This window comes from Hippocampus zosterae, chromosome 11 (genome assembly GCF_025434085.1).
Source record: "Hippocampus zosterae strain Florida chromosome 11, ASM2543408v3, whole genome shotgun sequence".
In the NCBI taxonomy this organism is placed as follows: domain Eukaryota; kingdom Metazoa; phylum Chordata; class Actinopteri; order Syngnathiformes; family Syngnathidae; genus Hippocampus; species Hippocampus zosterae.
Genome location: NC_067461.1, coordinates 19,361,846 through 19,506,024, shown reverse-complemented (window position 1 = coordinate 19,506,024; position 144,179 = coordinate 19,361,846). Strand labels below are relative to the sequence as shown.

General features: G+C 42.3%; 2 protein-coding genes and 2 long non-coding RNA genes across 18 annotated transcripts in view; 1 reads left to right on the top strand and 3 right to left on the bottom strand.

Annotated features, from left to right (window-relative positions):
- Nucleotides 1–64,115: 64,115 nt before the first annotated feature.
- bcl11aa (BCL11 transcription factor A a) lies at nt 64,116–108,701 on the bottom strand. 2 transcript variants are annotated; one of them, XM_052081031.1, is made up of 3 exons: nt 108,290–108,701; nt 104,568–105,023; nt 64,116–68,928 (listed from the first exon to the last, which is right to left on the bottom strand). In XM_052081031.1, the coding sequence occupies exons 1-3, from the start codon at nt 108,342–108,344 to the stop codon at nt 66,701–66,703; spliced, it is 2,739 nt and encodes a 912-aa protein (XP_051936991.1). In that variant the 5' UTR covers nt 108,345–108,701; the 3' UTR covers nt 64,116–66,700. The 2 variants fall into 2 exon arrangements, with proteins under 2 accessions (XP_051936991.1, XP_051936992.1); XM_052081032.1 differs by having other exon boundaries at nt 104,568–105,020; nt 108,290–108,700.
- A 10,859-nt stretch (nt 108,702–119,560) lies between these two features.
- Nucleotides 119,561–123,693, bottom strand: LOC127610748 (uncharacterized). The gene is made up of 3 exons (XR_007965019.1): nt 122,565–123,693; nt 119,952–120,146; nt 119,561–119,606 (listed from the first exon to the last, which is right to left on the bottom strand). It is a non-coding gene; the product is annotated as an uncharacterized LOC127610748 (long non-coding RNA).
- Nucleotides 120,145–121,611, top strand: LOC127610734 (uncharacterized). Its single transcript, XR_007965004.1, has 3 exons — nt 120,145–120,700; nt 120,862–120,975; nt 121,070–121,611. It is a non-coding gene; the product is annotated as an uncharacterized LOC127610734 (long non-coding RNA).
- A 626-nt stretch (nt 123,694–124,319) lies between the features above and the next one.
- Nucleotides 124,320–144,179, bottom strand: part of LOC127610633 (regulating synaptic membrane exocytosis protein 1-like) — an 85,217-nt gene continuing 65,357 nt past the window's right edge. For 13 of the 14 annotated variants that reach the window (XM_052081000.1, XM_052081006.1, XM_052081001.1 and 10 more), the window contains 10 exons: nt 139,383–139,492; nt 139,042–139,160; nt 135,263–135,423; nt 134,960–135,174; nt 132,696–132,728; nt 130,215–130,380; nt 128,545–128,657; nt 128,351–128,452; nt 128,065–128,204; nt 124,320–126,718 (listed from right to left, as the gene is read on the bottom strand). In XM_052081000.1, the coding sequence (XP_051936960.1) occupies nt 126,500–126,718; nt 128,065–128,204; nt 128,351–128,452; nt 128,545–128,657; nt 130,215–130,380; nt 132,696–132,728; nt 134,960–135,174; nt 135,263–135,423; nt 139,042–139,160; nt 139,383–139,492 (1,378 nt within the window). In that variant the 3' untranslated portion in view covers nt 124,320–126,499. The remainder of the gene's footprint in view (nt 126,719–128,064; nt 128,205–128,350; nt 128,453–128,544; nt 128,658–130,214; nt 130,381–132,695; nt 132,729–134,959; nt 135,175–135,262; nt 135,424–139,041; nt 139,161–139,382; nt 139,493–144,179) is intronic. The other variant, XM_052081004.1, reaches the window with a different exon arrangement.

Genomic DNA, 144,179 nt, shown 5'->3' with positions numbered 1-144,179 from the left:
GCCTTATCTAGATGTCCTTATTATTTACTGGGAAAAATAGCAGATAAGGAAGGATGAGTACCCTGTCGTGTCCATCCGTCGCAGCGCCCGCACGGAATCAACCTAAGGTACCTGTAACCCCAGCAACAAGCCTTTCTCTGTGTGAGACTGTGTGATGAAGAGGAGTTTAAAGTTTTGATGAAATCTTGCTCCCATATATTCTACTAGCTGGTTCGCCGCCCTCCGGGTGGCTCATCAGCTAGTTCCTGCGGAAGACTGGTAAGGTGGTGGTTCGCCGCCCTCCGGGCGGCTCATCAGCTAGTTCCTGCGGAAGGCTGGTAAGGTGGGCCTTTGGCCCACAAAAGTGTTGTTGCTTGGTTCAACTTTTTGTTCATCTTCATTGCTTATCGCGAAAATAAAGAGATGTTTAGCTCTACTAAATAACTAACAATTTCATTGCAATGCTTGTGGGTGGACAACATTTTTTCGCTAAGATGCCCGCGCGATCGTAGTGAGCCACTGCCTGAGCGGCGCAGTGGCGCGGTGAAGTAGGTACGTTTTGAAAAGGGACAGACGGAAGGACAGACCGCGTGCGGGACGACGCGCAATATATATATAGAAGATTCTGGGAATTATTTTGGGGAATTGTTTAGCATTTAATGAGTGTCCATCAAGGGTTAATTGTTGTGTGGTTTGTATTGCAAGTCTAACCCCAGGGTGTATTAAGGGATTCCCGTCTTTTTTCATTTTGTGCCAAGCAAGACTAGTGGTTTAACACATATGCCTGATTGATTTGTTGTTCAAAATTAGATTATTGGGCATGGCCATCCTGTTTGGAGTTTGTAAGTTTAGCCCTAAGTTTTCTTCGGGTACTTTTCTACATACCAGAAACACACATGTTGGTCTAATTGAACACCAATTGTCTCTCGCGTGAATGTATGTTTATGGTTGTCTACGTGCTATACCTCACTTCTCACCCAAAGTCAGCAGGGATTGGCACACCTATGACATTAAAGAAGACAAACAGTGTCAAAAATGGACAGATGCACAGACAGGTGGATAGATGGATGAACGGACGGATGAATGGATGGATGATTTGATGGTTTTGTACATGTAGAGCCAGTCCCCACAGTTGCAAGCAGGATTTTTGGCATTGGACACTCCAGTTCTAAACTAAATCTTACAGAAAAGGAACTACCATCCATTTCACTTTTTTTGTTTGTTTGTTTGTTTCTTGTTTTTTGCTTGCTTTAGATGATGACACAATTGTGCATTTCAAATCTATTTTGGGGCTGGTAAGTGTACAGTATGTTTATTTTTTTTTTTTTGACTGTAACCGGTTACCAGTGTCTTTTCTCCTCTTGGTAAATGCAATGGTTCTCAATATATTTTTTATTACACGCCCCCAGGGAGAAGAAAATATTTTGTACCCCCCACCTCTCCGCTTTGATTATAAATATTATCATTTGTCAGTAAAACTGCTGTTTAAGTACAAGCTCTGGTGAGGACTGCAGACTCCATGCGCACTCTGACTATGAGAGCCACACTGTCACCTACTGTCATGGATGTGCAATTACACTTTATTATCGTACGGGAAAAACAAAAACAAAAAAATAGGTTCTCTTGGGTCACCCCCACTCCCCATTTGAGAAGGACTGAATGAATGCACAATGGCTCAATGTTGCTGGGTCTGAAGTGTCAATTATAAATTCTATTCAACCGTGCCCTGTGTTCCTGCATGTAGCAGCACCGTCGACTCTCTGATGCCCTGAATGTATTATACTGTATGTATACAGATTGTAAAAGAATGATGATTCATACCTGTTGTTTTTTTGTCCCCTGTCTTTGTTAAGCCCCAAACCCATACTTAAAATCAAACAGATGCATATTGAACACACGTCACGCTTCATCTGAGTCAAGTTTGAACGCGTGAACATTGTTCTTCTCTACAGTTGTCATTTGTCATGTTTTGCCTTGAGTGTTGTTTTTGAGCTATAATCAATATGTTTGTATCAGCACTGGGCAAAATAACTAGCAATAAAAGTGGAGCTAGTAGAAATACCTGGCATCCAGATTCAGATTTCTCTTAGGGAACCTTTACCTGAGATAGAGAATGATGTAGCAAAAAAAAAAATGTTTTGTTGGTGGGCATTTTTGCAAAAATCCAAGTACACGTAACAACTTTACAAAAGCGATTCCCATTTACACAGAGCACCAAAAATGCCTGTTGGACTGTCGCATGTCAAACATGTCCCCACTTGGTCTAATCTAAATGTGCATTTTGAAAACTCCACTGCAGTGTAAATGTTCACTTAGTGGAGGAATGTGTCTCCACTGACCTCTGTAAGTTTACACTTCGTTGAATAGTCATCAAGCTCATTATTTGAGCAAAATAGCAATCATGCACAAGTGCACTCACACATGGACAAGTAAACAATTAAACATGTCCCTCATTACAGAGGAGGTTTCGGAGACCCGGATATTTGTTAGTCTTTTTATTTCTCTTTTCAATTGCAATCAAAATCAAGTAATAAAAAAAGTGTGATTCTATTATTCTAACTCATTTTTGTATCGTAATTTTAATCTATTTTCATATTTCCATTTTAGGCTAAAAACCTCAAAAATAAAAAATGGGAAAACTGGTCCAGCTCTGAATTTGAGTGTATTTAATTGATTGGGTTTGACTTGGAAGTTTCAGCATTAGTAAAGACGGTTAGATTGTTTACCACCACAGCATGTCCAGACCACAACCACGATCCCTCAAATGATCCATCAGCTACATTATAACGAGTACATGTTTGAAGTGTTAATGTATTCATGCATTACATGTGACATTGAAAATTCCTTAAATATGGACAAGCAGACTTGAAGCAAATTACTTCAACAACACTGATATATCTTTGCATATGACTTGGTTGAGGGCGTGTCCCAACAATATGATGTAAATGTAGTAAACCAAGAAGAAGGTAAACGCTCTGGCTCCAGCAAAAGCATAATTTTCTATGTGAGATGTGATGCATGAAGCCGATAACAATGATACTTCAACCATGTTTGTCATTGATTTGACATGGTTGATTGATTATTTGATAGATCGCGGTCATGGTCTGGATTGATTGTGGCAGCTAATGAGTTAGCATAAGGTGTGTGTGTGTGTGTGTGTGTGTGTGTGTGTGTGTGTGTGTGTGTGCATCAGAAACACACACAATACTTGGTTTGGTTGTTTTTTTTTTTTTTGTTTTTTTTTTGATGTACCGGTAATCACATCAAATAGATACTAGTATAATGGCCATATTTAGTTGTAAAGTTCATTCAGGTACTTGGTGCGAGTTTGGGCTTTAAAGCTAAATTTATACTGGGGTGGCACGGCGGGAGACTGGTGAGCACATCTCCCTCATCATACAGAGGGTCATGGGTTTGATTCCAGGCCCCAGCCTTCCTATGTTCTGCCCCGTGTCTGTGTGGGTTTTCTCCAGGTACTCCACTTTCTTCCCATATTCCAAAAACATGTGTGGTCAATTAATTGAAGATGCTAAATTGTCCCTCGGTGTGGTTGTGAGCGTAAAGGGTTGTTTGTCTCAGTGATCCTTGTGATAGTCTGGCAACCAATTCAGGGTGTATCATGCCTACTGCCTGAAGACGGCTGGGATCGGCTCCAGCACACCCGGGTCCTCGTGACGAGAAGGGGCTCGGGTAATGGATGGATGGACATACACCAATCTTCCACACACATTCACAATACAAGCAGGAAAAAAAGAATTGTGAATTATTCATTGACTTTTGTGACATTCTACTTTTTAGATATGATTTGAATGAACAACCCACTGATCGTAGTCTGTAAAATGGCATCAGCCGTCTGTGACTATTGATCACTCTGATTAGCTGTTAGCTTGCAAAGTAGTGCGTGAGATTGAAGTAGATTTTGAGACAAAAATACACAAAAGCAAAACCACTGTGAAAAAAAATTGTATTATCAAGTAAATTAAGAATTGCAAATTATTACTTTGGACTGCGATTTGTTGTTGCTTCATAATGAATGTGATGTTGCATTGTTCTTTATATGTGTGAGTTTATTTCCTGTGATAAAAAAATGACCGACGCACACAAGAACAACCCTCACTGAGATGTTTGGTCATTCTGACCACCTCACTGAAAAAATTATGGCTACGCCCCTGACACCGCTCCACCACAAGGTGATGACTCACTGAAAAACTTGAAACTGGGACCACACAAACATGTTATTCAGAGAAATAAATTGACAGTGGCAGTATATGAGTTGAAATCATATTTACCCGTTTACACAAGATTTGTCATAGTTGAAATGTGATTTGCTTGGAGTCTGTCTTTTCATAATGGCAGAAAAAATGTCATAAACTGAGTCATGCAGTCATCCTACCGTATAGAGACATATTTTTCCCCCCCTCCGCCATCCTTTTTCACGGTTGCTTGGGCTCCTAACAGGAACCTGTTTGTGTTTTGTAGTATCACGCTTGACTTCACCCACCTCCTCCAACACACTAACCACTGTCTTGTTTGCTTCTGCCCAAGTGGCTCCCTTTTGAATGCGTAACTTGCTTGAACAATTAATTATTCTAATGATAGGCCAGTACTCAGTGGTGCTTTTAACAAGGGCACAGAGAATATGAGGATGAAACTGGTACCGATAGTAGAATTAATCCACTGGAGTGGGGGAGAAAAAAATACTGCACATGCATGTGCTCATGAGTCAAACTTCTCATTGGTTTTGGTTGCTATATACAGTACGTCCCTATGTGCATTTCAACAACTCCTAATCAAACATCTTTTATGCATCGTAAGTCTGCATTTCACTCGGCAAGTTCTATAACCCTCAATACACCATTGAAGAGCATTATTTGATGGCAACAAGTACCAATGACCGCGTGAGACAATTGAATACCTATTTTTGTCTGTACTGTACCCAGTCTTGTGTTTTCAACATTGCATAAAAAGAAATACATTCTCCTATCTTTATTATTCACTTCATCTTCATTGTAATAATGAGTAATTAAGCTTTGTATTCTGTATTTTCTTTCATCCAATTCTTATTGTGTCTTCTTTTCTGACTGTTTTCCAGCAGCAGCCAATGGTAGCAAAAAAAAGGAGGGGAGATACAAACATAATTGTAAGCACAAAGTCCACTGAAAGAAAGGGAGAGTAAAGCATGTTGTCATTGTCAAGGTACCGCCAGAGCAGCAGTCAAACAAGTTAAACGATCAGTTTTCCATTAGCAAATAGTGTTTAGGGCATGGTCAAACTGTCCCGCTTCCTCTTTTTTTTTTTTTAAGTTTTTTTTTTTTATCAGAGGTGACTGTCAACAAAATAAATTAAGTTGTGCTGCAAAGTGAAATTCGTATCACATCAGTGGTAGTTGGGTGGGTGTGAAGCAGAGGGGTTGATGATGCCTTGTCTCCACCCTTCGTGATACAAGCTTCCCCACCACATAGCCTCCACTTCCATTCATCACAGGCCATATTGAGGGAGTGAAATTCTGCGGCGGTGCCGGTAATCAATGGAAGGGCTCCATATGGTGGGGATCAAAGGTGTCACATAGTGTGTGGTTCTGCTTTATTGCCAGCCAGCACTGTTAATTGGACAACAAGATCAGAGGCAATATTAAAATCCAATTAAATTGATATGAACAGATTGCCAAGTGATGTACGCTAATGTATAATTGAGTATCAAGCAAATGCGAGTGGCCCGTCTCGAGTGCCGAGCTGCTGAATAAATGATGGCCTCGCCGTAGAGGACGGAAACAACTTTGCACATTAGCCCGCCCACCCCTCCCGTCCTCCTTTCCTACCCTTCTCTCAATCCCCTCCTTCACTCTCTGTGCCCTCAGATATGGAAGGACACAGAATATCTCTCCCTATTTTGCTTCTTGGGAGTCAACTGGAGGGTCGTATTTGTCCATGCTTGTCAGTGTGAGGGCAAAGGAGGAGAGATGGTGCCCACATGTGCGTGCAGTCGTGTCATCGTGCATGTCCAAAGGGAGACGTGGAGATGGTGCATAACATTTTAACAGTGCTATTCCTTCACACGCGTGCAGCTTTAATTTGAGTTTAATGAAATCTAAATTATGTATTGCTTTTTTTTTCTGGAGCAGAAAACAAGTGCATGTTTTGGTGGTTTGACTAATCAGGCGTAAACAACAGTGCCATTTCCCCAGAGTCACTCTGTGATATGGAGTGCTCTTTAAGAAAAAGGAATAAATAAGCAGATGAAGATGCATGCTCTGACACTATTTAACAGACCACCGAGGTTCAGTCCAAGGTGACATTCCCTGATAAGGTACACTTGGACCACAGCCCAAATTAATCAAAAGTTCATCACAACTCATTCATTTATTAATTGAATATTTTGCGCCTGGATTTAATGCGTTCCGCTGCTGGCTAATTTGTGTCACTGGTAGGCTGATAAGGAGATTTACATATCAAATTTTAATGATATTTTGGCTCCAATGATCCCCCTCCTTTTGGGGGGGAGGGTAATTATTTATTTCTGTTGTTTTGGTTGAGGTCCAGCATATGTGTTTTAGCCCCCTGCCTCCCCTTCTTTCTTGCATTAAGCTGGCTTCCTTAATTACGCGGGCACAGGGCTCATTAGCTTCCATGGATATGGGGTGGCATGATGTGCCCATCTCTTCTCCCGCAGGCAATGCCCAGACAAAGTGCCTGGGGAGCAGGTGCTGACAAGGTCGCGGTGGCAGTGTGCCATCTGGACATGAGCTTGGGTCCTGTCGAGGCCCGGCTCTTTTGTAGCTCTAGCTGCGGCTAATGCCATCCACCAACAACCCTGACTCAAAGACATCAAAACAGCGCTTCGGCTCGAAGGAGATCTGTGGACTTAACAACACTAAAACAAAGGCGCAATAATTGGTTTTGGCGCAATCTGTCCTTCGTTTTCCACTCAAGGAGCTTTTGTGGTTATTAAGTGAGTTTCGAACAGAAGGCACATTGAAGGTTTTCTTCAATTAAGCATGATGCACCCCCATTTGCATAACATAGATGTGCACATAAATACGCATGGATTGCAACAATAAAGAGGTCCTGCCCCCCCACTCCCCACGTAATAAACCTCACCCTGGGTAAATTATAAAGGGGAGAGAAGGTATAATTTTATTTTCGTTACGAAGCCAGCTTTAGATTTTCTCTGTGGATGGGATGCACTGCCTTGAAAAAGTTGATCATTACTGCATGAGAAAATGACTTCATGTCAACACATACAACGTGGAGAAAATTCATTTGGAATCAATATTTTACCACCTCTTGAAATGTTCAATCCTGTTCACACAATAAGAATATGTATGTTTTATATTTTGAAAAATACACCATTAACGAAACATGAACAAAAAGACATTGTTACGAAATTGCCATCACAACCAAACTCAGTTAAGACTAGCACTGAACTTCCTTTCATAAAGTAAAACAGCGCTGCAGAGTCACAAAGAGGTGATGATGAAAATCATAGAACCACTGTGAATCAACAGATACTCTGCGACCAACTACTTTTCTAAAGCAATGAAGTGGGAAAAGGAAGAAATGAATACGTCTCCAAATTTATCACGGCAAAAATAACTCTTAAATCTTATCGTCCCCCCATTAAGCAGCCTTTTAATGCCGGTTTTAACAGCTTCCCCTTACACTCAACAAACTGCCTTTGTGAGGATTTGGCAGGTCACCCTTGAGGAAAGATCAACACGATCAAGATGTAATATTTTACCGGTGACATGGTTTAAAAACTAAAACGCATTGGCCAGTTTTGCGGTGGTTAATCTGTCCTGACTACCAGAGAGAGATTACATGCAGTTGCGCAAGGCCACGTAAACACTTGCAGAAACCTGAATATGCTCATATTCAAAATGTTGGTGTTATTTTCGACTTTCAGTTCACTTTTATTCTTCACATCAGAAATTTTACAAAAATAGGTTTGGGGCATTTGAACATCATATCCAGAGTCTCTGCTTCTTTCTCTGTTCGGCCAACAAAGATATGTTAACGCATGCTTTTATCGATTACTCTACCAATCTGCCCTCTGGTCTTCCTAAAAAGAGTATTTAAAATTCACATTAATTGAAGAATTTGGCAGCGCTTGTCCAGAAGAAGATCAAGGACTTTGAAATCACTGAATTGGCTGACTCACCATGTGTTCCAGGATTGATCTTAAGAGTATTTTAGATTTTGTGTTAACAGTCTTGGTTGTTCTTATATTTCAGAGCTGAGGTCCTTCGGCTGTGCTTAAAACAGGACACACACTGACAGCGGGGAGGCGGTGCTTCAATTGTCCAACCCCTACTTGTGGAAACACCTGCTGGATATCTTGAAGCAGGAGAGACTGTTCTTGTTTTTAAGAACAGGCTCAAAAGCAAATTTTCTAATATTTCCTTATTTTCCCAAATTTCTGCTTTATTTTATTCAGTGATTTATTATTTCTTGTATCTTATGCTGTTGTAGCTTTTATGTTCCCTCGTCTTCTTGTTTTTTATCATTAATTGTAACTAATATGTTTTAGTATTATCTTAATATTTCAGTGTTTTTTACTTATTTATTTTTCAACTAGGAAATTCATTGAGAACCGTTTCTCATTTAAAATGCCACAAACGCTTACGTTACTCAATCATTTTTCGACAAACCGAACCCCAAGCCGCCCTCTATTTCCTCAGAGGGCGCAATCTGCACTGGGAGCCATGGCAGGCCGGCCCTGTGGTCCTGCATCATGGGAGCCCCTACCACCATGCATTCAGGCCTTTCCTGCCCTGGGTACTCCATGCTGGTGGGCTGGTCCTGGTTCAGACCACTCATTGAGATGGTATCTCCTCACCTGGAGGCACTGTACTCAGTCTCAGGTTAGCTGCCTATCTGTGCAATTACAACGCGATTTAAAAGAGTGTTAAACGCATTATGCCTCAATGCAGCTCTAAATTTGGACTGATTTTTGCATCATCAAATGCAATCACTGCATGCTTGTTACGTATTTCACCTTGCTTTGATTCTCGGCTGTATAAGCAAAATGTTTCCATATCTCACAGTCTGCCTCTTTTTTTTTTCTTAACGGGCTGCTGATAAGCCTGGAAGCTTGTGGCCTTTTTTTTTTCTCATGCCATTACTCTGGAGAGTGATACTTTTCGGCAAGCCCCGCCCATTACAAAAAGCGGTATGGCTGCAGATGTTTCTGTTTCAGCATGCTTAAAATACCAGCACTAAAAACAAGGGATATTGTGCAATTTTGGCTCGGCTCACAGGTGTGCTAGTTTTTAGAACAGGCCCACGGGCATATGTGGGGTGAAAATTGAGCTCTTCCTTCTCAGGATATTGTAGAAGGAAGTTCACTTCAGATGCTGATATGTTTTTTAACTCCAGATTTCCAGACTCGTCTCAAACAGCTGAACAAATTGTTTGCCCAACAGAGAGTTGACCAACAAGGCATCAGTCACAGAATCCTCAATTTCTTTTAAAAGGGATAGTTTTGAGCTGCTGCCATGGAGTCACTGTTCACATTAAGTCTGGAACAGTGAACCAGGTGATGCATCTGGAAATGCCGCTGGCCACATCTCTCCAAACTAAGTCCTTTTACCTTCAAGCCGATCCCTGACAGCAAGGCCTACATTCTTTTCCCATTTCACCTTGGCTGGTGGACACAACAGAAAATGTTTCCATTATTTTGTTTGTTGTATTGACATATTTGTGGTCTTCAATTATTATTATTTTTTTTAATCCACATAACCAGCGTAGGCAAATAAAATCTTGCTATGTTTAAAACCTGGTAAAAACAAGCCTACAACACATGTACAGATTTTCTGAAGCAGAGGTTACTGGGAGAGAACATTAGGCATACGAGTTTACCTAGCACACCCAGCAATGTTCCCTGTACAACAACAATAAGACCATGGCGTGGTCTACCAGAGGAGGCAGTGTTCAATGCAGTAAAACAGTTTTTCTTGATGACTTGGACATTGTTTTTTGATTGATGAACATTAATTCAGAGTATATGCTAGAAATAATTCATAGTTTTCATTTCTTTTATTTGGTTGTGAAAATGTGATGACGGATGTGCATCTTTTCATCCCTAACAATACAGTACTGCATTTTTGTAGACGTGGATATTTGATAGCATAACCTAAAATACAGAAAGTTTAAAAAAATTGATTTCAAACAGATATTGTGTTATATAACTTCACTGTAATATTTATTCACTGTTGATAGCTACAATCATATGATTTCACACACTTTCATGTGGTATAGAAACGCAACATGCTTTATTTTCTTTACTCAGCAAACATTGTAGTGAGAGCAGCGCTCTGTCCCGCATCTCTGCAGGATTTCCACACTAAACTCGCATATCTCAATTTTATATTTTGTTGTAAGGACCACCGGATGAAGCTGTTTCATATATGTCAAAAAGGACTGTTTTGACTCACGCTAATCATACAAATAATGCAACCCAGGAATTTGGATGGTCATTCAAAAATATCTGCTGAAATGAAATGAATCTCAAAGGGAAAAAAATGTTCACCACAGAGGCTATGGCGAGCCTACAATTTGTCATTTATTTTGACCTGATATACAATTTGTTATTTGTTGCTGTGGGTGGTTTTGAAATAGAGGAGAGGCTCTTTCCTCCCCGGCACCGGTGTGGTATCACCTCCCTTTCCACCAAGTGGCAGATTGTCACAGAGTTCTCAGGATTTAACTTATGAAGCTGCTGGTCGCACTCTATTTGAGGCGACCGTTCCACTGTGAGGCTTATGATCACAAGGCCTGAACACACATAAATACCAGCGGCAAACCCATACTTACGCACTGGTCATTCGCATTCCCTTCCCACATTATTTTACAACCTCTGTGGCCTCCTTGCCAGAGGCCTTGGCTGTCATTATGCGGTCCAGTGTTTGGGTTAGCAAGCACTCAGCTTCTGATTTGAGCAAAGGATGCTTTCTCTGAGGAAAGAAAAAGAAAGGGGAAAAAAACGTATAAAATGTGGTTTAATCCTACCTCAAGGTAGGATTCTCTAACTTTTAAGGGTCTGAGACCTGCACAGAAGACCAAGTGCTAGCATCCACATATGGCCGTTCAGACGTGGTCAAAGAGAATGTTTATTTTTGTGATTTCTGGGAGGCTGGCATGTGGTGCAACGCCTTACATGAAAGGAAATGTTGAGTTTGAATGAAAGGTTAGTAAAAGGCATGTTGCACAAAAAACAGCAGGGGCGAGTTTAGACATTTAAAAGCGAAAAGCATTCATGATACTGTGACAGATGACACATGCAACGCTTGTGTCCAAGTATCGAATGTTTGTGTTACAGCAGGATTTATGTGCAAGGCATAGTATCAGCATAGTATTTTTTCTAACTGAGCTCTCTCACCAATGTCCTTTGAATTAAAAAAAAATCTCCTTCTGGTTAATTAAAAGTGCGTAAGAACTTAATATACTTTGACCACCGATACACATACAGTGCACGGGGATAAACAGAGCGGAGTCTGAAGGATTTTCTTGAAGTCCCCTAATTTAATCCTCCAGCCCCTAATCTGGTGTGAACCCCTAAACCCTTCTGCACACAAAAGCTGACCAACATAATCCTCGGTTCAGAGAGAAGGCCACTCATTCCCTTACTTTCTGACTACTGCATTTCGCATCATGCACATTTCATATATTAAAAGCCCCTTTTTTTGCCCCCTCCTACCATTTCCCTGTCAGTCATTGTCTACATTTGACGGTTGGTTTTCTGTCTTCCTCCTGCCCAAAATGTGCATCACGAAGTGAAATATCAAAGACCAACCCCAGAGACCATGTAACACCAGACATTTGACAGCATCTTATCATAATAGATACTTCTGTATATTTGCCTTCCATATATCACTCAGAACTCTCACTTCTAGGAAAATAATCACGTTTTAGAGACCATACATGATTAGGGGCATATGAAAGAAAGCCCCCACAGTTAGGGGGCAGCTAGGTGGAAGAAAGAGTGGTGGAGGGGAGAGGGTAGTGGTTGTAGATGGAAGGGGTGGGAGAGACTCAGTAGGGGGCTAATTCTCCCCGTGCCTTGCTGCAGCTGTGCCCCTGAAACTGAATGACAGATCCCTGAGCGTGATGGGGGTGGGAGGGAGGACATTTGGCATATGTCAGAGCAGTGAGGGGCCTGCCAACTTCCTGTTACAATTTTCATAGGTTATTTAGCAGTGAGGCTCAGAGTTTATCTCTGGGGAATGCTACTGCCACAAATATGTTTTGAACAAAAGTCATTTTCCTAACCACAATTATTTAGTCAACACTCCTGAATAATCTGTACAAATAGCACACAGCTATCAACCATTTCAATATATTCCTGCAGGAGGCTATTATTTCTACTGGAGTCCGCTTGCTACGCATAACGTGTGTTATCTTTCATGTGCATTATAATATTTATTTTCCACTAGTTAAGTTAATGCAGATAATGTTGCTGTGTTTGGCCCCTGGAGCAGCTGCAATTTCAAATGTACAACTGAAGCTAACTTTAATGTGAACGTGTTGCAACTGTATGTGACACCTCGGACCAGCACAGAGAATGTGTCCTGTATAGGTCTTCAAAACAAGAAGACATGAGATTGCAGTGTTGGAGCAGCCACCCCTCCTGCGGCAGGACCTTAAGCACAGTGACCTTCTATCAAAGCTTGGCATGTAGCAGAGCTGCCAGGGAGAAGCGCATTAATTATTGAGGTGCAAACGGAAAGAAGCTGTGAACGCGAGTGACCACCTATTGTTCGATTAACTAGTGTTAACCTCATTTTTATTTTTTTTATTTGCCCCATCTCTGTTAAGATGAGGGCTTTCTCATCTTTAATTTTACAATGAAGGTGAAGAATGCGGGCGTTGATCAAATTCTCCCAACTCTCAAAACCTGTATGATTACAATGTTCAAATAGTAGTAGTAGAGTAACGTATTAGTATCATCCTTCAGGGGGTTTTGACTGAAGCGCTACACTGAAAAAAGAAAAGGTCATTTTCAAATCGTTTTGTTTAGTATATATATATATATATATATATATATATATATATATATATATATATTTCCGTCTACTGTCTTTGAAATGAGCAGCCTCTGGCTACCGGTGTCTGTGAGGTGGGTGGTGCGGAAAGAAAAATGTTAACTCAGACAAATGACATTGTATTCTCTTTTGTCCACTTGTTAACACAACTGAAAGTAATAATCAATAATCTTTTTAATGGCAGGATTTTCATGATAATTGTTCAAAGATTGTGTCAGTTATTGTATTTGCTGCACAACTATATCAGCATTTTTTTTTTGGGTGGGGGTCCTATATTTATAAATATGACAATTGGTCAACAAAACTGATTTATGGCAGATTTCAATCGCATCAAGGCTCAGAAGGGAACACTTGACTGGTGTGAACAATTTACAGCATCCTCGCTTACTGCTCTTGGTCGAAAAGTATTCGTGACTTGTTTCCCCTCACCAAGAAAGTCCCTTCTTAAATATTTTCTCCTTTCAAAATAGAATTGTGTCTCGGATAATCTGCAGACACAACTACAATGAGAACAATAATGTGAAAGCCAAAACGAATGTGCAAAATGAATCTCATTATTTTGATATTAAATTCTGCATTTTTGGATCCATTAAAGTGCTTACAAAGCGAAAAGAGTTCACATCATAGCATCATATACAATACAATACAATACATGCTGATTTATATAGCGCTTTCACAACATATATCAATAACTAACTTTGCTGACTGCTCGACCACACAAAATCCACTCAAGGAGGAATTAAACCCAACAAATAAAGCAAGGAAACATTGTATGCGCCAGCACGGGTCCATACATGGTCCTACGGATAATATTTTGTCTGTGGGAAAAGAATTAAACAGAATAATTTATCAATGGGGTTGCCATGTTGGGCGGAATCATCAGTTGCAGAGCGGAAGTGATGTCAGACTGTTGAAAGCAATGAAATTTACAATCATCTCATTCGATCCTGCGTACACCAAGGCTGAGATGGAAAACATGCAGCAGTCAGAAGAAGTAATGAAGCGTAAAAGCTTGTACCACCATCATCTTCTTGATGTAAAAGAGATTCACAAAAACGGATCAGCTCACAATTTGGTAAGGAGCTTTTGTGCGAAGAATGAAATTGAATATGTAGATTGTCTCTGTTCAATTTTTACTGACTGTATGTTTTTGTTAGCAATTAAAGAGGGCAGTAAATGGCTGATACACATCATGTACTCATAAATACGCGCTCTTGTAAGAGCGAAACACCCTAAAAATGAGAGCTCCCTAAAGCCAGTCGATGCAATGTTTCAATTGATTTTTTTAGAAGAAATATTTCATAGATTTAAGTAAGCTGCAGCTATGTGAGAATATTTATACATTCAAAATGTAACACATTTTTGACATCTGGACTGTCGTTCCCCTTTAAACACACTCACAAACCTTCGCTTTTAAAACTGACAAGAAAAGCAGGGCTCAGTTAATTTGATCAGTGGTTTGTGTCCTGTGGCCTGTGACCTCTGACCTTAGGTGAGAAAAGGTTAAGTGCCTCTACACAGTGCTAATGATCAATTTAACTCTACGCAGCTAAGTGTTTGTGGTAATGTGTACGGTTGTCAAGAGAGTGTATGTGTGTTGTCAAGATAGTGGCAACAAAAAAATAAGGGCTTTAATGGCACAAAAATGCAAGCTGACATGAGTTGATTTTACAATTTAAAAAAATGATTTCAGCTCCCAGTCACGCAAATATGATGAGTACTGTTTAGTCCTGGTATTCTTTAACGCTGTTACATACAGTATGTGTTGAAATACAGTAAATAATCGTTTTTTTTTTAATGCGATGTAATGCAGGTAACACACTCTGATAATAAATACAAATATGGATTGCGGGTGGCCAGAATGTCACTTTCTTTTAAAAATTCATTAAAAATGTTTCATTTTTCTGAGAACATCCCGCAAAATTATTGTGAGAACCGAATCTTCAGAGAAGGAAAAACATATTTTTCCTCAGCCTCCTATTCACGTAAAGCACTTGCCTCGTATCACAGTACATTTTCAATTCCACATTAAAGGGAATGCTCTTAATTAGAGAGACGAAGCGGGACTGCTACATTATCAGTCTTTTTTAAACTTATTATGTCAATTCCTTTGTTAAAAAAAGGACATTCCCAAATGTCACAAATCCCTGCAGCCGGTTGAAAAAAAAAAAATTACAAAATAGAATTGGCCACACAGTGTCACTGGGGGACAAGGCCAGAATCCCTTTTTTTCAAGTACAATCGCTATAAAAATCTTCAAAGCTGAGTCGAACAGGAAACCTTTGTTTTTCCTCCCAATTCGCACGACTTGAACCTTACCCTGTTTCTTCAAGCCCGGTGGAGGATAACATGTTCCTACAGTTTGATAGCGCAAGAGTACATTTTCTTATGACTTATTCATCCTTTCCCGCTCTCTCCCGCTCCTTAATTAATAATTCATTTGATGTAAAATTTCATTAATTTTCTAAAATGTTCCAATTGGGAGCCTTTTTTTTTCTTTGTCCAACCATCTATTGTAGCAGACTATTATTCTTTTATGTAGCAGCCTTGTAGAGGTTATCATCTTCTGAGGGCAACCAGCGCTGGCTTGAAAAGTTTTAATCAGCTTTAATGAGAGGGGTCAGCGGTGGAACCAGTGAGGGAGTGACAGAATCACAGACAGCTAGCCTGTGGAATGTATGCATGACATTTTTATCTTTTAACAGTTTCTTTCTCCATCATTTGGACTTTCCGTCGCTGTGACAGCCACATTGGGACTTGGCATCTTAACCAAGGGAATTGAGGTACGATAGCAATCATAACAATACCTGAGTTCAGTTTGGTTTGATACAGTATTTTCTGTAAAATCATTTCAGCATACTCCTCTGTGAGCAATTAGATAGGTACGAATTTGCAGTCATTGAAACTATTCACACGTGGCTTAAAGGACGGACAATAATATGTACAATCCTCACCCTCATCTTCCTTAAATTCCCTCACAATGATAACACTAGTTTAGACCTTCTGCTCTGACAATCCGTGGCTTTTTATCATTCCATGAAATCCTCACATATCCCACTTTTACCTTCTCGTCTTAAAGTTACCTTGGTTTTCTCTGCGCAGTCTTTATCAAACGGCACTGGCCTTTCTTTTGGCTTTAGCCTTGGGCTCTAATCTTCTTCCAGAAGATAGTCTAATCCATTCCATTATTAGCATTTTACAGCCAAGGCTGAATTGCTCACCATGACATAGACTGTGTCTTTTTTTTTCTCAGGCCAAATGGCAGATATATGACTTAACCCCTTTAGCTTTAAGGCCTTTGCAAGAGATTTAATGTTTCTGACAGAGTTCTTGCACCTGTAATGACCTCTGAGACTCAGATTCTTTGGGGGACAGTCTCCCAATGTCACTCACAATTTGTTAAAAGTTAACACTTTTTGCTGTCAACATAAAATTAGTCAGAAACTGGAGTAACTATAGAAAACCTATATAAGAACAACATCCATCGATTTTCCAATCCGCTTTATCCTCACAAGGGCCGCAGGGGTTGCTGGAGCCTGTCCCAGCCATCTTCAGGCAGTTGAACTAGTTGAAGGCCAATCGCAGGGCACACAGAGACCAACAACCATCCATGCTCACACGCACACCTAGGGACAATTTAGAGTGTTCAATCAGCCTGCCATGCATGTTTTTGGAATGTGGGAGGAAACCGGAGTACCCGGAGAAAACCTCCACGCACACATGGGGAGAACATGCAAACTCCACACAGGGAGGCCGGAGCTGGAATTGAACCCAGTACCTCTGCTAACGCGCTAACCACTGGACCACCGGGCCGCTCCAAGCACATCATATTTATTTAATATACACATTGCTTCATTGGCCCTAATCCTCTTTCGGACAATGTGTTTCTATTGTCAAGTTAAGTTTTCAGTCTTTGATGGAAAGTGGCTTTACCTTCAGTAAAACCATTCAGACCAAACGTATGTCCATGGTTAAAATCAACTACCATGGATGTTATGGTGAAAATAACATACACATACAGAGTGCAAACTTCAATTTCAATGAAGTTTAAACTGAAATGAGCACAAATGTGTGGCAATGTGTGAAGCATAACATACGACAAAAGAGATCCCAGATTGTTGAGTAATTAAAGATGAACATCAAGCACGAATTTCACCCACAAAGCTTCAAGAATTAATGTCCTCAGTTCCCAAATGCTTATTGAGTGTTTTTAAAAGGGAAAGTACTGCACCACAGGAGTCAACATGTCCCTGTCCCAGCTTTTTGGAATAGGTTGTCGGTCTCAAAGGTGTAATGCCTGAATTTTTGCCACAATGTAAGAAATAAATGCATGACTAAATCAAAATAAAATCAAGTTTATCAATTTGAACATGAAATATCTTGTCTTTGTAGTGTATTCAATTGAAAAGGATACGAAAATTATTGTATTGTGTTTTTATTTACCTGTAATCCAATAACCATCCATCCATCCATTTTCTACTCCGCTTGTCCTCATGAGGGTCACAGGCATGTTGGAGCCTATCCCGGCTGTTTTCGGGCAGGTACACTCTGAACCTAGTGGCCAAGCAATTGCAGGGCACTCATAGAGAAACAAGCATTCGGGCTCAAAACCACAACTAGGGACAATTTCGAGTGTTCCATTAATGTGCCTTGTGTGTTTTTGGAATGTGGGAGGAAACCGGAGTACCCAGAGGAAACCCACGCAGGCATGGTAAGAGCATGCAAGCCAGAATCAAACCCTGCACATCTGCACTGTGAGGTGGATGTGCGAACCAGTCGACCACCATGTCGCGCTAGTTCACCATATCCCAATATCACTTCATTTGAATTCGGGTTCATATTATCTTACAAATCTTATTGGATAAGGTTGTAATGTATTGGACAAAAAACTCAAAAAAGTGTGCTAAGAGTGTTTTGGATGAGGACCAACAAAATTCTTGACTTTGACTATATTTAGGAGGCCCTGTTGGGTAATTGGCAACTCTATATGGCTTAAATTGACTGGGAAGCAAGCCAAGGGATGTTTGTGCCTATTGGGCTAGATGTAGACCCGTTTCATTTTTAAATTTAGGCTTCAGCGTTAACACAAGCATTTGTGACTGAAAACATGTCGGCGAGCTGAACTTTCTTCAATGAAGAATATTCCGCAGTTTGAGGGTCCCTGCGGGAAACATTTTCTTGGCTTGTTGACTGATTTGTAAACTGAATCAGTGGTCAACTCTCCACTTGAGGTGTTAAGATCGAAGGAGGAAATTCCACACCGCCTCACCTCACCTCTTTCACACCATGAGGCCACAAAGCTCCATTGATCTTCCTCTTGCAAGCATTAGCATGTTTTCGTCCCTTGTATGCCACGGGAAAAGGTTAGCGTGTGTCTGTGTAAGAGTGTGTGCATAATGCGCATGTGCCCATATCTCTATCATCCCTATTATCTCCTTCCCAACATATCCAAATGTCACTACATCTTTTTTCGCAAATGTCTTCCGGAGTGCAAAGTCTTTCAGTGTCTCCTCTACATGTATGCATGCGTGCACGCTTTTATTGTGTATGTACTTCAGCTTGTCCTGAATTTATCACAGACCGAGTGTGTGAGCATCGCATGATGTGCATGTGTCTGTGTAGGTGCAATCAGATAGTGATGCAAACTCGACTCTCTGGGCTCCCAGTAGTGCTGAAGCCTGAGCTCAGAGGGCCGGCGCTTAGCCCCGGTGTCGATAAGCGGCCGCTCTTCAAAGAGCACTGAGGAAAAACGGCTCGGCCCTGTCAAAGCTGGACAAATTCCCTGCTAACACCCTGAGCCTCGCTGCTTGAACAGTTCAAAGAGCAAGAAAAGGAAAAGCGAGGAATTGAAGGCAAAGGGGTAAGCGGCTTTATAGATACAATATATAATTAGACGCATATGGAGATAAAACATCATCAGGTCTTAAGGAGAGGCCCAGGTGGACGTGACACACTGGGGTCATAATGTACACAGTAGTAATTAGGATTTCTTTAAATCCTTCGAATTTTAATTCTTGAGGAGCACATCCGTCCAAACATCCATCTGCTGTGCCCTTACTCTGTTCAGGGTCACAAGGAAGCAGGATCATGTCTCGGTTGCCTTTGGGCACAAGTCAATTCTATAGCTGACATGAAAGCTTCATTTCGATCCGGCGCGAAGGCTTGGTTCAGTTCAGTCCAGTATTTATTTGTGTCTCCCTTTTGAAAGGTCCCAACTCATCAAGATGGCCACCATGAAGTTGGTGTGAGTGTTTGCTGGTGGTTCAACCTGCATCTAACTGACCCTCAATCCTTAATTTATATATTATATCCTGATTGAGTTAACGACTGTAAAATATATGTATATAAGAATTTTATACTACACCACCAGCTGCTGAACGTACCTGCTGCAGTTTGAATTGGCGCCATGGATCAAACATTCCAACAAATGCTAAAGAGCTTCTTCTTTTTGCAAGGCATACTTTGTGTTGTTGTAATTTTTATTTTTTACTATTGTTTGTAGTAAATGCCTTTAAGCACAGAAAAGCTTAATTGAAAATGAAAGAAACTTGTTTTGATGCTAGAAATTACTGATTAAGAACGTACTTAGTTGTTGTATTTATTTATTTATTATAGTGCAGGGCGCAACAGTTTATTGTCACTGGTTGCTTTGGTTACAGTGATTTGCCACAATGCTTCATCCTCATTCCTCTAGGTAAAGACTTTAACTCAGAACAAATAGGAATTAATCAGAATAAGTTGGTTCTTCATTAAAATAAATAAATCAAACAGTATGCTCTTTTCTTTAAGTGCAAGTGCTTTCCATTTGTCCATCGTTTTCTTGATGGTTCCCCTCTTGGGAAAACTGAGGAATATAATTATTTGATTTGACTCTCAACTTTCTTTCAAGTCACACGTTGATTCAGTCTGGCAGACGATAAACTGCAAACTGAGAATTCTAGTAAATTATTTCAGACTTCAAATATTATGTCAAATTATAGACTGTGCAGACTGTATCAAAAAACCTCTGATTAAAATATTTTTCCACTTATGATTTTCTAATCATCTTGCTATATATGTATTGAGGTGTCCTTCTATGATGTATCATTGCGGTATGTATGAATTAATGTAACTCGCGTTCATAATTAAACCCATGGCAAAGCGCTTAACAACAAAGTGCTATTGAGAGTGACGTCATTCAAAGAATGCCGAGTCGTCAGTCAGCCATTGTACTGCATTGTTGATTGTCCGCTTAACTGCTCTTTGCCATTGTTATCGAGTTATTTGGCGAAATGCCTCGGTGCCGTGTGGCAATGCAGTATTCACATTCAGGCAAACAATTGTTTGTGTGGCCAAAAGAAAATAATAGGGCATGTACATGGCCGGAAAATTGGAATCATCCAGTTTCGTTCTTGCAAAGTGAATTTCACGCCGGTGTCAACGAGCATTAAGTCTTATTAAAAGCACGTCGAAAACGTCAAATAAGGTAGGTGTGATAATCAATAAATAACACTGGCTGTTGTTTCTGAAAACGTTTGATTCAAAGTATGATACGTGTACATGGATGTGATCCTCAATGAAAATATTTGGAACTCCATGATTGCATTAATGGAATCATCTTTAATGGTTTGCAACTATCAATGCTGCCGATATAATGTGCAGAGTGGCCCACAACGCAAGAGAGCTACCTCAGCAATGACAATGTAGGACAACAACCTACTACGACGTGTGCTCGGCTAATAACCACAGCCAAGACAGTTTGCTGTTCTTCGAATCCCAATGGGTCTCATCTCCACTCCATTCAGGCACAACATTTTCCGCATTCTGAGCAATTGACTTGTACATGAGTGGTCCAATATACATCTTGCAAACAACATCATCTTCCTCTTTTCAAACGGTTTCCAAATCAATTTCTGACTGACTTTGCATACTTTACAAAGACAGCCCCACTATCGTTTCCTTAAAGTACGTAACACTTCCTGGTTTGACGCTGCTTAGATCTCATTTCGGGAAAATGATTACTATGTCAAATTGAAGAAATAGACATTATTTTTTTCATTCTTTTGTTTCATTGCTAATGACATAAAAGTATTTCATTTGGGAGTTTCTAAAATTACTTCAGAGTTGACCTTTCAGAAACACACAGATCCCTCTTTTTAATATCCCTACAGCAAAGAAGGAATTCGGACGGCTTGCTTTTAACTGTACAGTAAGGCTCCATTTGATTGCAATCGTTTAACTGACTCTGTTAGATCCATTCCTTCCATATGTGCATTCAAGTTATGCTCTTGCCACCCTCCCGCAAAGAAAAAATCGAGCACCCTTCTATCTGTTCCAAGCCTATGAAACGGGTCTATATAATTTCTTCGCTTTAGTTATTTGACTTTCTTAGTTAAAATTGGTCACTTTAAACAATTACTTCAAATATGAACTCCCTTTTCCCTCCTACCCTTCTGTTGAGGCTTTCCAGTATCCAAAGAATGAATGAGTGATTAGTTGTTACAATCAATTCAACAATAACATATCTGAATAATATCCGCTGATTATATTTTCCACACTGAAGCAGTCCAGAGCGTGGTTATCAGTAATCTATGGCAGCACTGTTTCAAAGGCACAAATTTGGTGGTATGCAGGATTTTTAACTGGAAAAACATTTAATTTTATCTTCAGTGTGGGGAAGATATGTTCAAGTCTTTCAACACTTCACTAAAAACACACAAACAACAGAAGAGTCAAGCATGAACTGATACACATGAAATATCTTTTTTTCATTGTGATCGAGAAACAGAAACAGAAAAAAAATGTGTCTAGGTAATTCAGAGACAGAAAGGAAATTGTCACAGATAAAATTAGGTAAAATGCTTAAATGGAGGAACAAAACTGTGTGGAAAACAAATAGTGATATTCATGACAATAAGAATCAGTGCAAGAATACTGATAACGTGGGGAAGAGTTGAACAATCTTCTACAGAAAATGATTCTGCAATGCAGCATATTTTATTGTAGTCTTATCTTTGAATCACAGTCACAAAGTTATGATATGGAAAAAATATTCCTGAACATTCTTTCTCAAAGGCCACACCGTAGATACTTTTCCAGGATGGTGGCAGATGTACACATGCAGTTCTGAAAGCACTTTGGCTGACCACAGAGAACATACATCATACCCCTCCATCGTGGGGATTTGCCACAAATCCGCAAGCCCTTCCATGGCTGTAGTCAGCAAAGAGATCCTCCTCAAATCCAAGCTGTTTGGAAAATGAACAAAATGAATAAATATATATTGTATATAAATGACCACTCTCCATGGTGTGGGTGGTAGAGGGCTCCTTCAAGTTCACACATACACGGGATTTAATATGAACCATTCCTCATGCACAGTGAAAGGAAAAGAAGTGATTGGAATAAGTTTGAATAAACATGCAGCTCGTTACACTCCCTCTCAACGTCCGCTTGAACAAAAACATGTTCAATACTGTGTTCAAGAACCCGAGTGCCCGCGTAGCCCATCTGACATGACAGAAAACACAATTGTTGGCCAATCTGTTTTCAACAATGTGAAATCCAAAACTCAAATGGAAACCAAGTTATGACACATTCTTTTTTCATCAAATACCATCATGTGATAGTTTTGTCTAGCTTAGGGAAGTTTGATTCCATCTTGCGGGCAGGGATGAAAATAATGAAGAAAATTATGTTGACTTGTACTAGTGAACTTAAATCATTATGTAAGGGTGTGGTTCCAATTTCAAATTGAGGTGGCACCCCATTTTAACAAAGTATTCGTGTTAGATCCTTATTAATGAGTGTTAATGTAACACTGACATCCTGTTTTTAACACTGTCCTCGAACTTTTAAATTTTATGCAGTATCCCTCACTTATTAAAATGTTACGCCATGTCATATTCAATGTGTGTATTAGCTTAGTTTATCCACATTGAAACAGAATGACAGTTATTCTATGATCACAATCAGGGTCCACAATGCCGCAGATATGTGCTGTTCCACATTTACCAGTTTCCCTCAAGTCCATTCTGTTGCCCAAGTAATGCATACAGCGCCTGCAGCCGGGCTGCCTGCAAGGAGACAATTTAGTCAGAAAACCTCCTTAAACGACCAGCAAAGCTTTGCCTGTGGAACAAAAGAAAATGTAATGTGCCAAAATATAAAAAGAAAAGAAGGTTGAAAAAATTGTGGCCTCAGCATCTTCACATTTTTATCACTTGTATTAATATGTTCGCCATAACAACAAATTATTCTTAGCTCCTTTAGTTTAAAAAAAAACAAAACTTTTTTCTGCCTTTCAGACACTAATTATATATGTATATGTGGAATACGCAAAAAAGGAGCTGAGGAATCTTGGGTAAGGCAAAGTGATTAAAATTTAAACAATGTAGAATATCATTCTGTTTCCTAAAGGGATGCTACAGTAGAGTTTTCTATTTTTTTAAATCTGTATCTTTACTCTCTGTCTCCCTTGATGCTTTCATTTGGGTTTTTTTGTGGGCTGGAGATTTTTTAAAGTTGTCTGCTCCTGGGGCAGTCATGCTTTCCAGCCCACAGACACAAGCTGAGTATGTGTTCTGCGTATGCCTCATTTGTGTGTGTGTGTGCGTGTGTGTGTGTGTGTTTTCAGCAACATCTAGGCTATTTGTCATGGTGTAAGATGTTTGCTGGGTCAATCCAGATAAACTAATGTGTCTGTGCACTGGGGCTGCTGACCAGAGAGCTTGCAAAATGCAAAAACTTTGAATTATTTCTCTGCCACATGGCTCCCCACTGAACACGTTACAAAAAGGGAAACAAATGCAAAGAGAGCATAACATAAGGAAGAAGGAAAAGACTGCAAGAGTACAGCTGGGAGTAGTAAGGGACATGGAGGAGAAAAAACAATGTGTGATATCGGAGGTCACTGAAATGGAGAGGGATAAGGAACTGTCAACCAGTGCAAAAGTAGGAAAACAAAGAGAATGAGAGTGTGTGAGAAAGACCGGATTAATGGAGGTGGGGGACAGTTTGTGCCAGTGTTTGCCCTCAGGCAAAGCATTAGCCATCTTTAAAGAAATACGTGAAGGCTTAAGTGGCAAAAATTGAGACAAACACTCACAAGGTCAAAGGGTTGTTGATCACATAAATGGCATGAGTGTGTGTATGTTCTTGGGAAAATCTATGTGCCGACTCACCTTATGAACTTGCTTTTAAAAGCGCATAGAATGAGGATTACATTACAGCCACCAATGCAATTCTGCATTTTTGCTGCACAACGACCTTAATTCAAACATCGGAAGGCACATTGAAACCAAACTTTCTCTTTTCCAAATCCACTTTTTAGACGGGACAGTTATTGGTGCAACTTGAGATGATGGTCTTGCACAAATGAAATAACAATGGGCCTCAGGACCTCGCCACAGTACCACTATGCATGCAAAATGTCATCATGAAAAATGCACCCGTGGTCCGTAACATACACCTCCTCATACCATCAATCCTATACAACGAAATGCTTGCCTTGTACAATGAAAACCAAGATGAGAAAACTTCTCCAAAGGGCCAGACATCATTGAATGACATTTATAATGACGAGTGAAGCCAGGTCTCGGTTCCACTCAGGAGGACAGGCATTCAGAGGATCTGAGATGAAATGCTTTCGTTATTCACACCGATTGTTGCAGGAACTGTCCAGGTGGCTGGTCTCAGGCAATCTTAGAGATGTTGGGTGAATGTCCTGCCAAATTCTCTGAAATGCTGTTGGCGAAGACTTACGGAAGATAAATATGTACTTAATTTACAGGCAACGACTCTGGTGGGCATTCCTTCAGTCAGCATGCCAATTACACACGGCCTCAAAATCTATGACATCTGTGGCATTGTGCTCTGTGAAGTGGATGAATTACCCCAGCAAAGGAGAAGTGCTCACGAACAGATTTAGACAGAAGCTGAGGAGTATTTGAGAGAAATAGTCATTTTCTGTGCACAGGAAATATCTTAGATTTATTATTGTAGTTCATGAAAAAAATGGCAGTGGAAACAAAAATGCTGTGTTTATATTTGTATCACAAACACTCATAACATACATGTAGAACGTGTGGGCTTTGCTGGTCTCTCAACCTGAACATCATTCATTCTATGTGTCATGTGTTTCAGGTGCCTGGTTTTGGCTGGTACTTAGTCATCAGACGGACTTCCAAGAAAGTGAAAAATGCAAGTGATTACACAGTTAGGAAATCCTGTAAAGCAGCGGTCCCCAAACTACGGCCCACAGGCTGGATCCGCCCCCCCCCCCCCCATTTGGTCCGGCCCCCCTGAACAACACCAGAGTATTTTCTTTTTTATTATACATTTTTATTTTTCATATATGTGTATTTGTATTTGACCGTAAAGTTGAGCTTTTGCAATAAAATGTTCCATAGTTCTAAACTATTTTCATTATTAACTATTAGTTAGCGACTATTTCATAAACACATATAAGATGGCATTTGTTTCATCCTTCTGCGGTCTGAACACTAATCTGGCCAGGCCAGAAAAAAAAAATCCTAAACCCGCCCCTCTCAAAGAGGAAGGAATCATGGCGAAAAGATTAGGTAAGCGGAAAATGTATTCCAAATACAGGGTATTTAACCCAAACTGGACAAACTATTTTTTTTTTAATTAAATGCAAAGAAAAGGCTGTCTGTCTCATCTGGCAAGAGTTGATGGCAGGATTAAAGAATACAATCTGCGGAGACACTGTGAAGCACGGCCGCTTGCAAGACCAAATGCGAGCAGACAAACTGTCAAAGGTAAAAAGTGGAATGTTGGCTCAGCAAAATACATGTGTACGCCAAACTAGCTTCCGGGTGGCTCAACTGATAGCAAGGAGCGGTTGTCACGTTCTGCTCGAGGGGAAAAAATCGCTCCGAGCAGAACAAATGAATTAAATAAGTTGGATCCCAGGTAAAGCAGACAAGAGAGAGTATTGTCACAAAATAAGGTGTCTTTAATGACAGAACGAAAAAACAACAGAAAGAGCCCGACAGGGAAAAACGGTAACAGAAAACGCTGATCAAATAAGGATCAGGAAACAAACAGAAAACGCTCGCGGCTAGAGCAAACGCGAGGAGATAATCGCGCTGGTGGAAATAGTATAAAAATACGAAATATCGAAAGTCGAACTAAGTGGGCAACAAGTATAGGTCGTAAGGCAAGTATGCAACGAGGCAAATAGCAATAGCGCAAATAGATAGCGAGAGCGAATAATGGCTCGGCGAGGAATTCTCCGGCAGTGAGATGACTGCCGGAGTCGCCTAATAAAGGCACGTAATCAGCCCGAAATAACGGGCAGGTGTGCCGAACAGGCGGCGGGAGAACCCGCCACCTGCTGGCGAGCACGCGACGTGACAGTACCCCCCCCTCAACGGACGCCTCCCGGCGGACTACCCAGTTTGGAAGGGTGTGCAGCGTGGAAGTCGCGCAAAAGGGACGGATCAAGGATCCAGGAGCGAGGCACCCACTGCCGCTCCTCAGGCCCGTAGCCCTCCCAGTCGACCAGATACTGGAACCCCTTTCCCCTGCGCCGAGAGTCCAGGATGGCACGAACCGTGTACACCGGGTCACCGTCGACGACCCGCGGAGGGGGCGGCGGCGTGGGAGGAGGAGCCAAGTCACTGGAAGAAACGGGTTTGAGAAGGGAGACGTGGAAGACGGGGTGCACCTTCATGGTAGGAGGTAGACGGAGCCTGACAGCAGCCGGGTTGATGACGGCCTCGACCTCGAAGGGACCAGTGAATCGAGGACCCAGTTTCGCCGAGGAGCCGGCCAGGCGAAGGTCTCGAGTAGCCAGCCACACCTTCTGCCCCACCACATAGGGGGGGGCCGGGCGCCGACGACGATCCGCGATTTGACGATTTCGGGACGCCGTGCGGGACAATGCCGCCCGGGCCTCCCTCCACACGCGATGGGCCCGCTTGAGGTGGTGTTGAACGGAAGGGACCTCCACCTGACCCTCCTGCGACGGGAACAGCGGCGGCTGGTAACCGTACGCCGTCATGAACGGGGATCGGCCGGTTGCGGAGGAGACGAGGGTGTTGTGTGCGTACTCCACCCAAGGCAAGTGGTCGACCCATGTCGCGGGCTGGTGGAGGCACACACAGCGGAGGGCCGACCCCAGATCTTGGTTGGCGCGCTCGGCCTGTCCGTTGGACTGGGGGTGGTAGCCGGACGTCAGGCTGGCCGTGGCTCCGAGGGACCGGCAGAACCGCTTCCAGACGCGTGACACAAACTGGGGGCCCCGGTCCGACACAATATCTGTAGGGAGGCCGTGGAGACGAAAAACGTGTTTAACCAGGAGGTCGGCGGTCTCCAATGCCGACGGCAACCCGGACAATGGCACGAAGTGGGCCGCTTTGGAGAAGCGGTCCACGATAGTGAGCACGACTGTGTGACCTCGGGAGGAGGGAAGACCCGTCACGAAGTCCAGCGCGATGTGTGACCAGGGGCGAGGTGGAATGGGCAACGGCTGGAGCAATCCGGCCGGGGGTCGATGGGAGGACTTGCCGCAGGCGCAGGAGGTGCAGGCCCTGACGAACTCCGTCACGTCGTTCCGGAGTTCCGGCCACCAGAATCGCTGGGCGACAAGTTGTACCGTCCGGTTCACCCCTGGATGGCATGCCACCTTGGACCCGTGTCCCCACTGAAGAACCTCCGACCGCAGGGACGGAGGCACGAACAGTCTCCCCGCCGGACACCCCGCCGGTACCTGCACCCCCTCCAGGGCGGTCTGGATCCGCTGCTCCACCTCCCATTGAACGGCCCCCACGATGCACTGAGCCGGGAGGATGGTCTCTGGGGATAGGTCCACTTCCGGGGGGTCGTGGAGACGGGAAAGAGCGTCGGGCTTGGTGTTCTTGGAGGCTGGGGAGTATGTGAGTAAGAAGTTGAATCGGGTCAGGAACAAGGCCCACCGGGCTTGACGGGAGTTGAGCCTCTTGGCGGTACGGAGGTAAGCGAGGTTCTTGTGGTCCGTGTAAACCGTGAATTGTTCTTTTGCCCCTTCGAGCCAGTGTCTCCATTCCTGCAGAGCCGAGACAACCGCCAACAGTTCACGGTTGCCAACGTCATAATTGGCTTCGGCAGCAGAGAGTCGACGGGAGAAGAAGGCACAGGGGTGCAGCTTCTGGTCGACTGGAGAGCGTTGGGACAATACCGCCCCCACCCCTGAATCCGAGGCGTCCACTTCTACAACGAAGGGAAGATCAGGGTCAGGATGTTGAAGGACGGGGGGACTGGTAAACGCCGCCTTTAGGCTAACGAATGCGGCCTCCGCGGTAGAGTCCCACTTAAAGGGAGTCTTAGTTGACGTAAGGCGGGTCAGGGGGAGCGCCTTCTGACTATAGCCGCGGATGAATCGTCTATAGAAGTTTGCGAACCCCAAAAAGCGCTGCAGTTCCTTGCGGTTAGACGGGACTGGCCAATCCCTGACTGCCAGCGTCTTGATGGGGTCCGCTCGTATTCTACCCCGCTCGATTATAAACCCCAGAAAGGAAATGACGGGAACATGAAACTCACACTTCTCCGCCTTGACGAAGAGCCGGTTTTCTAATAAGCGCTGCAACACCCGCCTGACATGTTGCTGGTGTTCCTCTTCTGACCGGGAGAAAATCAAAATATCATCCAAGTAAACGAAACAAAAAATGTTGATCATATCCCTTAAAACGTCATTAATGAGGTTTTGAAAAACCGCGGGGGCGTTAGTGAGTCCGAAGGGCATGACCAGATACTCAAAATGGCCCAGAGGGGTCTTAAAAGCGGTCTTCCACTCATCTCCCTCTCTGATACGGACCAGGTGGTAAGCGCTGCGTAAATCCAATTTAGAGAATATAGTGGCGGATTGCAATGGGGCAAAGGCGGAGTCTAGCAATGGTAGTGGGTAGCGATTCTTTATGGTGATGTCGTTTAATCCACGGAAGTCGACGCAGGGGCGCAGAGTCTTATCTTTTTTGCTCACAAAGAAAAAACCCGCCCCTAACGGTGAACGCGACGGTCTGATGAGACCTGCGGCGAGCGAGCTGTTTATGTATTCCGTCAACGCCTCGCGCTCAGGTTGAGACACCTGGTACAGCCGCGAGGACGGTAACGGAGCGCCCGCCTGCAGATCAATAGCGCAATCGTAGGGGCGGTGTGGAGGTAAAGAACGCGCTCGATCCTCACTAAATACCTCCCCGAGGTCCCGATAGCAATCCGGCACTCCGTCAAGGCAGACTTCCACGGAGGGGGTGACATGTTCGTACCCCCCGACGGCCGACTGTAGACAGTGTCTATAGCAGTAAGGGCTCCAGCTGTTGATTGCTGGGCGCGCCCAGGAGATTACGGGGTTGTGTACTCGTAACCATGGTAACCCGAGGACGAGGGGAGCGTTGCGAGACCGCATGACCAAAAAGCGCCGCAGCTCGATGTGATTACCCGAGAGTTGGAGCTTCAGTGGCTCCGTTCTGTGGGTTACGACCGCCAGGAGACGCCCATCGAGATCACGAATCCGCTTCCTATCGATCAGTCTCTCTAACGCGCAACCTAGCTCGGAAGCGAGCTCGGTGTCAATCAGGCATACGTCCGCTCCTGAGTCCACCAGGGCCCGAACCCGCTTAGACCGGGATTCCCCAGATATCGTTCCCTCAAGTACTAGTCTGTTCGGTCGCGTGTCGACTCGATCAGACTTGGGGTTTAACGCGCGTGACGGTGACTCACAGTACTCATGTTCGAAGGAAACAGATGATCCCGGGTGATTGGTGATGGTTGAAAAGGAATCTCTCTCCTCGCCACCAATGTTCTCGCTTCCCAGCTGCATAGGCTCCTCTGCTGGTGCTGTCTCCCGGAATACTCCCCCACGTTCCCGGCTTCGCTCCCTCAGGCGATTGTCCATGAGTAGGGCGAGATCGATCAGTTCTTCCAGGTCGGTGCTGTGATCACGGGTCGCCAGCTCGTCCTTGAGTTGGGAGTTTAATCCTCGGCGAAACAGCCCACACAACGCTCGATCCTCGTAGCCGCTTTGCGCCGCCAGGATCCGGAACTCGATGGAGTAATCGGCGACCGATCGTCTCCCCTGGTGGAGGGCGAGTAGCCGACCCTCTGCCTCTCGACCCCGCACGGGATGGTGAAACACCCGGCGGAATGCTGTCACAAACTCCGGGTACGATGATCGGAGATTTGGCTTGGCCTCGCTGGTCGCAATCGCCCATGACGCCGCCGGACCTGTCAACAAACTCATAACGTAGGCCACCTTGGCGGCATCATTAGCGTAGGCAGACGGCTGCTGGCAAAAAATGAGCGAGCATTGGTGGAGGAAGTGACCACACTGCCCATGCTCACCCCCGTAACGAGGTGGGTGTGGGAGCGAGGGTTCCCTCGACATAGTGGTCAGAGAGAGGGGTGCCTCCGGAGTGGTTGGATAGCTCCCTGAGGGGGGGAGTCTCCGTTCCTCCACCCGCACCAAACGAGGTTCGAGTTCATCGAACCGATGAGCCAGCATGGAGACCGTGCCTCGGAGTTCCGAAATGGCTTGGCCCTGCTGACTCATTTGCTGCTCTTTTCGGGTAAGAGCGGACAATATTCTCTCTACATCCGCGGGATCCATGGTGGCCGGAGAATTCTGACACGTTCTGCTCGAGGGGAAAAAATCGCTCCGAGCAGAACAAATGAATTAAATAAGTTGGATCCCAGGTAAAGCAGACAAGAGAGAGTATTGTCACAAAATAAGGTGTCTTTAATGACAGAACGAAAAAACAACAGAAAGAGCCCGACAGGGAAAAACGGTAACAGAAAACGCTGATCAAATAAGGATCAGGAAACAAACAGAAAACGCTCGCGGCTAGAGCAAACGCGAGGAGATAATCGCGCTGGTGGAAATAGTATAAAAATACGAAATATCGAAAGTCGAACTAAGTGGGCAACAAGTATAGGTCGTAAGGCAAGTATGCAACGAGGCAAATAGCAATAGCGCAAATAGATAGCGAGAGCGAATAATGGCTCGGCGAGGAATTCTCCGGCAGTGAGATGACTGCCGGAGTCGCCTAATAAAGGCACGTAATCAGCCCGAAATAACGGGCAGGTGTGCCGAACAGGCGGCGGGAGAACCCGCCACCTGCTGGCGAGCACGCGACGTGACAGCGGTAAACATTTTACTGATGCAGAGTTTGTCAAGAAATGCATAAATGCTGTTGCGGATGAAGTGTGTCCGAAGAAGAAAGACGTCTTTAATACCGCGAGTCTGTCAGCAAGTACAATCACCAGATGTATTGAAGAAATCGTGTATATTGTCTATGCCCAGCTGCAGCAGAAGACGAAATAAATTGAATTGTTTTCATTAGCATTGGATGAGAGCAGTGCTAATGATGAGGTCGTGCAGGACACAGCGCAACTACAAATTTTTATTCGTGGTCTTAGCGCAAACTTTGAGATGTGCAAGGCTGTGGCAGCTCTAAAGTCTCAAAGGGACTATCACGCGGGGGAGGATATTTTCGGAAAAGTGCACCATACTAGAAGAGTTAGACCTGGGCTGGTCCAAGCTGGCATCTCAACTGACGGGGCTCCGAGTATGGTGGGCACGTCTCTGCTGGGGGTCTAATATGACGCATAAACCGGGAGGTGGAAGATTGGGGTTTCACCACCCCGCTGCAAATTTAGCAATCACTGTGCTGCAAAGTATTGACGTGGGATTCTGTCATGAAAGTTGAGGTTTCATGCATAAACTTCACCACAGTTGATGATTATTTATTTCATAAATAGTGTAATTTATTTCCTGGCTTTTTTCCATCGAAGAACCCGGGGAGGGTTATTTTGTTATTATTTCTTTCTTTCATAGTATAATTATTTATTTCCTGACTTTTGTTTTGTGAAAAATCCAGAAAAGGTGATTTTGTGTGGGTTTCTGGAAAACAATCAATTTTTACGTTTAGGTCAGGGGTCCCCAAACTACGGCCTGCGGGCCATATCCGGCCCGCAGGCACATTTGACCCGGCCCTCTAACCCTCCTGTTGTCCTCGGGTCAAAATGACCTGTTATTGTGTTCAAAACCCCCCTAAATGATTTTTTTTAACTTGAATTTTTATGACTTTTCCTAGATTATCCCCAACTGCAGAAAAAATGATTTTTTTTTTTAAATTCACATTTCCATGGAAGCTGTACAAAAAAAAAAAAAAAGTACAAAGGTGGTCTTCGGGGCAAAATGACCCATGACGCAAATGGGGTTGAAATCAAGGTCACAAAGTTATTTACACACCATAGAACGTGTTTTAGTTGTGTCTCAGATCAATTAGTAGAACACGTGAACAAGACGGTAGCAGACATACAAGATAGGTGGCGTTCTCGTAGATGGCAGAACTCTTTTTTTGTGGATTTCAAGGGGCTATAAAGAGAGAGTTGTTTAGTTATTATTTATTTCCTGTTTTTTTCTGTGAAGAACTCTGAGAAGGTTATTTAGTTATTATTTATTTCATTAATAGTGTTATTATCTGGATGGAAGTACGGATGGAATCTAGGGCCCCCACCATCACGCCCCTCCTTCTCGGCCATGGACTGATAAGCCAGGACTGTCTTCATGATGAGCAGACCTCGACGAAGCAGCTATGACCTGTACACGCATACACATACACTACTGGACAACCACACGCGCATACACATCCTTGTTATCACCGTCTTCATCGCTCCGATTCTTTTTCCCCCCGTGACGTGGTCCGATATGCAGAGCGCAACGGGGACCGTGCAGCTGGTCATTCTCGGCCGCGTCGCGGTTACCCCCCCTCTCCTGCCCCCGCCCCCCTTCATCCTCCCCCTTATTACATGTTATGTCTTGTGACTTGTTGTAACTGTCATATGCTTATTATGTGCTAGGGTCTTTTTTATCCTGGACTTAAATTATCTTCGGAAGAGGATAGTTCGAGCTTATAGTATAGTTAGTTTTTTTTCCCCTCTCCCTACCCAGCGTTTTCCTTTCTGAATTCTGATTGTAATTTCCCCATTGCTGGACAAATAAAGGATATGTTAATCTTAATTATTTGTTTCCTGACTTTTTTTCTGTAAAGAAACTGGAAAGGGTTATTTGGTTACGTGTGGCTCTCTGGGAAACAATAAATTTTTTAAGCTCCCCTACGATCGTTGATGTTACAAACTGACACCGGCCCCGCATCAGAGAAGGGAAAAGTTATGTGGCCCTCACAGGAAAAAAGTTTGGGGAGCCCTGGTTTAGGTATTCCTGCAATCACACTTTTTTTCTGGGGATTTTAATGGGGAAAATTGTTTCTGTTCACGATCATGTCCTCTCACCAACAGAGCCACAAAACCAATTTGTAAGTCGTAAATGGTGGTTCTATTAATACCTTCGTCTGACTAATTCCTCTTGCATGGGTACCCTTTGATCAATTGCTAACTGGAGCAGGATTTTTGCGCATGCTTCTGTTGCAGCAGCTAATTTATCTGTGAGTCGAACACCATTGAATTTACAAGGGAAGACAAAGCCAGAAGGAGTGTGTGCTTGTTTTGATGACAAGTGAATACATTTTTGCAATATCGCAAATCTGCATATCAGTTCATCACTTCCAAAACTACATTTCTTTATTCACATTTGAAAATACCTCAGATAAACAGATGTTTATTGGCCTACTGTAAGGTTTAGAAAGTGTTTCATGACACTAATGAAAGGAAGTCAATATTTTAAGTGCATACCAAGACCAAGGTCAGTATCTGTTTATTCAAATTTACTGGATGATCTGTTGCTGAAAACACTGGTGGAAGAGGAGCAATAACATAATTTTATTTTTCCTTTCTTTGATTTATGAGCTCAAAAAGGACACAATTTACCTTGTGTCAATTTACCCACAAGCAAGTGTAGGAATCTAGACGCGCATATACGTGTGCGTGTTAGTGTGTGTGTGTGTGTATGTGTGTGTGTGTGTGTGTGTGTGTGTCTGTGTGCGCCGATACCCCAACCCACCAACTAAACACAGATGCTAGCCATTATTCCCGTCTTCTGTTTCATCAAAACTCTGATTTGGCTGTTTTGCCCCGAGCTGACAGCCATGTGAGGGGATTTTTATTTATTTATTTATTTTTCGCTTCAGGGTTTTTTTTTTTTTTTTGGGCAAAGGATCAGACAAGCTGCACCGTGGTATATTAAAATGTCAGCTTAGAATGGAAATAAACAAAAATGGGGAGAAACAGGTTTGGCAATCCTGTTACTATCAACCTAACCCCCGGACTGCTTGGTATGGCCCTGGGGCAGAGTGAAGATTGACAGGTGGGCAGGCTGGATCTTGCAGCTGCGGGGGGGTTTCCCTGTTTGAACGGCAAGAGCATTCGGTCTGTTGAGAATCTAATAATAAACAGATAAGGCCGATGACTTCATTCTGATGCGCATATGCACTCCTGTGTAATGTGTCTTTGAAGCACACTTGCCAACAATATCGAACAGTATGCAAGGCCAAAGAGTGAGTGGGGAAAAAAATTGAATGAAATCATTTTGAACCTAAGGTTCCTTTTCCACATTCTTAAAATTTCCATTGTTCACTTTGGTGTCCAGTTTACATGCCAGCCTCATCTCCCTCCCTTTGCTTATACTATACTGTGGTGTGAAAGATACCCTGCTGTTGTAGTTTGGACAATGGCAAATAGGGTGGACGGTCTTGGATGACAGGATTCGATAGTGGGATCGCTGAGTATGAGTTTGTTTGGGTGCATGAATGGGTCGCCTAACACCGACAAACAGGGACAGATCTCCAAATTGCTGCAGGGATTTTACATGCCATCTGGCAAGGGAAAAATAGGTTGGCGTGGTTTCCTGTAAAGTATGAGACGGTCATCGGAAGAGTTTCAATTTCACTATTCATGAGATATGGAGAAGACAGTCAACAAGAACTCAGTAACAGTAAACGCACAGCACTCTCCACAATGGTAATTTTTCACCCTTTATTTAAAGTGAACAATTTTCAAAAAAGACCTTTTTTAATTGCCTGCTTCCACATAGGTGGGTCTCTAAAGTGCCTTAATATTTGCCTTAATATGATGCAACAGTGCAGCGAAATCACAATATTCCACTTCGCTCAGAGTTTCTTTACTCATGACTTGGCAGGTAAACTAGATGAAAATCCACCACTTTCAATCGTTTGGCGGTCACACCTTATTTGGCCCTTTCCCACTGTACCAGTGCCCAGGTAAGCACCGAAATTGGCTGTAGCTCTTGCTTTGCTATTTGTAATTGGTGCTTAGTTAGTTAGTTCCGCCCGTTCCTATTTGGAACATTGGGCGACGAGTTTCCTCCATTTGTTCCGGTCACTGGCGACCCTTCTTGCTCCATGCCAGCTGACACCTATCTCACTGAGGTCTTCTTTGGCAGTCTGCTTCCCAGTCATAAATATTTTTGTTACGGATTCTGTTTGTGTCTTCATCTGTGGTATCCAAGCGCGACTCGTTCATCCACGAACTGTGTCAGAAGCGTTTGCTGATGTCCCTTACTGGTAAATACCACATACAAGTATAGTCGATGCTATGCAGATGCTTACAGTGCGCTCTTGGCTAAACGTTGACGTAAGCAGTGAGGTTTGGACGCTTTACGTAAACCGAATGACATAGCTTCGACTTGGCTCTTTGCCGGTGGAAAACGTTCTCCGTAAGAACTTGTTAAGCACCAACTAACATATATGAATGTGTATGTATATGTGTCAGTACATATAAATTAGGGTCTATTACAATGAAAATATATCTTTGTGTTGTAATATGCCATGATGGCAGGAAAATTAAATGAAATAGGTTATAAACAATACAAATGTGACATTATTAGTTCATTTATCACTGAATTGAATGTCTTATCATCAAGATGCTCAAATAACAGTAAACAGAAAGAGAACATTTTATTCAGTTGTGACCTGTCAAGTCATGACGACATATGAAATACAGCAAATACACTTGTGAATGATTGCTCCGCTGTAAACGATACTTGTCCTCCAAGAAGAAAATGAATTACAGTCAAATAATGCATCACATTTAATTCTATCCTAAAAAGTGGTAGTGCGTTGTTGAAAAATAGTAGAGAGGCATCTTCTTTGCTAAGTTATTACAATACGCTCAACATTGGAACTGAGCAATGAAGCCAAAGCTATTGCTTGGGTCCCATTTTACATTACAGTGAGTCAAGCAAGTTTTTGATTTGTATGTTTTAACTAAACAGCAAGCAGGATTTCCATTTTTCTCAACCACAAATCAAAAATGTGTGTGCCCTTCGATGAGCTGGCAACCAGTTCAAGGTGTCCCCTGCCTACTGCCCGAAGACTTTTTTTTTTTTAGAAATTTCAACAATTTTGTGCTGGGCGTCTATTAATCTTGTGCAGAGGTTGTTTTTTTTTTAAAAATACAATTTATTTATTTTTTTAAACTTGCCTGTAGCTAGTTGGTCAAGACAAAAATGTCGATTAATTTAGCTACTTCCCCCAATGTTATCTTCATTCTATTCTTTTTTTTCCTTTACATTGTTAAACATGTTTTGCTTTAACAATGTTATTTATAAACTACATCACCCATTTTAGTAACAGACTGCTTTTTATTCCTTTTATATACCGTCACTTGACAAACTATAGTCTTTAGTTGTGTAATTGTGTGCAAATGCTACTATCTACCGTGTATACAAGTAGATTGTTTGTGTTATGATATAGTAAATACTTGTGGAACTCGGTCAACATAAAGGCAATAAATAAAATGAGTCACAAGTTTGCTCGTACAGTATGTGCATAGCAAAGTGTGTGTGTGTGTGTGTGTGTGTGTGTGTGTGTGTGTGTGTGTGTGTGTGTGTGTGTGTGTGTGTGTGTGCGTGTGCACACGTGCACAACTATGTTCATGTTGAACCTCTGTCTATTTTGGGTGGCTGGCATTCAGAAAATACTCCCAGAATGTCACAAAAAACAAATAACCCTCCTAACCAACACCCCCTGCCAACAACTGAGACAAAAGGGAAGACTTTTTCTCTCATGAATATGCAACTATATCACAAAGGACTCAATGCTTGTTTGAAGAATTGCTGGTTTTGTTTCTTGCAATTAATAGCACAAACAACTCATGAATCGGATTAGCAGGGTGCATAGGGTTTCCACTTCTTTCAGAGTGGATAGAGATTTACAATGGAATTAGAAAATGCATTGTACAATAGTTTCCTTGGTAGGTTTATGTTAAGGATGTATTTTTTCTTATACATCTTATTTGGTTAATACATATTTAAGTGCCTTTACAGATTGTAGATTCACATTATTTTCATTCAGTTTATAACTCGGCAAGGAGTACGAAATAATGGAATTTTAGTACCGGCTATAGAGGATAGATAGATGAATTGATGCCTGTATTGACAAACAGACTGGTTCGAAGCGTGGTCTGAATCTGCACAAAGGCATGTTTGACAAATTACAATACAATACAATACAATACAATACATGCTGATTTATATAGCGCTTTCACAACAGCGGCAGCTATAACAAAGCGCTTAACAAAACAGTTAAGTAAAATAAAAAGTTAAAGTAAAATAATAAACACAACACATAACATAAAACACGACCAGTCGTGCAGTCCTAACCACTTTTCCGTCACACACTTTGTTGTGGATCAGAGACGCCATGCTCAAAATGTGCACACGTCGGCTACAAGCTAAGTTTCAAAGTCAACAAGTTACCTGCAAAGACTGTCATCTAGTGGTGAATGGTGATATTACAATATAAAGTCATCTGAAGACCCGAAAGAGAGAACAGGCCATTCCACAAAAGTAATCAGTTTATCATTGACACCCACTGGAATGCACTGAGATTAGTTTTTTTAGTAAACCCCCCAAATTCTTCAAAAAACACAGATAAAGCTCCATTATGCATTCTACGTTTTTGGAGGGAGAAACAAAAAAATACAAAAAAAATAAATACATCTGTGAATTGTTTATAATACCCCATTCCCCAACCCCGCCCCGAATAAACTTTGTTTTTTTTTTTAACCAATCGCTGGGCCACTCAGTGTGTGTCTGCCATTTGCCCCTCCCTAATTTAGACAGTAAATCTGACACCAAAATGTCAGATGCGCCGAGCGCTTTTCACAAGAAATGCCATCAGTTCACTAGAATGCCCAGCATGGCGCAGAGTGGTCTGCCAAATTTAAAAACAGGCGAAATGAGCCTTGCACATAAATCAAGATCTTTACACTCAAGTACGGACGGGTAAAAATGTCTTCAAACTGTCTGTGAACTTGTCTTGAGTTGAGTATGCTGAAAACATCATGAACTGTGAACAATTAATGTATATGTGATGTACTGGACTTATTTCGGTACTGTGTGAGTAAAAATAAATAAATAAATACTTTTTTAAAAAACCATCAAAACCCAAACTGTTTTTGCGGGGAGCAATGTGACCCCTAATTATTTTCACTGATATTATTTAATTTACATTCAACCTCTGTCAGCAGACTAATATTGCTTATGATCATGACCAAATAAAAAAAAAAAGGCATGAAGCCTGACCGCGCCTCGTTTGGACACCTCAGCATTCAGTCCTCATATTGTGATAAGCGGCAGAGATGAGGATGTGGCCCGTCACATTTCATGAAAAGTTGAGTGGTGAGAGACCTGCCCAGACTACTCCTCAAATATTAATAATGATAATGAGCTGACCAGGGCCTGGGGCCCACAACATGCATCTTCTTATTAGAATAACCCTGGCTACTCACATGTACACACACTTACACACTCATACACACATTCACTCAAGTGAACATTAGCATGAATACGTGCACATGGCCAAATGACGGGCAATATGCACATGTATACGCGCATGCAAATACATGCAAGTTAACAAAGACATATTATTCAAAAATGGATAATTTGAGAATCAGCAAATCACAAATAAATGGGACAGACATGCAAATGGGCAAGATGGGATGATGATTCCCCTCTGGCCAGAGAGCCCATACTCAGAAGACATCACCCCTTCTGACCCTTGTCACACACAATCAACCTCCCACTCCAACACACACAGTTAACCATGTGTAGCCCCCTCCACCCCCTTGTCGGTATCGCTCCCACGCATCTACACTTACACTAAGACAGGGTGGGTGCCCTGCCGCAACCCTAGACCTGATTGGTCATTAGTATGGCGGTCTGTCTGTGTTTGTTTGGCTTCTAATGGACCATTTAAATGCAGAATATTCACAGCAGAAAGGGACATCCTCTGAGACAGCACGCACAGAAGCCTGAATATGGTCCATTATCCAGGAGAAAGTTATTCCTATTTTCATCTTGCAAACCACAGACTGACTGCCAATGGCTTTGGGTGCTTAATGCACTGCAGGTTTGACCAGCCCAGCACACCGCACTTGCAACACTGCCCATTTTGTGCGGATTAGACCCCATTCTTTTTTTGCTGACAATCTGAACGGCTCAATTCTGATTCGTTTCAAATCTGACCTGGTTCATTTCTATAAGTGGTGGTAGATCGGATGCATATCAGATTTTTTTGGGCAATGTGACAGCAGTTTTAACGGACAGGTCACATATATCCGATCTACACGTCATCAAATCTCGACGTGTGCTTGTAGATAGACTGCTTTCATGGGAGATTGACAATCATCTGGATATGTGTGGAGTTGTTTTGAGTAATATGATTGACTTTAATAAGGAATAATGTGGAAATAAGGAATAATGTGGACATTTGTGGTGATAGTCGTAATTCAGCCTCGCAGATGGTTTCATTTATTCAACGCGGCAATGAAGTGATGTCATCTTTAGTAGACGACACCACAAAATGAGGAGTTTGAAAAGCCTCACTTCTCTGTAGTTACAGGTCGATAAAAAGTGGTCCAGGCTGGCCCTTTTCGCTGGACCACTTTTATTTGCGGCAACACTGCATTGTGAGTGATGTTGTCTCTTCTTCTGTGCATACAAGTCACTTTGGGGTCGCATTTGGTTGACACACCAGACAGACTGAGGTCATATTTAAAATGTAATGTTCGCTTCTACACATTTAAAAAAAATTCACCCCAAAAAAAGCTTTCACCCCAAAATCCAAATTGAGCATTAAGATCTGCAGTGTGGACCAAGACTAATAGTCATTTCATCATCATCATCATCATCATCATCATCATCATTTATTAGCTATATATGTATACACATAACAGAATTCAACAGGTGCGGACGCATGCATAAATTGCTAGGATCAAACATTACATTACTGGACTAGTCAATGCTTAAAATGCTTAAAACACTCTGTGCTTAAATCTTTGTTCAGAAGACGGACTGCATTAGGGAAAAAACTTTCGCGATGGCGACTAGTTTTACCAAGTATCGATCTGTATCTTCTACCGGATGGAAGTTCTTCAAAAAATTCGTTAGCAGGATGAGAGTCATCTTGTGTGATTGAATGAGCTCTCCGCAGTGAGCGCTGAACATAAATCTCGTCCAAAGACGTTACATCATGACCGATAATTCTGGAAGCGGTTTTAACGACTCGCTCGAGCAAGCGCCGGTCGTCGACCGTTGCACGACCAAACCGTAATAATAATTTAACAGTAATAATGTAAATCAAACATTTGCTAATAACTTGACTAATGTTCTAAATGAAAAAAGAAAAGGATATTGGTCACATTTAGCATCATTCAGTAGTGTTCGTACACTATGTGCTCATCTACGAGTGCCGAGCGTGTCCACCGCGCTGTCTGTCTTTTGGCGGCTGTCATTCAAGAGCACATTGTGCGAGCACGTTGGACCTGGAGACCCATTGAGCCTCTTGCATTATTCCAAGGCTTCGGACTTAATATTGATCCAGTAGCCCTACACATGTGTCATGATGACGAAAGACAAATATGAAAAATTCTGTATTTCTGGTAGATTTTGGATGGAAAAAAGCTGTACATTTCTCTCCATCCAAAACTGTTATTGTGTGATACTTAATGCTCTTTGTAGAACGCTAATTATTTCAGATGAGGTCATTGCAATAACCTGGGAATGGCCAATTGTTGCTTGGACCTGATTGGCATGAAGCTCAAATGAACTCCCTTTAAAAGAAGAATGAGGATGTCACTGAGCACTGGACAACTTGGAGAGCAGTTTTTTAAGCATGGGCTGCTTTTTTGTTTAGCAATTTTTGTTTAGAGGTGGACATTTTTATTTAATATGCATGATTTATGTCCAGCATTCTCTCATTTAAATTTGGAATAATTTAATTAAGAATGTATATCATTATCAGAGGTGAGTGTGTCAATGAATTTTGACGATCACCTGTCCGTCATCGTCATTGCGTCGTTATTTAAAACTGAATCAAACCGTCATCATTATTTTAATCACTAAATCATAGCTACTGTTTTACGACCATCAATAAATTCCACCTTTGCCACTACCCTACCGATTGGTTGCTACAAGAGGACACTATTTTTAAAGGTATGGTAGTCATGTTGGTTACACCTTGAACTAGTATGGAGCAAAATCTGAAAATGCACGAAAGCTTTACTGGTTTGAAAGACATTCAGTGCTATTTATTAATTTAATAAATAAGATGTCATGGAATTCCTCACCATGCACAAAAACCACCTGCCAGTTGCATTTTTCTATTTTTGCTTGGATGAAAAATGGGTGGATTCATTTAAAAATTGGTATCTTCAAAGTTGTGTATCAGATGAAGATGTAAATCACTAAGTAAAAAATATATTTATATTTTGTTGTGGCTGCAATTTCTTGTTTCAGTCTTCAGCAAAAAGCAAGAAATTGGCTTCACAGTTCCAATATCAACAGAAAGAAACGGAACAATGTTTGTGAAGTGTGCTGGTCGTGTGTGTGGCGTGTGCGTGTAACTGTACGAGTGTAGTTTCGTGCGCTCGGTGCTCCCCACGGAACGGTAGTGGTGTTGGAGGAGGAGGGCTGAAGAGAGGCTGCCGGCCCAGCGGGAGGCTCCAGATGTGGGGCTACTGAGCTGACAGGCCTGGGCCCCTTTGGGCGTATGTGTGCCAACCACAACCTCTCTCGCTTTTCAGCAGCTTCCTTTGTGGTTTGGTTGCAGTGTAGGGACAGGCAGGGGAGATGGAAAGTTAGTGAGATAACGAAAAAGACCGAGAGACATGTTATTCCGTACTTGCTATTAAAATAATCTCATACATCATATAGTACAGCACTATGAATGTAAACAAACAGCGCACGATTGCACATCGTCGTTCAAATGCAATTAACTACTTTTCTGTTCTTTTAACTGGTTTTTAAATGATGAAATGACATTTTGGTACGAATTATTGTCAGGATAATGCTAATAAGAAGCCATCTGCAGAAATGTCTGTTCATGTCATGAATGGTGGAACACGGAACTGTTGGATGTGCCATTCTACTGAATGAGCTTGAAAGAAAAGCCGACAAGTAACCAGTAAATTACGTCAATAAGCCAAGTAGAAGAGTGAAATAGTCTTTAAAACAAATTGGATAACTGTTGATGCGTTCACATTTATTACAAGAACCATATTTTTTTTTCTTCAATAAATAATGTATAAAGTGTGAATGTGGACAATACAGTGAGGTTCAACTCTGGTCAAATCTTGTGTCCAAGACATCAAAAATTTTAAACAGATGAAATATTGACAAAGTTGACAAAAACAGCAGAAATACACGATTATTTTTCAAATGCATCTAATACATTCCATCCAAAGAATAACCTCCAGCTCAATTCATAAAGCAAGACATGTAAACCAAATCAACATGTACTGTACATCAAGTCTGTAGCAGGGTCCCCACTTCAATATTAGCTCCTCTATCTCTACGCGTGACTCGTCTGGGAACAAGGTCCGCACATATACCTTATCATTGAGACAGGCAAAACCATCTACTAGCAACAATCCATCCCCAAGCACATGCACTAGCAAATAATGCATGAACAGACTGAGGCAAGAAATGTGACAGTGATTTATATCATTGTGTTGTATTGTATCTCACTGACCTGCAAAAATTATAAACATTTATCATGATCCATGCATTCCGTTTTTACTGCTATCACAGAAAGCTATCCCACAGGACCTTGGACAAACAGCGGATTTCTTCTTAGACCGGTCACCTGTCAATCATGAGTGAGGCATACCATAAGTCAAAGTAGAACCGAAATAAGAACAAAAAGGTGCATCTTACATGCGAGACACTTTCCAGGTTTGAAAAAAAATGTATAAACATAGAACGACATTGGAGAAAAAAAAACAGTGGAACCAAAAATCTAAATGAAAAGAAGCTCTACGGAGCCTCAGCCAATGGACAATGTCATCAAACAAGTTATTAAAATCATTTTTTTCCCCAAGATGGCGCCGAGTAGGCAGCCTTCGGCAAGTGCTCTTCAGGAGCCTTGCTTTTTTGTTCTTTTTTGGTGTTTTTGTCTTTTGTTTTGTCACATGTTGTTTGTTGTTTCATCGTGTGGAAACTGATATGGACTGTTTTCAGCGTTTTTTGGCCACGACATTCGTCAAAGGAGAAGTATCTGTGCTTGGTGGTTGTGCCTTCTCGGCAGCACGACTGTACAAGCACAGATTTTGATTGGGAGGAATGTCGGCGCCATTGACTGTCGGTGCTGGACAGACCTGGCGCGCTTGTGTTTTTTGCGCCTGTAATGGGCAGCATTTTTCACAACCCCGTTTTGTTCAGTGGATATGTCAGCGTTGTTGGACAGTCGGCATTGGTGCGGCTGGATGGATGGCTGCTGAAGTTGAGGATGAGGAGAGAGGAGCGTTGGCGCAGAGCGCCGATGCTTATTTGGAACCGAAAGTCACCGCTTGGAATTGAAATGGATTTCCATGGGACTGGAGAAGTGAACCAATCTCTTTTTTCGACAATGGATGCTACAGCTTCTTGTTGACTTTGAAACTTAGCTTGTAGCCGACGTGTGCACATTTTGAGCATGACGTCTCTGATCCACTGGTTAAAGGACACTTTGATTCTCTCCTCTTTCATCTCAAACTGCTACAACAAAGCGTCTGACGGAAAAGTGGTTAGGACTGCACGACTGTCCGTGTTTTATGTTATGTGTTGGGTTTATTATTTTACTTTGTTAACTGTTTTGTTAAGCGCTCTGTTACAGCTGCCGCTGTTGTGAAAGCGCTATATAAATCAGCATGTATTGTATAAATTTGAATAAGAGAGAAGTAACAACACAAAAAGGTACTTGTTCAGGACAACACTAAAATACAAATCGCAGACAGGAAAACGGGGATGCTCAGTGACAAGAGTAAGCAATGCATAATAATATGATCAGGCTCTTCAGGCTCTAAATACCCAGAAGATTATCATGACCCACGGGTGTGCAGCAGGAGACTCCGCCCACCAATAGTAATTGGTATCCCACAGCAGACTGGCAGGGAACAGAAGTATGACAAAGGACTCAAGTTAAACTTACACCACAGTTTTTAGACTGCCAGACTCAGACTGCATGGAGAGTTCTCGAGTCTGATTTAGTTTAGTTAAATTTTTAATTTAAAATGTTAAACCTGACATTGACCGGGGTCCGGGCCAGTTTTTTGAAACCAACCTTGGGAGAAAATGAATCAGTCATCAGTGAGAAGGACACATAGGGAGGAAATGGGGGGGTGAAGGTTAACTTCTTACTTTTACTCAATGTGCAGGCCTTCACGCACACACACAGACACACGCACATACAAACACAGACACAAAGATGCAGAGAGAGCACTTGGTTGCCTGCCCCTGGTGAGATGTGGGAAGGTGGTGTGGGGGTGAGGGGCAACTCCCAGGTCCATATGGCAAAGAAACAGACATTTACATAATGTCATATTTTATTTAATTAACCGTTCTAAATGCAATCAAAAGCTGATGTGGGCTTTGAGCGGCCTGGCTGATTGGCAACATGATAGCGCTCTGACCCCAAACACAATGCCTCTGCATGAACAAAATTACAAAGTTGTAAACTCTTAAATTCAATTCCCACATGTAGTGTGTGCACTGGCTATGCAGAAGAGAGGAAGAGAGATGTGTGTGTCCGTGTGTGTGTGTGTGTGTGTGTGTGTGTGTGTCCTCATGTATAATTGTATATGCATGATAGAGGACATCAACTGCATCAATGATAAATGGAGTACCAAAGACAGACACAAGCCTGCCATCAATGCCAAAAAATGTGAATTATACACCATCATCGATATTGTTGTGACCAGAGTAATTAGAGACGTTCAACAGGCATGCACTCTGGTTGCGAAAAGAGCACTCCACTGTCTAGTTGTTCTGGTTGCTGAATTAGCAGCACAAACATACACAGATCAAACTATATACAACTAGTCTGTCGCTGTTTTTGTCAAGTGGACATCAGTGACGCATGGCCAGTGTCGTGACAAATTAAGGGAGAAAAAAACCCAAACATGTTTTTGTGTTCAACTGTCTATAACGGGGTTTGTTTAGTATTGAGGTGCAGCTGTGAAGATGTTTCTGAGAATCGGGAACTTCAATAATAGAGTAGTCCTGTTGGTGCATCGTATCTCACCAAGTTTCGGTAACATAGGCACACACAATAACACACATTAACTGAAAGTTCCCTCCCCGAGGAGAGGAGCGTTGGTCGGTCAAGGGACCAGGTCCTCTTGAACAGGAAGGAGGGAAGCAATGGATGCTAGCACATCCCCCGCAAACACGCTCACACACTCGGATGCACATGGAGGAATATTACAAGGTAATACACACACACACAAAAAAGAGACTGTTGATGGGCACAGCTGCTCACACATCAGTCATACCTCCACCATCACACACTTCCACACTGCTGTGCTCCCAGCTACAAGTCAAATAAACAGTTAATGCAGACCAGTCCGGGCACTGAATGTTTTAACAGAGCCAAAGTCCTTGAAAAAGGCTGCCGAAAGGCACTCAACCATTTTTTTGTTTTTTGTGTTTTTTTAAACAAATAAATGACTCTTGGTGGCCCGATGGACCAGTGGTTAGCTCGTTGACCTCACAGTGCAGATGTCGTGGGTTCGTTCCCGGTCTTCCTGTGTGGAATTTGTATGTTCAACCCGATCCTGCATGGGTTTTCTCCGGGTACTCCGGTTTGCTCCCACATTCCAAAAACATGCATGGCAGGCTGATTGAACACTCGAAATTGTCCCTAGGTGTGAATGTGAGCGTGGATGGTTGTTCGTCTCTGCGTGCCCTGCAATTGACTGGCAACTGGTTCAGGGTGTCCCCCGCCTACTGCCTGAAGACGGTTGGGATAGTTCTTCAGCAACCGCCACGTCCCATGTGTGGATAAAGCGGATCAGAAAATGGATTGATTGATAAATCACTCTTTGCGGCTTATCATATGATCGAAAGTTTCAGTTGGTTGATTTGACATCTGTGTTTGTTGTCACCATTATAGACCTTTGTTCATCTTTCATTTCTAGCTTAGCAAAAGGTGCATATTTCTTTATTGACTGTCCGTTACAAAAGCTAAAAATACACACATTTGACATTTGATAAATCGCAATATCAAATTAATAAACACATATGATCATCAAGACAATGATATTGAAATGAAGAAACACATAGAATTCTTTATCCGTTTAGGTACTGCAAGGGGTGGGGGGGAGGAGGTGGTTCAATTTCGACTATTAGCGATTGAGAGGAAGGATAAATAGACCAAAGTGTCAATCAGTTGGGAATCCAACTGAAAACTGTATCAACTAAGTCTACTTCTAGAGTACAAAATGTAATGATTCATGTTGATAGACACAGTCAGAATGCTGTTTTACAGAATGTAAGAAAAACCTTACAGCATCATTGATTGTACGTGGAATTTTTGAGTGTTTTGCCTTTGAATGAATTCATATTCTTCTCAAGTCTAGAGATTAAAAACAATCCACTTATCCTTTTCCTGACAATCGATATACAATTAAATAGCCCAAACAGCAGGGAATATGTGAGTGGCAGTGAGTAGACTAGCAATAACTGGTGTGTATGCGACTTCAAATCCAAACTTTATCATTGAAAATGACATTAAAGTATAACTTGGGTATCCTGGACGAATGAATGAAATCACTGCATTCTGCCTCCAGTTTTCACTTCAGCAACTTTTTTTTTTGACTGCAGCATTAAATTCTCAGGCAAATGTTGTGAAAAGAAAAGATGGAAACAGTTGTAAACGGCCTCCAGAGACATTCAGGGCCACATTCTCTTGTGTCCTGTTAAAAAAAAAAAAAAGACGTGCAGTTATGTGCACGAATTCTACCATCCCCAAAATCGCTCATATCAACGCTTTCATGTCACATGTGTGCTTGACACTTGGAAGAAAGCAATAAGGATGACATGAAAACTGGTCTAGTGTTGCAACCAGCTGAGTAATAAATGACTTGATAAATGCCTCTCACCTTTCCTGGCTCAATCACACGTCTAACATGTGTAAACACACATAATCTCAAAGGTTGGCTGCGTTTCATATTGTTTGTGAAGTACCGGTAGTCTTGCCATGGTCATTGTGCTCAGAAAATGGGGGAGGAGGTATTTAGGGTGGGAAGATTGTCTGGTTAGGAATTGATTCAGTCTGGAACTGAGACAGGGGTGGAAGGTCACCGGCTTGATCATATATCCTTCGAGAGAGTTGGCCACCTGATATACACAGTTGATCTAACTGTGTCTAGGTTTAAAAATAAATCCAGATAATAACATAGTATAATAAACATTTTACTGCTGGACAGTGAAATTATACAAAACCATCTTGCCACATATTTGTTTGATTGCCATTTTGTGGGTAAGTGTGCATGTGTTGATCCCATGATAAGGCATGTCTCATTAGGTCCAGGAGGAGGTGTAGGGTCACTCCAAAGGGAGACGGGAGATCGATCAGGAAGTATGACCACGACCTCCATTGTCGTTTTTCACCTGCCATACACACACTCAAACATCTCTCCCCCTTATAGCCTGCAAACATAAAAACACATACAAACATTTAGCTCGTCATGAATAACTCTCAAATGAGTTAAATCGTTTATCGATTATGCGCCAAAATAGAAATTACATTGGTAAATGACACAAAACGCCCTCTGTTTTTGCAATACCTCCGTAATATGATGGACAGACACATTAAAAAGGAAATAAATATGTTAGAGATGTAGACATACACTGAAGGACAAACAATGTGCAAAATGACCTCAATATTCACTCACACGCAGTCACTTGCACACAGACCTCAATCTAAATTAGGGGTGCAAATTAGGTGAAGGGGGATACGCTGAAGGGGGTGAGGAGAGACTGAAATGGAAGAACCGACCTGATCAATACGCCGAGAACCTATTGCCTCCCTCCACTCTCCTCTCAATTGTCATGCTACCTCCATGCAATTAAAGGCTCCCATTCTCTCCTCCTCACTCGACTCACTTCTCTTTCTTCGTTTTTTTTTCTTACTCTGCCCCACGTGTTGTCCAGATTTAGAGAAGTAACTCTCCTGATGCTCCATTATATCCCTCCTCTTCTGACTATTTCTTTCTCTTTTGTCCAAATTGCCATTGCTCGATAAAATGAAAGCTATATGACACTTGTCTTATTGGCCTTTGAATATGTAATCACACCAGCTTGGTGTTCCCAGCTTGTCTGTTAAAGTTGGTGTGCCTGCACTGTTTAGGCTCAAAATGGCCAGGTAAAAAAAAAGGTTATCATCAGTGTAATCACAGTTAATATTCAATTTGCATTAAGTTAAGTAACCTTTTATGCTATTGGTTGTGTCGTGGTTCATCTTCACCTTCCATTCAGCTTTAGTGCGATCATTTCCCACGAAATGCACCTTGAGATCATCATAACTGTAACCCTATTAAAATATGTAAGATTTGCAATTCAACTTTATCCATGGACACTACTTAAATTAATCTGATTACATCAGTATTAGTTTCTACACTAAGTGACTGAATATAAGCATCAGTGTTTCATAATCTGCAAGAGTATAGTTTTGTGTGTTTGTCCAGTTGGAAGGTGCTTGCAGTTTAGAAAATTTCAAACTGTTCAATGTATCGTATTAGAAACAGATGTGGGCAATTTACAAAATGTTGCCGGTCCGTCGTTCGTCAGTGGCCTGGGCATCCATTCGTCATTGACAGGTGACAAATATTTCTAAGCGAACCAAACTGTAATCATCAGTCATGTTATTTTAACCACGCTTCCGTCAAAATCCAATTTTATTTAAATGATAAATGTGGCCCAGTGGTACGCGACATCACAGTGCAGAAGTACCGGGTTCAATTCCAGCTCCGTCCTCCCTGTGTAGAGTTTGTATGTTCTCCCCGGGCCTGTGTGGGTTTTCTCCGGGTACTCTGGTTTCCTCCCACATTCCAAAAACAGGTTAATTAATGGAACACTCTAAATTTGCAATCCAAAAAACACACAACTCCAACGGGGCATATTGGGTTCAATACAAAAGAAAGTTGGCACACTACATTTTCTGTTATTGTATTGTCCAGCACTGTATATGTGTGAACTATACATTGAAGTTTCAGTGTGTGTATTGTTAGCTGCCATGTATTTCCCCCTTAATTACCGACACATACTTATGCATACTCCCTCCTCCATTTTAGGATGATGTGAAATATTATGAATAATACATGAGTGTCTCCCTTCCCCCAACCTTTCACTGCTGCCTCTTATTGGCTTTTGCAGACCGCCAATCATTCATTCAGTGGGTTGGGCAGACCTGTCTGTCTGTCCTTCTGTCTGACTATTGGACCTTAACTCAAAATGTGTCTCCAGGACTCAGATCTAATTTGCCCTCAAAAAAGATCAGCGAAGACCCGTGGCAATGGCAATCATATTAGTAAAGCTTTTTTTAAAAATGGAAAACAGCCAAGGTCAGGTCGGCAGGTGAAATTTGAGGGGAACATTCAGTCAGTCAAACCGAATTTGGCTGTTTGTCATAGGTCCTTACCCAAACAATTTATGAGTAACTAGACCCAACACTTTTACAAAAGCGCATCCAAAAAAAAAAAATATCCATATCAGAATCAATGTATTTTAGGATATTTGGTAAGAAATAATGATACATAATCATATCATGTATTACAGCACACTACAGTGCAGTTCATATATTTGAAATGTTTTTATTTTTGACTTTGTCAACATAGGAAATTAATGTGCTCAACATGATGAACACTGAAAAAGAAACTAATTCAACAAAACAGTGTGTGTGTGTGTGTGTGTGTGTGAGTGTGTGTGTGTGTGTGTGTGTGTGTGTGTGTGTGTGTGTGCGTGCGTGCGTGCATGCGTGCCTGCGTGCATGCTTGTGTGTGCATATCTGTTGGAGGGGTTGAGGTGATCGGAGGGATTCAAGCATCATAGTGGCCTTGAATATTTCATTATGGATTATTTCAGTCATTTTCAACTCCTGCGGTAGCAATCAATCCAACAAATGGCCATCACTTGATGTTTGGCAGCATTATTCCACTCTTTTCTTGTCACTGTTGCAACTCTCCCTCCCTTCACGTTTGTGGTCTTCTGACTCAGAAGACTCAGAAAAATGTCTTTTACATTTACGCAGGTTTTTGAAATATAGGAGGAACCCGGAGTACCCAGAGGGGGAATAAAAAAACCTAATGTGTCCCGGAACTTATGTTTTATTCCGAATTTCAAAAATGTCTTTACTTTTTTTTCTAGTTTTATTATATTCATGTATCTATATTTATTATTTTCATTTTGTGTTTTTAAGTTTGTCCTAAAAAAATGCTGAAATCTCAACAAAAAAAAAATACCACTTGTTGCTAAACCCACACGTTAATTCTATAAATGTTACATCGCGGCATTATTGTGATGTTTTATTATTGTAATTGTATTTTTTGTATGATAATGAAAACCTGATGTGCCATAGATTAAAAACTAGGGCAGATTAGGAATGAGCAAAAAATAATAATAATACTCTTAATAATATTATTAACACCAAAAATATTACTTGCATCTCTTATTTATAAGAATTGTTGACCGGTGTACAAAGTAATTGGTCGGAAGTCAAAGTACCAACACTCCCCTCTTTCATGAGACACATATCCATGTGACAGTCGATTTACAGTCCAGTACATCGTCTCTCCATAGCAGATTTGCGCTTAAACCACCACTGTGATAATAGCTGAGTAAGCGACGATGTTTGCGTTTTAGTATTATGGACATCTATATCCCCGTGGGGGTTGAGAGGATAATACAAACCAAGGTTGTGCACCATAAAACCATTTGCACACCCAGACAATTAACCCGTTATCTGAGGCTTTAGAAGTTAAATCAGGTCACCCGTGTGACTGGGGTTGGACCAAAGTCTGGCGTCTGAAACCAAACACACACACACACTGTATCTGCCTTTTCTCTCTCTCTCTCTCTCTCTCTCTCTCTCTCTCTCTCTCTCTCTCTCTCTCTCTCTCTCTCCTTCTCTCTCTACCCATCTATCTATCTCTCTATCGATCAATATATATATATATCGATCTATAGATAGATCCCCATCTATTTTCCAATCAGCTTTATCCATATTGCGTTGCATCCTAAGCGGACATAATTATACCATAGGATCCATTTTCTGTTGACAAGGCCATGTAAAATACATGCTGCTTCTTTTGACTTAATGTATAGCCGTGGAAGCTGAGGCAACCAGCCTAATGACCATATGGATTCATGAGTTCAAATATTAATGCAATGCCCTTCCTTTGTGCTCATTGCAAAGCAGCGCACTATCATTGCTCCTCTGCTGTTAGACTACAGGCATCATAGCATTTACTCTATAAATACACTTGAATGTTTCTTTTATGGGGGTCAATAGATCCATGCAATCACTTTTACAACGGTAAACAAAACCCGAAGAGTTTGTCAACCAAACTCACACCACTTACCCTAACATCGTGTAGGACCCGTTGGCTGCAAACAACTCAGAGCCTGATTTACTAAAGGTTTGCAAATAGATGTGGAAGCTGATCTACTAACCAAGCACACCTAAGATTGAACTTTTTTTCTTGATTTCAGACCCAGAAGAAATCAAATCATTGTTTCTACCAACAAGACGATACCGCCACAGTCCCTGTGCAACTACTTCTTCTTATTCGTCTTCTTCTTTCTTCTTCTTCTTCGTTTCTTGTCAGCTTGTCCCATTAGGGTTTGACACAACCGCAACGTGTCATCCTTTTCCATCCAAGTCTATCTGCTGCATCAACCTCTGTCTAACACTTCCTTCAATACATCTATCAGGGTTCTTTTCGTCGCTTCCTCTCGCTCTCTGTTCTGACAGCTCCATCATTATTAGACTTCAACCAATATACTCACTTTACCTACCTGTGGACATGAGAAAACCATCTGAGTCAGTTTCTCTAACTTTGTTCCTAAAACATCTAACTTTGTCTGTCCCTCTGTTGAGCTCATTTCTAATCCTGTCAAATTTAGCCACTCCGAGAGAAAAGCTCAACATTTTTAATTTCCGCCACCTCCAGCTCTGCTCCGTTGTCTGTTTAGTGCCGCTGTCTCTAATCCGCACATCATAGCTATTCTCACCGCTGTCTTATAAACTTTCCCTTTCATTTTAGCAGACTCTTCCATCACACAACACACCTGCCACTGTGCTCCAACCCTTCCAGCCTGCTTTGATTCACTTCTTCACCTACTTGCCACACTCACCATTCCTCAGGATTGATCCCCCTAAGCATTTAAAGTCCTTGCTCGTAACCTTGATGGACAGAATTTGTTGGCATCTCTGTGGCTTCAGTTTGGTGATGTGAGCATTACGGTTTTTTCCAGCTCATGTGTCTATGATGGGTCGCGCAGGCTGGGGGGGGGGGGGGGGGGCGCTAGAGCCTATCTCAGCTGTCTCCGGACAGTAGGCGGGGGACACTTCGAATTGGTTGCCAGCCAATCGCAGGGCACACACAGACGATCAACCATGCACGCCCACACTCACACCTAGGGACAATTTAGAGTGTTCAATCAGCCTCCCAATGTGGAAGGAAAAAGGAGTACCCAGAGAAAAGCCACGCAGGCATGGGGAGAACATGCAAACTCCACACAGGGAGGCCGGAGCTGGAATTGAACTTGGTACCTCTGCACTGTGAAGTCGACGTGTTAACCACTGGACTACCGGGCTGCCTCATGTGGTTCTGTTGGTCTTTAACTTGAGCAGCGTCTAAAATCTACCCTCTACATTGGTCAGTCGAAGTTAAGAATGAGCTTCACAGAAAAGTTGCAGCTTTTTTTTTCTGGTCAATCTACAGTCCTACTTTCACCTATCGTCCCAATGGATGGGTACTGAGCAGAACAACAAGATCCCTGATATGATGAAGCAGCCTGAATAAGTGTCTTATGCACTGTCTGGTCGTTCCTTTTGAGAGAGGTTGAGAAGCTGGGTCATTTGTGGAGGGGTTCAGAGTGTTTTTTGAGAGCAACCATAGGAGGTAGCTGAAGGATCTAGTTAGGATGCCTCACTGGTGATGTGTTCTGGCCATGTAACAGTGAAAGACGGCCACGGGAAGACCAAGAATATTCTGGAGTTCTGGGAATGTCTGTGGATGGAACTAAATGAAGTGGCTGCGAAGTCTGGACTTCTCTAGTTAAGCTGCTACCTCAATGACCCAGGCGAGGATAAGTGACTGGGGGTGGATGGATAGCTATTTATTTTAAGCACTCTCTGTATTAGTAATTTCCAAAACAATTTTGCTGCTGTTTCATGTTTTTTTTTTCTTCCATTTCTCTCACTAAGTGACCCGCTTTGATTTATTTATTTGTCTCTCTGCGTTGCAGTACTGAGTCATTGCATTCTGTGCTGCCACACATTCATTTGGACGTGGTTGTCATGTACACGTGAATGCACATGTTCTCTTGCAAACACGAGCGACGCTCCGTTCCTGCTCTTTGTGAGGTCAAGGGACTGTGAGTGACCTTTTCAACATATGATATGATTAGAGAAACTGGCATTCAAATATTCACAGCCTGCAGGACACTGAGACCCATCTCAGAATTAAGCATTCTGAATGACACGTAGTGTTTCTATACCTATGCATATTTTAAATGTGTGTATTTTTATGCCCATAATGTGGTTATCATTCATGACATATCCTTGCATGTTATGTGCATACGGGGACTTAATGGTATAAAAGCCAGAGATTAAAACCATAAATCTTGTAAAACCTTTATGATTTCAACACACACAAACCACTCTTGGACTGACAGGCACACATGTACATGCATGACCCTTATTTTGTGCAGTTCAACTCCAGAGTGTGCCGTATCAATTCTCCTTTGATGCAACTCTGTGTGTGTGTGTGTGTGTGTGTGTGTGTGTGTGTGTGTGTGTTTGTGCGTGCATGTGCGTGCGCTTATTGAACAAAGAAACTTCCAGAAGTTTCCATTTTGGGTATAGTTTAGTCGATACCAGGTTTGTGTGTGCATGCGAGTGTGTGTGTGTGTGTGTGTGTGTGTGTGTGTGTGTGTGTGTGTGTGTGTGTGTGTGTGTGTGTGTGTGTGTGTGTGTGTGTGTGTGTGTGTGCGTGTGTGTGTGTGTGTGTATTGCCTTTGTAGCCCAGTAAAACAGGTCAGTCATATGACAGTGTGTGTGTGGACAGGCGGAACGCCATGCAAACACTTTGTTTTACTATGACATAAGGCCACAGCATTAAATTCATCTGCACAATGTTAAGTATGAGAGATAACCTTCAGGTAAATGTTTGTCTAACCTATCACAGTGTTAAACACAACATTGGTATCAGGGCCAAACCTGCAAAAAGTTACAATTTGGTCAGTTTCATTTTCACGGAGCTATACAATTGATCATTCCACACGTTTGGGTGTTATTTCTCCAAATGGATCAATTGAGAGCGTTAAAAATGGCTTGTTCTGTTTGACAATGGAACATGCCGTTTTTGGGGTCTCCTGAAAAAGGATGATTTTAGAGGTGCGAGCATTCCACTTGTTTTGTCTTTACTGCATTCATTTTACAGCAATAGCATGGCTTACAAAGTCATTCCATGAAAATAAGCAAAAATGAACAAAGCTCAACAAACATCTGCTTCAGGGCTTTAATCAACACAACAGTGTCATCGTTTGCTCTCTTGTTCACTCTTCTTGAACACAAAATGTTTGTCTGCTACGATTAATCTAGTAACAATGTATCACTTGAACTATTTTCTCAGTAGCATTCACATTTTCAATAATAGAAAATACCTATGATCACAAAATATCCAAGTTAATGACACTTGGGCAGAATTCGGTTTCCATTGGTCGTGATAAATGTATACGTCACGAAATAGGTGTTATTAACAGCCATCTCGTTACCTCTGCGTCCCGCGTCCTAGATGCATAATTTTCCCATGGGACGCACATTTCCAAATAATGTGTGTTTTTGGGACGCAAGGAAATCTCAGTCAAAACAACAACAACAAAAAAAACGACGGTACATCTTTTTTCCAGCAACGATCGCAGTTTGACAATCGCCGCTATTGTTGTTTTGTTCTCACGTTAAGTAATCTCCCGTGACGAAATTTCCGTTCTCGCGAGACGAGATTGGCGAGATCGGCAGACTCAAACTGTAAAATTATCACTGTATTAAGATTATGATTTTGAGCAACGCACATAAGCTGTACTTAGGAATGAATTTCACCAACCTTAATAATTAAAACAAATATCTTCTGTAAATGGCCCCTGAAATGTCTTCTTTAATGTATACGAGTCACTGAATTGCAAGATAAGATGATGGGTCTGAGTGACAGCTCTCACGATGGGGGGGAAAAAAATGATTGGAAGTCACGAGTGAACAGTGGTCCAACTATTGGCCTGCCCGTCCTTCGAGATCAAGGTACGGAGCTTGAAAAATATAGATATTTTATGATTTTATTTTTATCTTATATGATCATAGTTGCTAATTGTTTCTGTGTGACATATTTCTGTTGAGTTTTTTTTCATCACACATTAGGAAAAAGCAAGAAATAATGGTGTGATTTTGTTTGATTGATGGCCAATCTCATCGACAACAGACTATCACAGCCTTTCTGATAATAATGTTAGGCTGTGCGTCGAATGTTATTATCAGTGAGACCTGTACACGGCGACCACATCAATGTTGGTGCAAATGAGTCCTGCACTTTTTTCAGAAAGAAGGATTTTTGTGTGGCAATGTGTCATGTGGCACGGCATGTTTGTAAAATGTTTAAAGAAACAGGGGGCATTGCGGTTCACTGACACATGGGAGAGTTCAAAACTCAACATAAGCGTCAGAAAAGCTGACAACGTTAAATATGTCATAGAACTGCATTTGTCACCAAAATTAATGTGAACAACTCTACTTATCCCTGCATCATCTTCGAAAAAAGTCATAATCGCTCTCACACTGTAGAGTTTTCATGGACCACGAATTTTTGTCATTAGGCGACATAGGCTTCTGTTGTGATCGCCTCTATGGAGAGGACAACGCTCTCACCATATAATTGGTAATATTGGGGCGATCGTTGAAATATTTCCAGAGATGGATGTATGCTTAAATGGTGATGTCAATAATGTTTTCATGATGAGTGATCACAATTTTTGCACATTTTGCATTGAGACATCATAATTGCAGACAGACCTATTATATAAGTGCCAAAGATGAACCCATCTAAGTGCTCCTTTAAGAGCTCGTCGAACTGGTTTCAAAAAGAAACCAGGGGAGCCACATATCCTTTGGACATCGAAATGAAAATAATTTTCTTTGCCTTTTTTACCTTTTGTTGTTTGTACTACAGACAGCCGTTGAGCCGGGTGGACATTTCGAAGCAATGTTAGCTCATCTGCCAGTTTGGATGGGGCCATCTTATTCGCAATGAAATTGGCAAACAATACTTCTAAAATTTGATGAGCATGACATAACACAAGCAAAGCAATGTTTAATGATTTCTGGCTTTCACCAAGGAGACTGTGGATTAGACATCTTCACTCATCGCTTCACTTTTCCACATCCAGTGGCACGGACAAATTCTTCTATGTTTCTGATAAGCAGAATAGTCCAATGCATAAAAAATATCTTGCAACATGCAACAATGTCCTTTTCCTGAAATTGGAATCAGGGAAAATTATTTATAAAATGTATCAAAGATTTATAATAGAGACCAAAACAGACAGGAGAAACAAGCCAAAAGTTATTATTTAACCTAAAATCCATCCATCCATTCTCCGAACCGCTTGATCCTTACTAGTCCTTACTGTCCTGGGTTGCTCCCTTGACACTCTGGAGGAGGTGGGCAACAGAAGGATGCTAAATAAGCTAAAAGCTATGATGGCCAGTCCCTACCACCCCCTCCAGCCTGCCCTGACAGCACTTGGTAGCTCCTTCAGCCAGAGACTGTTACACCCGCGCTGCAAGAAGGAGAGATACCGACGCTCGTTCCTACCGACTGCTGTCAGGCTGATGAATAAAAAATAACAATCATAATAATAATAATAATTAAATGATGTGAAGGAAAATTGAAAATAGTACTGCGATTTATCCATTTGTGTTCATATTGTATTTAATTGAAAGATGTTTGTTGTTTTTTTTTCTCTTTCTCCTTTCTTCTTTCTACATACATTCTTGCTGCTGGAGGCTGTAAATTTTCCCAGTGTGGGACGAATAAAGGATATCTTATCTTATCTTATCTTATCTTAGGTTCGCAGGGGGTGCTGGAGCCTATCCCAGCCGTCTTCGGGCAGTAGGTGTGGGACACCCTGAATCAGTTGCCAGCCAATCGCAGGGCACACAGAGACGAACAACCATCCACGCTCACACCTTGGGACAATTTCGAGCGTCCAATCAGCCTGCCATGCATGTTTTTTTTGGAATGTGGGAAGAAACCGGAGCACCCGGAGAAAACCCACGCAGCCCCGGGGAGAACATGCAAACCCCACACAGGGAGGCCGGAGCTGGAATCTCTGCATTGTGAAGCCGACGTGCTAACCACTGGACTACCGGGCCGCCAACCTAAAATCCGACGTGCTTAATAATGTCAAGGGCAATATTTTTAGTCAACAGTACAGCTTTGACGATAGGCAAGGTTTAGAACTGAACTAGACACAACATACAAAACACCCATACGTTATCTCACGTACACATTTATGCATCCCCTACGCCTTGTGGTGAGGAGTAAAGGTATTAAGCCATGAGAAACCCAACCCGCAACTGCATGTTGACCTTTGAACTATCACAGGCACATGCACAAAGCAAGTGGTGTGTGCAAGATGAAATGAGAGGATTCAAAAGCAGCGCTTGCGTGTGTCTGCATTGTCAAAGGCTCGAAGGCAGGAAGGTCACAGAAACACTTTGGCAGCAGACATAACAAAACACACAGTGTCCCGTAGCCCACGTTTGTCTATCATCCCCTCCCACGTGCACACACAAATGCTCAGAAACACCGACACCTCAGTGCATCTGGAGTTTCTGCAGTCTGTCTTTTCTCCTATCTTCCCTTCATTCTTCCAACAAAATAGGCCCATATCCCTCATTTGTCTAGATGTAATTAACATCTCTGACCTCTGCGAGTGGGGCTGTGCTTGTATTGGAGACTTTTGAACTTGGTAATACAAGTCGGGCAAGACACACACACACACAGATAATCCATGTCTTTCCAGGACATCCTTTATCCAGTTCAGGCCTGAGGGATTTTCCGTTGGCTTGGCCTGGCCACGAGGCCTCCTTTCGGGGTCGTAGATCAGAGCGATGCCTGTCACGACCCTCTGGGTTCTGAACAAGACGCAGCCCGTACAACCTCCTGCCTTAGTTAAGTTATGAGGTCACAGGGTGAAAGGAGTCACAGCAGCTGATAAAACACAGGATTATCTCGTACAGTGGAGGCGGATAACTTATTTTTTTTTCTGCTACATTGTGGAAAAGGCAAAGCTAGACTATACAGTGTAATAGTAAATAAGAAACATAATTTGGTTATTGATTCTGCAACGTAATTCTTGGTCAAACTTCATGGGACATTTCATTCATTCATTCATTCATTCATTCATTCATTCATTCATTGAATGAATGAATGAAATGATTTGTAAAAACGTGAAAAAAATGACAGCGATTAACACTTTTAAAATCTACAATAAAGAATGAAGGTATCAAACATTTTTTGTGCAAATCCACGAAAGCTACCGGTAATTGAAGTCACTTGCAATGAATTGCTTAAATCCTTTACGCTTTCCTCCCCCACTGCCCCATTCACAGAATATTTTTTTTCATTCATGTTCCCTCTGACAATGAATTTGAACTTTAGACTGAGCTAGGAGTGGAGTTCATTAATGAGAGGGGTCTCGATCTGCAGCAGAGCTGGAACTTGAGCGTCATCCGCCTGATCAACCTGCCACCCATGGTGCTTAAGGGACGCCACAAACAAGGAGGGAAGGCAAACGGACTGGAACCACTGGAAGTGATGTGACAAGCGTTGGAGTACGTGTCACCTCGTTCTGTGCCCAAAACGTGACGACGAGACATGGTCAACAGAAGGAAAATGACCTTTTCTTGGATCCCTCCATTGGCCACAACACAATGGGGACCATTTAAAGTAAATGGCCAACTGGGGAGCCAAGTAAAGGTTAGACCGGAAAGAAAAGGACCAGGGCACACAAGGATTGGAAAATTTATAAATAAATAAATACAGTGCAAACATGTGGGTAATTTTTATTTTTTTTAAACGTCACAAGCGCCCTAGCTTGTAACGTTATCTATTCCAGAATTTCTTGCCAAGGGCCTTTTATCAAAAAAAAACTTTCTTGCATTCCTCAATTCCTCAAGACTTTGTTCCCAGGTTATTCCATAAATAGGAAAATACCTTATAATGCGTTTCACTACTATTATTATGAACACTCTCCTACATTTGGCTTCCAATGTGCAATTGATCACTTCATTTTTACCATATAAAAGTTCATCTGAAATACTGTCTTCTTTTACCTTGCAGTAGTTCTTCTGCATTTTCTTCTCTTTCCATTCATTCACTCTGCTCTCTCATATTTTTTGCATTTCATTATTATTCATTAGGTTTGATTCTAGCTGCGGCCTTCCTGTGTGGACTTCCCATGTTCTCCCCGTGCCTGTGTGGGTTTTCTCTGGGTACTCCAGTTTCCTCCCACATTCCAAAAGCATGCATGGCACGTTAATGGAACACTCAAAATTGTCCCTAGGTGTGAATGTGAGTGTTGTTTATCTCTGTGTGCCCCGCGATTGGCTCGCAACCGGTTCAGGGTGTCCCCAAAGAGAGCTGGCATAGACTCCAGCACGCTCCACGACCGTTGTGAGGATAAAGCGATCAGAAAATGGAAGATGAATGCATGGATAATTACCAGTTAGATTATTCCATTGTTTGTCTATATTTACTTGATCTTATTTTTATTTACTACATTCTTTATAATTTTTAAATTGTTATAAGGCTCCGAGCATCCCATTTCTTTTTGAGACTGTTTTTTTCTATTCCTTTCCTATTCTTCAATTTGACCAGTAATTGTTGATCATTGAAGGTTTTCTGATTTCTTGGGGTTAACGTAGCCATAACCAGTGGTTCATGTTAATTTCTCACTTCTGTTACTAATGTGAAATTGGCAGGGATCTGTGATTTCTTTGTGCTTGTTATGACTATCTGGTAATTGCAGCCTGTGAGTCATGTTCATGGAATGTCCACTATAGAATCTTTTTTTTCTTTTTCTTTTTTAACTTCACAGTGAGTTTCCACTTACCACAGTGGTAAGCAACCATGTATTCAATTATAGAACTACTCAATAGGTTGTCTAAGACAAAATGAATTGTTGTGGCATTGAACACTATGTACACATAATATACTGTACCTTAGTACACACCGGGTGGAAAAAGAAACGTACGTACGCGTCTTTCTGATTGTATTGGAATTGTGTTGTGTCAAGGCCCTACACAAAAGAAGGTGAAAACGTGGATTCAACTGTAAGTGCAGAACCTCTTTTAGTAAACCCTGCAGGCCAAAGACAAATGCACAGGCCGTTACTGGAGACTGCAGGTCATGGTTGTATACATTTTATTACAGTGACAAATGCATTATGCTCCTCATATAAAACCACAAAAGGATCGCCTCGATGAAAAGCCTGAATGCTTTGGAGGTTTATAACAATGAGCGTGTAGCAAAATCAACTTGAAAAACATACCGAGGAGGGGAGAGAGGGAGAATGGAAAGTGGGGAAAAAAAACACAAAAAAACAACATGGTGCTGATTCGTTTTATTGGCCCGGGTGGTGCAGCCGCTGGCTAGTTTCATTGTTTAATGCAGAGCAAAGCGGAAACGTTTGCCAATTGCAGGTCCTGGGGTGGCAAATAAAAGTTTATTCTATATTATACGTTCATGTGCAATACATCTAAACCTCAAAACCATTGGTTGTCGGTGCTTGAATTGGGTTTGCTAAACTTAAGAAAGACAAAAAACGTAAACTGAAGCATCTGTACCTATGATTTTTTGGGGGGTTATGTACAAAAAGTATTATACTATAGCCACTTCAACTTAGAGAACCGTATATGCAAACAGATGAAAACATCCAGCTGGCCGTTAGGAGGCATGCTCCTGCCCAAAGTCAGCTGGCATAGGCTCCAGCTCACTTGCGAATCTGTTGAGGACAAGCTCTCGAGAAAAGATCTATTGATGGATGTCGTTCATTATTACGCTGTTTGTTTGAAGAAAGAATTATGTTGTAGTTTGGAGTGGGAACTGTTACAGCAAGTTTTACATTGTCCTCTATTTGCCTGTTTAGGATGAGAGAAAAAAAACATAGATTTATAAAGGGCAAAGGCCAGAGTTGGGACCAAAATATAAACCAGGTCCAGTTGAAAAGTGAGTTCAAAATGTAGTTTTCATGATTTTCTTTTTGTTTGTTTTTGGTTAGTTAGTTTTCTTTTTTGAATTCCTTCAGGCAAGTCTGAATCACCACGCCTGATTCCATGATTGTCAAAAAGCGACGAAATCACAGTAAATCAATTAATTATTTGAAGTACTTATTTTTTGTCCGATCACTTCTCTGCTGTTCCAGTGACTAACAATGTCAAACCTCCTATTAGTAGACGCACATAAAATGTGAACATCTCAGACCATCGGTGTGTAGGGAGGAAACTTGTTAATGTCAACATTTTTAATTTAATACCGGGATCTTTTTGAACAATAAAATTGTGGGGGCTTGGGGCACAGGCACAGGGAGAATCTATATTGGATATAGATGACGGGACAGATTCGGGATCTCTTAAACCACGGGTGCCCATTACGTCGATCGCGCTCAACCGGTAGATTGGTGACTGGTCCCAAGTCCATCGCGACGGATGTAGCGGAAGAAAAAAACAACAACCAACCATTTTTGTGTCTTTGTGCACGTTAGTAATATTTTTTGTGTTAATGTAGATTGCACCCTAATTATCCTATCAGTCTCATTTTCACAAAAAGTATAAAATAAAATAAAGCAGATAAATCTTTAACCTCCGATAGCACGTGACGTGCGTCACCGGAGGTTGTTCGCGCTCAGCAGTCTGCAATTGCAGCTTGTGTTGCTCATCATGGCGTGCTTGTCTATGTGCGTGCACGTGCGCGGTACCGGATCGATCGCGGGAGCTTGTTTGATTGAAAAGTCGATCTTCGGTCAAAAAAGTTTGGGCATTGCTGTCTTAAACCTTAGGAGACTTTTTTTTTTTCATTGGCCTCTACTTTCAGTCACGCCTCATCGGTCTTGACAAGAGGAGTTCAGTGTAGATAAATAAAGTGAAGTTAGTCGCCACCCAAATTGACATCTTATGGCCTTGTCAGAGGTCTGCGATCAACTTTCTTCATTGTTAACACCATCTTATAATAGTTGGTCAAATTTTCAGTATGAGGTTTTCTCTGATTAATGTAGTATCAATTCACATCTTTGCTAAAGAAACTGAAGAGCGTAAGCCGAGCCGAAGGGGTGGCTGAAGGACATGGATCTGATTGATCCTGACAGCTTTGTGAGGCTTTGTGACTACAGAGTAAACTGAGGGGCATAATTATATTTGCTTAAAGACATTCCGTGAAAGCAGGTCATAATATGCGTACTCGTACTGTTAGTATGTCAAGTGAATATCGGTGCAATTGACGATGTGAATAGCCATTATCGGCCGCATAGTGGATTGGATTTCAGAGTCATACGTGTATCTACTTAAAAGTAAAAGGCCTCGGAACATGGGAAATTAAGCACGGACACACAAACATTTATAGCGTGGAATGTGCATCGATCGTTGTGAAGGTGGGTGCTTCATAAAGTACAGAGCAAGGGAAAAATACTTTGAGATGATAACAAACACAGTGGAGCTAATCAACAAGTACCAGGATACTTTCATTTATTTTTTTTATTCGCTGTTTTTTTTTTTTGTTTTTTGTTTTTTGATAAAGGGACAAAATGGCTGTGTGAACAGGATTATGCAGACATCTGTCAGAAAACACAGACAGCGGTTTTCTTAATACAACTGAACAGGTACTCCATGTACAGAAATGAATAAAGAGCTTGATTTGTCAAATGACCATTGGCCACAAATACAAAATAAATGATATACTCTGACAAAAAAATATATAAAATAAAATTAAATCAAAACGAGGATCCATCCCATGTCTCTCTTTTGAACAGAGCATATAGGCGATAATAAATAGCAACTCCCATTGTAAAAGATAAAGTTCAAGTTCAAGTTACAACAAACAGCTCTCAGAACAGGAATAGAAAAGGCTGATAACAAAATATTCCGCATTGCCGTTGACAAAAATTATTAACTTAAGCAGGCTTCTCCACGTCTCCCAGGTCAATTTTAAATATGCTTGGCATATGAATGTGTACCCAATCTAAATGGAAAGCACCATTTTGTATTTGGCAATGAAAAAAAAAAAAAAAAACGAAATCTGCAAAACATTGAATTATTTTTAATAATATTTATTTGGACACTTTGTTTTGTACTGCATATGATGTATTTTTTTCTCTCTACTTGTTGGAATGTTGTCAGGTAGGGAAAGAGAGACAGAAGCACACAACGGAACAGGCCAATGTCAGCTTGTATTACTGCATACAAGAGTGGCAGCAGGATGGAAGGAGGGTCAGAACCAAAAAAAAAAAAAAAAAAACCAAAGAAGATATGTACAACGACCTTTGTGGACAGGGAAAAGAGCAGTGGCCATCATATGACCTACAATGCTGCCCAATGCCACACACTTTAGCCGATTTTGTTTTTTTTTGTATTAGGTTTTTCCTTTTATCTCTTTAAACATACAAATAATTTGCACTATATTATCCTGCCAAATTAAAAAAATATACCGTGGCAGCTTGGGATTTTTTTTCCACTACCAAAAAAGGTATGGTACCTTTAGAGAGAACAAGCAACAATTAAAAATACGAGCCTCAATATAAATACTATAGTGCCTACTCTAAGTGAACATTGAATTCAAATACAGTTCTAGAAATACAGAAATCAAACATTGATGTGTTGAAGCATAGGAATTGACATGTTTGTGCATTTTCCTATATTTTTAAGTTCTTTATATATTCATATATAATCTTATTCATTTCCCCAATGCAAATTGTATTTCAACCTGAAGAGCTGTGAAGAGCCAAGGCAAAATAAAATACAAAACCATCACAGTTTTTTTTGTTTGTTTGTTTGTTTTTTGTTTTTTTTTCTTTTCTATTTCGTTATTTCATATATACTGTGATCGGAGTCTTGAACATTACCAAGACGCTGAGGAAAAGAGAAACGACAACAAACTTAACAGTTTCCCCTAAAAGACAGTGAAATATTAGTTCCAAAAAAAGTTTATTTCCATACCTAGAATTAAAGGAACATTTATACAAAAATGGGAACAGCAACATTTGAGTGTTTATTGTCTAGCCGACAAAGTCAGAGATTATCCAAGACAGAGGTGGCAAAAATGAAACAATGCAGCTCTTCGCAAAAGTCAACATTGAGGACTTAATAGTTGCCAGTGAGCCCAGAGTCCTTTTTGAAACGATCTCTGAGTGCTGTACATTCAATGTACAGACCTTGTTGAAAGACTGATTTATTTTTTTTAGCCCAGTAGATACATGGACATGTTGTCCAAAGTGAAATGGCAAGGGGGGTGAAGATCGGCGATTATTAAATTACTACCAACAGAAAATGTGACTGCTTTTACCAATGACCAGTTTACCTTTTTCCCCCTTCGGCGTAAACTTTTCAACTTGGAATTTGAAACAGTGCACTTCATGACTGTAAACTGACAATGTAGCATCGAGACTCAAGTCGGACCGCTACTGCAAATGCAAGAGAGAGATGATGGTACTTAGGTTGAATGACAAGTGCTTGACTTGAAAGAGCTTAAAAAAAGCGATCTCTCCTCATGGGGTTCAAAGTAACTATGCGTGCTGATTAAAATGATCACATTTCACTCTTTTTAAGAGCCGGTCTGTACTAGTGGATTTTCATTTTGCAATTCATTTTGCTGGACTTGTTGTTACAGACCCTGTTTTGAAGAATTGAAGCAATGCCTCTAATCTCCATCACGCGTACTAAGTTTGTTGTACCTTTCTCTCTGTCTAGCTTCGAGATAGTTTCAGTGCTCTCCTGTCTCTTTTGTAGGTCGCCTATTACTGAACGTGTCGTTCAACACACCATGAATGAAAGCAGCCTTGCAGGTTTGTGCTAACTCAGACAAATATTATGGGTATCCCTCAAATTCAGGATTGTACATTACAGACTCCCCTTTTCGGACTCTTGAAAATAACTCCTCATCAGAAACAGGACGAGACCTATTCCAATATCCGCAACACTGGTCATGACCACGCTCCTTATGAAATCCACGTCCTGAAGCTAAGCCCATTGAACAAGTACCCGATAGCTAAATGGTCATTAACTAGAAAGTGAATCTTTGATTATGAGGTGTCACAGTCCACTGGGGCAGGCAGGTGCTTGATGCAAGGACATTATCTCTGTGGTTTCGACAGCTTAGTGCGACCCCCAAATAAGTGTATTCCAGATAAGATTATGGCCAATGTAGTCTTAAAATATCAAAGGCACTCTTTCTTACTTTACCAAATGATACTACAATTTGAAGTCTTTGCACACCCTTGTGTTCTTGTAATTTGAAAACCATTGGTATTTATTTACTCATCGAACTTATGAAGTGTTTGTTTGTTTGTTTTTAAACCCTGTGTGAACATGGCATCTTTTAGAAAGATCCGGATAAGTGCATTTCCAGGGGTTCCAGAAGTAGGTCATTTTCCATGTAACAACACAAAACTGTACATGATATGTGTTACAGGGTATATGCAGCATGGGTATACTGTATCTTTCTTGTCTTTTCTCTTTTTGAAGAATTAAAAAGAAAAAAAAACATAACAAGAGAAAAACAGCAACACATTTACTTAACAAGTAACCAACCAGGGACAAATTCTTTTCTTTTTTTGTTTCCATTTCTTTTTTTTTAATCATTTAGTTTTGTTTTTGATTAACAAAAACATACCATGCATGCTGACAAATTCTTAGAAATGAAAACGGAAAACTCCCAAAATAAAATAGTACACAACATGTTATTTATTGCACAAGAAAAAGGCTTGAAGTTTTGCCTCAATGCAAGAGTATTGCCCCGATACAGATCATGCATTCAATGGGTAATGAACACGGGGTGTGCTGGTGCAGAGCACATGGTCTTAACTTTCCACCAGCCTGGTGACAGTGGAGTTTTGGGGCTGGGGCAAAAACTGCAAGAGTCTTGGAATAAACAGGGAGCTAATGGCAGACAGCTGCAAGGGAAAAGGTCCCATAGTTCGGCCTTCTACTCTGACTTTATTTCGGTACTCAAAGGACGGTCACTGTGCCATTTTTTCATGTGTTTCTCCAAGGTGCTATAGACACTGAAGGGCATCTGACAGATTTCACACTTGTACACGTCCTTGCCCACTTGACCATGGGTCTTCATGTGGCGAGTAAGTTTGGAGCTCTGAGCACAGGCGTAATTGCACAGCTCACATTTGTATGGCCTTTCCCCCGTATGGCTGCGCCGGTGCACAGTCAGATTGCTGCAGTTCTTGAACACCTTGCCGCAGTACTCACAAGTGTCACTCCTTCGGCCGTCCTTGGAGCTGGGCCGCCCGGGGCCCCCGAGATGCGGTGTGCTGCCCCCGCTTCCCGTACCACTGCGACCTGACATCCCGCCATCGAGTTCCCCCGGAGGAGTGGAGAATCGCAGACTCCCGTTCTCTGAAGAATGCTCGGATGAAGAGGCAAAGGGCGATTGTCTAGAGTCCCCAAAGTTCAGAAAAGGATCCTTGAGCTGTCGAGAAGCCGCGTAGCCAGCAAGCCACTGCGAATAGACGTTTTCTGTGTTCGGGATTGTGGGTGTGGGCAGATCAAATTCTTTTTCCAGCTTAATGCGTTTGGAAAAAGGACTGAGTGGACTTGGGCTACCCAAGAGCAGTTTTTTAGAAAGGCAGGCAGAGGCTGATTCGTTCGGGGATGCTCCGCGTCCGTTGACAGTTGAGAGCGAGCCCTCCTCGCCGCGATTTGTTTCCTGCACTGAGTTAGAATCGCACATCTCCCGGTTTTGTGGATGTCCTCTGTTCAGGTGGTGGTGGAGGTGGTTCTCCTGGGCAATTGCGTTCCTTTTGTGTGCATTGAGGGCTTCGCTGAAATGCTGCATGCTGGCGGCAAGGCCCATTCCCTGCATGACCTCAGGGAGAGAGCGTGGAATGGAGCCCTCATCAGTCATCCCTCCCAGTCGGGTTCCGATACCTCCATTGTTTTCATGCTGACGCGTGGACTCAAGATTCAAGCCAAAGTGGTAACTGTTGTTTCGTCGAGCAGCCCTCTCCCCATTCTGTGCTTCCTCCTCCTCTGCTTCTTCTTCCTCTTCCTCCTCCTCCTCCTCCTCTTCCTCCTCTTCTTCCTCTTCCTCCTCTTCCTCCTCTCCATTTTCACGTAGCATTCTGTTGTTTTCACATTTCAGCTTGGCCACCACCGACTTAAGGGCATTGCTGGCGCTGCCCATGTGTTCACTTGTGCCCGGTTCTGGAGAGGAGGCAGTGGAAAGTCCATCTTCCGACTTGCCTGTGTTTGGTGAGGAGGATTTGTGCATGTGAGTTTTCATATGGCGCTTCAACTTACTGGCCTGTGTGCAAGCATGGTCACACAAATGACACTTGTACGGCTTTTCTCCTGTGTGGCTGCGCCGGTGCACTATTAGATTGCTCTGAAACTTGAACGCTTTGCCACAAAACTCGCAACACTTGGATTTCATCGGCGTGTTGGACGAGGGTGTTGCCCCTGCAGAGGGGAGAGGAGTGGTAGGAGTGGTCTGAGAGCCCACGGGGGACTGCATGGAGCCTGGCAGAGGCGGTGGGGTGGCAAGATATGGAGTTTTGTTGCCACCTCCACCTCCCGTGCCCATGCTTCCCACACTTGTCTGGAATGGCTGGAGTAAGCGCTGCATGGGGCCGGGCCGACTGGGGGATAGAGGGGGAGTGGACCCTGAGGTGTTACCCGCGAGCTCCCGTAGCCGCCGTGAGAAGTCCATTGTTGGAGGTGGCTCCATGGGAAGAGGAGGATTGAGGCGCAGCACCCTATCAAAGGCACTCGGGTGGTGGGCTGCCAGCGCCAGTTCCTCTGGGCTCAGGTGGTGGGGGTCCAGGTGGTTCCTTGGAGGGGGACTGAAGATAGGTGGTGTGGGAGGAAAACGCTGATGATGGAGCCCACCAGCAACCCCAAGTGTACTCCCTGCTCCCACACTGTCCCTTCCCCCTGAGCCTGAGCCTGGGATTCGGAGGAGATTGAAAGGGCTTGCATCGGGAGGCAGATGGAGGCCGTGTAGGGGAGGATGAGAAGGGCAATCTGCACCCCCACCCATGGAGGAAGGCCCACCCATTCGTGGGGTGAGAGGACTGCCATGTTCACTTTCCAGGTAGATGCGGAAACCATGGGAGTTCTGGGCGTGCTGCAGCAGGAACCAGGCACTGCCATATGACTGCTTACAAGTCGTGCATGTGTAGGTTGTCGGTTCTTCTTTGCCTGCAGTGACATAAAAAAAGAAATAGCTTAGGGGACAGGTTAAGAGTCACGTGTTCGATAAAAATATGTTTACATACGCATGGACCCCGTAGCAAAAACCTCCAGTTCTATTCATCAGTCACTATCAAAGCTATGAATGTACAGAGACTATTCTTATTGTGTCCAGAATAATATGCATGAATGACGAAGACTTGGATGAACCCATCACTTTTTGAAACCTTAGGCCTAAATGTTACAGCTATTCAGAGCAGTTGGCACATGGTGTTGCAGACTTTGCGACTACAACAGTACCTCTTATTGAGGTCATGCCCCACATGAGTTACATGTGAGAATAGGGTGTGCATGTTTTTTTCAGTGTGTGTTGTTCTTCTCAGACTTTTCTGGAACAAAATGTTTCCCTTTGGACCAACTGTTAGTCCTCTCATGTCAGCAGCAGAATAAAGAAAGGGCTATACTGACAGGCCACCTCTTTCAGTTTCCCATGGAGCACCAAAACAGTGCCACTCACAAACACTGACAACAATTACACAAACCCATTTGCACCAGAAAAAAAACAAAGCAACATTATTCATGAAATTAATCAAATGCCAAAAGAATGTGCATGATGCCACCCAAATGAAATATTTCAGATCACAAACAATAATTTCACTATATAGTGAAAAAAAGTGCATCCTATCAAACCAGTAGCGCTTCGCATTAATCAGTGGCCAAAGAGGAGCCCTGAGTTTCAACGAGGTTGGTGACCCGCTGCTCTATATTCTCCATTGTATTTTTCCACGCAGTGACTTTGTGTACGTTTATTCTGTATGTGAATAGATTCAAATATTGTACAACAATTTATTCATTTCATTACAGAACACATAAGAATATAAATGTGACAACTTATAGTCCAATTTCTGCAATCAAAATCATTTTAATTCTCTTCTCGAGAGTGAATTGTGGGTTTTCCTTCACTGTCAACTGTAATTATGGAAATGTATACTGTACATTTTCAAATTGGACTGAATTACTGAATGAAATCACGTTTTTCACAATGATGCACGTAATGTATTGTGATGTGCCTGAACTGCACTTCACTTACTCACGTGCAAAGAAACTACGGTACATAACCCAGGATTCAGATCGGAATATTTTGGTTGACTGCAATATGTTGTCCAGCAGTAGAAATTTGTTTGAAAAAAAAATTGAAAACAAGAAAACAAAAAACGAAGCCCTGCCATTTGTATGGTCTAATTATAATGTCATGTGACTGACCAGCAATCTACAAAGTTGGATTCTTCTGAATCAACCAGAAGTCAAAATCCGGATCCCAATTGTGAAATGTACTGCAAATTATTCCTAAATACTATACAATCTAATATTACATTTTATGTCTGTGGCTTCCACTTATTTTACATATGGAAAAAAAATAGTTGGTGCAAAAAGTATAGCGACATAAATAATGGTGAACTTTTTTTTTTTAATTTACTCGGTTATTTGAACACAAACTTATTATTCTGAATTGCAACAAATGCATGCAGCTGGTACCTTCTGCCATCTAGTGGAAAAACCTTCAGTAGTTCTGCCTGTCACTATATATTGCTGGCATAGATAGATGAACCAAGAATTGTAACAAATAAAAATTAAATGAAATTGGTTTGGCACACCATAAGATCTCTTACAAAAAACGACTAATGGCATACCCTGGCGCAATGGCTGGGAATGAGTGCTTTTTGTCACAATCAGTTACTGATACTTGGCACACTTTGTAAGAAACTGCTGAGACAACCTGGTAATGATGGGCTACTCGACATTAACCTTCTGCCAGTAAGCTTATTTTACAAGACACAAAGACTACAAATGCAACTGCAAAGACAACATGTATGGATGACCATAGCAAACAATGATGAAGAGAATTTGTAGAATAAAATGTATTTGTATCCAAAGAGGCATATTCATCATTTTGTTTGAGCAGAGTGCATCTCCTTTTCCCATTCTCTCCTTTCTAACACACATTTGTCCCACGTGACCAGAACAGGAGCTGCTAAATTATGGATCATTAAAATCGGCACAAATTACCACTAATGTGACCACCTGCATCAAATTTAACCTCTGAATATCATTTGCATTATCAAGACTAGGGATGCTTAATTTTATTCAATCATTCGTTTTTCCTCTTGATAAACTGGTCAGTACATTCATTCATTTAGACTGTTCTATTTTTGTGATGCGGGAATTGAATGATGTGTCGGTATGACTCCTGCGGGTTAGATTTTGTGCGATTTTCAGCCACGCAAGTGTTACTGCCCCTTCCCACAAAATTAAAATCAATCTGGCCCCAAAGCATTAAACAAACAGATTTGCTACATTTAAAATGCTATATTTGCCCTCAACCATGAAACCCATAACATCCATTAATAATAACCAAAAAGAAAAGTAAATAAAGCATCAGAGCCTTTTTTTTTGGACTGATTACAAGGTAATCAAAATTCAGAGTGTGTGTGCAGTGTCGCAGATGCGTGAGAACACAGCAATGCTCCAAAAAATATAGATTTCCAATATGTTAACAAAATATACAAAAAAAAACATGAATTCAACAAAGACTTTGGTACTCTCTCGTTAGTATGTTCCTTATGCAATGCTAGCTAAGACTTGTCCATGCACTGAGTGAAACTGTGAGGTTAATGGATTTTAGAGTAGGCGACTGCTCCATGCTGTCTCTCTGTAATCTACTCCCATCAACCACTTCATTAGGGAAACTCTGTGCCACTCTGAGGTTGAAAAAAAATAAGCGAGAAAGTGGAATGGGGAGAGAAAGATGAAGGCAAGGGTATCGAGGTGAGGAAAGGTGAAGTAATCCTTTCATTTAAAATGAAAACAGAGACGGTAAACATGCTGTAACAAGTTCGCCCTGAGTATAGCGGGGTATATTAGTCGTGTAAGAGGATGGGGAGGGAAAATATGGATGGGGATGATAGTGTGGGATTCTTTACTCGATGTTAAATGTCAAAGCTCCTGGTGAGACTCTGAGGAACAGACACTCTCAGTTTCAGAAATGTCCTAACACTCAATACCAGTCATGCTACAGTGACCGGCTCAGGCATTACATTCTATTAAAGCAAGGGCATTGCCTGGACACTTGAGTGGGGCTGCATGGGAGAGGGAGGAACGGGGAGAGATTAACGTAGCTTCGCTTGCATTACCCCCTCCTGTGTCTGTCTGTGTGTGCTTGAGGTTGTGTGTGCACGTGTGTGTCTCTGTGTGAGCGCTAGAGAGAGACTTGATCAGAAATAGTTTTGAACACTTCAAAACGAGAAAACACGTTCAGAAAATGGATGGCTAAAAACATAAGTGATACTTTATGTGCTGATTCGATGATTTTACATTCTACCACGAAATTGATGTATTCAGAATACATTCTCCCACCTTTATCCCTTTGAAAGTTGCTGTGAAATGCGGGAATCAAAATTTCTGCATTCACAAGGTGATCAAGCTAAAGCAGTTCAGCAAAATCAATGACTTTCCATGCCGTGACGTGCAGTCAGGGGAGGCAGATAAGGCTGTGCCTCCCCTGTCATCATGAGAGGAAAAAGAAACAAAGTCATAAAATTACAAGAGTATTCATATTTGTCCTCTTTTGGTGTGGTTCTTAATGTATTTTGACAAGTTTTATAGTACAAATCACAGAAAATTCTCTATTTCCTGCTTAAATAATCTCTTCTCTTTCAGAGACAAGAAGTGAGGCATGGACAGCCAATCTATATATATATTGCGCGTCATCCCGCTCGCGGTCTGTCCTTCCGTCTGTCCCTTTTCAAAACGTACCTACTTCACCGCGCCGCCACTGCGCGCCGCCACTGCGCGCCGCCACTGCGCGCCGCTCAGGCAGTGGCTCACTACGATCGCGCGGGCATCTTAGCGAAAAAATGTTGTCTACCCACAAGCATCGCAATAAAATTGTTAGTTATTTAGTAGAGCTAAACATCTCTTTATTTTCGCGATAAGCAATGAAGATGAACAAAAAGTTGAACCAAGCAACAACACTTTTGTGGGCCGAAGGCCCACCTTACCAGCCTTCTGCAGGAACTAGCTAATGAGCCGCCCGCAGGGCGGCGAACCACCACCTTACCAGCCTTCCGCAGGAACTAGCTGATGAGCCGCCCGGAGGGCGGCGAACCAGTTAGTATGACATAAATCGACAGGGAAAATGCTTGCCTTTAGGCAGCCAGTACCTCTGCCTCAAGTAAGGTGGCGATAGTGAGCAGCCTGATAGCCTATTACCAGCCAGGTCACGGCGAACTCTAACTCGTGCGCAAAAAGTAAACAAGAAGTATGCTGTGCGACTACACAAGCTGTCATTTCTCGCCCTGAAAATGGAGGATTTAATTTCCAAAATAAGAAATTTTACAAAGCTGGACTCGAACAAAGCAGGACATCATAAATAAGGGGAGTCGGGAAAAGACGTTAAACGACTCGTTCTTTTCAAACGCCCTGGTATACACGTAAAGACTGGCTTTGTAACTGTGCTATAAAAAAACAAAAATATTTTCTGCATTCCCTGCCTTTTATTCTCAACGAGTGAGACTATGTGGACCCATACAGGATTGTGTTACTTGAAAAACTTGCCAAGAAGCCTTGACAAACATGAACGATCAGTGACTCGGCAATACCAACCCTCACTGCACGTCACTTTATCATATGATTCCACATCAACTTCAAATTACACCCACAATAATATATATATTTTTATTCCATTAATACCTGAATGACAGTTTCAGTCCCTATTGATCACTTGACTGTTATTTGTCTCCTTCAAACCACCCAAAAAAGTAAAATCAGTCTTTCATACTTTCAGATTATCTTTGGAATGTCACACAGTCTGTCTGTTCTCCGAACTGACTGATCTTCATCCAGTCATTCCGTCCTGTGAATTAGCTGAATTGTCATCACTAAATTTTATCCAGAACACCATTCAGACAAATACTGATGCCAAGTCTTGGTCACCACTCAAGATAGATTCTTCCAACATTTTTGACTGCCATGAATTTGGTCAATTTCTAGAAATTAGTCTGCCCTCCATTTGCCAGATCTTTTCACGCAAGCTTTTCAATATGTGTCTTTTTTTTTGCACCTCATTTCCCCTTTTGGTTCCATCCAAAGTCCCTGCTCCTCCTCTCCTTCAATCCATCAGTGCTCTTTGCAGTTGTCCTCGGCTGTGTCCACTTCTCGTTGAGGCGGTGGTACAGATGTCATGGAACATAGCTAAAGTGGGATTTAGAACGTAGACTGGGAGTGAGGGGAAAGTGTCTCGTTGATCATTTGGGATTTAGATTCGAGCCTAAGCGTTTTTAATGCGTATACGTCGATCAGAAGTTACGCTTGCCTACCTCATTTTTGACCCAAAATACACTTTAGGACATTAAACTTACTGCTGGTAATGAAGTCAAGTACTTGTATTCAACTCACGATCAATAATTCCCATTCAGTAGCTACTTAACTTGATCACTGCAGTAATGTGAAGGGTGAAAAACGATTATGCGCGTTTCTGTGTTGGTTCAACTTAAAAATGCCTGGTGGTCAAATTTAAAACCAATTCTGTGAACAATTAGTGAGAAAACGTGTAGGCACGTTTCTGCGGCTTTCTGTTAAATAATTGCATCTGCTCATCCAAATGGCAGATACTATTCACAGTTCAAGATGAATTGCTGGAATAATTTATCGACCCAACATATTTATCCTGTGTCGCAAAGTCAAGAGCAAAACAATTGCGAAGAAAACAGAGGCAGTCTCACCGCACAGTCGCATGTAGCATGGAAATTAGCCCAGTAGCCAGTTTACGGTTCCAACAACACCACCCCCCGCCCTCCCGCCCCAACACAAACACACACTGCATTTCAAGGAAGAGCTTAGAATGTATTTTGGGAATGGTGTGCTCAAAGATACGAAACTAGCTTCATAGAATATTAGCAAGTAGAAAGAGCTCACCATGTTCATGAGTTGGCGAGTTCTGACAAAGGAACAGATTTTTTTTTTCGCTGGCTTTGAATTAATTGAAGTTTTCTCAGAATGATCAAATTGCATGTCAGCAGTTTAGAAAAGCATTCATAGATATCATAGTTTCCAAATAGTTGCCTGCGGCCTTGAAAATCACGTATTTCAATGCGAAATAATTCGAATGCATTTCGAGTACACAAAACAACGAGAGCTTCTTTGCTTCCGAAATGCGCTGCGTGGGTGGGCACATGAACAAGTGTGTCCGTATGATGCTGTTAAATAGCCACACACACTCTTTCGCCTTATGAACAAAAAAAATATCAATATCGTCTGTCCGTTTGTATGTGTTGGTGGAATATATCAATACCTTCTGTCTCTGTGTTTAGAACCCCTGCCGGGCTACAGACTGTGGTATCCGCAACTCTCTCACTTGTAATCGAGTGTGTGTGTGTGTATGTGTGTGTCAATCCACCGTGAGCTATTAGAGCTGCAAAGTTGTTTTTTTTTTTATCTTGATGTCACACACATACAAACTCTCTATGTCACGTACACGCACCCCCCCCACCCCCAGCACACACACACACAGACACACACAAGGTAATATATCTCGTAAAGGCCGTTGTAATAACAAAACCTGCACCTTTAAACTGTGTTTATACACGTAATTAAATGGCGGTGACCTTTGTAGGAGCGTCCAAGTGCACTGTGGCACTATGCTTGCCTGGTGTGTACAAGTGAATGCGCGTGGAAGGCCGGCACCAATGATCGCAGTGACAGCCTCCACTTAACCCGAAACCACCATGGTGAAATTACAGACCAGCCAAATTGCAGCACTTATGTGAATGAGAGAGAGAGAGATAGAGAGAGAGAGTGTGGGGGGGATTGAAAGACAGAAGGTGGTCCTCAATGTGTCTGTGCTTTTGTTGGAAGCCTCTCAACGTGGTTACACATGAATCAGTCTTGAGTGTACGGTACGCATGCACGCACAAAACTTTGCCTGCACGGGGTGTCGGCCAATCCCAGCATGCAAACTCTTGCTTTCAACACTTGATCTCTTGCCGTTTCATCAGATTTAATTTGATCGGTCCGATTTGGTTTGGACTTTGCTGGAGCTGAATAATTTAGGCTTTTGATTGATTGCACACAGCTAACTCCGTTTGACATGCAGGACTTTGACTTGGACAATGAACAGAAGGTAGGTTTTAGTCATGGCTCCACGACTGCATATTGAAATGATAAATACACATCGACGTACAACTTCTGTAGATGGGATTCTTATTTTTAAAAGCACATTTAATTTTTTTCTGAAAGCTCAGTAGTCAAAATACACTTGCTCACACAGACACACGCTCACACAGGAGCGCACTGAGAAATTCATTACTTGCCATAAGTGAGAGAAAGGCTTGGTGGTCACAAAATGACACACACGCGCAGGCTAATATCGAACCATCCGCAGAGACCCGCAACAGCTGCCAAGCACGACAATTCAGTCATCAGCGTGAACTTGTGTGTCTGTCGGTGTAAGCATGCTAGTGCGTGTGTGCGCGGGCGCGTGCTGCAGTGACCGCAGTAGGAGATCACTCTGAGCCGAGCAAACACCTCAGCTGGACGGAGGGCCACACGCAAACACGCACAGCACTTTACTTCCTCTCCTCATCTAATCCTTCCTCCACCCACTTGGCTTCATCCCTCCATCTGTCCGTCAACACCGCATACAGGTGGCTGTTTTCTCACTCTCTGTAGTCATATACTAAATTCAGTTGTCCGTGCCCTTGTTCTTCCGCACCCCTGCCCCTCATTAATCCATGACTCAACTTCTTATTCCTTATCCTTCTGAAAAAATAAAATAAAATCATGAAGAAGCGCGAAAAACTCCTCGTTTTATACGTTGTTAGCCACTCACGCATGTTTATTGTAATCTCAGGATGAATAGCAGTAAACCTGTCAAAGCTATACGCAAATATATCTCCAAAGGTTTTGTGATAAAAGGGCATTCGATTAAGAATTGACATTGGTGGCAGACTTTGTTTGCAGAAGACTTTCTAAACTGTCTTGGTGTCTCTCGGGAATTGTAACCATTCATCCGGAACTACATTTGTAAGATCGGAGGTCAATGATGTTGCTTAATGGAGCCTGCCTCACAATCTCTGTGAAATTAAATGCTGGATGAGGTTGGCGCCCGGGCTCGTGCTTTGGACAAAGAAGTGTGCAAGTGGTCTTTGGTTGGTAGAATGAAGATTGAAAAATCCTGCACATTTGTCTCAATACTTAAGTCCATCCTGTATTTGGATTGTGTGAAAACACAACATCGATCCCCATCCCTCCTTTTCCATCTCTAGGCACAGCCATCTAACTTCCGGTCGTCCCGCCACTCTCCCAGGTGGGAAACACTCAGTACCGTTCTCTTTAATTGTACTCATTGGAGGCCAATCGATGGGGGACGTATTTAATCCAAATTTATGACTGCAAGCCATCAGCAATCAAAAGCCTTTGCCTTTCCAAGTCAGCTCTGCCTTGTGGTGAAAGAGTGAATGAGAAGAGAGGGGGAGGAAGGAGAGCAAAGATGTGCCATCCTGCTTTTAACACAAACAGCCTCCCACAGTCTCACTGTCGACCTTGGACAGATAGCGTATAGGCAAAACACTCCAAATCAGGATAGCCTCCCACCCCACCGTCCCACGACTTTTCAGATGAGGCCTCAACTTCAAGTGGGTTCTTTGGTGGATTTTGGGAGCTTTTTTTCCCAGCATTCTTCTTTTATTTCTAGAAATCACCTTACAAATGAGCTTAAAGTTGGACTGGTGGTGATTCGAGAGCTCATTTGAAACGATTGATTACTTTCATGTTGATAATATCGAGTGATTTTAGCGGGAAAGAAACAACTTTTTGATCGTTATGATTGAACTTGGCTTCTAATATGAATGGTCATGGTGATCGCGGTCGTCAGATAGCTGTTATGTTTTTGTTTAGGTGACATTTGGTTCCCTGGTGTGCCTTTTTTGTCTGCACCTGTTCTCGTCATCCGAGTCCCTTGTGTTTAACCAATCAGCTCCCTCAACACTTTGTGTCTTGTCCAGGTGATTCTCGTTTCTTTGCTTGTATTTCGTTCACTGGGTTCTGTCAGTCTTGGTTGGATCATTGTGAGTGTCTGTGTTCTCCTGTCTTGTTTTGTTACTCGCATCGTTTTGTTTTGTTTTTTTGCTATGTTGGTTTCTTGTGATTTTCAGGACTTTGTTTGACGACATTGAATGTTTTCCAGTCTACTTGTTTGTTTTTTTGTGAAATACATCTTGGTCCTCCCTGCTTATTTCAGGGTCCTCTTACAACCAAGTCAATACGCCGGGATGCATCGTGTGCAAAATGAAGCAATGTGTCTTGTCCACTGTGTGAAGACGGCACTAAAGCCTGACTTCACCCTTCAAAAGCAAGCAAAGCTCCACTGCATTCCTGAATATGGTTTGGAGGGCATTTAAATGCTTGAATATAGCCAGAATTACCTTAAAGTTTAGATTTAAGTCATAAAAAGATTGTGACAAGTCTCCCTGAAATCATATCTATTTTGTGGTGAGTTTCTATTTTCATGTGTAGTATGTTGGTGAAAAATGACAAATGTGATTGGATTTTGTTGCTTGAATTCACATGTTGGAATTCAAAAGCATTGTGTATTGTGCCTATTTGGTTTTGATTATGTAATGTATTATATTAAGATATTTGTTGCAATTACAATCCCACATCTGCTATTTAATGCCTCTGTTGGTTCAGAGTGCACATTGATCATATCGGTCGTATTGTATTTATTACTGTGATTTAAAAGTAAATGAAATTTAATGAAAATCTCTATCAATGCACAACTGTAGGACATAATTGTTGTGACACCGAGTTTTCGTAAGCAAGTCTATGTTCCTTAGCAGACACAGACTTCAATATCAAGCGCTGTCGCCTCTCCTCCAGCACTCCTTCTCAACCTTGTCGAGTTAATAAACACTGTAGGCTTCATTCATTAGAGCTGCAGTCGCTACACCCTGAGAGCCCAATCGATCCCCCAGACGTTTTATATAGAACGAGGAAAAAAAATGAGAGCAGGCAAGGCAGGTAAAAGCAAACAAGACGGGCAGAATATATGACTGTGTTAATATGAAATGAACAGCAGTTTACCTGCCTTTTTATTAAGTGCCTACTCGTGTGTGTGCATGTGTGTGCGTGTGATAAACAGCCTGTAACTACTGCATAAAAAAAATATATGACATCCTTATCTTGGATGAGGAGAAGAAAAAAAACTGATCGTTGTCACAAAACCAAAGGCAACATTTGTTCCATGTGTGGCATTGAAAAACTGAAAACACATGGGCCTTTGTGTTATGTAATATTTGTTTCAAATATAATTTCAGGAGCTCTGAGGAGGTTGTTAGTTCTTCGTGTCAGATAAATCTGAAGTCTAAAATGAAATAATCACTTATGCATTCTTACATTTGTGAATGTTTGCTTTACTTTGATGTGTATTAAAAAAGTAAATGCAGAGAATGAATGCATGGGAATAATTTCTTCGAGTGTAGAATTCCTGCCTGGCATGAATCAATCTCCATGCATCAGGCGGCACTCTGTATCACAACAAATTCCTACGTTATTTTTAACACACATTCCCGAGTAAAAAGTCTGATGCAAAAAGAAATGAACCTTTCTTTCTGTTTGTGGTGATGAAAAAAAAGGCTTTAGTGCGCTTGTAGCGGGTTGATGTCGAGCATATGGTATGGGCAGCATTTGGGAGTGACAAAAGACTGGTGCCGGATGTGAAAGGCTCTTCTGTTTGTGTGTGGAGCCGCATTCAGTTCTGCCTAAACATACACACACACACACACACTATGACTGGCCAACCAAAAGAGAACAGCAACAGGAAGCAAAATAGAGAACTCACGTTTACAATAGCCACATCTTTTTAACAGCTCCGCACATATCTTCAATATCCAGGTAAAACAATGTCCCATGTAGAATATTAGTCTGCAGGCGTGTGTGTATTTGTGTGTGTGTGTGTGTGTGTGTGTGTGTGTGTGTGTGTGTGTCCTAAAGATGCTCCATTAGTGATTTTGGAAAGTGGTGTGGGGGCCTGGCATTCCCATCAGGGCCCACTATGGCTTAAGTGCTGCACCACACACTAAACCCCAATGAACCCCAACCTCATGGGCACTGCCTGTATTCCCCCTCACCCCACCCCTCAATCCCACCTAAAACGACCTTACAGCGCATCTGTCAGCTGGTTTCCAAAACGACCTCCCTCCCCCCCTCCCACACACACACACACACGCGCGCATGTGCATACAAACTCATGGTCCACTAATGACCAAACCCAAACAGCTCCCAAACAACTCTGAAAAGCTATTAGGAGAGGGCTTTTTGACGAGGAAGTGTTTTTTTTTTTATACGCCATTAAAAGCCATGGATAAAATGTGTGTTCGCGTAAATACAGCCACAGGTCAGAAGTAGCGCCAAACAGAGATAATTGAGAAAACAGACTTCCCCCCTGAGATAAAGGTAGTCTGGCTGCAGCACATGTAGAATGCATTTTAAAGGAATGTCCTGTCTTTCGCTGTGAGTTACATCTTTGAAATATTTTCCCTTTTTTTCGGTGGCATGTAAGTCAAAACTTTGAATAACCCCAAATGAATACCGTTGACTGTGAATTTTGTATCCTGTTCTAAACGTAGAAGATGTTTTACTGGTGAATTGTGCCCTGTCGGAAAAAGTTTGCTCAAAGCTCGCTCAGATGTGCAAAAGCTTGCGGTACTTCAAAATTTCCATTAATGACAGTGATAAGAATCATTTCTAAAATGTAGAAAACAATAGAAACCACATCACCTCCATATATCCCACTTCTTGTGTCATTTTTATCTCAAATAGTCTCATTCGACAAGTAACAAAATCGGATAAACCCAAATTTGACTGGAGTGGACTCAGTATAACTACATTTGTTTATTTTTCTGACATTTTCTTTTGATTGTTCGCATTTTTTCAGATCGCCTGATGGTGAAAGTCTTCTGTCACATTTCAACGATTTTGTTGAATGCCGCAATGTGAAAATATGCAATCGCCACTGTTAAAACACAGGGACAGTGCGCTGAATGAGCTGTATGCGCGGAATTTAAAATCCTGGGTCTTAAATGCACCGTGAGCGCACAAGGGCTCCTGACGGAGAGAAAATAGCTCTGGTTTCAGGGCAAACAGAATCCATTCCTTGCAAGTCAAGAGACACTGAGATTCGTGTTAGGTCAGGTTCAGGCATGATTCATAGCCGAATACGCACTGAGGCAATATTTTCTTAGAAAGAGATGAAGGTTTACTCTACCTGCTTATTGCCACTTTTTTTGTTTTTGTTTTTACATTCTCCTCCCTCTTTACCTGTTTTAAGGCAGGTCGTGAATGAAAGACAAAATCTAAACCCATTCATCAACACGTGAACTCACACACTCATAGCACACCTGGTTTGCTGTTCCGCATCATAAAGAGCAAGTCAATCAGCACTATAGCATGTCTGTTAAAACTGAAAATGGAAACGCAAAGTCAGAAAAAAGAAACAGATACCGGAGAGGCCAAGCATACACTTTCTCTCAATATTTGACTCTTTGAATAAACACACACATACACATAGGTCTGTATTGAAAAATCAACGATGAGTTGGACGTAAGCGACGTAGCGCTGCCTCTTTTACCTCCGGAGTTGGCGGAGTTGTTTAAAAGTGACACGTAGGATGAAGATTTCATTGGATTTAATGATTTGGAGCGACACTGATGGTTTGGTAAACTTGTTAGCATTTTCTTTATGCTGTAGTGATTTGAATAACTCTTGATATGTGATATAAACTTGCCAGAAACGTCTCAGTTTGTTGTTTATGCGTCATGTAACGTTAGCATATCGTACATGTATTTTAAATTGCTTTTCAAGATGACATGTCCGTTCTTGGTGTTGGATTTAATCAATAGATTTCCCTCCAAAAATGTCATTTATACTGAGGTGTTTTTTTTTCTTCTTTATGATATATTTTATAGCTGGTGCGATTTATACTCTGCAGTGATCTATAATCCGGAAAATACGGTACTGTTAGAGCAGGCATGTCCAAAGTCCGGCCCGCGGGCCAAATCCGGCCCGCGGTCGAATTTCATCCGGCCCTCGGCCCCTGTCATAAAATCAGTGCCGTCTGGCCCGCAGGTTGGGCGCAATGGAACACGTGTTGCATTGACTGAGGTCTCGTAGACTGGCGAGTGATGTTTCATAGAGTACTGCTTCCCTCTAGTGGCTAAATGAGTAATTGCATTCACTAAATGAGTAATAGCATTTAGACACTAGAGGGCATCACTCACGAGTTAACAAGACATCACTCCGTGTTTATATTGACTGATATGTCATATTTCAAATTCATGTTTCAAATGAACCAAAAGAAATTCTTAAGATTGTTGAAATTCAAATAAAAATGGAAATGTGAAACAGACTGGCTTACTAAAATTTGTTGAACAATATTGTTGTTCAATGTAAAGAATGTCAGCCAAGGTCGGCCCCCCGACATTTTACCACATAAAATCTGGCCCCCTTGGCAAAAAGTTTGGACACCCCTGTGTTAGAGAATCTTGAGGAAAAATAAAATCCCAATTTCTGATGAGGTTACTTAGACAATTAGAAGAGTATATTGACATTTAGAGGCTGCCATGACAGGAGGTGTAGAAAACAAGTGTCAATGTGCTCATAGATAAGGTGAATTTCCCTTGAGCAGGCTTGTCGAATAACCAAGAAAAATGTCAAATGGTTGTGTACCGAGTGAAAAATGAATGCAAAAAACAAATTTCTAAGAATGTATCAAAGAAAGAGATGCACAATGCACTAATTCAGCGATAGACAGTGCACTATTCATTTCAAATAAACAATGTTCGATGACTAAGTATCTGATCCCATATCAGCGCCATTTGTTTTAGGCCCGAGAGGTTGTTGGATAACTTTCTGATGAAGCGATAAAAGCGCACACACTATCGCATTCATGTGTATCCATTTATGGATCTGCTTTGGCTTTCAGTTGAGCCTTTATTCTCTCCCCGTTTGTGGGATATCACTCTGTGCCATCCCCAAAAGCCTCTGAGTCACATCATTAAAAGCACACGTCTCTCCAAAGTCATCATCCCAGTCATTCGGAATGATCTACAAAGAACATTATTGGAATGGATTTCGAAGGGAGGAAAAAAAAAGTCCCTGTAAAATAGCTGACAGAGCCGTTTGGGACGGAAAGCTCTCAAATGTCTTCTGAATGTCTCTGGAATGTATGTCGCAGTGTGTCAGATGCACAGATTAATTCCCACACAGCACAGTTCTCCTTACAGGGCAGCAACTACTGGACCCCAATAAAAACCAGCAGCTTTTCTGTTTAAAACAGTTCTACAGTCACAATATTTCTTCCTCCCTTGACCTACTACTTGTAAACTACACAAGCCCATTTCTCTCAGTCCGTCGACGTCCCTTGCCTTCTTTCTTTCTTTCCTTTTTTTCTCGTATTCTCTGCAAGTGAGCCCTCTAAATCAAGTCGCAACATAGCATGGCTGCTTTTCTATGTATGAATACATGTGTGTGAGCGTGTGAGCCTCTCCCTGTATCTATGGTCTATATATCCATTACCGAATTACACGTCCCAATTGTACCCTTCCCATCCCACCGCGCTTTGCCTGTACATGTAACTATGTACAGCGAATACGCATACATTGTGTGCATACAAATATGAGGGTGCTTAATATGGAGTTTGGCGCTATCTGTTAAGGTCCGACGGCTTGAAAGAGTCCTGCCGGCTTAACCCGTGTGGTGTGAAGCAGAAACGTTTTGCACATGTCTCTGAATATACAGTAATTGTGTATGTACTGCATTACTTCATTAATGTCCACGATAATACACCAATTCATGATTAATCATCAGCCATTCAAGCAATCCTACTTTGGCAAATGTGTTGAGCAGTGTTATCCATTTATAAAGTTGAAGGTTTTCTTCGACATTTCATCGGAATTAAGCGGCCATCTGTGTGTATGCTGACTCTAGGGTAAAAAGATATTTTACAAATGTCACAAGAAACATAAAATAATAAAGAACAATTCCGACGACATTGTCGATACGTGTGCATTTATTCATTTTTTTTGTCTTCAGGACTACGAGACGAAGCAATCAAATGAATCCATACAGAATATCCATGTCACCTAGCTAATAACGTTACATGCGTCATACACAAGAGTATATTCAAATATGTCGAGAAATAACCGCTGAGGAATAGCGCACGGTAGACTCCTAATGCAAGACTGATATGTCATGTTTCAATGTTCCAAACCTCAGAAACTAAACACAAAGTTTTGCTTTGGTCATCATTTATCAAATGCCAGTAAAAAAAAGCGTGCCAATAACCTTATTTTTTTTTCTCTTCATACAGTCACCAGTATAAGAGACGTGAGTCACAGTTCATTTTTCCGTTACTGTAATTCAATACAAATGTACTTTTCAGAAAAAGCAGACGAGTGATCTGATTTATTGCCACTATGTTGGACGACAGTACGAACGCACACAGAAACAGAACCTTTGTTGTGAACAGCATTTATGGCGACGACCACCCCCTTTCCCTACCTCCCCGTTGTTTTCCAGAAACCGCGTGAGAAGGGGTATACGTGTGAGGGTGGCAAATTGTGCCATATTTAGTCCAGACTGGCAAAGCCAGGGACTTCCTGTTGCTTTTCACACATCCACTAGTTTTTACCATCTGCCGTCATCGTCCTCTCCGAGTGTCTTCTCTGTCGCTGCTTCCCTCGGCATGGCTCAAACCTATTCTAATATAAACCTCCCATTACCTCCTCTCTGCCTTTTCACGCCATTAAACTTGCCTCAACTTCTCAACCCGACAGTAGCACGCCTCACACGTCTTGCCAAAACCCCCGGCGGCCGTTTGCGCCTTGAAATGGCTACCATTTAAGTCCTTATCACATTTTAATATTAGAGGCTGTAAATCTTTTGTGGCAATATGTGGGCCGGCGAGTCTCGACAACTACTGTGAATCACAAACATACACAGAAATACGTTTCTTGGGAAACAAACAACGCTTAAGAAAAATGAGGACAGTTGGGCACCACACTTACAGGAGCTGAATATTGGAGACATTTTTAGGAATTCTGGCATTGGAGTTGACACTCGCGGTGTCTTTCTTTACAGTTCCATTATTGTGTCTGTTGAATTTGTCTTTTTGGGCAGAATTTGGAAGGACGAGCGGTTAGCGCGTCGACCTCAAAGTGTAGAGGTCATGGGTTCGATCCAGGCCCCGGCCTTCCTGTGTGGAGTCTGCATGTTCTCCCCGTGCCTGCCTGGGTTTTCTCCGGGTACTCCGGTTTCAACCCACATTCCAAAAGCATGCATGGCAGGTTAACGGAACACTCTAAATTGTCCCTAGGTCTGAGTGTGAGCCCGGATCGTTGTTCGTCTATGTGTCAAGTCAAGTCAACAGTATTTATAGAGCACTTTCAAACAGTCATCGCTGCATACAAAGTGCTGTACATGGAGCAATTTAACATGCACAATAAAGAGTAAGACAAATCGGTAATAAAGGCGGTAGAAAGCACCAAACAGTAAAATCAAGAACAAATCTAAGTCATGCTGAGTCAAATGCCAAAGAATACAAGTGAGTTTTGAGGAGGACTTTGAAGATGGGCAGCGAGGAGGCTTGCCGAATGTTCAGTGGGAGGCCATTCCAGAGAGTGGGACCAGCAACAGAAAAGCCTCGATCCCCTCTGAGCCTCAGTTTAGTTCTTGGTACTTCTAATAATGTCTGGTCCACAGACCTGAGGCGCCGGGCAGGTGTGAAGGGGCGGATGAGCTCAGAGAGGTAAGGTGGTGCGAGATTATTCAGAGATTTGAAAACAAAGAGGTGTGTATGTGTATGTGTATGTGTGCCCTGCGATTGGCTGGCAACCGGTTCAGGGTTCAGGTCTACTGCCCGAAGACAGCCGGGAGAGGCTCTAGCAACCCTCGCGACCCTAGTGAGGATAAAGCGGATCGGAAATGGATAGATGGATGGAAGTTATAAATGTATTTGATTGGTTGAGCTCAGGTATGCCTTATTTTCTCCCACACCAAACTCCCCCAAGAATTCTTTCACACACAAATAAAGAGCAAACACTTGTCAGAAAATGTCTGAATATGATTAAGATAAAGGATTCAGAAAAAACAAATGTTTAGCCATGATAGTTTATACGTATATTTTTTGGGTAAAGTGTGTATCAATGTTTGTCTCTCTGGCAAACATTCTCATCATGTTAATAGCAGGGATACTTTTGATCAATCACGTTGCTAAGTCTGTCATGAACAAATTGCGTAATACGTAGCAACAAGTTTGTATGCACGTGAGGACACTGGACTACTGGTCATAGACCGTAAACCCGGCCGAAGCTCATCGTCCCTCCGCAGTGGGAAAGTCGAGCGCCATGTTGTGCTAATTAACCCTAGTTCATCTAAGTGGCCACTGCTTAAGTGTGTGTGTTTGTTGTGCGCGTACGGCTGTAGCTGGCTAACCCCAGCAGATGAGCCCTCATCCCACCACAGCCCCCTTATTTGCTGGCAGTCTGCCGTCTGACTTGGCAGACACACAACCACAAGGGGTCTGGCGTGCACGTGTGCGTTCGTGGCTGTGTGCGCACACACACACGCATGTTCGTTTGAGCTTGTGTGTGATTTCACAAGAGAGGGAGGATTAGAGATGTTGAACACACACAGGCAAATGAGCACAGGGCTCGACTGGTGTGCATGGTCCGTGTGTCTGTGAGTTGTAATAAAGCCAACAGCACTTTACTAGCCCACTGACGCCGCGCACAAAAAGATCAGTGGGCCAAATCCATTAGTGTTATAATTGCATTACATGGTAAATATTCCTAAAAGGTCAATATCTCCATCATCAGAGAATATTGCGGCAGAAACAAGAACTCTGGGATTGCTCTCAGGCATAGACTGGAGCAACAGTTCTTTTTCCTCCGAGTATGCATTCATATTTGAAATTAACATTGTCAAAATCAGAAAAGGGTAAGAAAAAACATGCCTTCTGTTCGGGTTATCACCAAGAGTCATTCATTCATTCATCTTCCGTACCGCTTGATCCTCACTAGGGTCGCGGGGGCTGGAGCCCATCCCAGCTGTCTCCGGGCAGTAGGCGGGGGACACCCTGAATCGGTTGCCAGCCAATCGCAGGGCACACATAGACGAACAACCATCCACGCTCACACTCACACCTAGGGACAATTTAGAGTGTTCAATCAGCCTGCCATGCATATTTTTTGGAATGTGGGAGGAAACCGGAGCACCCGGAGAAAACCCACGCAGGCCCGGGGAGAACATGCAAACTCCACACAGGGAGGCCGGAGCTGGAATCGAACCCGGTACCTCTGCACTGTGAAGCCGACGTGCTAACCACTGGACTACCGGGCCACCCATCACCAAGAGTGTGATATCTTAAGGTTTTGACACAGAACTCAATGATCTTTGTTGAAAAGGAAATGGGAGTGGGGGGCGGGGTGTGACACAAAATATAGATGTTCTCAAACACGCAATAAACAAATAGGTGTCATGTTTTGTTTCGTTTCGTTTGTTGATTGAACATAAAGCATATAAGGTAATAATTTGACAGAAAATAAGGTAAGTAAAATAGTAAAAAGGAAAGAGAAATCAGTCATCATTCACCCAATTATTATGTTCAAGGTAGTAGGAAGAAGTAAAAAAAGGTATCTAGTCCTACCCTGTGTTATGTGTTTTTATATAAATAGATCATTTTTATATCAATCAGAAAAGAAAGAAAGTAAGAAGAAATAAGTCTCCATTAAGGCTCATACTTTACCCTTAACCGTGATATTTTTACAACTTTTGGTTTGTATCGGGATTTTATACATCCATACCCTGGCACTCTTGTGTCAATTTTCTCTTGTATTCAGAAAGGATATTGCAGTACCTTTCTCTATTTATCAACTTAGTTCAGATGTATTATTACGTTTAATTAATGTTTAGAATTTATCACCTTAACTCTGATTGATGTAGGTTTTTTGTTCTATTTTTTTGAATTTGTTTTTGAACTCGGCAAGCGATTTATTCATTTTCAGGTCCGTTTCGAAATTATTCCACAGATTGACAGATACACTTCTTTGCTTGATGTTTGTTCTTGTTTTGAGTTGTAAATAAGTTCATACCTCTTAAATCATAGCAGCTTTCTCGAATTTCAAAAAACTTTAGAATGTTTTGGCAGAGCAGGTTATTGTGTATGTCCTTAGTTACGTTGAACACTACATTTGTTAACCCGGTCGCATCGCCCTTTGAAAAATCTCTTGTCAGGTTAACACTACGTCGCACTACGACAAAGTGTTTTGTCACACAATTGACACAGTTACCAGATACAGGCTAATCTGTCAGGTAGAAAAAAAATGCATGTTTAGGATTTACTAATACAATTGAAATGATGAAAGTGAGAGGCTTCATTTGAGGAGATTGTACAGTTTAGATATGTATTTAGATATTTAGTTACGGAGGAAAAACTACAGACTTGTAAACAAGCGAAAAGATGAGATAAAAGAAGAGAAGCAGCGATATGGCAGCAGTTTTATCAGAACCACACAAAATTTCTTTATTACAAGAAGAGAAAACCACTTCAGGATGTCTCATTTGAACTCTTCCTCTTAATTGCTTTATACAATAACCTGGATAATTTGAAGGGGTTTTTTTTCCCGACGACATTGAAGGATCTTTTTTTTTAAATGCTCGGCCTCCATCCACAATTTTTCTCCGTTCTTCTTGATCTCGTGTTTGAGGTTAACGCCAATATAATGAAATAACATAATTACAGATAAGGAGGCTAAACTCACGAAATTGTAAGATCAAAAATGGAGAATCTCCTTATATAAATGAATTGTGTAAGATGCTTTGCCTTTAAATTGGCACAACGCTACGTAGCGTTGAGTAACATGGTGGATGCACTCAGAATTTATGGAATTGGGATGTAGAAACCTTTTTATAGGGCACTAAAAAAACGTTTGACATGGGGAAACCTGAAGGGGGTTTTCATCTTTACTTCTCAAACACATGCTGACTCACTTAACTGTGATATCAACTCTTTTTTTTCTTCCAGGTTGTTTGGCTCCGGCCATACCGAGCTGCATGCGATAGAAGTCATGGTTTTGCAATACGGACAAAGAAAATGATTTGAAGTTGCATGTTTGATGGTGTGTTCTATTAGGTGTGTTTGATGTTAGACAGCTCCAGATTTGGAAACGTCCGAACCTTCTTCATTCGGTTCAATTTTAAGCCGCATTTACTCTAAAATTGATGCTATAAAATGTACCATTTGTTGTTTTTCATTCTGCGTGGGATAAACAATCGAGAGAAGGGGCATGTTTGCTTTTCTCTTTTGATAAGAACAGTCGTGTGGCAACCCGGTGTCTGCAGTTGACCAGATAAAAAGCAAATATCGAATAGAGTTGTATTTCTCAAGAAAAAAATATCGACGCTAAAGGCGTTGAAGGAAACCAAAGAGCGGAAACACTCAAACACACAGGGGCATAAGAGAGACGCACAATCATAAGCACACACGGCCTCCAGGCGATTGTCCTCCAAATTTAGGTCAGAGTGAATCTCACGCTTACATATACACCCCAGGAGGATCTCTTCACCTGCAAAGAGGCCAGTTTGGACACAGTGTCAAAGATTAAACCTGTTTCATGTCAGAGATGGGAGCCTGCTTGGGGGGAGAGTGAGTAAGAGGGTGCGTTCACTCAGTTCTTTAAACCAGGGGGCAGAGGGTCACTGGGGAATTCACTTTTCTTCACATGTCTGCAACCCCCACCCCCACCCAACACACACACACACACACAGCTGACCCTCTCTATGTGCCCGGTCAAGTAGAAAGGTGGATCTGTGTCAGGTAGCAAGGGTATTTACTGTAACTGAGACAAGCGGGCTGTGGAAACACAAACACAGCAAATGGGGGGTTGGAGTGATTGTGTGAGGTTTAAGATTTTTTTTTTCAAAAAGAAGACAAAATAAGGCCATGAGACAGCACCCTGGGTGCACACACATGTAATGTCAGGCATCGAATAGAGTTGTGAGTAAGTGTGTGCTACCTGGAAAGGGGCAGGCTACAATGCTACCACACACTTCGAGACAACAGATAAATGATGAGAAGGATCGCCAAATGTCGATCTTTGTCGAAGAGATTTCTCATTCCTCTCTCAAAATCCTAAAAACAATGGTGATTAGCACACCAATTCCACTGTGTTGATCTGCTTTTGCTTTACCTTAACACACATTGTCACAACAAAAGGTCATCAAAGTCCAAACGCAGCTAGCGGCTGCGGTGAATTTGTGCTTCGTATCAGAACTTAGACGGATAAATTCAAAAGGTGGTCTAAGGTCTTGTCAACGTGTGGCTTTACTCAGAAAGAACACGAACATACAACACTGATAAACTCCTGTGCATTTCAACTGACCTAAAAAAAAAAAAAACAAGGAAAGAAGGAAAGGGAAAAAAAGAATGCACCGTGCAACAAAAGAGTAAACGATATCTCACTCACCATCTGCCATTTTCGTTTACCCCAGTCAAATAACAAACCGGTTCATAAGGCAGCCGAAACGTCTTCAATCAGCTCTTAATAAAGTTCATAAGCAGCTAACAAAAGCGGCAGAAAGATCAATTGATCCTGAATGCACGGGCGGGCGTGTGTCTTATTAGCGCAAGGGATTAAGAATCTAGAGAGACGCTCAAGTGTGGACAGAGCACAAGAGAGACAAGGACCTTGCAGCCTGGCAGGAACAACAAAGGCTGCTTGAGTCCAGCTTGTTTGATTTCACTTATAGATTTTTTTTTGGGGGGGGGACATTTGAGAATTATATATGGACAGTTTCAAAAAGGTTTTCGATCAGAAACAAGTGTGATTATGGATGTGCAAATGTAGGCATGTGAATAAAGATTCTAATTTTGTTTCTCGTTATCGTTTTCCCTTTATGACTCTATTTTATAATAGACTGAATTAACATTTCTTGGGGTGTGTTCTGCTGCCTATTGTCACAATTACAGTTTAGAAATTAAAAAAAAAGTCCAAATAAATGGAATGAATCTAGTTTTTTTAAAATATTTTTGTTGGTCATTATAATAGCTTCGTTTGACATTCGGATGACCACAACGTCTACACCAGGGGTGCCCAAAGTCGGTCCTCAAGGGCAGCGGTCCTGTGCCTGTTTTCCAGCTCTCCCAGGAGCAACACACCCAATTTAAATCATGAAATTGTTCTAATGCTGCCTCAGAGCTGGCTGATGAGCTGATCATCTGAATGAGGTGTGTTGTAGCTGGGAGAGCTGGAAAACAGGCAGGACGGTGGACCTCCAGGCCCGGAGCTGGACATGCCTGATCTACCCTGAAGAATTGCTTCCCATTATGGGATGATGGGGGTTGTTTTATTAATGAAAAAAGTAAAAAGAAATTAATCTAAAATATTACAAGAGGGTAAAAAGCCTCACACGGGTAATTCCTGGAGAGATGTTAACACAATAATCTAATAGTCTGGTGTATATCCATTCAGCGTATATATTTTTTCTTCCCAAAATTAGCTTTAAAGCATCATGCCCATTCACCGATTCTGATTTCTTGAATACCGTACAACAAAAACAATGCGCAAGTGTCATACAGTGGTGACCGTGCAGAATTTTCGACGAATGCTCATCGTAATAAATGTTCAAATTTGATTTAGACGGTGACGGATACAACTGTTTCAAAATTCATATGAAGTTTGTTTTGAATAAATAGTTTGTTGAGCTTGAAAAATAGACGATCAATTTTAATGTTTTGGCAAAGGAGAAAAAAAAAAGTCCACAGGTGCTTCGGTGAATCGGATGGACATCCGCAATTTGTCATCCATAGGCCATTGATGGAAAGCCCGGACAGAATATGGCCTGCTAAACACAAACCATAGATCATTCACAGAGACAGACACACTCAAACATCCTCAAAATCTCCTGAAAGCACACACACACACACACACACACACACACACACATACAGGCATACATATACAGGCAGACATAAAAATGTATCTCAGAAGACAGACACTTATGCGTGCCTGGGTCTGGATATGGGTCATGTCACAACATGTCTCTTTCAACGCGGTGAAGACATTTTTGCTTTCTATCAATTCCCCTTTATCTTTGTCTGTCTTTGGTCTACCTCCTTTAATTTTCCTCTAAATGATGGGAGTTTCTGGCAGAATAGATACTTTAAAACACCACGCATCCGTCTACTAATGGATGAAATAGACTTGTCCTTTTTAACTTTATGCAGTGCAAAAAAAAGCCACTTGAATCACTTGGATGTATACTGCCCCATGTTTTACTTCTCGCAGGTATAAAGTACCGCAAATACAATAACGGCTCTTCCTCCCGCGTAAAACGCCCCTCCTCAAAATGTGAAGCATTGCTAAACTTTAAATCCCGGCTTTAGAGGGCCGTATCGCAGTGGGACATCATTGCTGGCCCTCATCTGCCAGAGTAAGCTGGAAGCTGATTTCTGTGTTTACACAAGATTACAGAGCGGGGACGAAAGAAGCTAGCTGATATGGTAGCTTCAAGCCAAGGGGCTCTCATTTCAAATGCAGCCAGCGATGCCACAAATAGCCACGAGGTAGTGGGGGCGAGGTGAGGTATAGCCAGAGGTAGAAACACTAAATTGCACCGCCATACTCCATCACTGTTTGTGCGTGTGCGTTTCAATGACTTCCCCAATGCAAAATTGGCAATGGATCTTAACCGCAATTTGGACAAACTACAAGTACAAAGTACTGTTTTCTTCTGTTACAAGTAGACGACAACAGAAACAGAAACCGTGAATCGGAACACAAATGCTGACACGGCAGCTGGTAAAGTCAGAGAATTTGGAAGATATAAACTAGCTTTGGGATTTAAAAAACATGAACATGAATTACTGTATATGAGCTACAGTATGTAGAATGGATTTATAAACAATGTTGAACTGACAGATTCAGATTTTTTTTTTTTTTGCTGCACACTGAAATAATTTGGATGCGAAATTCAAAGAGAAGAAGGTACATTTGATATTAGGATGCAAACATAGCGAAGAAAGGTGTATTTCATAAATCATCATAATGAAATTGGATTGCTGGGAAGCAACATGCTGTGTGATGAACAGACAGAGAAAAAAATATCGACATCCAACTATTACGTTTTAAAATGATTCTACTGAAGTCAACCTCCGACGTAGGTTCTGTTTCATTTCCACATATACAGCAGTCGGTGTCAAGATGTCCAGTTTGTGGCTCATGTTACATGCTCCATAGGCGCATCGTGCAACTTAAGTCTGTCATGTTTCGGTTTGTGACCAACAGGTGGCACTGTGGGGCTTTTCCCTGCAGCTGTACACCTGTTGGTCGTTAGATAATTAGCGACTCCCAGCCCGAACAATCAGTGTCGGGTCATTGTTTGCTCTTGGCTTCTGTCATGTTTAGTTCATTGTTATGTTTTAGCTTCAGTCATAATTTGGTCATGTTTTTGTTATTGAGAGTTTTTAGTTTCTGCCATGGTGTTTGTTTGTTACTTTGGATTTGTTTTGTTTTCATGACTTTGTTTGGATTTAGTTTTCTGTGTTTTATCACTTGTTCAAATACACCCTGCTCCTCCCTCCTGCCTGCTTTTTGGGGTCCACCACCACCTTGAAACATGACAAAGTCCATTTAACACCTGTGCTGCCATATGACATCACGTTCACACAAACAGTATAAACCTTATGCATCCATCAATCCATTGTCTATATCGATAGATGTCCTCATTAGGGTTTGGGTGAGCCAGACCCTAGTGTTGAAATTAAAACCCATAAAGGCATCGTTAGATTTGTTTGGTGTTGAGGAACGACGCTGTCCCACACAGTTTTGATGTCTACCTCAGCAAAAATCTTGGAACTAGAGCAAAGATTTTGAACTAGGCTGTCCCAGCATACTTCCAACATCCAAAATGTTGGAGATGTTTCCAGAACGGTGGAAGTTGTTCTACGCTTGTGCATGGGAAAACGGACTCCAGATTTTCAGCTAATTTCCCTTCCTCGGTACCTCGCAGGTGGATGCATGCCACGTGATCAAGTCAAACACATATTTTCATCATATCATTTCCAATAATGTGGCCACTCTGAATCAAAGATCATCATAAGTTTTTGTTTTATGTATAAAAAAAAAATCACATTTACAGCTAAAGCATTGTTCTTCAAGCCAGCATTAATCACCCTTGCATATGCAAAGGACACGAAATGGCATGCAAAGTGGAGCCAGAGCAAATGTATGTAACACTGTGGGATGAAGGGGTGGGGGGCTAAACGCACGCAACGCCCCCCCCCCCCCACACACACGTCTCATCAAACAATTGGACGTTGGCCAAGTTCATCTGTTAATGGACTCTCCCCACTCCTCTTTTACCCTCACGTCCCCTATCCCATCTCTATCCATATCCTAACCCTCTCCGCCCAAGCCCCTCACGGCGCTCTAACCCTACGCCCTAACTTCCTCCTCTCTCACTCTGTCTCTTTCAACCATTCACAGTTCCATTCCTAAATTTCTCTCATCACCTAACTTTGTGGATTGGGGCCGGTATTTCATTTGTGAACCAAAGATAAACTGAGTGTGAATGTGTGTGTGTGTGTGGGGGGGGGGGGGGGTGCATATGGGTTTCTTTGTCCGTCTGTCTGTCAGCAAACCGTCTACGAATATACTTTACAGTTAGCCACAAAACAAACAGAAATTAATCATAAATTAGACAGAGGCCACAATCAATACATTTCAAGACCATTTTTTTTAATGTGCAACTATGTATGTTGTGAAGTGCAGTCCAGTTTGATAACAGTCCAGTCCAAAATATTTTGTGGAAAGATTGAATGAAGATGTATCTACTGTATAGGACAAAAAAATTAAAAAAGGTTCATAAGGGAGACAAAGGTGTCTTTTCTTATCACTACACACACATACACACACACACACAAACAGGCTCTTGTGTTCTTCCAAGCTTATTTGTTGCAGGGCAATAGTTCAAGGAAGAGCTTATTTTATTATTTATTAAACAAGAAATATCTGGTAAGTAGTCTACGTGTGTGTGTAAGAAAGAAAGAGACGGGCTAAAAATCTAGAAGGTTTTAAACTGTTGTTGTAAAATCCGAGGATATTTTTAACAGCCTGGTTTAAAAGCTGGAATTTGTTGAATTTTTGAATGTCTAACAAACACAACCAAAATTCATTCATCTTCAAATCTTGCTTTAACTAACTCAGTTCCATCCTCTTTGCAAAACAGCTTTAGTTGTTTTGCCCTTTAAGATGAAATCAAAATGTGTGCCTTTTCACGTTGGCAACGACATCGGATCTTCTTCCACTTTGACCACACACAGCGGAAGTGCGCTTGTATACAACACACGTGTGTGCAAGAACCACCACGGGGGAGAAAGAGAGAAAAACGGCTAGAAAGTACATTTTAGCCATTCCATTTTGGGCGGATAAATTATCCATTAGATTTCATCATATCTTACAGGGCAATTACATCAAGAAAATGATAGCGGGCACAGGATCAATTATGCATGCTCTTGGCCTAAGACCAAGCACCGGGCACACACACACATGCACGCGTACACACATGCACACACATACACACACATGAGAAAATTGCCCATCAGTTCATCTGACTACCTAAAAAAGTTCATTCACTAAATAATTTATCTGTACTCTGGATACAGTTTCCCAGCTGAATATTAACAACTTTGAAGTGAGTAACAGCAGCCAGAGGTATATACTGTGTGTGTGTGCGTGCGTGTGTGTGTGTCTGCATATGTGTGAATAGACACCTCCGGAAACAAGCCTCTCGAGTCCCTATGGAGACCACCCCTCAAAACACACATACAAACACTTCGTCCATCACGTTGCTCATTTCTGAGCAATTAAGAATTCCTTTTCATCGGGATGTAGTTTCTCATATTTCCCCTAACAGCATCTGTACACAGACTGGGAGGAGGGCGGAAGAGGAGTACGGTGTGTAAGTGGAAAGTAGGGATAAATAACTGAAAATGAAGCAACAAAGGGAATAGGAGAAGAAAATCTCAAGATTAGCGCTTGTGCACTCCGTGTTGATCCTGGGAGCCATCTTTGTTCTCATATTTTCTCATTATTCGTTTGTATCCTCATTATTCAATGACAATCATTGTGCTTTATTGACTTTTTTTGTTGCTTTGTGTTTCCTTACAAAGAGCTTTTTCCACCGCAAAAAGCATTTTCCATCATCGAGGAGTGCATCCATAGACGGTGTTTCCATACACACGTGCAGCTAAATGCTTATGAGCCGTCTGAATCATTTATGGTCAATCTTGTGACACGCACGAAACAGGAAGCCATTATTTTCTTTTATTTTACCTCATCTCATTCATGACTTTTTTTTTTACCATTGTTTATAGTGAGCGAAACTGCCAAGTAGAAAGTCAACCGGCTTTGGCCAAATATATTCTAAATATGCCGTTGAGGAGGAGCAAAGGGGAACTCAATTAATATGCTTCCCCCCACACCCCTAAGAAAAAAAAGAAAAGACGACACTCCAAATGAATGGGCGGAGAGAGAGAAAGAAAAAGAGATGGGCATTGAGAAATCATTTTAACATGTCAGCTGACCCATACAGGACCTACCCAGATGGTTTGTTGACTATATTTTGTGTACGTGCGTGCATGTGTGTATTGAACAAGCACTGTAATGAGGAAATAGGCCAGACATCATTGTCAATTAAATATGTCCAATATCTGGCTAGGCTCTAAATCTTCGCAATTAAGAACGTTACTTTCATTTATATTCGCCAAAAACCAAAACAACAAAAGAACACCCATCTTTCACACACACACACACTCACACACACACACACACACACAATTACCCCAGGCAGAAATGTGAACACACACACACATATGCAAACACCACATGACATGCGGGCTCTGACAACCGTGGCGGATGTGCACCACAAATGTGCATGGTAATAGGCCAATCAAAAATGCAAAACAATTGGCAATTACTGTGAGGAACTAATGGTCATTAGAATTTACAACTAGGTAATGAACTAAAGTCTGCCCACTGCATGCATATTCATAAAGCTATATGAGCTTTGAAGATTAAAGTAGCGCTTAAAATTCAAATGAGCGTCCACAAATTATCTGGAAAAGTCAGCGTTGCTGCTGGTGGCGGTTTGTGTATTTGTGTGTGCTTGGATGTGGGGGGGTGGGGGGGGATCTTATACATTGATGTTTATGAGTTGATGGGTTTTTTTTCACATTCCCTTAACTGTTCTTTGGCAATTTTTCTGACTGCGTGCCCGTTTTGTTGTTGTGTGTTTGTTTTATATGTGACATGATTGAAATAAATGTTAAAAAGTTTGAAACTTCAAATAGGAATAAGAAGCATTCAGTACCAGTTCTCAAAATGCTTATTAGATTGATAGTAAAGAAAAACATGGAATATTACAAATTATTCTGATGATAATTATGAACGAAGGGAAGTTCGTTTTCTTGCTCGTGACGGAACTAACCCACAGTCAAATTGCAAAGAACGTATACGTTCGTGCTTAATTCATTTGTACATTGCAGGCACGGCCAGGAGTCGTAGCATTATTTTTGCATAACAAGGTTCAAGTAAGTAACTAATTCAAGTTATATACTTAGAGCGGGTGAATCTATTTTTATTTCATTTAAAACTCGGTTGATGACCATATAAGAACTTGTTGTCGTGACAAATATCGCTGGCTGCGTTCTAATGCATCGTCTGCCCTTTTATGTTCAGGCAGGGCCTTAGTTGGAAGAAATGTCCCAGAACTGGACATCTTTTGAATGTTGAACTGAATGCCCATTATTTGATGCATTTGAAACATTTTACACCAATAGAGTTCTGAGCACGGATATCTGCAGAGTTTTTCATTCAGTGACTCGTGCGAGTTGCAAGACATCTCACAACAACCGTAGATTGTAGGAATTACATATATTCTCCTGCTTGAGGGGATGCATCCTATTTTGTACGGCAATCAACATCCTTTTCATTTACCGAAGAGATGCACGTCAAGTCAAGAAGGTGGCAGGAGAGAGTGAGACAAACAGACACACTCCCAATGACGACATAAAAGATGAGACCCACTCACACACACAGCTGGAAGATGTAAGCATCTTGTGAAACGAGAGCGCACGTACAGTATGTGTGTGTGTGTGTGGGTGTGTGTGTGTGTGTGTGTGTGTGTGTGTGTGTGTGTGTGTGTGTCTCACATTCACTCACTTACTGGCACACACAAACTACCAACGAATCCCTTGCAGCCATTTTGCCAAGTCCCACACACACTTTCCAGGCTCAAGACCAGCACTGGAGAGCTCCGGTAGCTGGATTTTGCGACACTGGCCCGAGAATCGAACCTCCACCGGCTGCAAGAAAGGCAAACATCTGTATGTATGTAGACAGACTGTCTTAAGAAACATACAAAAAGAGCCATTGATAAAGACTGTATGTGTGTGTGTGTGTGTGTGTGTGTGTGTGTGTGTGTATGTGTGTGTGTTGAGAAGGGGTCTGGAATCCGTTGGCATATATATAAAACAAAAACTACGCAGGTTTGTGAACCCTGCAACAAAATAAGAGAGTAGCATGTACAGTCTGAACGGTGTGCGCGCGTGCTCGTGTGTGCGCACACAAATTAATAAGAATAAACACACACACACACACACGGTGAGCAACAAGCAAGCCCAAAGCAGAAGCTTTTCCCCTCACGCTAAGAAGAAGTAAATGTCGCGTGGACTCTGAATTGCTTCGATAAACACAAAAGAATCAGATCAATAAACAATCCTCTACCGTCGGCGAGTGTGCGCAGGACTGCACTCGAGTAGTCGCACTTGTCAGGGACGCCACTCTAAATACCACAAACGAGGAAATCATTGAATTTTGTTGTTTTCCACTGTACGTTTTGGGAAGGACAAGCAGTCTCCATCTATGGCATGTCTTCTCAAAGAACGGGAGCAATGTGATGAGGCTGTTCAGTCGTTACAGTTCACCCTTTTGTTTCGTGCGTTCACCGCGTCAACAAAAGCTGCACCTCTTCCTGTGCAAAAAGTGGACTGATGTAGCAAATACGGGTGCAAAATCAAACTGTAAACAAGATACAAGTGTTGATATAATACCGTTTTGGCCCGAATATAAGAATGCCCTGATTACAAGACGACCCTCCTCTTTTTCAAGACTCAAGTTTGAAAAAATACTTTTTGAACACCAAATTAATTTTTATACATAAAATAATTACAGTTCATCTGAAACAAATTATTCTAACAATATATTTGAGATAAAAACATGTTATTTTGCCTCATTCAAATCTAAAGTGCAATCACATTCGTAAATGAATGGCTTCTGGTTTTTGAAATGTAAATTACATCATAACTTCTCAGCTGCCAGTTACCCTGGCCGATCTTCGGCCCACTTTTCTCCAGATTGTCACTATGTTTCTCCATTTTCTGTTATCTCTTCTATTATTTTCTTCTCTTTTCCTTCTTCCTGCAATTTTTTTATTTTTCTTCTTCGTGCTACCTCTATTTTTATTTTTATTCTTTGTGGCAGGTGTTCACTTTGGCCTGGGGAGTCAAGTTCAGCATTCGCTTCCTTGATATCTGGTGCCATCTAGCGTCGAGAATAGGTATAATGTCTAGACCCCAAATATAAGACGACCGCCATTTTCTCAGTCTTATTTCAATGCAAAAAGCGGATCTTCTATTCGAGCCAATACGGTATTATCATATATTCCATGTGGTCCCGAATCACTGGGCCGTGGAACGGTACGAGTAGGCTCAACGTTTGGTGTCGGGCCGTAGAGAGTACCTGAACAAAAGAAAAATGTATTTTCGATCAGTATGGTTCTGACAGAAGATTGCTTTTGAAATTCAGGTGCCGCCTTTGCCACTGTACACGCATCAAACCATTCATTTTGCTCATGTGATATGGTCGTAAAAAAGTAAGTCATCAAAAAAATGTCTTTTAAGAGGAAAGAGGAAAAGGCTCATTCAAAGACGTCAGCAGTTCCACATAAAATTTGGACGGCAAGTGATTCCCGTTCTGCTGCAACAGCCTCGCAAATGAAGCAAAGAAGAAAAAAAACCCACACAAAAAAAACAAGAGCTGGCTTCCATTTTTATCGTCCTAATTGTGTAAAGTGAGATTTTTTGCTTTGGCAGCGATCAAAACATAATGATGCAGTCGGCATAAGTAAGACTTTGGGTGTGATTGTCTCCCATCACCCTTACAAATGAGGCTGTTTGTTGACTGCAGCTCAGTATCCGGAGTCATAATTCAATTGCAAGACGTACAAATGGGTCACATCACAAGAATTAGGTGGTAACTCCTTTTAACAGCATCGTCCATTTGATCAAGTTTGAGGTTTTTTTCCAAACACACACTATGCTTGCTGTATTTAACAGAATTAAAAATAGATCGTTAATTTCATGGGGCCAATTTCGCTACGAGACTCGTTTCTCCCTGGCAGCTTCTACATCGTCTGCTGGAACATGCTTAAAAAGCGCAATATCAAGTGATGACTTTGTCAATTGTTCAAATCGCATCTCTTATTGAATATTTCTTCAGCCTTCTGAAATAAATGTATGTTTTTTCCTTATTTAATTTCTTGAATATTTGAATGCTGAATATGTATTCGCTTGTAATTGGCTTTTTTTTTCTTATGTTGCTTGCCTCTGAATCTCAGAATTATTGACAAAATATAGTAATACATGATATGATAAGTTAAAAAGACAAATTCCATTCCGAAACCAACACATTTGTAGGATGGGAAATAACCACTGAATATAAAGCGGAATACAATTTGTTGTCCCCACCGGCAAATTATCCGCTGTGCTGTCAATCAGGTCGCCCGTGTTATCCCACTGCTGCGATTCTATGCCTCCAGAGAGATATTTACATTTCATAAGCACATTCCAAACGCAAGAATCCAAGTTCAAAAAAGCTGCACTTGAGTCCACTAATAAATCCTGTGTAGGAAAAGGACGAAAGAGGGGCTATCAATAGATTAGTGATGGCAGTCTGTGTGTGAGAAATCTCTTTGTAGGCTCGCTGTAGCAAGAGAGACGCACACTGAACACATCCAAAGTGATTCGGTTACAATCGGCGGTGTTGGATTTGCATTCAACTGTTAAATGTTGCAAGGAAGGGAGACAAACGCATGAGTGAAAAGAGAAAATGAATTAGTATAAATTAAAAAAAAAACCTCAGAACAGGGCGAAAGAGAGGGAGAGATGGAAAGAAAGGAACAGGACTGAGAATGGGACCTGACACCATGCAAGAAAATAAATGGACCTTGGAGATGAACTCATATGTATTGAGGTAAGTTGCATTAGCAGCAATGATGAGCTAATTACTAAACAATAAATCATGCTCAACAATCATCATGTTAGCAGCCTTCAAATGGGAAATCTCACCAGCAGCAGACTAATGGCTTTCATAAATAGTTTGAAGTGGATCTCAATACATGTTAGGGTTCGTTCGTGCAAGTCGGAATAATGCCCGTCGCTAATGAGCTAATATTGATAGGGTAGAGCAATTTATCAGCCGATAACATCATTGGTCGATAGGATGAACAGTTGTTTCTGCGGGCTCAATTTCAGCTCATTAACGGGCATAACTCATGGAGTCAAAGAGGAGGAGGTTGTTGAATTCAAAATGGACTGGGAGCCACACGTCAAAATTGGATTCCTAAAACAAAACAGCCCATCACAAACCAAAAAACTGTTCAGAGGCCAGCAAAACCCTGCAGAGATGAGGTGAGAGATGTGGTCATCGACACACACACACACCCACACACACACACACACACACACACACATGCTGTCTTTTGTGACATTAGCAATGCTTTTTTTGAATGAACTGACTGGGGGATTATATCCCAATTTTCATCTCAGTCAGAGATTAATAGAATAAATGGGCAAGCGAGAGCACATATTGGGTGCGTGCGTGTGTGCGTTTGCGGGTGGGGAGATATGCTGCTTTTTTTGCATCGCTTATTTGCTTGTACAATCCTCACACACACACACACACACACACACACAAACAGACACACACAGGTAATGCATCCTCTCCACAGCCGGATCTCTTTGATATGCAAATAGCAGCGCCCAAGCACGAGTCCGGAGCTTTGTGCTCTTCGGAGCAATGCAGCTGGAGCATCATCGTGGCACTCTGAGCACAGATACACATTTCACAACAAGCGGCTCCAGATTCATCGGTACATAAAAACAAGGTAGCAGAAAAAAGAAGGGAAAAAAAGCCTTATGGGAAAAGATGCATGAGTTCCATGAGTTAAGCTCTTATTCCAATTGCAATGCCAGTAAATCATTATAGATGATGTTTGGAGCGGGGTTTCCCTTGTAAGAGTGATTAAACACCTACCACATTCTGTAATATGACTGCTGAGTTTTAAAAAGCGACCGCTGGGACTAATTTTAAAGAAAATACATCTGTGTGAGTTCTCTCAAAAACAGAGTTTGTTTCTAATGTCTGACTGGCTTGATTTACCGCAAGGATAAATCAAATATATAATTAGAGATGTCACTTGAACACAACAAGTCAGCATTAATAAATAAGAAACGCGCTAAGTGTCCGCTCTCTTCGTTGTTTTGTCATGAGAAATGCTGGGCAGATATAATCAAGGCTGAAGCGACGGTAGGATTTTTTTTTCTGACATATTTACTTTGCCGTGACAGTTTGGGGTCAATTAGGATGAAAGCAACGGGGCAGGAAGGGGAATACGGGCTTTTATGATCAGAGTGGATGTGTCCCTCTTTTTTTTCCTATCAGAAAGCTGGTTTAGAGTTGGAGTGTAAAAAAAAAAAAAAAAAAAATCCCAAGTATTATCTATGGCTTTCCGCAGTTCGAACTCAGACAGGACATACAGCACAGCCATCCTGTTTTCGCCACCAGTTTGAGTCTACAGCTGTTCATACCAAGACGTTCCCACACACAACGCTATTGAAGCAACCAGGCGCCTGCATTATGATGTAAATCGCTCTAATAACCCAGTTGAGCTGGTAAATGTGTGTGTGTGTGTGTGTGTGTGTGTGTGTGTGTGTGTGTGTGTGTGTGTGTGTGTCTGTGTGTGTGTGTGTGTGTGTGTGCGCGCGCGCTACACGGGTGTTGAAATATAGTCACTGCTTAGACAAGCAGGTTTGCCTGGAAAAAAACGACACACCCTCTCTTTTGCACAGACATAAATTTGTCTATCTGCAGAAAAGGTCAAACGCACGTTTGTCTGTCGATAATTTTCTTCGCCTGTGCTCCTCCTCTAAACGTTATTCAATGCGGGAGAGAGGTCGTACACGACAATTACTCAATTTCCGCACAAATAGAGAAACAAAAAGAGCGACATGGAAAACAAACCGGAGCACTTTGGATTCTGAGATGCACTCAAGGAACCAAATGATAATGTGTGTCTTTTTTATTGTGTCTCACCACTGCTCTGTTTCATCAACGTGCCGGTTTTACTCTTTCTGTTTCTGCAGTGGCTAATTTGGTACAGACCGGCGGCCACTAAAAACTACTGCTAATTAAAATGCATGGGGAGGAAAAGATGGCAGCGCAACAAATAATTAGTGGTGTTAAGATGCTTTATATAAATGACTTTCCTTTTCAGAGCTTAACTAATGCTGGCCTTTCCCTCTCTACGCATGCCTGCTATTTGATTGCTTCGGAAGGGAAAAGATGAGGGAGAAGATGCCAGTGAGGACAAATCTCATGTTTTACCTATGAAGCACATTTTGCGAGGAAAAATGTTTGAAGTCCTGACGCAGGGTGTAGAGCTGCGCTGCATTTAGTCGGGCTAGATGTGGCAATGAAAGAGGCAAACCACACCGAGCGGACACATCTGCTCACGCCACATGAGAGAAGCAAGCTCATACACACACGCGCACGCACGTCTCAAAAGAACACACATTCTGTGCGCCCAAACTCAGGAAGAGGCTGCACTTACTCCTAAGAATTTAAGTCCGAGTCATAAATACTCACGCACACAGACACGCGCCGCACACTCACACGTGGATATACAGTCCTGACCAAGGGAGCGGGGCCACAATCGGCATGTAAGTTTGCCGTCGGTTGGAACAGAAGACAGAACCTCTTTGTCATTCCTGCTTCTGGCGGCCCTTATCTGTAAACCGGCAAAGGTCCAAGGCTTGTCTTAACATGTCGTCATAGACTATACACCGGCCTCCGTTACAGTTTATGTGGAGCACTTGCAGGCTTCTCGCCCAACTATGATAACTTGCGTGTCATGTAATGCGACGCGCAACACGCGCAAAGACACATGAAACAAATTCCACACCAGCACGATATGCGGAGATGAAAAGATGCAAGCCTGAATCCAATCACGCTTTGAACAAAGACCGTTTCCTATCGTGCCTTCCTATTGCAAATCCACCAACGTATTCCCTCCGTGATGGATGGACAGACGTCGGCTTCAAAGGAAATCTGCAAAGCGTTGCCTCCAAGAGGCTTGTTTTCATATTCGCGTGCCAACCCGGAGGGAAACGATGCAAGGTGGGAGGTGTGAAAAGCGGTTACCTGGGAGGAGCTCCTGTTTGGGGCAGATTCCGCGAGGCGACGAGAAGCGCTCGTCGTCGTCATCCGCCAGCGTGGCCTGGATGCCAACTTCCACGGGCCTTCGGCTGCGCAGAGAGCTCAAGGCGGGAGACGGGGTCAGGGCCAGGCCCGGCGAGGGGGAGGGGGGCTTGTCCAGGCCTCGGCCCACAGTCAGACAAGGGGGGCCGTGGCATCGCTTCCTCTTGTGCTCGATGAAGAGCAGGATGTCCGCCAAGGGGAACGTGGCCTGGCACTGGCCGCAGGTCAGCAGGTCCTGTTCCGGCGAGTGGTGGGGCTCGTGACCCAGTCGCGATAGCCGGCCTAAGGTCGAGCCTGGGCGGCGGCCGTTGAGGCTGCCGCTGCCCTCCGAGTGCTCCGAGCAGCGCTCCGACAACTCCTCCGATGAGACGACGACTGCCGTGGAAAGGGGATCGGCTGCTGGAAAGAAAGAGGAAAGGCCAGAGAAAAAGAAAGAGATAAGAGTGGGAGGAATGAAAAAGAATGAGTAAAAAGGAGGGAAATTACAAGATACGTCTTCCTCCCGGGAAATCCGGTGCCATATTTATACAGTGATGTGATTCCTTTTGCCGAAGTGATTTGTGTGAATTGAGCAGGGAGCAAAACAATTCTTATGATCAACTCCAAAGGTGTTAAGCATATGCAACACGGAATCAAAATCAGAAGGCCAAGAAACGTGTAGTGGACGGAATTAGTCACTATGGTCGGTAGCGACAAAACTCAAATCAAAATCTTTAAAAGCCAACCATTTTTGGGACAGGGACAAGCTAAATATATTTTTTTTTCTCATAAAATCTGAACTTTCCTCACAAGTGCTCTTCCAGTAACTAGCAGACAGGAAAAAAAAGTGTAACCAAAAAAAAAAAAAAAAAAGGAGGAGGGGATGTATATCGCTGTTTTGTGAAGCGACAACTTGAGCCATTCAACCCAGTTACTCAACCTTTCAATGTCGGATTAATTTGCGACTACTTTTTAAGAAGGCTTTTGTCAAACGCACACCCTCCTGCAGTGGGGAAGAGTCATGCGGACAGAGCAAAAGCTGAATTCAAGAAACGTGATTCGGTGTCCTTCTTTTAAAGATCTTCCAGTCGAAGGTGAGGAGTGTGACTCCGTCCGTGCTCGCCGGATAATGCTCGTTGACCTTCTTAACTCAGCCACCCAATTTCACATTTTAATGAACTTAAAACCACTGAGGATCAAAAAATAGATTTTAATTTTCATCGCCTGAGTGATTGGTACAGATTTTGTCTGATAAAGGGTGTGTTGGAATGCAAGACTGCATCTGTGTGTGTGTGTGTGTGTGTGTGTGTGTGTGTGTGTGTGTGTGTGTGTGTGTCTTTTTAATGTTATGTGGACTACACCCCCCTACATGAATTATCATTTGAACGCTGCACTTCTGCGTGCAAACTGGGACACGAAGATAACAGGATAAATTCACCAACACCACCAAACCCCCTTCACCCCAGCATCATCCGACATCCACCCCCTGCACACTCCTGATTTAACTTCAGGTCAGCACAGCCTGACTCTTGTTCCACACTGCAGTAAAAAGGGGAAAGAGGGCATCACTGTGACAAAACCAAAATATTGATAAACGTTAGCCAAGAAGTCTTCAATTACAAGGCTTCAGTTAGAGTTGGTATATTGGTGGAATTGACATTTTGTTGCATTTAAAGCAGTGTGACGAATGAGAAAAGGGGGGGGGGGCAATGCTGTTAAGATAAAAAAAAGAGCACTGTAGTTGCAAGACAGCGCAAGAACACGGAACATAATTTTGTCTGTGTATTACATCGTACAATCAGTTCCATTTTATCCTAATACACACTGCAAAATATGGCCTTGCTGTCGCCTACATTAAATGTTGGTTTTCAAGTTGAACTCCATATATAGTACATGTTGTATTCTGTCATTAGTTTTGGTTTGGACAGTTTAAAAATGGTTTGGTTTTCGGATAAACATACAAACAATAAAATTATATGTAATCAATGCAGTCGACATGTTTTGGAAATGATGATATTCCTGTCGAGAAAAGTTCTGGTGAGACTCCGATGCGTGTGTGTGAATAAATTCCCGACAAGCTGTTTGCATGTGACATATATACAAATGGATGCAAAATGTGAATTATTCTTCTCAAAAAAACAAAACAAAAAAAAAGATGGTCAGGTCAAAGTGCATGTGGAGGGTTTGCTGATGTGAAGATTTTAATGTCCGTGCACGTGTATGCCTGTATGTGAATGTGTGTGGGTTTGAGTGACTGAGTATGTATGTAATATATGTATGTATATTGCCCATACTACCCACTACTCCCCAAAAACCCCCACCTCACACAGACACACACACACACACACACACACTGTCATTCGCTCCCAACACTGCACACCTCCTAGTAGTGAGTATGTTGTTGAGGAGTAGCAGCGTAAGTGATGAAGTTCAAGCTCTGAGCTGGATTTTCTGGTCGTGCTCTGCCTCCTAGCGACAGTTTCTCGCCATGGTCACTGTCACCTATCATGTCGCCCCCAAAACGGTCGAAAACGAACACAGCTGCACGGGCGACAGCCAATCAGCATACCGACACATGTCCAAGCATTGAGGTGTAAGTATACTCATATCTTGTTACTGTTCTTTTCTAATTTACTTGAATTTGGTGAACCGTTTGAAATACCGCAAATAGTAAACTCAATATATCACAAGGCCATTCTCCCAGCACTTTAAATAACAAATGGATTCGCCTTTCCCTCGTATATTAGGCTCATGGTGTCAAAGTAGAAGCAATAAAGAAAACGAATGACAGCGGGTGATCGATACGTCGTGAGTAACGGGCAATTTGATGTAAAACTGTGTTAAAATCGTATCACTTTCTGATTTTATAAGAACCCAAAATAGGCAAAACTTTGGTCGTGCGTCGGCTGCTTATAAATATATTTGTTTAGAGAACCTCAATTTGTTTAGTAAAATAAAAAAGATGAGAAACCTCACGAGATGAGTAGTTCCTGTTGCTGTCTTGCAACTCGGTACTGAACAAACTCTTTGGCGCGTCTTTCAGTGAGAAAGTTACTTCAATGAACACCGAAACATATCATAAGAGGCTTTCTGATTTTAAAAGTGAATAAAGGACATCGATCTGTGCTGTCTGCGCCAAGCGCGATGTTGCTGTGACGTGGGCGGTTTGTAAACACGAGGCGGTGTGTCCCCGCTGCTTCCAGTCATTTTGACTCCCACGATTTTAGAAAAATTTAGAAATAGAAAAATTGAAAGGGATAGAGAGAAGGTGAAACTTGCTCACGAAACAGTAAGGGTTCTCGCGAGGGGGATTTCTTCCGAGCTCTGCAAAGAGCGCGCCGTGCAGCAGCCCGGATAAGCCGAATGTGCGCCTCCACTGACCGGACCCATCATGGGGCACCGGAGCGCCGGTCAATTGGACTCGGTCATCGTTAAATATCTTGTTTTTTTGGTCCCGTTGCTGTTTTGCAACAAGGCTAACAAACTTATTTTGGTCTCCTTTACGAACTAACGCGTCGCACTTTTGTCACCGCACTGTTGAGTCGAGTTGACCGCGGGTCCGAGCGGTCCATCCCGATGTCTTCCCGGGCTGGCGTTCCGCTGATTCCTCCACCCAACCAATACACCCGTTGGCCGATTGAACTGAACGACACTATGCAATGTTTGCGTTTCTGGTTTGTACTTACGCGAGAAATCCCGTTTACTTAAGTGCTGAGGTTTGCCTTGCTTGCGGCGAGACATGGTGGCTGGCGGCGGCGCTCAGTGCGGATCACATCGGGAAGAGCCGGGGTTACACATCGGAGACTCCGGAGGGGCAAAAGAATGTCTTCATCCGGCGTCTTCGTCATCCACGCACAACAACAACAAAAATAATTCGGGGGAGGGGGGATTTCTAAACTAATTAGAAATTATATAAAGATGGCGCGGAGGCGAAGATGGATCGCAGAATCGCCTTCATGGCTTTTTTGAGAAAGAAGACCGGAGAAAAGAGAGAGAGTGTGTGTGTGTATGAGGATGGAGAGAGAGGAGATGAGAGAGGGGAGAGCGATGGAAAAAAAAATGGCAAAAGCCCCCCTCCGCCTGACACCCCCCCCCCCACCCCCCAACCTCCCCCCCACCCCCGTGGTTGGGGGTTCAAGTGCACGGACGTGACGTTCCCGGCGAACTTGAACGTCAGGCGGTGGACGGACACCCGACATACAAAAACATGGGCAGGGCCGAGGCACCCGAGTGGGAGTGGGAGTGGGAGGAGGGATGGATGGGACGCGAAATAACAACACCAATGGACGATCATTGGAGAGGGGAGGTGGAGGAGGGAGGAAGAGGAGGGGGAGGGCCGCACATGAGAAGTAGACCCGGTGGAAGCCAATGGACGCAGAGATCAGGGGGGCCGGACAAGACACGCTTCGAAGGAGGGTGTGTGTGCGTTGCGAGCGTCTCTGTGTGTGTGTGTGTGTGTGAGAGAGAGAGAGAGAGAGAGAGAGAGAGAGAGAGAGAGAGAGAGAGAGAGAGAGAGAGAGAGAGAGAGAGAGAGAGAGAGAGAGAGAGAGAGAGAGAGAGAGAGAGAGAGAGAGAGAGAGAGAGAGAGAGAGAGAGAGAGAGAGAGAGAGAGAGAGAGAGAGAGAGAGAGAGAGAGAGAGAGAGAGAGAGAGAGAGTGAGAGAGAGAAAGAGAGAGAGAGAGAGAAAATGTGTAATGAAAGCAATATGCAGAGAGAGAGAGAAAGGGACATGGACGTGAAACAGGGCAAGCGGAGCCGCCGAGTGGGGCGAGAATGATCCTCCTGAACGTACTTCGACAAATACCGGGCGGCTCGCGTTGACTTGCGTCGTGTGCGTGGCCACAAGCTCAAAACACTTGGGAGTCCAGATGTTGGCATTTCAGAAAATATTGGCCGCCGCAAGCAATCCCAAATGGAGATCCACCTGCGAAGCAGTGGGTTGCTTTTGACGTATGCCAACTATTAACCCCCATTTTCCACGACTTCAGTGATGACCATGAAGACCATGTCACTTTTTGGGGGGTATTTTTAACTTTTTGTCTTTATCACCCCGATGAAGGCCCGTAAGAGTTTCTGTAGCATCATATTCACAATGGCAGTGATCTCCCCGTAGATGAAAAAAAGGTTCCTCTTGAAATGTAGTTTGCATGGGGGGGGGACATCGTCTCATGTCGAGGTCATGTCCATCGCTCACATTTCCTACACTGCACTCAGTTCCAAGCACGTTGTGCACACTTTTGGAAGCGGTAAGCGAGTGAACACATCTAGTGGGCACTTTTCACATATAGTGGCCAAGAGCCCCTTTGGCTGTCTGTTCTGACTCGATCCGGTGAAACCCAAGTTGTTGACCTTGGCAAAAAAAAAAAAAGTGCGTAGCTGGCCCATAATAACTTTCAGATGTGATTCAGGTTCGAGCCGGAACGGGGGAGGGTTCGTCGTTTGTGGGGGTGGTGTATAGGAGAAGGAGGAGGAAGAGTGAAGAAGAAGAGGAGGGGGGAAGAGATTGTAAATACTCTTGTAATAAAAGGGGGTTTGGTAATATAAGACGACGGGCTTTTATATCGGCAAAGTCGCACGCGTACAGCGCGCAGCCGGTGCTGCCATCCGCTGAGGAGACACAATGGGTGGAAAGACGCGGTTCTCGCTCGGAAACGACAAAAGAGACGGATGAGAGAATGGGAGAAGACGGGGGTGTGGGGGGGGGGGGGCACTGTGGCTCGTCTGACTGCACGAGAAGACGGCAGGAAGAAGCGAGCGACCTCGGCGTCGGTGGATGGGGAGCTTGGAGTCGCGCTTCCTGCGAGAGCCCGGAGATTCGCTCACTGACCGAAGAGGACGCGCACTTAATAAGGGGGGGGGGGGGGGGGTTAGTGGTGGTGGTGTGGGGAGGCAGGCCAGGAGATTGAGGAAGGGGGGGCGGGGTGATGGTAGAGAGACAGACATGAAAGAAAAGGAGAGAGAGAGAGAGAGTCGCCGGAGGAGTGGCGGAGGAGGTTCAACGTCAAGGGGGAAAATGCATGACCAGTGAGTGAAATATTTTTGCAAGTTGCGACTTGCTCGCATGGCTTGTTACGGGGCAGGTCGGCACACGCGCGCGCATGTGCGTCCATTTGTGTCGATGCTCGCCTAGCAGCAGGTTCCTCCGGATGGAAGGACAAAACGCTTGTCCAGATAGTAGATGCGTCTTGTTGTGGGTTCTTGTCATATTTTCGTATTTTATACAACGGTCCCGAATGATAAGGCGCATTCACGAGTGGAAGTAATGAATGGATCAGTGAGGATGAATAGAGGTGATGAATTAATATCGTAATTCCAGAGCTGCTTCATCAAGCAACTAACCTTGGATTTGGAATCATACAACGGTAGTTTAGAGGTCCACTTTGCGATGACTTGAGAGTAGATCAAATAAGGTTAAAATGGTCAATTTCGACCTTTTCCCTATTTGCCTCATTTGGGCTATTGGCAGATCAGGTGGAAACATTTTCTTCCATATTTATTCATATTATGACGCGTGACTTGTCAAGCCTATTTTCGCTCCACTTTTGCACGCTTTAAGAAATGTGACTTTTCCCGTCATTTGTATCGCCATTAGAAGCCACCGCCCCATCAAACGGACAAACGTGTTGTATGAACGAGCGCGTCGACTTTCAACAATAGGTTTTTTTTGCAAAGTAATACAAATGCAATACTTGATTCACACTTCTTTATATTTCCATTGCATCTGAACCTTGGCTTCATTATATTTTCGTTCAAATCACCGCAAGCCCTATACAGGCTGCATAGAAACCTTAAACGCCCGGGGCCAACAAGTATTCGGGACCGCGACTATATAATCCCAATTTGTATCCACGGTTAAAAGAGGTGTCGTTTTACAGCTCCCTAAATTCAACGCACGATAACCTTGACCTCTCATTATAACCGCTCCATCTGTTTTGCTCCAAATAGTCTTCTCTTCCTCCAATCTCCATCCTCATCATCAGCCGCCACTTTACGCACTCTCCACCACACGTATATATTCACAAACGCGTGTGCATGCGGGGTATTGCTCAAAGCCCCACAGAGCTGCTCGGACGCACGGATGGCGCACTGGGCTGTCCCCAGATGGAAATTGGAAGCGCGCCTCTCGTCATAAATCAGACTTTACAATTGTGCGACGAAAGTAGAGCCGTGCACGGTGCGCACGCATGTTTGCATGTTGACTTCAATGCATGATCTGCACGTACTTTGTGGGCGGCCGGGGGGGGGGGCGGGCGGGGGGTTCATACACTTTGCAAGCAGTTACTGCAAATCTAAAATAATGCTTTTGATATCACCTGTACTACATGTGGCATTTATCACCCAATTGATTGCTTCCGCACTTTTGCTCTTTTGATCAACCGCAGTATGTTAACATTCTAGTTGTGGATCCAAAATAAGAGCGCGCGTGTGTCCGTGTGTGTGTGTGTGTGTGTGTGTGTGCGTGTGTCGTAAGGGACGCGAAAAGAGCGGAGAGACAACAGAGCATCAGACCTATGATGGTCACAAGGGCGCCTTCCTCTGCACGCACGACAGCTCCGGGGAAATTGAGTAACTGGGGGCGCATTTCAATATATGGAAATGACCAAGGGGCCCCAGAGATAAATCAGATCCACATAACACACCCCCACCCAATTCGCTCCCGTCTACGCTCTTCTTTACACCTTCATTTCGCTCTTGGTCTCTCGGGTCGCTGCCTATATTGTTTTGAAAACTCCCCTAAAACCCGAGCTGTGAGCATGCTTTAAAAATACTTTAATGGATTTATTAAAACTATAGTTTTACCGTTAATATGCTCCAGACATACATTTGCTACGTTATGGTGTTGAATTCAGTTTCGGATACTTGTTAAAGTGCGTGTTAACTGTTTACGAACTGTATACAACAGACACCAAACTTCCGAGGATTTCGTGAGGTCTAACCACAACTCCATTCGTGAGTTTTTCGTTCACAATGTTTTCCACATGGTTTGAAAATCAGCCTCAAGCAATGAGTTGAAGATTTTTTTCTCTCTCTTTTTTTTCTCCAGGTGCCCGCTTAATTTCAATGGAAAGCTTTAAATCCCTGTCATATCTAGTCTTGCATGCGTTTTGGCGATGGAATTTCATGTTACCGCACACACACACATACACACGTACACCCACACACGAGCGCGCGCGCGAACCGTCAATTTTCAGCCATCCTAAAAGATTTGCAAAAACGGGGGCAGGCTGGATTTTACAGGGAACTATTATCACGTCGCGGGATGTGCGCACACGTCGCCGCGTCTGCCCGGTGGTATTAGATGAAATCAGGCGGGATTACGCAGCTATAGACCAAATTACCGGACGCCCACCTCTTACATCATGAACCCCCCCCCCCCCCCACCCCCCACACACACACTCGCACACACCTCTCATCGCACATAATGCGATATCTGAGTCCAGGACATCCACACAGGTTACAATGAATGCGATTTATCGTTTCATCTCTATTTTTGACAATTTATATTTACGCCATCGCAAAAGGGACAAATTGAAAGAGCATCTCGTTATCTTGCAACAGGGCCACACAACATCAACCCCCCCCCCCCCCCCCCCCAAAAAAAGATCTGCAGCAACTCTCCCTGTTAAGTCCCAGGCCAGCCTCCATCACCACCATCCATCTGCCTCTAATGCACGGGCACGTTTATGGCCGCCGTTAGTTAAGTCGTTGTTAATTTTACACTAACTGGCTGTTATGAAGATGAATGACGAAAGGGAATGACACGCCTGGGACCTTTGTGTTGCAAGTGGAGTGTTGCACTAGAGCATATAACTAAAGACATCTATAAAGGCAATAAAGTGTAAAACGTGGCTGCGTTTAAATGACGGCATACGGCTTGGATAATATGACAGGAGGAAGTTCCACAGTTTAAAGCAATTTTATTTTATTTTATTTATTTTTTTACGCAGCAGTCCAGCGGTGAAGCGCACTTTATAAACGATGCATGTAATTTAAGACATTTTTAATGGTCACCTTACCTACGTGTGTACGAAATACAACAATACGAGGAGGGCTGGTCGAGTGTTGCTAAAGCAACAATGTATTGTGCCGTTAGTTGTGGTTTTACTATAACGGAGGTGAGTTTTAACAGCAGTAAACGTGGACTGGAGTTCCCCCTTGTGGCCACAAACCGCTAGTGCAGGAGAAGGGGCCCGAACGAGTTGCTGCTCCCGCGCCGGAAGCATCAACCGGACATTCAGGGCGCTAATTCTAAATTTAATACAATATTGGAATGGAGCGTCCTTAAAGTGATTCAAATACCAATTATAGTTGACCAATGCAACAAGTGCGCTTTTACGCGGTCTAAAGAGGTACATTGTCACTGAAAGAAATTTATCCATGACTCAAACGTCAAATTGATTTCATGTGTGATATTCTATGATTTAAAAAAAGGTTCTTTTGGCAAAATGCTCGTTCACAGCATGTTTGGGTGGACTGCAAATATGTATGCTTTTAATTGCGACCACAACCAAAGCAACCTCGAGTGTAATTAATGAAGGAGGAGTATCTTTCTCAGAAAACACTTATGAAAATAAAAAGGCTACCCAAATGAATTATTCCAGAGAAATGACCTGTATCATCTTTACAACACGGAGGACAAAACAGACATTTACCCATCTTAACAATTACGTGCGCTCGTTTTCTGTCTATCTTTTGTTTAATATGATAATAATAATTCAAATAATAACTACAATAATAATACATATTTTTATTATAATTATTATACAATCTGCAGTTTCCGAATAATACATGATGATTAAACATGAAATTGCAGCGGAATAAATCCGCAGCAGTCCAAAGAACAATGTTTCTACCTTCGAACGACTGCGTGTGGTCGTACCTCAGAGAGCTTAGTGATAAATCATGTATTTTTAATGAATATCAATAGAAGGACTCCCCCCAAAAGGCAGGAGCCGGGCTATCTAATTAGATTAAGCGGCGGTGCGGGGGAACAGCGCGGTAATGACGGCTGTATCACGGCCGCCACTTTCTAATGGGCTCTGAAGCAAACTAGGGGGCCTTTCAAACCATTAACACCGAGGGGGGAAATAACAAATCTAATCTGACATGACACCCTTCTGTTTCAGTCTGCCTCTTAACCAGAAAGCCTCCATTACTGGCAAAGTCCCTGCGTCTAATGCCATCTGACTCCCCGACTTGTGTGTTCATGTCGCGTATCTCTGGAGACCAAGAGGACCTATTATTATCATAATTGACCAATTATAGGTTACTCTCTTAATGTTTGTTTACACATGCGTGTCCACCGTAAAACAACAATCGTGCAATAAACGGGATTTTTTTAAAATAGGAAAATATGCAAGCGATCATTTAAGCTATGGCGATGTATATGAGTATTTCCAGGCAATAAAATACATCACATAACCACAATACGGGGTTATGATTATTACAGGAACAAAGTGAAGTTTGGTGAGAACCACAAAGTTCTCTTGAAAGTTTTGATAAAGATCAATGTTCACCTGTCGGTTACAAGGGAAAAAAAAACAAACAAACGAATCCACTGAATTTATTTGGTGGAAATGTGTCATGTATATACATTGATTCTATACACAGCCGCACGAATACAATGCATGTATGTCTATATAGTTGGCTTTTCACACCATATTAACTCAATTTTAATTTGCGAGAAATTGTTCAATATGGCAGGCATCATTTGCTCACCTGCAAATAAAGCACGACTCACTTGATGCATCTTATATTTCTACACTCCCGACAGAGACCCCCAAAACTATTCTAAATGCCACGTATTTACAGCCGTAGTTATCATATCTGGCCGTGGACATGATTGCAATTATTTTCTGCTGAAAATCTTGCGCAGCATTTTCCCAACGTAAAAGTGAACACTTACCAAGTTAATGCGTGAGGTTTCTCATTAAAAGAAATGAAAAAAATGTAAAACCACGCAAGTTTCATGTACTCTATATTTTATATAAGCAGTATAAATCCCGCACATGCTTATTATAAACAGTATTTCATAGATTTAGGGCATGACGCATAGCACCATTGCAGTACATACCGACGCGAGCCACGTGAAAAAATTGTGAACGCCTATTATTGAACAGGCACGAAAACATTCGAGCTGGCAACCAGGCCGGGTCGTTCATTCATTCATTCATCTTCCGAACAGCTTCATCCTCACTAGGGTCGCGAGGGGGTGGTGCTGGAGCCTATCCCAGCAGTTATCGGGCAGTAGGCGGGGGACACCCTGAATCGGTTGCCAGCAAGGCCGGGTCATTTCTTGTCAAAAAGCGGCAACGACAAGATCATTGTGTTGCAATCGTTGGACATTTAAAATCTGCCCACACACATGCCTGCAAATATAAAACGCAGCCTGTGCGTCCGTGCGTATATACAGTTTATATATACAGTTTATATATACCTGTGTGTATATATATATAGTACAAAATTTTAAGCAGGTTTATGGTCTGCCTTGCCAAATTTGACCAATTTCAAAGGTAGTCAACATGAAATCATAACATTCATATGGACATAATAAAATGGTTTTTGTCATCACCTTCATGTTGTTCTCCTTCCCCTAACGTTTTTATGTCTTTCAAAAGCGAGGAATTTCGGCGAGTATTCGTCATTGATCTTCAATACTGTTCACCGATCACGCCACGAGGTGGCAACAAAGAGCTTGTAAGCGTCTCTTCAGCGTGCAGCTTTGGAAGATGACAGTTCAGAGTGGCAGAGGGCAACAGAGCGTACCAGTCTATCATCTCACAAGCCATCAAGCTGTTCCACTCGACGAGACTAATGATGACTACGACATAAAACTGGTGGCGATGATGCTCGCTACTCACATGGAAGGTGAAGATCTGGAACTCAGGCTTCTCTGCACAGACCGTTCCCTATGTATCTAAAAATAATTGTAACCTACAGTTTATGCAGAACCCTTCATGGTTTTCCTAGTCTCAAACAGTGGTTGCCAAACTTCTTTCACTGAATACCACCTAAAAAAAAAACTTACTCAAAGTTTCAATATATAAAATTAGGCCCCAGTCTTCATGAAAAATGAGGCAGAGGTTTTTATTCCTAAAATGTATATTTAATATTTTTGTTCAGCACTGTAACAGCACCGTTTGAATGTTATCACGACACGTAAATATTGGAAAAAAAAAACTGTAGCTAAAGCTGGGATCTAGATTGCCCCTAAATAGTTATATTTTGGCAATCGAGATGTCATCAAAGATACACAGAGGAAATATGTCAGCACATTGTGGCAACTCAGCTAATCATGACATGCCTACATGGTGGCCATGTTGGCAGGAACAATGAATTGACACTGAAATGTTGTCGCATGCATACCAGATCATGATGAGTTTTTATTTGATCAAGTATGAGAACACAAAGAGTTAAACTATGCACAAGGACAAAAAGAGACAATAAGGTATTTCAAGGGAAGTCAAATTGTACATTTTCTTTCCATTAATCTGTTCTATGCACCCCGACTGGTCAAAACACGGCATTCGAAGAATATTGCTCTTGTCAAATATGAATTAAGCAGCATAATCCACCCGTTTTCAGCCATCACAGGGGGCAGACATTTTGGCAATTGCTGTTGACCGAACATGACATCCCAGTTGCTCTGCGCTCAAGTAACGACCAATTACGGCTCATCCTTTTTCTGAATTTAGTCATGTGATGTTCTTAAGCTCTGACACAGACAACACGGTTGTGCAACATTCGCCATCCGCTGATCAAGACCTGCAACAGGATGAGGCCATGGCCACTCCAGTGTCCCTGCCGAACTCACCTCCCTCATCTTCACAGTTTGTGCAGCTCTTTTGCTGGTGCTGCCCCAACCGCCTCACTAACACTACGACTATATGCCAGATTCTTCACAATCCAGAGAGGCCCAGCACTCTGGATGGTCAGACCCCAACTGCCTGGCAAACCTCACCCTCAAAATCTGTATCTCCACACATTGATGAAGCGCGGCACCTGGCATGGGATGAACCCCCCACCAACGGCTGGCTGTCTTAAGAAGTGCTTTGCCTTAAAATAACATTTATCTTTCTTTTCAAATGTGTGCTGAAAAACTCCCTCAAATGTAAATGCTATGGCAGTCGTGGAAATCCTATCTATCTATCTGTCAAGAATCAAGTAAAACTTTACATTCAAATGTGCAACATACATATTGTAAATTTCCCCAGTGTGGGACATCCATTCATCCATCCATTTTCCGAACCGCTTGAGGTTGCGGGGGGTGCTGGAGCCTATCCCAGCTATCATTGGGCAGTAGGCGGGGGACACCCTGAATCAGGAGCCAGCCAATCGCAGGGCACACAGAGACGAACAACCATCCACGCCGACACCCACATCTCGGGACAATTTAGAGCGTCCAATCAGCCTGCCATGCATGTTTTTTGGAATGTGGGAGGAAACTTGAGAACCCGGAGAAAACCCACGCAGGCCCAGGGAGAACATGCAAACTCCACACAGGGAGGTCGGAGCTGGAATGGAACCCGGTACCTCTGCACTGTGAAGCCGACGTGCTAACCACTGGACGACCGGGCCGCCCCAGTGTGGGACAAATAAAGGATATCTTAATACAAAACAAATGAAATTTCTTCCCTCACAAGACAACATACAAGAAGAGGAGTCACTGCGGGTGCCCGTGCCGTCATCAAAAGAAAAGTTAACATAAAATGACAAAATAATAATAATTATTATTATTATTATCTATCTATCTCTCTATCTTAGGGTGACCATATTTGATTTTTAAAAAGCGGACACTTGACCTGGCCTCGAGATACTGAAATGGTATTCAACGATCTTGTACATTATAACTCTAATCATTTTGAAGTAAGATTGTGTGATATTCGAAAAACATGCAAAATGCAGTATGGCGTTGCAGACAATATCAATGATATTGCAATGTACAAAAAACCCTCCATAACCTTCAGCTGGTCCAAAATTCAGCCGCCCGCATTATCACACTCACGCCATACATAAACCATATTACACCTGTCCTCCAACATCTCCACTGGCTTCCCATTTTACACCGCATTCAATATAAAATCCTGCTACTCACATTCAAATCCATTCATGACCTAGCCCCTCCATACCTATCTGACCTCATCCATATTCCTACGCCTGTCCGCTCTCTTCGTTCCTCCTCCTCTGTCCTCCTCTCTGTCCCCCCTGCTCGCCTCGTCACCATGGGAAATAGAGCCTTCAGTCGCTCTGCTCCCCAGCTATGGAACTCACTCCCCGCTGACCTTCGTAATACAGCCTCATTAACACATTTCAAATCCCGCCTCAAAACACATCTGTTTCGACAAGCCTATTCACTCAGACCATAAAGCCATTGTTTTATTTATTTATTTTGTTGTATTTTTTCTTATCTTATTTGATGTAGTTTTTTAACATTGTACTCGTGATTTTACTGCTTGTTGTAAGGTGTCCTTGAGTTTCTAGAAAGGCGCCCACAAATAAAATGTATTATTATTATATTATTATTATGGACCTAAAGAAATTACACGTTTATTATCTGATAAAGAAACTTTGTTTCTTCATGTGGAATAAAATGATTGTATTGCGTGACCTGTGCGGTCTTTCACCCAGAAAGTAATCATGTAGTACCCTCCCGTACCGCTAGGGAGCAGCAACAGCTAGCCAATTGCCTTATGTTTCGACGACAAGCAAGCAAATTTGTGACGCATAAATGCAGGACGACGGTGAACCAATAAATATGAAAGATGATAAAATACTGTTTTCTTTGTGTTCATTTGATTCCAATTCAAGTTGTTATAATGTCATTCTTCAATGTTAAAAACGGTTATAGTAACAATATAACACGCTAAATGTTAAAATAAACGGGGGGGGGGGGTGTCACATTTTCAGCTTGTGGTGTGCCTTGGCTCAAAAAAGTTTGGAAAACACTGCATTAAAGCATGAATTTATTGCGGATCTTTAGCATTCTGCACTGCATGTGCCATTCTTACAATTGCAATTGTCATGATTCGGTTTAGGGACCAACAGGTGGCACTGTAAGGCTCCCCGGGCAGCTGCACACATGTTGGTCATAACTAATTAGGGCTTTAAAATTACTCCCAGACCGAACATTCAGTGTCGGGTCATTGTTGCGCTCGCTACTGTCATGTGTGTTGCTGTTTGCTCTTGTTTTCTGTCATGTTGAGTTCATTGTTATGTTTTAGATTTAGCCATGGTTTTTGTTTGGTACTTTGGACTTTTTGTGTTTTGGATTTAGTTTTCTTCTTCAAATACACTCCGCTCCTCCCTCCTGCCTGCTTTTTGGGGTCCACCACCACCTTGCTACGTGACAGCAATATTTTTTCAACATGTTGTGCCCGCTATGTATGGGTAGAAAATAAAACAACCATCCATTGTCTTATCTGGTTATCCTCACGCGGATTGCGGGCGTGCTGGAGCCCATCCCAGCTGTCTTCGTGCAGAGATAGTCAATCAATGAACAACCATTCACACTCACTCACACCTAGGGATAATTTACAGTGGCACCTAGTGATGGGTCCAGCGACACCGATGCATTGACACATGCGCCGGGCTCACAGAGCAAACCACGTGTCGATGCATGTGCTGGCTCATTACGTCACGTGATTGACACGTGAACTGCGTTGACACAGTCCAGGCTTCTAATTGACACACCGGCTGCGTTGACACAGTCCAGGCTGCTAATTGACACATCGACTGTGTTGACACAGTCCAGGCTGCTAATTGACACATCGGCTGCGTTGACACAGTCCAGGCTGCTAATTGACACGTGAACTGCACCGGTGCAGTTTAGACTGCATCGGCTGCTTGGCACAGTACAGGCTGCGCCACTTAGTCCAGGGGGCGTCGACTCAGTGCAGAGGGCGTTGACGCAGCAAAAGCCCGCCACACAGTGTTTATAAGGAACACCTGCCGAAACAAGCCAGACCTCACTCACGCTCGCTTGTCGAAGCTCGTGTCAGTGCAGACTTCGTGTTCGTGCCTTGCCTTCCTTGCCGATTATGGAGCAGAGACGCAAATCATCCGCCGTGTGGGACCATTTTGATGTCCTGGAGAATAAGGTATTATTTATTTATTTATTCAAATCGCCTTCTGTCGCCGAGAACCTCTCGGCGAGAGGCACTCGCCGAGTGCCTCTCAGATTATTGACGTGTTGTACCATTCTAATCCGAATACATTTCAAGGTAACTCTTAGTTACTTCTTATTCACATTTCATTACAGGTGAAATGTCGAATTTGCCAAGTCAATTCGCCAACAGAAGCACCTCCACCATGCTGAGGCATTATCGGGCCAAGCATGAGAATGAAGTTCGCGATACACCCGGTATTACGCCAGGTATACAAACGTTCACTCATCTTTTCACGGTTGCTATGTTGATGATTAATTGACAATCAGTAATTGACTCTCCACTCCATGTTTGACAATCAAGGTTCCAGGAAGCAGCTGTACTGGAAGGACCAACACACTTCTTTCCCAAACCTCTCCCACCTCGCAAAGGAGTTCCTTTGTACGCCAGCCACATCCGTCCCTTGTGAGCGTGTGTTCTTCACAGCAGGAGAAATTGCTTGTAAAAGACGCAACAGGCTGAAGTTTAAAACATTGGAGCATCTTATTTTTCTCAATAAAAATGTGAAATCAAAGCCCACAAGCATCCTCATTCAAATGATCTTCACATTATTTGAACACATTGAATGTTGCAAAATGAATGCATGGATGTGAATGATATTGTATACACTTCATCAAATCGATGAATGACCTTATGAAAATGTCTTGGAACAGTTGTAGATGCAAAACCGTGCTGGCAGCTACATAATAGATAATAAAAGAAAAATATCCCAAACCATAGGGATCCTCCCAAAACTAAGGATGTGCTGAATAAGAAATCCTTGTACACACTTTTATTACTTCCATATTTGACCTATTGTGTGGAAATATGGGGAAATGCCAGTAAAACACTGTTTTAAAACTACAATACAAAGCAATCAGAACAATTACTGGCTCCAAATAGACGGAAGCCACAAATCCACTGTTTATCAAATTAAACAATGAAATCTCATGACCTGGTTGACTTCAAAATCGCCCAATTAATGTACAAAGCACACAATAACCTCCTTTGCCAAAACATCCAGAAGCTTTTTAAAATTCGAGAAAGTTGTCATAATTTAAGGGGTACTAACCTATACAGAAAAATCCAAAACACGAACAAACATCACGCAAAGGAGTGTATCTGTAATAGGTGTAAATCTGTGGAATGATTCTGAAACGGACCAGTAAAATGAGTAACTCTCTTGCTGAGATTAAAAATGAATTTGAGAGTAGTACAAGACAACTACACAAATCAGAATTAAGCTAATAAATTCGATACACCCATGAAATATAGCAATACATCAGGAATACATTGATGAGATTATTTAATATATTAATGAAATGTAGCATCCATTATGAATATGAGAAAATCGACATATACTTGTGCTCCAATGAGTATGTACTGTATATACAAACCTAAAGTTGTAAAAATGTATAAGTACAGCATACATAAGGGTAAAAGCATTTGTTGATATGTAGACTTTCTTTTCTATTTTGAAAAATGATCAATTCATATATAAGAAGGGGTAGGACTCTAGGGTTTTTTTTACTTCTTTCTACTCCTTTGAACACATATTTGTGATGATGACTATTTTCTTTTCCTTTTTTTATATCTTACCTTCACTTTTTGCCAATTTATTACCGAATTGTATATTTTATATGTTCAATATACAAAAGAATTATCAGTCAGTAAAGTCTGTTGAGTGGGTTGGATGCAGGGATCTTGAAGGTCCAGCAGGTGGCAGTGGTCAGTGACACAGTATCAGCACAGTATCAACACAGTGTGTCAGTGTGTCGACACGCCTCATGAGGCCTCATGGACCCATCACTAGTGGCACCTCTACTTATGAATGTCTCTTCATCCGAAATTTTAAAGTTACCAAACGCCTCAACAGGAAAATATTGCCTCTAGTTACAAAAGACATTTCAAGTTACAAAAGGTAAAAATACAGTATGGCTGCTGGTCGCAGCTCAGGGTTTCCTGAATGGAACATCCTTATAGTTGCTTTTCCATTGACGATTCCTGAGCATCATCTTGGCATCTCATAGGCTAAGAGGGGCTTTTACCATATCTATCTATGTGTGTAGATAGTTATGTGTCTCTGCAGCGTCTTTGTCATTCGCTCCTCGAGCCACAAGGCCTTCTGATAGTTTTACGTAAATGTGACCCAGAAAAAGTGCTCACCATTTGGGCGATCGCTCGCTATGCTGATGTTTGCCTTGGACATTTTTGAAGGATTGTTAAAAGCCAAGGGCATCCTGATGGTCCAGTGGTTAGCGCGTCAATCTCACAGGTTCAATTCCTGCTCCGGCCTCCCTGTGTGGAGTTTTCATGTTCTCCCCGGGCATGGGGTTTCTTTGGGTACTCTGGTTTCCTCCCACATTCCAACCGTGCATGGCAGGCTGATTGAACACTCTAAAATTGGCCCTACGTGTGCTTGAGATCTGTCTATCTATCCAGGTTTTAAAACTTGGGTCTTAAACTCGACAGTGATTTTAAACTGGACCGTCAAATTGGTGCCGCTGTTAAATCCAGCTCCTTTCACCTTCGGCAGTTGCCTCAAGTAAAGCGTCTCCTTTCTCAAGCACACTTTGTAATTCATGCCTTTGTCACGTCTCGGCTGGATTACTGTCATGCACTTTACTTTGGAGTCAGCCAATCCTCCATTCAGCGTCTCCAGTTGGTCCATAATGCTGATGCTCACCTCTTGACTGGTACTCGTAAGAGGGAGCACATAAATCCTGCTCTGACATCCCTTCATGGCCTCTTAATTTTTGACTTATTTTTAAAACCTTATTACCTGTATTTGTTTTCAAATCTAAATGGCCTGACCCCATCTTACCTCTCTGAGCACCACCGCCCAGACGCATCTGCCCGGTGTCTCAGGTCCGTGGACCAGACTCTATTAGAGGCACCGAGAACTAAGCGGAGGCTGAGACGTGGATCGATCCTTTTCCGTTGCTGGTCCCTCTTTGGACTGGCTGCCCAGCTTTATAAACTTTTGTCTTTTGAATCAGCATGAGACTTGATGAGATTGAATCGAAGTTTTCCTGTCTTTGTCATTTTTTGTTGTTTGTATGAATTGTTTTTTTACTTAAGTGTCGATCAGAGATGTTACTACTTCCTTGTGACGTGTCTAAAAATACTGTCTGTATAAAGGAAGTTCAAACCTATGTATAAGCAATTTAGGAATATTTATGAATTGGGTGTGTTGGAGGAAGAAAACGTAAAACAGGCTAGATCGGGCTTCTCGAGGAGCGGACTTGGGCACCGTTGCTGTAGGTAATCTTTCTTTGAACGTGTCTGCCTTCTTTTATGCATATTCTGTGTTACAATGCCATATTTACAAATTATGATTTTACCCATCGAAACGTATATAAATGAGAAAAAAAACATTAAATATAATATGAATAAGTATTGCTTCTTTGACTTGTTTGAGTGGTTCCAAGAGAGATCTGAAAGGAAATTGTACTTTTTTAGTCACCCACAAATATCTTTCTTAGCATTGTAGCACTTTACTCATTACACATGTCCCTGTGATAACCGCAGTCAATTCACTGTAAGAATGAGGCCTCTTCCTTGGAAAGAGCTAGTATCTTCTTCCGCAGTCTTTTATTTGTAAATAATAAAAATGAACTCTTGAATATAAAACATACACCTCAGTAGAGCCACATCTGTTATACAAACAAGAACTGTTGCAGTGAATACTTCTTCATCTTTCATCTAGCATCATCATCTGAGTTTGGGGAGTCATGGGTTGTAAACAATCAGTATTAAAAAATAATAATACTGACAAAGGAAAGGGCAGGCGGCCACACTGCCAAGATTTTCAACACAAACGTTTTGCAACATAGGTCTGTAAAATCAGATTCTTCATTGGCTTTAGAAGTCCAGTCCCAACCTATAGCAATCAACAGGAGGAGGGGAGTTCTCGAAAGGAAAAACAACGTGTCAACCGTTTCTACACTTTAGCTTTAACAACTTGGAGAGTGGATAAAGAAAGGCCTTTAAGCGCACCCCCCTGTGGCTCAGTACCGCTCAGCAGCTTGAGTTCAACAAAGGGTGCACATTTCTCTCTTAAAAAAACAAAACAAAGGAAAAAAATCAGGAATGTTCGCGTTGTCACTGACATTTCTCTTGTGAATAATTTCTCACTATTTTCTATGTACAAGGTGTGCATGTGTGTTTTGGAGACAGGCAAATACACTTTTTTTCTATATTCAGATATATCTCTATCTTTATAATTTCTCTCAAACTCTTAAAAGTACTTCATATACTGTATATGTAGCTGTTTTCCACACATTCTATATTGGTCTGGAGCCCGACAAACTGACAAGACAATTACATCCTCATCATCACCAGGGTCTCGGCTATGCTCCGTACTACAGAACAGCACTGTTGTTCAAAGGGCTTAAAAGAAAAACGGAAACAATGAGATTTTACTGTGGAGAACTCCTGATATGGACATAGTATTTCAACCCCCGAGTGGAAGGTGTGGCCTGGGTGGAGTCGATCCTCCCTCGTTGGTCCACTCCTGTTATTGAAGTGGGGAATGGCTTGGCTTCTCTCGGTTTGTATTCATATTCAGTACAAGAAAACTGTACAAGAACATGCGACATACAATCTGGCCTAAAATCCTGTGGTTCTAACACACATCTTATCTTTTTTTTTTGTTTTGTTTATTTGTTTTTGGTATAACTTTTTTTAAAAGAATTGTTTGTTAGTTTCTCATGAATTGACTTTACTGAAAGAAAAAGAAAAAGACAATGAGAGAAATGAAATTAAAATAAGATGACCGTGCATGCAGCTGGGCGTTAGGATAGGGCACATCCCGAGACCATGCTCCTTTTAGAGGGGAAATCGAAGGAGGGGAAGACAGGGCTTGCAGGTTTTGGGGTTAGGTTGTTCGGACAAATGTCACCTGATCGTGGCTTTTGCTCAAAAGCAAAGCATTGCTCCAAAACAAAACAACCCCCCCGCCCTAAATTGTTTAATTATATATAATAAAATACAGTTTGTACCATATGGTATCATTCTGAAATTTAGGCGAAACAAAGACTCACAGTCAAAATAAAATATACAAAGCACATAATAAATTTGGCCTCTTTTTCTTTTGTTCAAAGAACAAAACCATTTTGCCGCTATCAAAAAAAAATAAAATAAAAATACAAGCTCTACTTGTGCTCACAGGGCAAGGGATGACTGTTTGTGTGCGCGTGTGTGTGTGTGTGTGTGTGTGTGTGTGTACAGGCTGCTTTAACTTAAAAAGTTTTCCACACAATGCCAAACAACAGCCCCTCGTGCTCAGCTACACTTCCACTGTTTCAACGCCAATGGACGTCTCATGCAGCCATTCACCCGTATGAAGGTGTGTCAGTTTGAACTTTGACCAACTCCCCCACAGTGTTGATAGCACTGCTGGCTAGTGAAGGACTTTGATCGGGTGAACAAAAATAAAGTCACACAAAAGAGAATTGATAAAGCGGAAAGAAAATCTCCATCTTTGAGGAACAAATGAAGGCAAACCTTTGCAAAGAAAAGGCTCAAGTAGAAGTAGATAAAGAAGTAAAGGTGTGAGAAATGATTGTCAGACTCCGACTAAGCTTTGATTAGCTATTTCTTTTCCACCTGCTCTCTAGTAACTTTTATTCCCTGACTCTCCGTCTGGCTTCTTATTGGTAGACCAAGGTCTTCTTGTCCTGTTGCCCCGCTCTGCTCCATTGTGGTCCAATAGTTATGTTCCTCTATTGACGCTCGACGCCTTCGCGGTCACTAGGACCGAACACCTGGGGGTGGTCCTGAGATCTCCAATGATGTCTGAGACGCCAGTCGCGTGAGTGGAGCTAGAGTGGGGTCTACCAACGAGGATGGTGGAAAAAGTTTGTACCATCCAATCACCGTGCTTGATAGGTCCAAATCTTCCAATAAGATCTGTGCTACACCCATAAAACATTTGTGGTCCAATCGTCCATAGTCCCCCCACACTATCACCTGGAGGAGAGAAGAGCGGAGTCACCACAGTGTGGTTTGGTGGAGGCAAAAAGCACACAAATACACAAACATGATTTCCAAATTACCATAAGCAGTGGTGTCCTGACTTAAGAGTTCAATTCATTCCGTGGCCATAACATTGGCTTGCGCAGACATTAATCCGTTTATGTGTTCATGTAAGTAACCTAAATGAATTCCAAAAATGAGTTGGCTTGCTTGACAATACTCCTATTATGTGCACCAGCAGTTATCGATGTGAGCACAGCATTTCCACAGTGGAAGGAATGGAATTCGACAAGGGTGACCCCTGGACTGCGAAACAAACTGGTGACAGCTCTTCACAAGAAACGGGTGAATAAGAACATGGGAAACACACAATAAAAAACGGGCAACATGCTTGTAATCCTGCCAGTGTAAGTACACCCATCACCGTCTCGCAAGAGCGGCACTTACCAGGGCTTCAAATAGCACAATCACTTAAACTTTTCGCTTTCTTGGGAGCCATGCTGAGGGCTAATTTACAACACCCTCCCCCCCACAAAAAAGATATCTGAAGTTGTCGGCACTCCTAAGTCAAGGTACCACTATTATTACAACATAATTAAACAAACTAAAGCAGAACAAGGGCAAGAATCAGGCGCTCACAGTCACAACCACAGCACAAAAAAAGGGTGAGACAAAACAACAACGGATAAACCACATTTTTAACAGGAATATTTTTCAGTGCTAGACTTGAATTCAATAAATGTTTTTCAGTCCTTATATTTCTTTGTGACAATCAATAATAAAATGTCAGATTAAGAATTTGGAAGTTTTTTCTGAAATCATATTTTAGCTGATTACAAGAAACAGATGAAGATACTACTGACAAAATTGGGGACCAAAATGTAATACGTGCTTTGAATGATCTTTTTTTCTGTAATTTGATTAGAAGAAATTTCCTGGAATATTTTTATGCGAATATCCCTGAAATAGCCGAATTACAAAGAGGCGGTGGCACACAAGGGCATGTAATGAGCTGAGGAGAGAGCGGGGCAATGCTGACGAGTCACACCGGGGACAACATAAAACAAAAAACACAAACCACAGTACTTAGTCCAACAGAAAATCGAGTGATGCTTGCAAGCAGACCAAAAACAAAAACACAAACAAGGAAGAAATTATTTAAAAAAATCTTCATTCTGTAAATAATGAATAATGTCATTTACATATGGTCAAGGCATTCTGATTTATACAGTTGCAATGAGAAGCTATTTCTGATGGTTCAGTCAGTAACACATACTCATACACACGCGTGCACCCCCACACATGCACGCTTGCACACACGCACACTCAGGCGATTTTACCTGAAGCACCTTGCCCTGTGGACTCTCATCAAATAGCAGATGCTGCTGGTAGAGAGGCTCCAAGGTCTTTCGTGCAATCTTAGTTTTCTTTTTGGCTTTACAAGCTCCACTATCCAGCAGATACACCTTGACGTAGGGGGCTGTTGATACGGCAACGGAGTTAGACGGATTACAAAAATTGGCAGAACGGGATGATGGAATGGAAAAAGCAACGGCGAATATGGGGAAGTAGTTAAAGAAGAGGGCAATGCCATGAGGACGAAGAGACGACAGAAATGTTGGTAACCTGGGAGGGATTTGGAGCCTGGTTTGGGGGTAAGGCCTCGTGCCCTGATCACCTCCACCTCCAACTGTCCTTTCTTGTCCATCAAACCAATTTGAACATCACCTGCACATGTGGGAAATGAACATCGAAAACAAAACGATACAAAGAAAAAGGCCTGTTGGTGACAGTAGTAAAATGCCCGGAGTAACGCTCACCCATTGCAGGTGTTGCCAGTGTTTGCCGGCCAACCAGCTGACCGGGTCCTAAACCATCTAGGAAGTCACTGAACTGGCTGTCAGCCCCCAACCTCATTCCTGAGAAGATAAGACTGATACACACATACATACAAAAATACAGACAGGCACACACACACACATTGCATTAGCTCACTCCTGCTGAGATGATGATTGTGAGCAGAACCCCGGTCATGGTTTTCTTCAGATCACTTTTGTGTGTTTGTAGTTCATGATTTATTGGAGCCGATGTCAATATTGGAACTAGATCATATTGTTTAACATCCTCCTTTAATTTGACAATATTGTCATGGCATCATTGCTGTTCGAGTGTATGATAGGGGTTGAAGTGCCTAGCATTGACTTTCCCACTCTTGTCACGACGGTTATAACTTGAAGTTGATTCATCGCCAATCACCTGTTTTGGCGTTAACAACACGGACACCTCAGCGTATCAGCGTATTAAACTAGCAGCGGTGCCTCTTGAGAGTAGAAATATTCTTACTAAAAATGAGACTGGTAGCACGGTCACTTGCAAAATATCCTGGTCTAGCGGTATGCTCAAATGCAAGAAATCTACCTGAAAAGACTCCCTCAAACATGAACTGAAAAGTAGCCTTAAATACTCCCACCAGTCATCAGCGATTTTCACAAACGCCCACTTGTAACAGTGAAAGAAACAATATGCAGTTGCCACAGCTAAAAAAAAAAAAAAGGAAGGCATGTGAGGCGCGTACATCGATTTAACGTCTGAAAGAACATCAATCACGTCATGGTGGTGACCTGAGCTGAGATGCAAAAGGGCTGTTAAAAATGAATGCCAAATCCAATTTTTTTGATCCGAGTGAGAACGGGTCACAACTTATTGTCCCATGTATTGTCACAGAGGAATATCTGGGTGGCAACACTGCTGTATAACGTGATGTGTGCACATGAGGGGTGCACATACGTCAAAACAAGCTACATCCGAGAGCAAAGCAGAGAAGTGTTTGCATGTGTATGGGAATATTTGCTTGCTAATGAACATTAAATGGAACCGTTTAAGCAGTCAATAAATAAAGCCCAACGGAGCAGAGTATCCTCGCCCCTGTCAATTCACTGCTGGCCTCTCATGCCGTCACAGCAACATATGAAGGCCGTTTGGCCGGGAGACGACCGGTTATCTTTGCGCTAGCTACCTGTTACGATACAATGCAGATGGATTTAGTGGACCAAAGCAGATAAAAACCCAACACTGTATTCTACCATTGGCCAGGGTATGACAAGGGATCCGGATACGGATATGGAGGTTGAATAAAGCACGGCATACTCGAGCACACCGCACTCCGTCCGCACAAATTTTAATGCAAATGAGGGATGGCGCTACAATTGGCGGGTAAAAGGCTACTTTCATCCCACAACGGCGCAAGCGCCCCTTTATGCCCAGTGCTGCCCATGCAAAGTCGAGCAAAAAACCAAAAGAATGAAATCTCCACCCATTCACTTAGCCTGCACTTTGCGCTAGACTTGAGTTGGGAGTGGAAATATCATTAGTTTAAGCAGACTGTTGTTGTGACTTAAGATAATGATCAGATCGCGCTGTATGACCAATTTATGCATAAATCCGGGTAATTCCATAGGATTCAATTTGGTTTTCTTGCAATTGTACTTACTTTCCCTCAGAGTTGTAGCTGTTCATGCTGCCATCATTGGATTCTCGACTGGCCTGACGGTGCATAGCTGAGCCTCCTCGAGGGTACTCCACTGCCATGCCCGTCTCGACGCTCCTTTGGATACTGCTGCTGCCAGCCTTAGCCACCTTCTTACCTGCTGGCGCCTCTGCAGTAAAAAAGAAAAATGCCTTTAGCTTTCTGAATATTTGCATGTGTTGTTCTAAGTGCATAATGTGTTATCTCATTCTTACAGTCTAATAGACGTACTAAGTTTCAGGTTATCATGTTAATTTGAAGGTAGGCCTGACAAGCTTGATAACAGGGTATGCATAACATCGCAGGCCAACAAATCCTCCATGTGATAAGATACAGTCTCTAGCAATTTGCACATCTTGAAACTTTGAAACATAACATTTTACATGGTGGGGTCACTCACGACTGTAAGTGGTAATAGTCCCTATTACCACAGCATACAGTGATGAGTTTTCTCATGTTTGAAAGATGACACTTAAAGAGAAGAGGAAATCATGCAATCAGCACTGTGCATCCAAAAATGATTGGTTCAGACCTTTCCAAAAGCCATCAGTTTTGATTGATCCAGACATTCAGGTAATTGTTTAGAGACAATTATGGACGAATGAGTAATTGCATTCACAATATAATCGCGATAAAACATGATTTTATAATCGCAGACTTCGATTTGATGGGTCATTACTGTACTGAGAAGCGGAGGGGGAGGTGTTGAGGGGGTTTTCACAGCAGGCTAAATCGCTAGCATTCAGTCGGTTACCATCCCATGAGACATTAATGCGAATATCCAGAACATGCTTCAACTTTTTCGCCTCGCAAGTTTAAAAAAAAAATCCCTATGTGTGAAACAAAAAACTCACCGTGAATGCATGTTGTGTATTTTGTCATGTTTTGGCTTCTGCCATGTCGGCGGTTGTGTGTGTGTGTGTGTGTGTGTGTGTGTGGAAATGAATGTCCGAAGACTGTCAAATATGTATCGCCCATGTGTTTTAAATTTCTTCTTTTTTTTTTTATGTGCCGCCCCTGTACTAGAAAACGGTTCACTTCCATTTACACGTCTCTGATGTTGAGACGATAAAGTTGTGAAGTGCTCAGATATTAAGAGACTTGCAAGTACATTTGAACGTACTTGCAAGTACGTTTTAAAGGACCGAACGTACTCCAAAATCCAAAGTACGTTTGAACATATTTGACAGTCAAAATGTTTTTATTCCACAATGGCAGATCCACTCTTCCATATCTGACTCATTCAGAGTCGAGTAAGTACTTGTTCACACCACACCTTTACGGCAGAATTATGTTGTCATTGTGAAGGCTTATCAAATTGCACGTCAAAGTATTAAGTAAGCTTCCACTATATACATAATCGCAGGAAACTTTCAGATCAATTAATGCTTTGTCTGCCTTTATCCGTATCCTTAAGTGTATAATAGATCTGATTTTGTTTGTCCTAGTTAAGATGAATTGTTCTGAAATACATTGGGAAAGGACCTCAATGAAAAAAATTAAATCACAAATTGCAATTATGTGGGAAAAAAATCGCAATTAGAATATTTTCCATAACCGTCCAGCCCTACAAGACAATGGAAAATAAATTTAGAAATCCAAACCATATTGCAACCAAACATCAGTTTTATCTGCTTCTTCCAGAACTGAACCACCTTTTGCTGCATTTAGGACTTCTGGGAAGTTGGAAATATCCCACGTTGTGATAAATAATAATCTAAATACGTAATGATTGATTGATTTACCAGTCAAAGAAATGAATCAAACGCTTAGCGTCACTTTATACAGTGTAATATTTTAGTGTGTTTCCTTATCATAGGTTGGATATTTCCGACTTCCCGGCTTCTTGGAATGCCCCAAATAATGTTGTTGAAGAGGATGGAGTAAGGAAGCGTGCTGAAAGACAGAGGTCAAGAAGGGCTGGGTTTAATGACCAAATTCAGCTCTGGTGAACTTCATGCCATCTCTTGCTGTCAATTTCTGTATGTATTATATATGCGCACAATGTATTAAAAAAGAAAAACATTTAACTCAAAGCACTGATTGCGTACTGGAACATGCTGTTGTTTTTTTGTGCACATTGGGCCCTGATACCCAGCCACTGCAGGTCCGAAACCCAGAAAAAAATGGGTGGGTTCTGCAGTATGTTAATCTCGCCTTAAAAAAAAAAACTGCCCCAAACAAATCATGCCAGTAATTCTATGTGGCAACCTCTAATATGACAAGCTGAAAGTTGCAACATTATTGCCGGTCAACTTTTTAAACAGTATTTTTCTCTGTTGTAATAGCTGAGCCAGATGCTTCATCATTTTGTTATACTGTGGGCCTCAATGGTGTTTCAACGAAATAAAAATAATATAAGTCTTCAATCTGATTTGAAGCATGACTCTATTTTTCATGTTGTAACTTTCTGTCCATTCTACACTGTCTTTCTCATTCCTTTACCTTTCTGCCTGTCCACCGCCTTACCAGCCGCTTCTGAAATAACACATAACACAACCAATAAACAACAACTAACACCAAAGTACTGGAAAGACAGATTAAGGCATTAGCATGTATGATATATAGTCTCGTACTGTGACGATACAGCACATGAATTGTAACTGAAAACGACTGTAAGAGAATAAAGGCCATGTCATTGAGCATTTGAAACGCAGAGGTCGTTGCTGAGGTGTTCTATTGATGCACCTTAAAGCGGATATTGAACACTTTGTACACCAATGATTTATTTGAAGTCGTATCAAGTAATGTCACTGATGGAGCAGCACTATACACACTGCCTATATTTTTGGACACCATGGACATTTTTTTTTTACATTTAAATGTTTGTCCGTGCCCTGTGGTTGACTGGTGAGCAAACCATAGTGCAGTTTGCCTATTGCTAAAAGTCCGCTGGAATAGATTTCATCCCTCCCTCCCTCCCTCCCTCTCTTCCTCCCTCCCTCCATCCATCCATCCATCCATCCATCCATCCGCTTTATCCTCACAAGGGTCCTGGCCGTGTAGGAGCTGATCCCAGCCGTCTTTGGGTAATAGGCTGGGGGACACCCTGAACTGGTTGTCAACCAATCGCAGGGCACACAGAGATGAACAACCCTCCGCACTCACAATCACACCTAGGGACAATTTAGAGTGTTCCATTAACCTGCCATGCATGTGTTTGGAATGCGGGAGGGAACCGGAGTATCCGGAGAAAATCCACGCAGGCATGGGAAGAACATGCAAACTTCACACAGGAAGAGCCGGATTCAACCCCTGCATCTCAGCTGTGAGGCGGACGTGCTAACTGGTTGACCACCGTGCCGCTCGGAATAGATTTCAAGTTTTCCAGAATTGTGAACCACAAATGTGGAAGAACATGTATAAATGGATTGATGGATGGAATAAGTGTTCATTATTACATGTATTGTTGTTTGTTTGCGGATTTGATTATCTGTACTACTTCTCGACTTGAAGAATCCATAAAGGAATGCATACACTGATAACAACACAGTGTGTCCCAAATTAATATAATCGGATAGGAATTTAAATTTACATTTTTGTTTTACTGGGGAAGTTATTGTTTATTGTCGCCGAGAGGCGGAATCCTCATGTCCCCAAAACCACTTTACAGGAATTACCGGTACATAAAATGCCATCTTGCTTGTGTTACCCAACACCGCATCAAAAAGTTTGGTATTACACCTTTTAGTGTTATTGTTTACTGCACCAAAAACATTGATTAGACTACAATGGGCAAGTCAGCAGTACTAGCCATGCCCATCAAAGTTGCACCGAGCAAGGGCCTCAACGAAAGACAAGGTTTCAATACTGAACAAAAGATAATGACCGTGGTTCCAACATCTTCCCAAGCTCAATGTACTTGTTTAACTAAATGAATGAGTCTAAATATTTGAAATAAATCTCAGTGTAATGAAACAAATAAATAAATGAATATAATAACCTCAATTTTTATAGTTTAAATATATAAGAACATATTTGTGGTGCTCCAATCACAACTTTCCGTCCAATCACCGATCCCTGACCGAATTTTGCCCATTTTCTTTTTCCATAACGAACAGTATACACCTTCAATGCTCCAATCTTGTTTAATTGTAAAACAATGAACAATACCTGTGAAACAAAACAAACTCAGGCATGTCCAGCTCCGGTCCTCGAGTGCTGCTGTCCTTTTGTATGTCTCATCAAGCAAGCTCTGAAGAAGCCTGACAATGATCCTGATCATTTGAATCAGGTGTATTCGAGTAGGGTGACATATAAAACACACAGGACAGCTGCCCACGATGGCCGGATTTGGAAACCCCTGTTTTAGCTGCACATGAAGTAGTTCTCTGAATAAAAATGAAAAGGCAATTACAGTATTTATCGCACAGCTGTAGAGTTCAGTGGCTGACTTTGTCACACCTATATGGAGGGAGAATATTTTACAAAACTGGCACAGAGCCCGGTCCAGGCCGATTGATTGGTGCACCCTGAGAATATATGAAACATAAGATAAGATATCCTTTATTTGTCCCACACTGGGGAAATTTACAACATATTTTAATAAAAGCATTTATATGCATTCTTCTTAATATTTAGTACATTGCTCGTCTCTAGTATGTAAAATGCCATGGTGATGTTTCTTTTTCCTGCCACCATTTTTTTTCTTTACAGAGGAGGATCCTACATGATTTTTATTTTTTTTGGGGCGGGGGGTGGTCTCTGACCTGTCTGGCTGAGCTGCGAGGTACTCCGACTGCGTCTTGATGGTAGGATGGCAACAACACGCTGGCTGAGGCTTGAGCGACGCTTTTTGATCCCACTTCCCAAGCTCCCGAGGGCGGTGTCTGATTGGCTGCCATCTGCATGCTCCATGCCATAGATCTCGCCACTCACACTGGTACTCTTCATAATGTGGCGGCCCGTCGCACGCATGGCTCGACTGATCATTGATTTTGACAAAAATCACTCACATCACATCATTGGAAAACGAACATGCTTGAAAACAGTAGTGCGTATAATGTCTGTACCTGAAGCGTCCTCTGGGTCTCTCTGACTGGATGGACATGTAGCTGGTGCTACTAATCCGAGAGGCACTGCTGGTTCGAGAGATGGCTGATACATCGCTGACATCACTGTCTGAGGACTTATGGGAAGCATTCTCACTGCTCGTCTTGTGGTCCTTGAAGAGCTGCGGGAAACATGCATCATATAAATGATCATAGTGTCGTGGTTCACATGAGTGACATTCACACGATAATTGCTTCATAACCAAAATTGTAAATGTGAGGGTGGGTAATGACTGAGGAGGATTTGGAGGAACTGCTGGGTTCTTATGGAGAGAAGCCGACGAATAGAGACCTCGTGGAGTTGGAGGTGCAAAAATGTGTCAAGGAAGAGGAGGGAAACGGAAAACACATGAATGCCTATGAAGAAGTTTGAGACGAAATTGTTGGCCGAGGAGTTTTTTTTTTTTTTTTGACAAATCCCTTGCAATTTTCGAGCAACAGGAACTAAATGTTTAGCCCTGTACGAAGGTTGCAAACCAAATTAAGGAGGCAATACAGTGCTACTGCATCATTTCCGATAAGGAAAAAAAAAAAACGGAAACCGTCCAATCGTTCTTGGATCGGCTCGTTCGGCCGATACCCTCTGCCTCTGAAGAAGCTGCACCTGACCCAACCCTCTACTTTTTCCTTTATTGGAGAGCAGCAGGAGGAAGAAGAAGATGAAGAATCTCCTTAACATGTTAGTGACGATGACGACAACGATGTGATGACCCTCTACCCATGCTGTGACTCGCTCTCTCTTTTTTTTCCCTCCAGTGTTACACATTTTTAAAAACCATCGTGTTTTGTTCCTATTTAGTGTTATTTAAACGCAGTACAAACCCATGTAAGTTACTTATACAAGCCTTAAATATCTTACCTTCAAAAGAATGCCCTATAACGACTTACGACCAAATTCAGCTAACGTGTGGAACGTATGTTGTTTGTAAGTTGTCTGTGTGTATGTATATATATATCTAAATATAAATTAAAAAAAAATATATATATATATAAAAAAAAAAAAAATCCTCATCCCACCCCTCGGGTGGTGTCCGTCCCTCATTCAGCTCGGGTCCTCTACCAGAGGCCAGGAAGCTTGAGGGTTCTGCGCAGTATCCTTGCTGTTCCCAGCACTGCACATTTCTGGACTGAGATGTCCGATGTTGTTCCCGGGATCTGTTGCAACCACTCATCTAGTTTGGGGGTCACTGCCCCGAGTGCTCCGACCACCACAGGCACGACTGTCACCTTTACCTTCCAGGCTCTCTCCAGCTCCTCTCTGAGCCCTTGGTATTTCTCGAGTTTCTCATGTTCCTTCTTCCTGATGTTTCCATCACTTGGGACCGCTACATCCACTACAACGGCTTTCCTCTGCCCTTTATCTATGATCACGATATCTGGTTGGTTCGCCATTACCATCTTGTCAGTCTGGATCTGGAAGTCCCACAGGATCTTCGCTCTGTCATTCTCCACCACCTTCGGAGGTGTTTCCCATTTTGACCTTGGGGTTTCCAGTCCATACTCCGCACAGATGTTTCGGTAGACTATGCCAGCCACCTGGTTATGGCGTTCCATGTAGGCTTTCCCTGCCAGCATCTTACACCCTGCAGTTATGTGTTGGATCGTCTCAGGTGCCTCTTTGCACAACCTACACCTTGGGTCTTGTCTGGTGTGGTATATCTGGGCCTCGATGGCTCTGGTGCTCAAGGCCTGCTCCTGAGCAGCCAGGATGAGTGCCTCTGTGCTGTCCTTCAGGCCAGCCCTCTCTAGCCACTGATAGGACTTCTTGAGATCAGCCACTTCAGTTATGGTCCGGTGGTACATCCCGTGTAGGGGCTTGTCCTCCCATGATGGTCCCTCTTCCAGCACCTCATCTTCTGTTCCCCATTGTCTGAGACATTCTCTGAGTACGTCATCCGTTGGAGCCTTCTCCTTGATGTATTCATGGAGCTTGGATGTTTCATCCTGGACAGTGGCTCTCACACTCACTAGTCCCCGGCCTCCATCCTTTCGGCTTGCGTACAGTCTCAGGGTGCTGGATTTGGGATGGAACCCTCCATGCATGGTTAGGAGCTTTCGAGTCTTAACATCCGTGGTCTGAATCTCTTCCTTTGGCCACCTTATTATTCCTGCAGGGTATCTGATCACTGGCAGGGCATAGCTGTTTATTGCCCGGGTCTTATTCTTGCCATTGAGCTGGCTTCTTAGGACTTGCCTCACTCGCTGGAGGTATTTGGCCGTAGCCGCTTTCCTTGTTGCCAGTTCGAGGTTGCCATTGGCTTGTGGTATACCAAGGTACTTGTAGCTGTCCTCAATGTCTGCTATTGTTCCTTCAGGGAGTGAGACCCCTTCAGTGCGGACTACCTTTCCTCTCTTAGTCACCATCCGACTACATTTCTCAAGCCCGAATGACATCCCGATGTCGCTGCTGTAGATCCTGGTTGTGTGGATCAGGGAATCTATGTCCTTTTCGCTCTTAGCATACAGCTTTATGTCATCCATGTAGAGGAGGTGACTGATTGTAGCTCCATTTCTGAGGCGGTATATATATATATATATATATATTAGAGCTGTCAGTTTAGCGCGTTTTTATTGGCATTGGCAAATCAATTTTAACGGGATTAATTTTTTTCTCGCGAGATTAACGTGGCACACGTCACAAGCGGATGTTACTTGTTTTGAACTATTTTGTGTGGAAGGTTACAGTGTTCTGCGTTCATATAAATAGAGCGGGTGGAGCTTCTCTGAGTTTGTCTGACAGTGGTAGCGACCTACCGAAAATAAAACTCCAGTGTTGTCATTTGAAATGAGGTCTCCACAAAAACTGTAGAGAGACTTCCGCACAAGAAGGACCAACACAATCAACATAGCCATAGTTTTAGGGGGGAGTGACCCCCCCCCCCCCTTCAGAATGGTTTGCCCCAGCAGCACGGGAGAAGCGCGTGCGTGCGCTATTTTGTACGGCGGGCAGTTTTGAATACAGCGGCACATAATGAACACTGGTGTCCGGTGTCTCGTTATTCTTCAACAAACATACAGAAACAGACTGCTGTGTTCAAAGTAAACTTGAGAAAAACGAAGTATGCAACCATGGTTTAAATCTACTATAGGCTGAGTACTAGTTTACCTTAGATGTGCACTTTATAATGTTATATTGCTCTGTTTTGATTTTATAAAAAAAGCTGTTAAAGCAGCTGTTGTGTGACAAAATACTGTTTTCACTGTTGTTGATGGCCAGTAATATTGTGTGAGAGATTATGTGTGAATAACTGCTCCAAGTGAAAAATGTTCATGTAAAATTGAAAATCAAAATTGTTATTTCAGTAAATATTTGCATTTGGCACATAGAAAACTGATTCATGATTCCATGTTGATGAGAGAATTAAAATGGGGGGAAAATAGGACAAAAAATGTAAAAGGAAATTCAGAAACAATAAAAAATGTGTGAGTAATCACGATTAATTTTTTAGTCCATTTGAGTTAATTATGACAGTTGCATTTTTAATTAGATTAAATATTTTAATCGTTTGACAGCTCTAATATATATAGATATATATATAGAGAGAGAGAGAGACACACACACACACACGCACACGCACACACACACTCATTTTCTTATGAGTCTGACTCACTATTATGCGACATTACTAAGATGTGTTTTCAAATCGGTCTGTGCAACATATGGTTCTGTGTCACTCAATAATGAGATTTTTGGCAACTTATTTCGGAACTCCCAAAGTAAAAGACGACCTGAAACCAACCTCTCGTTTGTTCTTGAGTGCTCTATCCAGGTCCTGCTTGCTGGAGTTACTTGCAGCTGACATCCGGTTTGAATGAACTCTCATTTGGAGTTGACGGACGCGCTCCTCTGCTACCAGGGCTGGACAAAAACAGAAAATAAAACAAAGATTTTATCGAAAGAACTTCTGCTTTAACATCTAGTATTCTAGGCGATGGCTACGTGGTTTAGCATAAACATTTTGCTATCCGAGGTGTTTTCAAGAAACACAACTGATCAGATGTACTTTAAAATAGTACAAGGAGTCAAAAAAAAACCGATGTACCATATGTAGGAGAATTGCATAAACCTGTTTACGTTTACCTTGTTCTACACTGTTGCTCTTGGGGGGAAGCTGGGGGAGCTGCCTCACTTTGCGAGATGAGGATGATGTCACTGAAGAGGAAAGAGGTGTACCACCTTGGAGGTGTCCCCTATTATTACGTAACAAAGAAAATAGGGAACAGACAGTGAATTTTATCATTTGAGTAGAAGAGAGAAGAAAAAACACACAAGAAAAAATAAATTAAATCCAAATTATTCACGGAAAGGAATTCAAGACATTCTGTGAAATTCAAACCCAAATCCAATGACGTTAGGATGTGTTATAAATAAAGATAGACTACAATAATTTGTGAATCAAGTTCAACATATATTTCATTGACTTAATTCAAAGATATTGAATGTTCAAACTGATTGAACATTTTATGGATGCAACACGTTCCAAAAAGTGAAGGACAAGTGGCAAAAAAAAAAACACTGAGAAAGTTGAGTAATGCTCAGAAAGCATATTTTTGGAACGTTCCACAGGTGAACAGGCTAACTGGGAACAAACCGATGTCAGGAAATACAGTTTGATGCTACATCTGTAAGTGCAACTTGAAACTTCACTATTCAAAGCAAACACAATTCATCAACAAGACTCAGAAATGTCGCTGGCTTCTCTGGGCCCAAGCGCATCGAAGATGGACTGATGCAAAGTGGAAAATTGTTCTGTGGTCTGACGAGTCCACATTTAAAATTCTACAATTTGAAACAAATTCTCCTACATACAGATTTTGGAGAAACGTATGCTGCCATCCAAGGAATGTCTCTTTTGTGGATGGCCCTGCTTATTTCAGCAAGACAAAGCCAAATCACGTTCTGCACATGTTACAAAAGAGTGGCTTTGCAGTCAAAGAATGCGGGTACTAGACTGGCCTGCCTGCAGTCCATACCTGTATCCCACCAAAAATGTGTGCCGCATTTTGCAAGTATGGGAAGTAATTCCACCTACAAAGCTTCAGCAAATAGTGTCCTCAGTTCCCAAACATAGTAAAGATGACACTGCCCCAGCATTTTTGGAACATGTTGCAGCCATAAAATATTGTGAAGACATGTATCAATTTGAGTATTAAATATTTGTAGTGCAGCGGCCCGGTGATACAGCGGTTAGTGCGTTGACCTCACAGTGCAGAATACTGGGTTAAATATCCAGTCCGGCCTCCCTGTGTGGGGTTTGCATCTTCTCCCCTGGCCTGCGTGTGCTTTCTCCGGGTACTCCGGTTTCCTCCCACATTCAAAAATCATGTATGGCAGGCTGATTGAACACTCAAAGTTGTCCCTATGTGTGAGTGTGGGCGTGGGTGGTTGTTTGTCTCTGTGTGCCCTGCGATTGGCCGGCAACCTACTGCCCAAAGACGGCTGGGATGGGCTACAGCACTCCCCGCGATCGGAAAATGGATATTTGTCGTGCATTCATATAGGTTGAACATGATTTGCACATCCTTGTATTCTGTTTTTATTTATGTTTCGGGTTTGTAGTTTAGTCAAATCGATAAAACAACCAAAAATATATCACTAGTGTGAAAAACGTTTACATTTTGCTTAAAACAACAATCAGGGAAAGGTGGCAAAAACATTTAAGCCATAGGAGAAGCAAGGGGTAGATTGGTCAGCAAATTAAGCAGAAACGGATTCTGTCAACAAGATTTACACACACACGCGCACACACACAAACACACACACACAAAAACAAAATGGATGGTGGAAGTGGGTGAAAGTGGAAATGTCTTGCTCTGAAAGTACTTAGCACACACTGTACATTTAAAACAAAGCAAGAATAAAACAGTAGAAATTACTGTATTTTCTGCACAATAAGACGTTTCGGATTATAAGGCGCACCTTCAATGAATGGCCTATTTTAAAACAGTTTTCATATAATACACTGGATTATAAGGCGCATTGAATAGAAGCTACAATAGTGGCCGCGGTTGCCATGCAGAACTGGTCACAAAAACGGACATTAAACATAACTACAAATGGCATGAAAAAACACTGTGGCGAAGTAGTGTGTGGCGAATGCACATTTCAATTAGTGTCGGTCAGAACACCTTTAGGTTACAATTGGTTCCTGCTAATAATCACCACTAGACGGCATGGGAACACTAACAGGGAAACAACTCAATGGGGAATATAAATAGATTGTAACTTCATACAAAAGGCGCATCGGATTATAAAGTGCACTGTCGGCTTTTGAGAAAACTGGATGCTTTTAGGTGTGCCTTATAGTGCGGAAAATACGGTATTCAATAGAGACATTGAATGACAAAATCATGACTGCTTATATACATCCGCTGGCCGACAGAGGGACACAAGCATGTCCACACTAAACAATGATAAACACAAAAACAACACAGTAGATTATTCTGAGGAAGTTTGGGCTTGATTTGTCATATGGAATGCAACACGGAATCAAACAGTTACAGCTTGTTCCGACTACAGTGGCTCGAGTAAATGAAAGAGCATTTGCTTTACCAAAAGGCTGCAGGAGCCTATAAGTCGAAGGCTTTACTCTGGCGCACTACTACTCTACTCTGCTGCTGGAGACCTCTCATTGAAGTGAATGGGACCCCGCACGCGAGCAATGCACGCGCTTGAGAAAATATTTTCTCTTAATCATCAAAAATGCATCAATTAGTACACATGCATCAGTGCTGTTGTAAAATAAATTTATGTTGATGGTACATAATATATTGTTATGACCTTGAGATGGCCGGCTCGTCTTAAGTTCCTTGCAGCATCGCTTTTCGTCAATCAGAAAACAGTGATGACATGGCATTGGTTGGCCCGAGGTGGCCGGCGCTTTCGAACCACCTCTGAGATAGTTCCGAAAATCAGTTACTTTGAAAGCGCTCAGGCTCCAAAAGGTGTAATGGAAATGCAACCCTCCGGGGCCAAGCAAGACTGTCTCAGTGTGGAACCGGGCAAATGGAAAAGAGCCTTTCGTGACATGATGTGTGCAGGGACAGTGCCAGGATTTTTTCTCTACTGGAGCTAAAGCAGGTGCTTGACGGATACATAGGGGGAGTTCAGAAAATAATTCATATATATTGTAGAATACTGTCATCATATCTTGTCGCGCCAGTACTGGATCCATTGCTTGGCAGCATCACTAGTGTCTAAGAGGTCTTGATCTGTGCAGGTGGGCCCCAGTTCACAGTCCCGAAGAATGTGCTCCATTGTTTGTATTGGGTGGCCACACGGACATTCACTGCTGAGTGAGAGTCCCCATTTATAGGTGTTGTTCCGAGTCTTGCCTACTCTGGTTCTAGCTCTATTTAATGTCACCCAGTTCCTTCTTGAGAGGGCTGTTCCACTTGGAAGATGTTCGTTTGGGCTTTGGATTGCACCATTTAGTGCAGAGCTGTCCCATTCTCTCCATTTTTCGAGCCTGTGGTTTGTTGACTGCTCAGGATCTAAACTATGGACAGTCATAAAGCTCTTTCTGGACTTCAGTCTTCTTATTGATTCACTATGACCATAGAGGGGGTGTCTTGTGTCATTTTCTTGATTATGCTTTTGTGCCCTTGCATGAATGTCTCTACGTATGGGTGGTGGTGCGATGCCCGCCAATCTGTAGAGTGCTGGCAGTGGTGTTGGTTTTAGTGTGCCAGTAATTATTCGGCATGTGTTGTTCAGCTCAGGATCTATTTTGTGAGCATGACATGATCTTGCCCATGCTGCTGAGCAATATTCAGCAGTAGAGTAGCATAGTGCTAGAGCTGTTGTTCTCAGAGTTTTAGGATCTGTTCCCCAGTTAGAGTTAGCAAGTTTAGCTAATAGGTTGTTTCTTGTGGCAACTTTTGACTTGAGTTTCCTTACATGTTCTGCGAAGGAGAGCGTTCGATCCAATGTGACTCCAAGATAGACGGGATAGTCAACATGCTCAAGTCTCTCATTATTCCAGTGGATGCTTAATTTTCTATTTGCCTAGTGGTTATTTAGGTGGAATGCACACACCTGCGTCTTTCCTGGATTGGCATTAAGTGAGTTTTGTTTATAATACTCTGTTAGGTGTTGAAGAGCAGCTGATAGTCTCCTTTCTGTGGTTTCAAATGAGCGTGATTGGGTGGCAATACACAGATCATCGGCATATATAAATCTTCGGATGTTTACAAACTTTGGCTGGTCATTTGTGTAGATGTTAAAAAGTACTGGAGCCAGAACAGAGCCTTGTGGGAGACCATTTTTTTGTGTTCGGTATCTACTTTTCTTGCCATCCATTTCTACAAAGAAGCGTCTGTTTGTAAGCAGTGATTGTATGATTTTCACAATCGTTGTATTATGAACAGCTTTGGCAAGTTTCAGGAGAAGGATTCTGTGATTTACTGTGTCGTATGCAGCAGTCAGGTCTACAAAAACTGCACCAGTAATTTGCTTGTCCTCAAAACCATCCTCGATGTACTGAGTGAGGTTTAATATTTGGCTACAGCATGATCGCCCCGGACGAAATCCAGCCTGGTCTGGCGATAGTTGTTGTTCCACTGTAGGGTGCATTCGGGCCATTATCATTCGTTCATATAATTTGTAGAGGGTGCATAGGAGCGAAATAGGACGATAGCTTTTTTTATTCTCTGGGTCTTTACCAGGTTTTAGCAGGGCCACGACTCTTGCTCTTCGCCATATCTTCGGGATCTTTAGACTTGCTGCACAGTTGTTGAAGAGAGCAAGTATCCATGATCTGGTCTTTGTACCGAAGTGCTGAGTTATCTCTGTTGTAATACCATCAAGTCCTGCTGCTTTGCCAGGTTTGAGGTATTTCATGGCTTCCAAGAGTTCTTCCATGGTGAACGGATTGAA

Excerpts from the sequence above, each read along its gene's own strand:
- bcl11aa (XM_052081031.1), bottom strand. The coding sequence starts at position 108,344 with ATGTCTCGCCGCAAGCAAGGCAAACCTCAGCACTTAAGTAAACGGGAT. Across the intron at positions 105,024-108,289 it reads AAGTAAACGGGATTTCTCGC|CAGCCGATCCCCTTTCCACG; the intron begins GTAAGTACAAAC and ends CTTTCTTTCCAG. Across the intron at positions 68,929-104,567 it reads CAAACAGGAGCTCCTCCCAG|GCAAAGAAGAACCGACAACC; the intron begins GTAACCGCTTTT and ends ATGTCACTGCAG.